Source organism: Micropterus salmoides, unplaced genomic scaffold, assembly GCF_014851395.1.
Source record: "Micropterus salmoides isolate LMB-PRFRI ecotype aquatic unplaced genomic scaffold, ASM1485139v1 Ms_hic_scaffold_1, whole genome shotgun sequence".
Classification (NCBI taxonomy): domain Eukaryota; kingdom Metazoa; phylum Chordata; class Actinopteri; order Centrarchiformes; family Centrarchidae; genus Micropterus; species Micropterus salmoides.
Window position 1 is genome coordinate 42,468,838 of NW_024040040.1, and position 144,179 is coordinate 42,613,016.

General features: G+C 40.2%; 2 protein-coding genes across 4 annotated transcripts; both read left to right on the top strand.

The window, feature by feature from the left end:
* The first annotated feature begins 43,076 nt into the window (after positions 1-43,076).
* si:ch73-206p6.1 (phospholipid scramblase 1) lies at positions 43,077-51,378 on the top strand. 2 transcript variants are annotated; one of them, XM_038729102.1, is made up of 7 exons: positions 43,077-43,161; positions 44,191-44,280; positions 45,320-45,362; positions 45,495-45,715; positions 45,841-46,002; positions 46,514-46,675; positions 49,387-51,378. In XM_038729102.1, exons 2-7 carry the CDS (start codon positions 44,212-44,214, stop codon positions 49,414-49,416), a joined length of 687 nt encoding a protein of 228 aa, XP_038585030.1. In that variant the 5' UTR covers positions 43,077-43,161; positions 44,191-44,211; the 3' UTR covers positions 49,417-51,378. The 2 variants fall into 2 exon arrangements, with proteins under 2 accessions (XP_038585030.1, XP_038585037.1); XM_038729109.1 differs by lacking the exons at positions 43,077-43,161; positions 44,191-44,280 and adding an exon at positions 44,944-45,185.
* A 6,706-nt stretch (positions 51,379-58,084) lies between these two features.
* Positions 58,085-95,271, top strand: plod2 (procollagen-lysine, 2-oxoglutarate 5-dioxygenase 2). Of its 2 annotated transcripts, XM_038729124.1 has the most exons (20): positions 58,085-58,560; positions 72,312-72,403; positions 73,572-73,708; positions 77,695-77,858; positions 80,195-80,307; positions 80,409-80,472; positions 80,803-80,900; positions 81,940-82,041; positions 83,965-84,090; positions 84,199-84,320; positions 85,003-85,107; positions 86,826-86,951; positions 87,592-87,733; positions 88,488-88,550; positions 89,794-89,907; positions 90,215-90,280; positions 90,479-90,583; positions 93,746-93,892; positions 94,082-94,207; positions 94,350-95,271. In XM_038729124.1, exons 1-20 carry the CDS (start codon positions 58,458-58,460, stop codon positions 94,503-94,505), a joined length of 2,271 nt encoding a protein of 756 aa, XP_038585052.1. In that variant the 5' UTR covers positions 58,085-58,457; the 3' UTR covers positions 94,506-95,271. The 2 variants fall into 2 exon arrangements, with proteins under 2 accessions (XP_038585052.1, XP_038585060.1); XM_038729132.1 differs by lacking the exon at positions 88,488-88,550.
* The last annotated feature ends 48,908 nt before the right edge of the window (positions 95,272-144,179 follow it).

Below are 144,179 nucleotides of genomic sequence, written 5' to 3' on the forward strand. Positions count from 1 at the left end.
ACAAGTAGTTTTACCTCCTATTTATGCTTTTATTTTTATATTACATTTAGGCTTAACAAAACACTATAAAACACTGCGAATAGGTCAGACATGTGATAGGGCTAAAGCTACTGAACATCTTAACGGCCGTTGATGGCCACCAGCTGTTAGGCCCCGCCCTTTGGTCAGTGACTGATGGGCCAAACTTGACCTTCTCTCTGAGCGGCATGGGGTGTGGGGGCTGGTGGATTGAAAACATCCTCTCATAGTGATGGCTGTTTCAGGGGCTGGACACACGGCAAACATGGCCTGCCAGTCACAAACTGTCAAAAAGATCCAGCAGTGGCATGCGAGACATGTCACCCATGCGCAAGGCAGACTGTGCAGGCTAAGCTGAGCCAGCAGGACACCACCAGACACTAACTTTACCAGATACACAAAGAGGTTATGTTTAGAAAGAGGTTTTTAAAATTCCCAATTAAAAATTTTCATTGCTTATTGCAATACTATGTACGTATACTGTAGCAGGCTGCAGAAATTGAGACTGGTGTACAGCGGATTCTGCCTCTTGAATTTCATCCAAAGATTCAGGAGGACATCTGCTCTATTGACAGAAATGTCACAGCCTTGTGACTGGCAGAAAGATAATCTGAAAAACCAGTATACATTCTACATGTCAATGTGCATGTAGGTGTGTAGAGGTAGAAGTCCTAAGATCATATTCATTATACTATATGCCTATGAGAGAGAGCATATAAATACAAGTTTGATCCTGTTATTGGGGAATTGTCTAAGCATTATGTGTGTTTTTAGTTTTACAAAGCAAAAACGACGACTTAATGTGCTCATATGAGATCAGTGGCCCTGGCTGGCGATTCTTTACTAAATCAATATGGGGCTAGTTATGACAGTGACACAATATATATATATATATGTATATACACACATATATATATGATATTCTGTAATTTTAGGAAATGTGAAAAAAGAGAGGCAGAGGGAAAGGGTTCAGACATTAGTGAAAGTGCCTTTGATTGTAATTGACAAAATGCCAATTTGGGGGAAATGGAGATGGGTTAAATGTGGGTTGGATGTTTGATTTGTCCCACAATTTAAATCCGCAACATGAACTTTAAAAGGCATCTAGAGGTTACTTAGCTTTTTGCCTTTTTAGGAACTATGAGTCTGAGACACAAACCCCAAAAAAACTGTTTTTCTGGAATTTAGACCCTATAATTAGGTATAACACACATTTGAAAGATGTAACATGCTTGGGAAGTATGTGATCCAATTCAGGGAGTTATGCAGCCTAATGCCAGTCCAACAGACTGTCTCCGCCACCTCTAGAAGTCATCCTGGCTTCTGCCTCAGTTTTCAGCCAATAATGGAGAGTTCAGTTGATCAAATTGCAGCTGTGGTTGGTGGCGACCTAGCAGGAAAACTGACATATGAAAGTGTCACAGAGCTCTGGGGTCATATCACCGTGTGGAGAGATTTCTCTTACCGTAGAAGCAGATACAACAGAGCGAGCTGTGCAGAAGCTATATGTGACTTGGGGACTGGGTTGAGTTAGCCACATATACTGTTAAAGGGACATCTCCTGATAGTCATGCTTGAGAAACGGCATGAGAAAATGATGTGCACCCAGGTGGTCAAATGCTCTTTTTGTCTCTCAGCAGACAACTGGTGCTGCTTTTATTGCTGTTCATCACTTTAAAGGAGGACCCATGGCGGGTGTTTACGGTTCCTCGCTTCCCCTCAGTTCTGCATGCTTCCATGCTCCCCTCACCAAACGAGCAGGAGCTTTTGTTGTAGAAGGGGAAGTGAAAACTTGTAAGAGCTTATAATATATGGTGTGAATATATGGCATGTGAGTAATAAACCATACATCTATTGATGTCAAGCTACTCGGAGTCCAGACTTATATTCTACATGCCTTTCATGGGGACCCCATATGTGCACACTATTTAATCTATACAATAACAAAAACAGCACACTCAATTTATTTTATACCATATTATATGTATACAATTGTGGTCCTATTGGGCACACAGGCTGGAACATATTGTTGTCAGTCATTAGGCCCAGATTAATACTTGCATAGATATACATAAAACCCAACAGAATGATTTTGCTCCGAGTTGGCATCCATAAATTGTTGAGATATAGTGTCGCCAGATAGAAGGCATATGGCCATGGTAGGACACTGCTCCTTGTAATTGAGAAGCAGAGCAAGCAGTCCATAAAGATGCCAAGACATAGTTAAATATTTATGTAGATGAATGGAGTAATAAATAAATGGTTAAATGAATAATGGCTCGACTAACGTGATCGCAATAGATAAGTCATGTTTTATTCAGGACTTCTAACCCGTTTAAAGAGAAAAGAGGACGTTATTCTAATGTGTCGTTTGTTTAAATTCCCTTTGAGTGAAAGTAAAGAGATGGAATTTTGACAAAAGTGTATTTTAAATGGTCAGTTTAATAATGTTATGTGCTTAATAAAGCTTTTACATGCAGGGCTACAAAGTTGCCTTTGGTGATTTCATGTAAAATTTCTTCTATTTAAATCAAATGCAGTTTCCTGAAAGTCACAGCAAAAAGGTTATGTTGTAAAATCAGAGTTAATCAGCACAGCTCCTAGCTTCATATTCTCTGTATAGTAAAATGAGTGTTCTTCTATCTAACAAAACCATTTTCTCCCTCTATAGACAGATGAAAGTCGCCCTGTGCTTTTCTTCTGTGGGGATATTGTATGTCTCTGGACTCCCCATTGAGCTTGACCAGATTACTGTTTCGGCATGCCCTCTACAGGCTAAAACTGGAACTGAGAGTCCACAGGCAAGTGGAAAACTGTCCTCTGAGATCATCTTTTCATGAAGAGAAATGAACAGAGACATCATTAATCAAAAAAACATTTGGTTACTGACAAACAATATCACCACAATTCAAACTGTACTTTTTTTTGAAATACATTCACGATTTTCAAGTCAAAATCCAAGACGTGGTCAGTGTTATTACTGTATCGCGCTCAGAACCATGGAGAGATTTTCCTGAGTGGACACGAGGGACAAGCTGTCAGCAGCATAGACACAGAGTCCCACTGTGAAGTCAGGACCACATCAGACATGAAGCTGTCCACAGCATGCCAGCAGGATTTCACTCTTTGTCCTTCAGATTCTTCCCTCTTCTACCCATGGATGAAAAGATTATTCCATTGTACCATTACGCAGTCACAAATACAGCTTTTCATAATTTAGTTGTCACAAAAATATTCATAACAACAAATCCACATGAGTTTAGAGCCACGATAAAGGAAAATATGAATGATATGGTGCATTTATTTTTGATTTTTGTAACAGGGAGTGCTCACTGTGTAAAAAAAAACTGTTGAGGTCAAATATATTCAATTCATGTCAACATTCTGTATTGAATCATTTAAGTTATTTGTAATTTTGCTGGTGACCCTTGAATCTCCCTGGGGTCCTGGGGGTCCCTAGATAAGACCCTACTGTTAGAACTACTTTACTGAATATAAAAACATTTGCACAGATGTAAACAAAACAATTATACGAAAGCATATGCAAAGAGGCAGTGTTCCTTTCAAAAAAATCAGGAGAAAAACTCTTTAGGAGAAATTAAGCAAAGAAAAGAAAGAAGAAGAAAGAGGAGGTCTGTAAAACCTGCGTGATATTTTTGGGCATTGTTGTTTGTGCTCATGTGCTTGTTTGCCTGTGTGTTCATGAGTGTGTACTTCTCTGTGTATGGTTAAGTATGTATTTGTCTAGCCTTTAAAGGCTCTGCCTTCCCCTGTGTGTCTTTATTGTGGGGCAGCTGAGGCCCTGCCTGTAGCTCTGTCCAGCACAGAGACTCAGACACCAGCTGCATTCACTGTCACAGACCTCTGCCGGCCTTTGATGTCCGCTCTGCTGCCCAACCCCTGACCACAGAGACACTGCCTATCCACCAACCATTTCCAGTAAAAAAAAAAAAAAAAAGAAAAAAAAGACAGAAACAACTCACTCCTATTAACATGTTTTTATTATCTAACGGGAAAGGAGAAGTTGTTTGATATCCGTGGACAAAAAACAAGCTGTTCGGGTCTGGGCACTCTGGGGTGTCTGACTGATTGACTGCATGGGCAAAGTTCCCAGGGTCTGTCTTTGTGTCCAACTGCTTTTCAAACAGCCCCAGGCTTGAGAGAGTTTTGCCTCCGGCAGAAAAATGATAAATTAGAATTACATTTTACCAAATCAGAGTGTCTAGGTTTGGACTAGGAAAGTGCAAGAATGAAATGAGATAGGCTTTTATCATCTGGAATCAAAGGACAATGGTGTTGATGTGAACGTACTTGTCCTTTGGAAGAGTAATCATATGAATATGCAAAATAAACGACAGGGCTTCCCGCTGCTGTGTTGACGCAATTCCTAGGACACTTTTGAATTTGATTTGTTTAGAGTTTACATTTTTGCACATTAGCACTGAGAGAGCTCAACCTAAGTTCTAGTTTCACTTGATCATGTGCAGTTTGTGCAACTGAATGAAATGACCATTAATAATAGGCACATTAATTTTTTTAATTAGTTTAATAAACTAATTTGATGTAGAACTAAGTACATGATAAATTAGACACTCAAAATATTCCTCTGCTCAGTTTGCAGTTTGGTTTTGCTACCCACACAGTCTTGTCACTGCAATGTATTTTCCAAACTAAAGTCAGAGAAGTGCTCAAACTTGGGCACGCCTGTCCCCCTTTTTCTCTCTCTTTCCTGTTGGTAGCTACTTAAGAGTATAGACTGTCCTTCAAGACAGCAAGGTGAGTACAGAGCTGTCCAGCCATGAGTGGAGCTGAGGGGCCATATGCCTTCTTAAGAGGAAGAAAACTAGTAAAGGAAAAAAAGTAGGAAAAGGAGAGAGAGAGTGAACAATATGTACTGATCCTATTATCCCTTGTGCTTTTATAACAGAGGTTTTACAGACAGTGTTTGTATCATAACCTCTATTCACCAGGTATAATGACATTTCCATCGCAGGCTGTGCTGCATCGCAGATGGATGACACAGACATCCATGTAAACCCCTGGATCGCAGCTCGCTTCACGATCGTTGTTAGCCTTAAAGCCCTTGCGCAAGCAACTCACAAATGCCTAATGGTCTTTATCATAAATATCAGTACTGCAAAGGTTATAGTTAGATAGATATGTCCCTGTGCCCCATTTAGTTGCACAGCAGACACTTTTGACCGATGCGGCTTTCAAATAGGTAGAAACACATTGATAGAGGAGGCTTAGAGCTAAATAACAAGTAGGTTACTCTCGGCGTAATCTTAATGCAGGTGAAATATCTACTTCTGTGTAAAGGTTATCTCAATATACCTTCCACATTGTTCTCTCAAATCTTAGCAACCTCCTCAGTAAAACTAATGGAAGACCTTGCCATTTCACAAAAGCATGACTTAGAGGCAGGACTGCAAATTTAGAAACCGTCTGCATCAACACATGACCTCACCGCAGCAACTTTCTCTTCTCCAGCTGGATGACTGTAGACAGACTAGAAAGGCTATTTAAGTTTTGACTAATGGTTTATCGGACTGCATTATAATCACGTGATAATATCTATTGATTATCATTGATTTGCTATTAGAGGACTAGTTTAACCTTGATTTATAGCACCAGACCTACCAAGTCCACGGCCATAAAGGGATCATTGACAAGCAACAATAGCCCTTCTTAACATGCCTCTGAGGTCCCCTCCAGCACTGGATCAATAGCTGACCTCTGTAGCCATTATTAACTGGCAATAGCATTTCACCTTTTTTTCTGAAAATGATGTACAGTATCTGTCTGAGTAGAAAAGGCATACATTGTTCTTAACCATGAGCTAATATGCTTGTGAAACTGAAACTGCTGTGAAAGGAAAAATAAAGACAGATCTAAAAATGTCATAAACTTCCTATTTATGTACAGGGCTGCATTTGATTCTGACAGGTTGTTCACCATCTCTCCTCTCATTTCCTATAATCTCATTTTATGTTCAAAAATATCCTTTAAAAGTTTGTTTAAAAAATTCCAAAAATTGCAACAACAAAAAAATGGCCATCACAATTTCAGAGCAAAGTCTTCAAATTGTACATTATTATTATTATTATTATACATAGTAGCCTACACAGCAAACAATAACAAGAAAATGTTTTTTTTCTCTCTATATCATAAGCACAAGTTAAGTAGGAGATATCAGGATCACTGCTACAATGACACACTTACTAAATGTTTCCTCCTTGCTTGCTAGGCCAGGGGTGGAAGAGTAAGGAGAAAAGAAATATGGATATTTTATTATTTGTTTCTAGAAAGACATTGTACAAATCACAAAAGTAAGCATTGGATTGAATGTTGAAGTTGGAATTAATTAATAGCCAAGAGGTGGTTGAGTATCTAAGTCAGTGTGCACTTGGTTATAAAAGCTACAGTGGCTCTCCATTAAGGAGGACCGGGGGGGACAGAATCTCTCTCACCGAGTGACCTTTATTATGAAAAGAGCCAGTGGGTCATTGGATGTGACACATATGTATTAGGCTGATTAGGGCTGCGGCCCTGTCCGGGGTCCGCAGGTGGCCAGCAGCACGACACCACCCTCTCTCCCTCTGTCCGAATTAAGAGTAAATGACAGCGGCATAGAAGTGACCTTTTTAGTTAGAAGAGAAAATGACTTTACTAGTCATCCAGTATGAAGAAAGGCTGATTCTTTGCTGTTTTCTTTAAGACAATGTGTGTTTTTCACCGGTTTTACCTAGAAAAAGAGATAACGCTTGTACTTTATAATGCTGATTTGATAAGGAATATTTTTTGAATAATGGAAGCTTCCAACTTTCCTAAAAGTTGCGCATGATCGTGCATGAGTTCATGTCTGCATGCAGTGTGTGTCTGTCGGTCAAATGAATCCACTCAGACAGGTGATGAGGGTGAGTAATCCATTAGAAGGATACAGAATCCCTTCCTCAGCAGTGCACAGTTTGAGTGCACTCAGCAAGACCTTGACGGGCCCCAGAGCCAGGGCCTGTCAAGCCAGGAGGCAGAGTGATGGAGAGCCCCCACCATGGTGCACTGGACCCTGGCTCTCACCCACGCACTGCCACTGAGGCTGCACACTCAGGGGCCTACGGCCACTGCAACACAATCCAGATGTACTCTACTGTGCCTGTGGGTGTGTGCAGGTATGTGTGCTCTGGGGGTACACGCACATGTTCTTCTCACTAAGGGTATGGGACTGTGCCAACAATGGGTCAATGCAGATTAAGACATTTCCTGCCAGTCTCCTGTCTGTCCGTCTCAGGGGCTTGGAATATTTCCATTATTGCAGGAAAATTCACTCAAATCCCTAAACCTTGTCAGCCAATGGCATGCAGTCCCAGAGGACATTGGGCTTTAACTGAGAGGCATTAATGAAAAGGCAAGCAGCTCCCTGAAGAAATACCACGAGCGCTGCACCAGATAATGGCCAAGAGAGACGGAAAGCAGGGCTATTTCTTACACGGGAAAGTTTGCAAAAGTTGGAAATAATTTTTTGTAGTCATCACAACTACTGATCTGACATAATCAACCTCGAAATGCTCACAATAACTAGACATGATAAACAAAGTGTTCAACAGACAGTTACAATCAGATTCCAGACAGAAAACCAATGCCCTTCCTGTAGTGACTGTGGTAGTCGGCATCATTAATGATTAAACATAGAATTTTGACTCAGCAAGATGCATCTTTGTTTGTTTGTGTGTTTTCCTGCCCTTGTGCACATACAGTTACCTGCAAGACCGCCTGTGTACATACTTGTGATATACCTCCTGAAGGTAATACAGTTAAATCATTTCAAATGAGCAATAAGCCATCGCCATGGTGAACAACGCTGTTCTTATTATAAAGATCAGCTCTCACAGGACTTATTAAAGCAAAAGGAGAAGCTCCAACTTCACTAATTGGTCCAATGATTTTTTAAATAAGTGTGTGTGATTCCTTCTTCACCAATTGCAGTGAATAAAGACACTCTGGGTTGTTATGAAACTGAATCAATAATGTAGAGCACTGCTGTGTCTTTATTGCATATCTGGGGAGCTACCGATTCATAAAAAAAAAACACATTACATTATGGAATTTGCATGCCCAGGGGGGGTTGGGTTATTGAAATAGAAAAAACAACGTGTATAACATCAAAGCCTTTTGTAAATATGTCTGCTAAGTTATTGATGCGTGCATCTATAATAGTTATTCATTAAAGAGTATAGATATGAAGTTATGAAGAAGTGATTATTAGTTGCTGACACATCCCTAATCACAGCAGTGTCTAACCTGACTTAAACTTTGAGCATCAAAATATTAAAATAATTATCAAACTATATTGTAGATCCTGTGATAATCCAATATAATGACAACAGCACTATGACTATGTCTAGATGTCGCTAGGTTTTGTGTGTGTGTGTGTGTGTGTACCCTGCCAGCCTGAAAATCAGTTTGGGCTGTGAAATCCCTGTCAGTGCTCAGGGCTTAGGCATTCTGATCTGCTTGGGAAAGCTGCTACACTAATAAATGGCATTTACCCGGAACGGTCACATTGTCTCACTGTAAAACTTCTATTCATTTTTCATACTTCTGTGTGCAGCAGTCTCGCTCGCTCCAATATTTTCTCTTGCTGACAACAACCAGATCAGATCAGGTGCATAATCTCTTGGCGAAATTTCCAACAGGACACGGGGGCCTAAAAGGGTTCTTCTTGAAGAAACAGCCTGACATTTTGGGAAAAACTGTTTGCTGTCAAACCTATAGTCAGATGAGAAAAACAATATAGATTTCATTTGTTTGTCCACAACAAAGACGGGTCTATGATGTGTTTACCCCACCCAGCAAATATGGAAGCGAAAGCCAATGTGAAGGATCAAATTATTATTTAGACTGTTGCATTGCAGACTGACTTCTGCTTCAACTTTGACCTACCATACTTGACTAATCATAATCCATATAAATGATGACCAATGCCACAAAAATAAAACAACAGTTGTAATAATCTGGAATTATCCTGTACTGAATGTAGAAATAAAAATATAAAATTATGATAGCGTGTTTTTTTTAACAGCAACTGTATTCCTGGATAACAAACAGGGACACTTACTACACAAATATGCTGTCGCATATAGTTAGGGTGGTAAACGGTGGTACAATAGGTGTATTGGGGATTAGCTGTTAATCAACTAGATACAAAAAACTGGAAAGAGCTCCAGCTCTTATTTATGCAGGATTTGGAGTTGTTTAAATGTATATTTCTCAGTTTTGATGAAGCAAGGTTAACAGTTTCCTTATAATTCAAGTCTTTGTGCTAATACATGCTATATTAGACTGTTTGTCTGATCGTAAACATTCCCAAAATAATGGACTGTTCCTTTAAACCCTTTGGGCTTTGAACCCACATACTGTAGATTTCACCATCAAATATTTGTACAGCTGTATACTGACGGTTGCATAAGTTAAACAGCTACCATCAAAATATCATTAACAATAATTGAAACTCTCTGTGGATCTCTGCCCTCTAGGTGTTAGGGCCATCAGAGTTAGTTATGTAAAGGAGGACATGATGACAGTCGATGGTGTCTGCATGCGTGTGTGAAAGGTGAGCGTGGTCGGTAGCTTGGACAGTTCGCGACCCAGCGGGGATATTGGCGCTCCGGCTGGGTAGGTAATGATATCAGATGCCACACTCCACAACAACAGGTGCTTTGGCACTGCCACCCTCTACCTCCACGCTGTGTCAATGACATCAACACCGACCCACTGGTTAATTATAGATCACCAATCCCCTGCTCTTCACTGTTCAGCCATGAGAGGAGCATGAGGCTATGGGGGAGATGTTCTGTTGAAGCATGGTTGACAGGTTTGGTAAAGAACATGACAACACAAGTTGATTTTTTTTTCTCCCCTACTGTGAGCTTTTTTGTGTAAATGTCACAATGCCCCGCATCCACGGAAACTCTAATCTCAGTATCACGAGAACGATGGATTTATGCGAGTGGTTTTTGCTTGAATCTCCGAACATCCAACTATGCAGTGCAAGGCAATGCTGTTAATGTCACGAATTCATACGTAAGCTGTTCAACATTTCCCACAACTAATAACTGAGCAAAGTGGTTACTGGTTAATTCACACTGGCAAATGGACCTCACCATCTGACAGCTAACAAACATCAGAAGAATAAAAAAAGACATCCTAATCACAGCTTTTGTTTTGGATTTTAATGAGTGGATAGATTCGATAACATGATCCAAGCTGTAAAGGAAAACTACTCCTTTTGTGGCATTCTTTGTCTAATCCTGGTCTGTTATTTTCACATATCAGAACACCATTTTTTTATTAAACCCCATACAAAAAAATCCCAAAGTAACACTTAAAGGCAGTGGCAACAACAAACTCTGAAATTGCCCCCATTGCAAATAACAGTCTGTGCATTGGAGATCATTTGCCACGCGCATATAAAGAATCTGAGTTGCAAGAAATGTGAATGATATGTTTACATGTTTATGTCTGCTAATAAACTCCTGTTTTTCATTCACCCCCCCTTCCCCCCTCTCATTTTTCCATGAAGGACATATGATTTTTGTTGTCACGTACATCATATGCTCAGAGGCCTTGTGACTAATTCAGTAGAAGTGCTCAGCTCCGGGGTGGAGATTGGGAGCAGATTTAGGTGCAGCATTTGGATGACCATATGGAACTCTTTGTGGCGCCAAGAGACCATGCAGCTTGGAAACCTGATCACCATCTCCCTGGTGACAGCTGGAGCCTTTACACCATCAGAACATTTGTAGACTTATAATTTGTCATAACCACCTCCTGTGGCAAAGAAATATGCTGCAAAAATTAGGTAAGCAAAGTTTGGAATTTTCTGGGACAGATCGAGATTTCGGGAGAGCGGCCAAGGGGGATATGGAGGAGTGGGTTAGGAAGTGGCAGGAAGTGTGTGTCAGTGCATGTGGGAGTCTTATCTTATGCTTACGTAATTCCCTCTACCTTGTTAACTATTAAACCGGTGATCTTGGTTCAAATTATGGGGGTGTTTTCACTGCATAGGAAAAGAAAAAATATTGTGAGGAGTAAACCACATGTAGACATTTGTCTCGGGCATTCTCAGAATTCACACAGAGACTGCTCTCAGCGTCCTCTGGAGGTATGAGAGGGGTTGTCCTTGCTCCTGTCCAGTCATAATTTCACAAGTGTGTGGATGAGTGTGTTTCTGTGTCTGTGTGTGCAGGTCATGTGCATGTACCTCTGCACCTAGTGGTTGTCAGTCAAGCGCAAGCTTTCTCTCCCTGAAGAGAGCTGCTGTTTCGAGTAGCTTGTCAGTAAATATAATCCCATTAATATTTCATGGAACTGTTTTTTTGTTGCAGCTTTCTCTCTGTGTACCTTGTTGTTTCTCCCCATTTGTCTGAATGGACCATGTACCTTATGCTCATCAACCAGAAAATACCCCCTCTCCCTCCCTCCCCTCATTCTCCATCTCCAGTGTGTAAAGTGTTTTCTGCCTGAAGGCGCAATCCTCTTGTCATTGTTGTACACTCAGGGCCTTGTTGTGGTGTGATGTAATTGTTTTGCTCTGAGACCGTTCACGTCGCACGCTGAAAACAAAGAACAGTTTCATGATCTATACGATTTTAAATCTTTTAAGCACACAGTTAGAGTGCTTAAACCATGATTGTTTAGCTAACAAATTAAAGAATCTAACAAAGGCTCACAGTAACAGAACAGTAATTACTTGAGTACAACTCGGATATCAGCGGTCAAATTGGTGTTGTGGGACTGTGACGCTGGCAGTAAACAGACTCAAATTCTCATTGCACTTAGAAGAGCTCTGGGAAAGGCTTGTGGGCTAGCGTTTTCAAGTGAGAAATAGCCTGAGTGTTTTTTTTGTTGCACGGTGGTAATGCTCTCTAATGCTGATGGTTGACTCTCTGCAGGCAGTCTCACAATTCTCAGGTGGGCCTTCCTAAAGCACTAGCTGAATTAAGTGGATATGGCTGCGAGATTTTTAAAGTGCGTCACAACATACAGACTGCTGGTCTACCGTGACATTACTTGGTTGTTAAGTGTTCTTTAGCGGATTACAGCAGGCTTTGGCATGTTTCTGACAAAGCAGAATGGGGCCATCAAAACCAGTTGGCCTACTAACTAGTGGACAGAGAAGTGATAGATTCTGTTTCTGTTCATTTGGTTCAAGCTGGCACCTCTGGGAGAACAGCAGACAGAGAAATGTTCAAGTGGACATTAGGGATTTGTTTTAAAAACGATGGGAAGCCAGGCGTTAGGAAGCATAAAACAGAAGCTGTGTGGTTGTGTTTAGTCCACAGTAAGGACGATATCCTTAAAGCTCATTACTGTACATCTGTAAGGCACAAAAATAGGGACAGCTGTATTTGTGTGAGTGACTGCAGTATCTAAAAATGCCTTTTATCTCCTCCATCAATGAAAAAAATCAGGATACGCTGATCAGATAGATTAGAACGGTATCTGCACCAAAACTGACCTTATAAAGAGGACCAGACATAACCAATTCACACTATTTTCTTTGTCCTTAGAAAATAATTAATCCTGGTGGGCTGCCGACTCAGTTTTTAGTGCCACAGCGATCACTGGCCTCATGGTACCTTACATAATCCACACAGTGAGGTATATGGATTTTACATTTGGGAAGAAGAGAGCACTGGTATTGGGATACTGGAAAAGAAAAAAGAAATGGCAGATTTTTACAAATCTAATGTTGAAACACTTTTTGTCTGCATTTGTTGCACAGGATGATCATCGAAATCGCTAGATGAGGCACTAAGCTGTAGCTGTGACTGTTACTTCTTTTATTTGTTCTCTGGTTTCTGAATAAAACCTGTCAAATAGCCACCAATCTTCAACCAGTCATTTCCTGACAAGAAAAAGAAATCTTGTTCCGTGTTAGCTGCCAGGCACAAAAGTCAGGGTGAAAGCAAATAAAAGAATAAAAGGGAAAGAAAAGGACTGGCTTTAGAAATGCTTAGCTTCAGTGGCAAGCTAGCTGGACTGTAACTTAGATATGTAGTTTGGGGAGTGAGAGAGAGAGGGCTATGGATTTTAATCCGTCAGTCGATAAAGGTCATTGCTCGAAAGGGCTTTATTCCTCAGCTCCACATCAAAGTGTAAATCCGCTGATTGCAGGCCCTGAATGGGAAGACAACAAGGCTCCATTTGTGGTCTGTTTCTATGGCTCAGTGTGTGTAAGACCCCGCGTGCGTGGACCCATAATACAGGGGGTTTCTATCAGGGGCCCCCTAGATCAATGGGCAGCATGACCTTTGCATTGTGCTGCCGGCTTGGCCCGTGATGTCATGCCATCTATCCGGTGCTCCACTTAAAGGATTGAAAGAAAAGCAAGGCAAAGTCCCACACCTTCCTCCCACTGAGTCACAGAAAAGACAGCATGAAAGGCATCATCTGCAAATGTATCCACCTGAAACAGGATTTATTCAGCTCAAAACACACCTTCACAGATTAGGGAGCTCTCTGAAAAGTGTGTAGGTGTTCAAAATGAGATGCCTGCTGGTTAAATGCTGTATGTGACAACGACAACTGTGGGTTATTGCTGAATCACTATTTGAATACATGTTTTCTGACGTCAACAAAAGTCTTGTTGGGTGATTCAGATGAGCCCTATCACTTCTGGAGTGTTGTTCTACATTGATCTATGGCTATTGAAATTAAACATGGTGCGGCAGAGACTCTGGGCCAAGAGACAAGAGAAGCCCTCTCATTGTTCCCAAGTGAAAGGTCCTCTTTATAGTGAGGAGAGACGATGGCAGCTGGTAGGTTCTTCCCTCTATAGAAGATAGAGCACTTTCACAGAGTTGTGGAGTGCATTTGAATGGAAATCTAAAGAGGTAGGCGTGAACCATTTGTTTTGCTATGTTTGTGTTTGCTGTCAACATGTCTGTCTGTGTTGTGGGGCGGCCCCTTTTTACTCCACAAAGTGGCCAAACCACCCCCTCTACCGCCACCCACACGACCCCACCAACTCTGCATCTCCCCCTAAACCCAGACATAATCGCGGGGGAGGAAAAGTTGCCCCAAAAGAGAGTGCCGGAGCCATCTTTGTGGGCAGCTTTGTCATGGCGACAGATGTTGTAATTGCCAACTGATGGATCACTTGTCAAGGACGTCATTAGGATTTTAGTGGCGAGGCCCACTGGAAGAGGAGAAGGGCTTAAAAGAACGACTGGGAAAAGATGGAGCTGGCTCAGGCGGGAATGGATGGGAGACCAGGTCACATCTATCAGCCTTTTGACCGCAGCCGTGGAGATTAATAAGGTGATTGGCCACGCATTAGAGGAGACACCATCGGGGATAAAAGAGTCTCTACTTCTGCCTCCTTGTGATGGTATGAAAACTTTAAAGGATCGGGTGTACAAACAAAACAAACAAGGTTTTCTATAAAGCTTTATATTGCACATTGGCATTGTGCCACAAGCAACAGATTTTGGTTAATAAATGATATACACTTGTACATGCTCCCACAAACTTAATTATAATTCTGTGATTCAAAGTTTATTTTAATGGGGTCAATTATTACAAAATATTAAAAACTTAAACCTCTATCTCTGAAACTAGAGGTGGCTCTCAATTCCAAGCATTGTCCCAACGCAAAAGATAGCGGGGCCCTTCAAGAGGCATAGGACGTGGCTTCTGAGGGGCCCAGTCCAGAGAGAGGCACTATTCTCTGTTGGCACATTCAAGGTCACTTAAGCAAGCGGTCTCACGTTCTACAAAGTGTCACTCTACACCAAAGTGAATTGTCAGTTTGTTTATACGTGCCATTTGATTGTGTAAGGCACCCTCCAATGCACACACATACACACCCACGCGCACACCAAGAGCTCCCCAGAGGTCAATTACTACAGAGAAGGGGCTTTCAAACAAAGGGTGCTAGTGGCCCAGAGCAGTCAAGGGAACCACATAATTAACAGTTATAAAGTACTTTACTCTGTTAATTTAATTAGTTAATCCTTTTATCAGCGATGCTTTGTTGAAGGGAGTCATTACATGGCTCCTCTTCCAGTGTCACACATGGACTAGGGCTGCTCTTGCAGTGTTGGGGCTGAATGGCTGGTAATGGAGCTTCAGAAGTGATCTGATCTGCGATGGCTACAAAGGCACTCTGTTTTGCTGTGAGAATTACACACCACAACTGCGGTTTGTAGACTTGCAGGATAATGACATCAAGAAACTGTTGTCATATGTTAATTTTCCTCATTAACCTGGGAATTTGGCCTCGGTAAGGTGTAGGGATGTTTTGGCAAATCAGTGTTTGAGACGAGTGTTTCGGCTATTTTACTTTTGATTGTACCACCACTCAGCATGAAAAGAGACATACACAGATCAAATAAAGTTGAGCATATGAAATCACAGGTTTCTCCTCTCTCATTAAATAGGGATGTTTGAAGTCACACGATGATTTTCATGTGCTGCCAAGTCTCATCCCTTTGTCCCCTTTGGAACGCTACCCCCTCTGCCCAAAACCCATATCTGTCTTTGCACTCCGGAAATTATTCAAATGAGCCGAGCTTGCCATCACATTTATTTTACAGCACCACTTGAAGCGTTAACAATAATGTGCATGTAATCCTATGTGATGTAGCTGCACAAGGCTGCACATGGTGTCACCTCTTTTCAGGTGCAGCACCTTTGAACATCAAATCTTTTTTGAAAATGTTTTAATAATCAGCTCCACCGCCCCCTGTCAGGCGGTGAACCCGGAATCCCGGTTCAGGGGGAGCCACTAGACAGACGCCCTCCGGCCCTTGCCTCGGTGTACTTACACGAGCATTTACCTCGCACCTAAGGATAGAAAAACACACATTCAACCTCAGATCACTCCCAGAAATATGCACAGAAAAAAAAATTCATCAACAGGCTCTGTGTGTGCTTGCCATCACCCCCCCCACCCCCATTCCATATTGAAGTGCTACAGAAGGTCCTGCTGATTGCTACAAGCCTTACAGTCACAGCATAACACCATTACAGATGAATGTGCTGGGCTGAAGATAGATTTCATAGCAACTGTATGTAAATATTCTGCCACACAGTTTGTAACACCTTCATATTTGCTATGGTACATTTTACTGACAAAACACAAGAGGTGAATGGGTGTTGGAACGTGTTTGTGCACAAGGATGGACCATTTAAGACATATTACTGATGGAAATATGGTCGTTTCATAAAACTGGGCTGTCTACGTAGTAGAAAGATGCAAATATTTTTGTAATTTGTGCTACACAACCAGGGTAAACAAAGAAACAGGACTGTGGTATTACAGAGATAATCTACAACAACCAGAATTGCACTGACTCTTTCCAAGGTCACTCCCAAACTTCCCCAACTCCTACAAGAGCTGCTAACATTAGGCTGAACTCTAATGGGACCACCGGGTAACAAACTGGGGCAGTGCATTTGCTAAGACTAATATAAAGCGTGTAATATTTGTTTTTACATTGTAGCGTTGCCATGCTAGTTACATAACACTGTCGTCATTGCACTTTTTTTCTATGCTCAGTCATTTCAAGCACTCCCCTGTGCATATGTAGCCTAGAGATTTGGTGTAACATATATTGCAACTATATTGGGTGCACATTTACCACAGTGGCACCCGCCAGTTGTCCCTGCGCCGCTCCTCACCGGCTGGTGGTGCTTGACTCTCAGCTGTGACGGCCTCTTCCTCCTCCACCATATTTCTTCCTCACTGTATTCATACGCTCATATAAGTAGACCCGAGTGTCTGATTTCAGCATTACACGTGGAGGAAGGCATACAAAAAATGAATTAGTACAATCTGTAGTTCAAACAACATTCCTAAATGTGGCAAAAATGAGCCGGACGATGCAAAACGCGTTCAAATGAAAGGTGAGCCCTGGGTGCAGGCAACATGGAGGGAAGTTAACTATTGTTAATTTGCATTTAATAACCGCAGTGCAATGATTTAAAGCTGGTTTAAAAAAAACCAAAGCATCCCTTTAAACAGAAGCTATTCTTATCTTAAGTTATTTATAAAAACACACAATTCACTTATTGCTATTCAAAGATACTGCATTTGTTAATTTTCTGTATCAAGACTGTAATTGCTCTGGGATGTTTTGAGCGCCATAGGTCAGTGCCAAGAAAACCAGTACAGAGTTTGCAATCAAACAACAACTCCTCATCTGACCAGATGGCTGATTGTTTACTTGTGTGGAGAAAAAAGCATATCTCTGATTGCAATCACTCTCAACCAATGCAGCTTTATTGGGCAGAGTTGGGAAATCATGATGATGTAGATGTGGAAACACCTGTTACTTACTGTTAATGCTAATCTGGATCATGTGCATCCTCCCAACATGTCAAGGTGAAGTCTGGAGACGTGTCATTCTAATACTGGAGAATTAGCCCCTGGTTAATTAAATGCACCTGCTGAAGGACCCCCCCCCCCGGCGAAAGACTCCCTCTAGCCCTTTCTCCTCGGGTTAACAAAATTGATGTCGCAAAAAAAAGTGAAAGGCTACCTCAATGTATTACTAATGCATTAATGACAATTATGCAATTATACACCAAACAGCTATATAACAATCAAGGGGGTCACATGTCTGGATAAAACAAATATTTTTACACTATTGTATTACTACTTTTATTTTAAAAAAATAAAAAAAAGATCTGAATACCATTTACACCACTAAATCATAATGTATATTAAATCTAATATCTGTATCCCACAGAACTTCATGCTATAGGATCAAGTTTACAAACTCCCCCAACCATGAAAAAATGGCTCTCTTATAATTTCTGGCAGTCTTTGATGGGGATTTGTGCCCAAATGAAAATGCATTCGAAATGAGCAGCCCTCTGCGGCCCCCACAGTGTGCAAAGATGGCATACAGCAATAATCTTAAAAAATGTAATTAAACACAGCAAAGATTAATACAATCAGGGAGAGATGATTGAAAGATGCTGTTGTTGTGTAGGAGGGTGGTGAGGCCCCCGGGCCCCTGGGCCCCAAAACGAGGCGGCTAGCGGTGGGGAAGGGGGCCCTTCGCACTGGGATTAGCTTAGCCAGGTGGGGGAGCTTCGTGGTTTGAGCATTTAAATTAGCGGCAAGATGACAACCCCCATTAGGAGGGATTAAAGGCCTGCTGGCAGGCAGAAATGCACTGGCACTGGCAGGGGCATCCGTCACACAAAAACCCAAGGCGATGTGGCACAAGTCAGTCACTTGACAGCCGTTGTCGTTCTCCTCATAACAATCACATATGATGGTGTAATGCAATTTCATAACAAACGTATATTAAGTTCACTTATAACTATGTTCTGTGGAGTAAAAGCACTTTTGTGTTGATAAGCAGTTGATAAACTTTTAAAATCCTATTAAAGGTGCTTTGTTTTGCTTTTTTACTGTATCTATTTGTTCAAAGCAGTACAGGTACAATGAAGCACTTTATCTCAGAACTTAAATCAAGCAAAGGTGTTGACTGGACAGCAACTTTGTTTGTCTTGATTGTCTAAATTTGCCTCATGGTTTGGTCCTGAAAACTTTTTTTTTGGTTTTTAGCATTTTACAGCGGCCCCTTTCATGGCTCCGTTTCAAATGTGGGAGCTACAGCAGCCCAACTATGTAGCCTCTCTTAATGTTAATTCAAAAGGACAGCACCCAGGTTCAGGGGTGAGATTGCACAGAAGCCCAATCACCGTGGAGGCCCCCACAGAGAATCTGTCTGTCGGTGGGATTGTGCTAACGTCAAAAAGCTGCAAGAGGAATTACTGGCTTACTGCCACCTGACAATGCCACTTTTTGTTCCTGGTGCACTCCCAAGTTCTGAAGGCAGAGGAAAACAAAGCAAAAACCAGCAATCCGATTAAAACAATCTCCTTGTGTCCTGATTAACGTGCATTTACATGAAAATAGTCCTCTGTTATTAAACAGTGGTAGGTGAGTCCAGCGCACTATGTGGTGCTATGGCCAGAAGGAAGCCCACAATGCACTGCACCATGCCGCACACCACGAGCGGGGAATCTTCCCTGCCTGGCTGTATCCAGGCTGTTTGGCCTGCGCTGCTCATCGTAAATGTGTCATCTCTCCCACGGCAGCTTACAAACAAGAACTTTTAAAGCCCACCACCTGCTGGAATAAGAACTGGGATCAGTGCAGGATGAGAGGATCGGATCTCTATGCAAACTAACCGATGACAAGTTCCAGAGAGACACAATGACAGTCCAGAAATCAGAACACCCAGCACCTCTCTCTACAATATGCACTTTTAAAGCTAAGATTTATGATTTAGCATTTCATGGTCTCTGCGATTTCTCTTGTATGATGAACAGACATCTAGAGTTATGTCCTTACCTTATTAGTGAGGTGAGGGCTGCAAAACAAACAATGACAGGCACTGTAAGGGTGTCAGTAACAGCTTGAGATGGCGGAGGGGTAAAAAAACCCACAGAGATGATAAAAAAGGAACTGTAGACAGACAACGTCAGATGTCACTGTTTGGTATTTCTACAAAGCTCCAGAGAGAGAGGCTAGCCTGGAGCCATCGCAGTGTTTGAGACAAATGAAGTGCGAGTGTGCAAGCTCCTGTGCCAACCTGGGCCTTCTCTCTTCCCCTACAGTACGTCGAGCTCTCCAGCGGCAACAAGAAATCAAACAATTAGCAGGAGGGAAATAAAAGGTCCTATTTCGCCCTCTGGCACTTGTAAACATAGTAAGAGGGTTTTGGAAAATGCTGCCATCATCATGCAAAGTATTTCCTGCTGTATTTGGCAACGCTATCAAACAACACATCCTGACAAAGAAAAAAACCCAGAAAGAAATATACATATATATGTGTGTGTAAACTGTATATTAGTTCTACATATTTGTGTTAAAAATACTAAATCCCCAAATTAAAATTGAATGAGACATGGCTCAATTTAATACACTAACTGGAATGAAATATTTGCATATTTAATATGAACACAATTGCCATGTTCTAATGAAGATGTAAATTCACAGGTTAGAATGCACTTCTCACTGTTGTTTTAATTATTTTCTTTATACAGATCAACAGTGACATAATCTTCCAACATTTGTCTTCTTGATACCACGCACACAAAGGTAGCAAAATAAGAACTGGACTTCAATAATGACCATATCTTTACAAAGCAATTCTATAAACAGGCTTTAAATGTACAGACAGACATGTTTATTTGCATGGATTCAGTGGAGGTTCCCACATAATAAGAATTCAGGAATGAATAAAATCATAAAAACTAAATGTTTGTGACTTAAACTGAACTGTTTATTGTACTCAGCCAACTGGGTATTGAGGCTACATTTAGAGCTACATGAAGTAGCTTTAAAGCGCAGGACAAGAACATGAATCTCCCCGTATCGCTGCAGAGTTCAACGTGCTCTCTAAGTGGAATTCTTAACTATGGGACCCCTTCACAGCAAGGAGTTTCTGTTTACATAAAAGAGCCAGCCAAAGTCTGGGACATTGCACTCGGGACCGGGGCATCCCAGCTCTCTTTCTAAATGGAATGGAGAAAACATGGGACGTTAATGTAAAAGCAGAAAACAAGGAACATGTGTTTTCTTCCTGAGATGAAAGTTTCCAGGCTGGTTTGTTTTAAGTGAGTTGAGAGCTACCTAAACATAGGACAATGGGTTTTTGATTTTTTTGATTTTATTTCGTGCAGTACATAATTCTTAATTTCTCACTTGCAAGTGGTTATGGTTGTTCTAACTGTATCCATTCATGTTTAGTTTTTCCTTTTAAAAATGTACTAAATAAATTTATTGTATAAATGCAGTAAGTAATACATGGGTAATTGCAGTATACCTATTAAATTCGTAACCTGTAAAATCTTTGGTGTTGAAAATGAAAATTGCCAATTAAAAAGCAAATTACACAAGAGATATGATATTGGTGCAACCTCCACTGAGGATATCATAATTAATGGCCCTTAGAAAAACAATGTAAATGTAATTTTGCAGAAACAAACTGTAAACATCATTGAAATGAATGCCTCTTATTTTAAATTATATATACTATTTAGAAAATGTTGTTATGTTGCCTTTTTTCTTAATAAGATAAAACATTACTTTGATGTCAAAATTATTTTCATCTGACACGTAACTTTTTGAAGTTTTAGAAATGTATATTTAATTTGCCTTTGTACATTTGTAACTGCTCTTTGAGATTTGAAGGGAAAAAATTACTTTCACTCTGGAAGTATTCACATAACAGTGTGTCTGAACAGTAATTAAAGGGGGTTTAAAGCTCATTTTAAATGAAGGTAGATTATTGGCCAAATGCAAATGATGGGATTTGAATAATACATGTGAAGTGCGCACAGAGTGAACAGTGAAGCTGGTCGATACTGGCACGATATCCTTACAGTATTGAACCGTTATTGGAAAAAAGTCTAAGATAGTGTATGTACAGGCAAAAATGGAAAAAGGTACATCTGACTTTTTCTTTCTCAAAAAGGCTTTTAAATGATGGCCTTGAAGTGCATTGACTGGTCCTGGCTGAACAGTGCTGACCTTAGATGTCCTTCTGGAGTTATTTGCTCATTGAGAATAACTTTATGATTAGGAGTAAGTATTATGGAGTAAGCAAATCATCCTGATATTTAATCATGTTTTGTGACAGGTTGGTAATTGCCTCTTTTAAAGTGCATCATTTGCTATTTCATGTGCAGAATTCTATTTTGATGACCACATTCAATATCAAACAGTACGAGGACATTACACTATGGATGTATTTTAAAATATGACAATGGGCTAATGGCTTAATGCAAATATTGGGTAAATTTGTGATTTTATGGTAGTATTTATTTCTACTTTTTGTTAAATGTCATACCTCTAATATTCACCTTTATTTATGTGTAAGTGCAATTATTTCCCCCCGTTCCATATACTTGTTTTAGTCAGTCTGTCTCTTTATAAAAAGCTGTGAGCACACATACTGCAGAGTTCATAGAGCCACTGGAGTCCAATGCTGGCCTGACCTGTCCACATTTTCCCCAGCCTGTCTCTGTGCTCCCAACATCCCTCTAAGTAGTGCTTTACACTCGGGCACCCTCTGGGGCTACGGGGCCACTTTGATAGAGATGGATGCGCTGGTGCTCTACTGCCCTCCAATGGCAGCTGCCACACACACTCAACAGCACTCCACTCCCACTCTGCCTGCCAGTGCTGGGCAGTTAGCGCTCAGCACTGAGAGGACGGATCGGAGACTTAGGAGACTGACCAAAGCGGGGCCAAAGGAGAAAGGCCTCCACGCAGGAAAACTAGTTCAAGCAGATGATGCCATGCAGGAGAGGCATGTAGTGCAAGGCTGTGAACAGGTGTAAAGACGCATGCTTGCATGATGGATGCTAAGACCTGCCACTGCTTCCTCCTGCATCCATAACTGCTGCTGGTTATGGTTTAGAAAGCAATGCAGTATGCCTTATTAGTTTTTACTCTATTACTTTCATCTCATTTGAACTTGTACTCGTGTGCGTGAAAGCACGCAAATATACATATACACATGCAAATACACACACACAAATGCACGACCACACACACACTCACACAAGCAAGCATACACACAGTGCCACGTATAGTTCATAGAGATAAATGTAGACAGTGTGCTGAGGCCCAGATGGCTCAGTCACAATGGCGGTGCAGGGCAGCCTTTGATGGGTGTGAGTGATTGATTTCAGGCTTGACTGGCTCTGATAGAGTCACCTCAGGAGGCGCCTGGCAACCACAGGCCCACGCCAGAGCCTTTCGGCAAGGAACAAGATGGAGCTGAAATTCGCTGGATGCCCAGCAGCTTCGTTCGCGTCCCCATAGAAGTCCAACACATTCTGGATACTTACAACCACTGGAATTGGATAGATTTTGTCACTTGCTTCAACTTTCAATGGAAAAGCGGTTTACAGTAGAGTAATAGTTCATTCAATATGTCACAGCATGTTACTCCCAACACAAAACATTTTCATTTGTGAACTTGTTTCCCCTTTATTCTTTGTAGAGCATAAATGCAACTGTGAATTCATGATTAACTATCAAATCCACAAATAAAGTACAATTTGAGAGTTAGTCCACACAAAAATAATTCCAGTTTATTTTGAATCCATATGGCTTTTCCTTTGTTATTTTATGCTCTGTTGAAACGCTATAATTTGCCCTGCATGAAGATATTGAGCGATAGCTGTAATGGAATATGACTGTCATCTTGGGGTGACATTTTCAGCACTGCCACTGTGCTGCGACTGACTCCGCTGAGCTCACTGGGCAGGAGGGCACCGTGATCACGAGGACATATTTGCCCTGGAGTCATCTCGGTTACCCTCTACACTATGACATGATTTGACAATCAATTAGCCATCCTCTCGCTAAACAAGATTTCTCGATTCCAAATCCCTCGCAACTGAAAAGCAGTCAATCCATGATGTCAACATCAGGCTAACCTCCACTGTCAGATATGTCAAAAGGTATGTTTTTTTTTTTTATAACAAATACAAGCTGTTCCTAGTAAACATTATTGGTTTTCAACTGGCATATTAGCTGCTGAGCCAAGATCATTGCTCCAAGGTTCTGTTTTGACTTAAACTTTGACTAAGAGGTTTCTTTTTTGGCAATCAAAATGCAAAGAAATGTGACCCCAGATTTTATTTATTTTCTATACTATGGTATGTATAGTTTTTTATTGACATATTTAAATGCTGCCATGAATGCTGGGGACTGTGGAGGGTCGTGTCAAAGGTTGCTAAGAGGAATGTGCACTAAAAAGTGAAAACGGCCACTGAAATCTGTTTAAATTTGCAATTATGTTTGTATTTCTAATCACACCGCCTAATTGCTTTAACTAAATAAATCACACTCTGATTCACAATGGCAATAGCATTACCATGGTAATAATTACTACTGTGATGACATTGACATCAGGCAGGTACACTTTGCCTCATTTGAATAATTAACATCTTAAGAGCCACTGCTCTTTCTCCTTTCCCCTTTTTTTCCACTATCATCCTCCATTTATGCTACTAATTGTGAGTTTATTAAGGAAGGGATTGATGAGGCTTATGCATAATTTACCAATTAGTTCTACACATTTATAAAATTGCATCCTCAAAGAACACGTGTCACATTTATTTAAGATTAAAGTTTAATGTGTCTTGTTGCTTGTGACTCAAATTAATTCATCAAAGAATATCCCCCAGCTATTGTAGAGAAGCTTCAAAATAAATCGTAGTTGGTTTATGGCAAAAGTATTAAAAAAAACATTGTGCAGTGTCTCCCAAATTCACACATTTTAGATATTAGATTCGAACAATTTAGAAATACACAGATTTGGATAAACTGAGTCAGTGACATCTGTGGAGAGAAAACCAAAATAAAATCACATTTGAAAAAAGACTAATAAAACCATTACAGTTAACATAGGGTGCACAGCCAAAGTACTTTGTTACAATAAACGCTTTTCAAAAGAAAACACTCATATCCAAAAAGAAAAGCGGCTCAAAATATATAACTGGAGACAGAGGGGCGGGCAGAGAGGTGAGAGAGAGGGCAGGGCAGCTCTGCCCACCTGGGGAGTCTGGCATGTGCCCTCCCTGGGCCTCCCGCGGACCTGGGGTCAAAGTAAATAAAGGGGCGATGTGGACCGCCTCCAGCAACCCCCTTACCAACCTCTTTTTCCGCCCTTCATCCCACAGTCCCAGTAACAGGAATCGGTCTCTTTATCCACCGACCACGCCCTCCTGTAGCCATCCATACCTCCACTGCCACATGCCGCCTTTTCTACATTCTCCAGCTCCATGTCCAGACATGAGGCCAAGGCCCCTTCTCCACAGTTTGTAACAATCTGACACTGAAACAAAGCCGGGTACCTGCGGTGTATGGACTCTGGTGGTGGTGCAAACAGTGTTTCTCCATTTGCGTAAAATATTCACAAATGCAAACACATGGCTCTACAAACACGAACATGCATACAATATGTACTCTGTCACAGCTGCACATGCACATCCGTCGCAACTGCAAACATGAATGCATACGTGACCATGCTTTGTAACAAATTACATGCATGTGTGTAGCCACAAGTGCACACTGGATTCCCTTAAATTAAGGTTTTCAAGAGTGGCTGACTACTCCGTCTTGCACGCAAAAATGCATGCATTCACACACACAAACATCTGTGCGCACAGACTCACCAGTAATGACAACCAGAGCTGCATTTTATTGGAACATGGGTGGAGAAAATATAGAAACTTATTCTAAATTAAGGCGATGGTGGACAAAGAGTTCCCGTTCCCCCATAGATTTACAGAGTGGAAAAATGCTTTACACATAATAAAAAAACAATAGGTAGCCATGGAGCTTGCTGAGCTCATAGCAGGAAACCCCAGATTTGCAGTGTGAGTAGGGTCTAAGAGAGTTTAGCAGCTTTAAAACGTCATGTTAAATGTCTTAGTCTACGGTTTGTTGCAGAGGTTAACACTCTCACACATTGTCCTCCCTAACAAGTTCAATGTACCACTAATATAATGCACCAAACTTCCATCAGTGTTACATGTTTTGTCACCCTCCCTCTAATTCCCAGAATCCCACATAACCCAAATGCATCTTCTAACTTTTTCATACATCTTAAATGATTCAACCCTTTCAACAAGACACCAGCCACGGTTGACGGAGGACAATATGCCAACATCCTCTCCGAGTTAATGTCAGGGAGCCGCAGACACATGGCGACCGACTCTCTTTCTCCTCCTCCTTCTCCACCTCTTCCATCCCTCCATCTCCACATCCCTCCTGCTGGAGGAATTCCCAACCCTCTCTGCAGGTAGCCAGCCAGCCAAGACCAGGAGAACATGTGTTTTCCTCCCCTGGTCGGGTCAAAGTGAGGTCGTTCATTCATTCCCAGTGATATAGCGGTCCGGCTCTCCCGCTTGCATGCTTATCATGTGCCGCGCCCTCGCAACAGATGATGAATTCCACCCAGCCGATAGATAGATAGAGGAAGGGAGAGGGGTGGAAGAGTAAGAGAAAGATGGAGAGAGACCCCCCTCCGGTGCCTCCAGACGCATCTCGCCGCAGCCAGTTTGCAACTCAATCAGTGACATGTGCGATTTTTAAGGGGGGAATTGTGTGTTGTGCCACTTTTCTTTTCTTCTTTTCACGCATTCGAGCCGAGGATGGCTTTGAACTTTGACCGCAAAGTTATGAATTTTCTTTTAAGGCTCAGAGGAACTTAAGGAAAATATTTTCTGGCACAATGTACACAGGATATTCATGTTTCAAAGCAAGTTTAGATTTCAGTAACATCGGGAAGTCTGGCTTTTAACCATGCTGTTTCCTCAAGTTTGTTTTGTTCATTCTTTAGAACATTCATAATATTGATGCAAGGAGTTTAGGCAACCCAAATACAATATTGTTACACTGCCGATCACAGGACGCCTATTAGCTCATTTACCCAGGAAGAGATTATATCTGAAGATGATTGAAGATGCAACTTTATTTTAACAATAAACAAATTAGAGGCTTGCAAATTGTACGCACTTATTATTGAGACAAAGTGGATTAAGGGACTGTATGAAAATTATAAGGGGAGAGGGGGTCAAGGGTATTATAATGCACCTTCTGGTGGAGTGTAGGGTAGTCTGCAAATTGTGTGCTCTTCTTGGTAGAGCAGGGGGAGGTCTTTTGTTATATTAAAATTGTAAATGTTTATATTATTTCATCCTTACTTTGCAATATAGTTGATAGTTACATAAATACCAAACTAATCAAAAAGACAATGTTCACTTGCCCCATGGTTCATAAAGGTGCACTTTGCCTTTAGACAACAGTTCTGTCCCTGTGTCAGGGCTTGAAGTATGTGTGCATTTGTAGGCTCACATAGGAAGTTCCATTAAGATGTTACGGTTTGTGTAAACAATTAAACAAGCTGTACTAATTTAACACTAGTATATTACTTGACATGTTGTGAGAAGAGTGTGGCTTTTTCTAAACCAAAAGAAGGGTCGAAAGAAAACATTAATAATTGTCATTCAGCCCCTAAAATAGCATTATACAAGTTCAGGTGCCTGACTCACAAAGCAGGATTACAAAGTAATCGGGTTAATTAAATTAAATCCCAGAGCCCATTTAAATCTTGAACCTGGGCTAAAGTAAGCTAATTTTACTTTCTCTTCTGGTCCACAGAAAAGTCATCTTAACGGACATGCGAGCAAGCCCCCATGTCGCTCCCTTATCTTACCAAATGGCAGCTGCACTATCTTAGAAGGCTGTAAAACACTAAGGGGACATAAAATAAATAAACAACAATAATAACACTTAGGTATCACAGCCTGTACTTAATGTTTATCAGGTGTCGTGGCGGCCATGACACCGTGCTGAGTAAGATTCTCTACAGGAGGCATCCTCTTGGCCCCATCGCCAGCATGTGGCCACCGACGGGAGCTGAAAAGGCGAGACAAGAGATTAAGGAGGCAAGAAGCTTTGTCTGTGCACCCTCCCAGCCTCAAACACAACAACCTCTTCATACACCCCCACACTCCCGCAACACACACATAGACTCTGCTGCTCCCATTTTTTCTTATTATCGTAAGCACGAAGGGGAAAAAGGACAAAATAGTACTTACTAATGGACTAAAAATGTCCCAAACTCCCTACCCTTTTCACTCCCTACAGCCAAAAACCTCTCACCAAATGTGTTCTCAGTCTCACCGTTGAGGACTACATTTAGTCAATCATATGGTGCCCTATAAGGAATGGATTTTGGGACATCTTGTGAGACTGGGTGAAATGTGAGTTAATGATAAGAGAGTCGGTGGTTGAGTGAAGAAGCCAGGCAGAGTAGGTAGTTAAAGAGCAGAACAGTGCCTTAGGGGTACTCAGTGTATCCGGACACACACTGGGAAAAGTGTATTTATCAACTTAATAGCAGGTGTCTGATTGAACATGACTATGATTACAGTAAGTTGTTCCTTCTTTGGGCTCCTCTTCCTCCTCCCCTCCTCACCGCTCCCTCCTGTTTTCCACCTCGTCATCCTCTACCTTCTTTTCAAAGCTGCAGGAAGATGGTATGGTTGGTATTATCATTGTCAACACTAAGTGATTTAATTATTTGACATCAGCATAATATATTAAAAGGCGCAGATCATTTATAATTCAGTTTACGAGGCATGTCAACAGTCTGTGTGTGCAGCAGTGTTCTCAGAACTTCCTCACTGCTGCATTTTCTGTGTTTTCAATGATAACTTTTACGCTTCTTATTACAAAATCCATAATATCTGAGGAGACAAACAGTTCAAGTAACCCTGACCTGGAAAAAACACTGGAATATCAGAAGCAGAAATGTTATTCTGAGAGAGAAAGTGAATAAACAAGAAGTGGAATCTGACTTGTGGAAGATGGGGAGTGCGAGCCATTTAGCTGATAAGGCAGGGAAGGCCCTTCAGGTGTCTCCTGCTCCACTGCTGTGTAAATGAGCTCCAATTAAACAGGCGGCCCCTAGCTCAGGGTCTCCCCGCAGCCCTCCCCAGCCTCCTCCATCCCCTAAGCCTCCCCCAGCCCCTCGCTGCTCGCCGTAAGGCCCAACCCTCCCCATGGCTCCTGCAGCTGCTCGCTCACTCCCACTCTCTGTTTTTCACTCACACTGCGTGACCCAAAGGCCTGCTTAACTTGTCCGTGTATGCACAGTTGTCTGTCGATGTGTGCGCCTCTCTATGTATGTCTGTGTGTTTGCGAGCCCTGCAGCATTTCAGCTTATTGTCAACTCTCGATAAGTGACAGCATGGTGGAAATGCTGCATCCCAGTGTCTGGTTGATTTGTGTATATTGCAGTAATTGCTCTGCAACTGGAAATGTATCCTCTCTGTTGAAACTCAAATTTGAAATGGAAAAATAAGGTTTTACTTTAATACTGATCCTAACTTTTTTTCATAGACATTATAAACTGTATGTTTCCAACTGTTGGAAGAGTCTCCAAACACTGACCAAACACAACAGTAACAGTTTGCAAACATTGTCTGATTCCTCAGAAGGCCTTTGCCATGCAGCAACGGGGGTCTGAGAACAGCGGGTGATTTGGCCAATTAGATGAGGCGGTGATTTAGGTGGCCAGATTGGGAGTGTCACTGTTGGCTGCTGGCCAGGACACTGGGGTTGCCACCCCTGAACCTTGAGAAGTCATGCCACGAGTTCCTAAATGACCACAGCGAGGGGAAAGGAGAGAATGAACATTTGATGACCAGTGCTGCATTTATTTTAGCAAAATATTAGCTTCTTGGTCACAATGAAGCCTAAAGGGTCTCCAAAAATATCCACAAATAGTGAGCAATGTCCATCACAATTTCCCAGAGCCAAAAGTGACATCTTCAGATAGATTTGTTTGTCTGACCAACAGTCCAAAACTCATACATGTTTAATTTCAATGATGTTAAACACTAAAAAATTGAAAATTCTCCCATTGTGAAAGGTGGAACCAGCTGATGTTTGGCAATTTTGCTTAATAAATTATTGTTTTGTCCCTACTGTAAATCCTGCAAATGTAGAATTGAACCACTATCATTGTGCAGTACATAGAAAAGACCAGTAGCCTAGAGCACATTCCCACAACTTCTAAAATCAGACAAAATCTGTCTGCGTTTTGTATGGAAAGTGCCGTTGTTTACGGTGGATGAGTCAGAGCTAGCTTTGTGTGTAACAGATCGCTCCCTACCTCCTACTGTATGAGGAAAGCACAATTACCTGTTCACGTGGAGGCATGCAGGCCCTGTCAGCAGCACCTCGTGCATAATACATACCTGACATTCTGCTAACGTTACCTGCCACATGTAACCAGTCACACTTTAAAAGGTGTTTGTCTCCTCCCCCGCCACTCCAAATGCTAGATATTTAAAATTAATGGCTGTGATTAAGATACTTTAAAACCCGCAAATGGTATATTTAAATATTAAGTCACATGTAATTAAGCAGGGAGAAATATTCATTCCCGTTGTTAGGGCAATTATAACAATTTCCATCAAGGGATTTCTCAGCTTGACTTTTGTTCTAAGCAATAGTGATTAACATTACAGTTAATTGAAGTCATTTTCCAAGACTTGGGGTATTTCTTATTCCCTGGCCTTAGAAAAGAGGAAGCTGGACAGAGTGGACGCAGCAGGCCTGGTGAACAGTCTTAAGGACATGATTCTCTCCTCTCTGGTTCCTTCCTGTGAGCATATTTAACCATGTGTAGGGGGGTCGTCCCCAGGTGGCTGAGGAGGTCAGCCTCCCTTGTGGGAGCGGTGAATCAGTGGACAGTCGGAGATGAGGGCCCAGTGGGGAAACACCACTCAGGGTTTGCAGCCATTTCCTTACATCACTCTGGGGGAAGAAATAAGGGATTTGATGGTGTGATGTCCACCTTGTTAGGTGATAACAACCTTGTTATAACACACCATGTAATCTTTTTCTCCTCATCAGACAATCACATTAAAACAATATCAATAATTAAGCTATTTACTGGGTGGTAGGTAAAAATGACCACTTATTATAATGGTTGTAATAAGATCCCCTACTATGAAATATGTTTTTTGCTTAACGTCACTTCACTTGGATGTTTGACCTTCACAGTGGAGAATGAGAAGGACGTAGTCAGAAGTGAAGAAGCCTCTTTGGTGAGAGGTGAAAGGTCCAGTTGCCCTTGATTTTTAGCCATCTTTGAATAACTATGACTGGGATGACTGAGAATCTTCACAGACAACGAGAATGATATAGGTGCAGAGTTTGACACTAGATGGCTGTTTTCACATTCATCTGCGGAAGGCGGGAAGGTTTCTCACCTTTCAAGATATGGTGTTGTGATATCACAACTAGTGTGGAGGCCAATCACAGTCCTGTATGTAACACAAGTGTAATATGGAAATGGAAAGCCTCCAGTGCACAAACACTGAGAATGGACTTTGGAGGATGAGCAGATGTTTTATAACGAGTTAATTTGTAGAAAAATCATATTATACACAAATTGTCAGTCCAAGTAGAGTATGTTTTAAATGCTCTTTGTCTAGATTGTCAAATCTATGAGCAGGATTGCATCAGCACATATTGTTTCTGCATCAGGATATTTTGACAAAGAAATTTCCACTTTTTTACTTCACAAAATGTTTCCACACAGCCTCATGTGGTATTAATAACTGCCAGTGCTGAGAGCTAAGTTTTAATGGTGATGTGGTTGAGTAAATCATATAATGTTAAACGAAAGTAACTAAGGCTGACGTTGCCAGTCAAACTAACAAACTTAGATTGAGGTTCTTATGTGACAAGTTCTCCATTGTTTGTGATTTGCCAAAATTGACATGTCATTACTCTAAATCTGTTTACACGAAGATGTGCCTCAATTTCAGCTAATTGCTCATGTACACAAAGCATGCAGTCAAATGGTGGCCCCTCTGTTAACATGCTCAAATCAAGACATAATTGTCCCCCAACACTCAAGCCAGGCACTACAACTCCATTTCCAAATCTGTCTTAGTGTAAGTAATACGCCTGCATACTGTCATGAGTGACACGGGCCTCTTCTCTGCTGCACCATGACCCGTTTTAAAGATCAACGCCAGCCCATGAGCATGCACCCAGCAGTTGTCCTCCCTCTGAATGTTATTACAGAGGGAAGCAAGGTCAGATTGCAGCGATGATGATACATGGGAAGCACTTTTGAAATAAGAAAGTCCTCTTTCTTTTTTTTGCTGCAGCGTCGCATATTGACCTTGGCATTTCTGACAATAGCATCCATCACACACATGAAACCTTTCCAACAGGCAACACTGGTCTGCTGAGCAGCCAAGTGAATCAGATTAAGGAATAACACCAGTAGATGGATGCCTGACGTCAAAGCGGCAGAGGGATCAACCTCCCGGTTCCTCATGCATTCCACTTCCTCTGCACGCCCCCTGCGCTGCCTGGCTGGGTTATGTTTCTCCGATTTTGACAAAAATGAATAACGGCCAAAGGATCACTGTGTTTTTGATCGATACTACATCATTATGGTGGTAATTAATTCAGTGGAGTATTGAGAGGTTGTCAATTGAATCATCTGCCGACCAGGGTCCATCAGTGTGGGAAAAGTAAAAGTTTTGTTAGAGTAGAGTCTCAATTACTCACATATAATTGAATCACTCCCTTCATACTTTCTCTTTGTTTTTAGTTCAACATTATTTTTATTACAAGGTAGTACAATTTCCTATAATATGAAAAACCTGCTTGGTAATAAAGTGAAACTCAGTACCTTTATGAGCTTTCCAGCTAATCACTGCAGGACATCCCTTATAGGACTAATGAAATACCCGTTCACTGCACAGCCCTTGTTTGCAGACAGCGTATGTCTGGTTTCAATCTTCCCTATTAACGGTTGCATTATTGTAAAATAAATATTTTTAAAAAATAAATCAAAAATTAAATCATTTCTCTGGGATCCAAAAGTTAGATTCCAAGCTGAAGGTTGCTTTGCTCTGGAGTTGGAAAGCAGCCTGAATTTTATCTCACTAGTGCACTAAGTGAGACACAAAATATCCTGCAGGACATGTATAAGAGCAAAGATGACAGTGGACTCTTAAAGAATGATTTGATCACTTTATTCTTTTGTTTAAATAAAAAAATGCTATGTGATTCTTTTTTTAGACTAAAACATCCCCAATAAAATCCACCTATGAAAAAAAACACACAAATAGTTTCAGTTTTAATGAGAATTTGTTTAAAGGGATACTATTAAAACATTTTACTATCAAGACTGTAGTTCTTAGCAAAAGAGTCGTCATTTTATCAGCAGTCTAAGAAATACTTTAGTGACACAATTTTTACTGATTATATAATGAATGAGAAAAACATTCAGTTAACGCTGGAGTGTCAGAGAGAAATGCAGTCTACAACGCCGCCAAAGCTTTGTACGGGGTGCCAGCATGGAAAAAGACATTAACACTGTGCACGTGTGGATATGGATGTGCATGTGTGCATGTAGGTGTGCCTGTGCACATGTGTAAGTGTGTGTTTCAGAGAAGGGCTGCACTGAAGTGCTCAGCTGGGAGCATCCAGTCAGTGACCCCTGTCTTTCCAACTGTGTGGAGAGAACTCTTCAGTGTGCGTGAGTGTGTGTGTGTGTGAGGAGAGAGTGTGTGTTAGCAGGACAGAAAGAGAGAGACAAAGAGAGAGTGGGGTAGAAGTACAGCACAAAGAACAGAGGAGCATTGTGCGGTGCTGAGCCTCCTCAGGCCTAGTTGGAGCACGTCGTCCTCACGCTGCGGCTCACGTAGCACGGCCCAAGAAGAAGTCCTGAACCGCACTGGCCTTTGCACTTTGCACTGACACTGACTCACACAGTGCAAGGTGGCCGCCTCGCTGTATCTGTCTGGCCAGGCCAGATTCAACACGCTCCCTACATTGTGGGGAAACAGTACACATGCTGTATGCATGGAGGTGTTTCTCATTTAACATTCAATACCAATGCACTGTCCTCAGGATTTTTTTCCAGCACAGATATGGAAAATTTTATTATATATAAATTTAAAACTGATAATGCATCCTAAGTCCTTACAATGTTTGCTCAATTTTAGAAAGCCAATTGTATTAAAATGTTTAAATGACACCCTAAAAAGAAAAAACACTTTTTTAAACTAAACATTAAATTTAAAATTACCTCACTCTTAAACAATTTTTTTCAAATTGCACTGCAGATGTAAATTGCAGAATATATGTCAAATGTTATTAATTAAAAGCATCTGCGGTCCTTGGCATGTCACATGTCCTTATTGATTTATCTAGAAAATAATGTAGACATAATTTATTTTATTCTCTATAAAAAATTTTTTGCCTAATACATAGAATAATATAATATATAGAAAGAAAGAAATTAGTGGTAAGAAAAGAAAAGGCTAAATATCCATAAAACTTTTAGAAACCATACGTCATCAGTAAACCTTTGTTCACACTGTAAGATCATGTGCCAATGCAACTAAGTTGATAGATTTCAGAGGAATAAATAAATAAAGTTTCTTCCCTCCTAAATTTGTTAGAAATCTACAAGGGTTCTGGAAATAAAAAGGAGAAACTTTTTTGCATAACAAATTTCTTCCCTCCTCTGCTGTTACAACCAAAATTTGAAAAATAAAAACATCTCCTATTTTTCCTTTTACCAGTCTCAGCGTGATGGTGTTTTCTACAATCAAGTTTTACGGTGTGCCAGCAGGACAGCATGTCCACAGGGACTCTCCGGAGAAGGAGGTGAGTACCAGGTGCTGCGAACCCTCTCATGCTATTACCACCGCACTGTCATGGCTTTCTGTCCCATTTTACCTTGCATACACCCTCCCCCCAAAACCCGCAAGACAACAGGATGGCACCACAACAGCTGCATGTTCTGCAGCTTTGTCCATTTACACCGTATTTCATAGTCTTCATGGATTGTTTTCCCCCTTAGTTTTGTGAAATGGAGACTGCCTTGTAGCACAAAACATGGAGGACTCATTTTGTGTAGGCAACACAACTAAAATGGAGTGGGTGGTTAAATTTTTTTGTGGGGAAAGAGAAGGCAGCAGTGTAGGGTTGCAATGCACTGAAACAACATTCTCCTCAAACATGGACTTGGAGCACCCTCTACCCATCACAAGTCAAAATGCAAGCTTACTCCAGAGTCCTCCCATTACTACGTCTGTAATTGTCTGGGAGCCAGGCCTTGCTCTTGCTCCCCAGAATTTTAACAGAAACCATGAGAGGGGAGGCTTCTTTAAAGGCTCCATCAACTGTGACCAACCGCCGTCAGCAGTAACCCATGTTATACAGGCCGCAGTTATGACACCCTCAAAGGGCTGCCCCCAAGGAGGCAGGCGACAGGGAGGGGGGTACAAGGGGAACAGGGCCTCAGAAGTTTCCCACCTTCCCTTGAACCACAGCCGCACACCCTCGGCAGGAGGTGGACAGGGCCAGCTTTGAAAAATAACACCTTTGTGATCCCCAGTGTTTGGGGATGGACCGTGGTCTGCAGATGGCTCCGGATACTCTCTCCATGGATGGATGGGAAAGACAGAGAGAAGGAGACGAGAGAGCAGACAAAGCTCTTTTTCACCCATTTTGTTCTTGGGGAAAAATGTTTTTCAGAAGGCTGAGGATTGAAGTGTCCACTGAATATGATTTTGTCCACTAAATATTATCTCATCTCGCCAGCTATTTAAGTCTTATTATTTTATTCTAACAATGCAGTTTCAAGTTTGTGCACCTAGAGACTGAAGATCGTATGCTTTAACAGAAGGTAGCAAATACTATTGTCCATGCTCAATAATGCTCACAACATGTGCAAATACAATACAGAAAAACTGTCACACGGAAATGCGTACAAAGTAAGTTGTTTTACGGTAGCGTCTCCTCCAACACAGTCATGATGATGAATTTGGGCTGCAATTAAGTTATACGAAAAGCCGCCATGATTCTGAAAGTTCACACGTGTCCTCCATGTGGCTAGCTAATGGGCGTGAGTGCAAAACTAAGAAGTAGACGTAGGAATGGGAAGCCAACAGAGTTCTGTACAGGGGGGAATAAATTATTACAGGCCCGGCAATGGTGACAGCGTTTTTCCCTCTGTCTGGGGGAAGAAAACAGTGCAATGAACTTTTAACCCCAGATTCAGAAATCACTTTTAGCTGCAGTTGACAGTCAGTAACCGGCACTTGACAGCGTGCTCACGAAGGCTGGTGACACGTTCCTGCGGCTCAGCAGGATCCTCGAAAGATCCAGCCCTCTGTAAAGGTGATCGGCTGTTGTGCTCTTTTTCTTTCCCTCCTCTTGGATCCCACTATGGAATAGAGGAGGTTTGATTCCCTTTCCACCTCATTTACCTTTCCCTCTTTCTTGTTTGGTTGCTAGCATCATATACCTCAAATAATTCAAAGGCAAACGTCACAGTATGAACATCCTCTTTTTTGGTGACCAGTTAAGAGCCAATAATAAATATGAGCGACAAAAATTATATTTGATTCAAGCGAAATAGCCACACATATTTTTGTAATATTACTTCTTTTAAAGTTTATTCACATGGGCCTTGTCGTGCAAGGTTTTCTTGATGATTTTGCTACAGTTTTCATATAGCAACTCAGCTTACAAAGTCAGCGTGAGTGTCAGTCTGGGAGCTCAGTGCAGAAGACAGTGCCTTGTGAAGGCTTGTGTTGCCTCCAAACAGCTGTGGTGCCTCTTTTGTGTTATTTGGAGGGCCTGTTGCCCCTGCTCTATTCAGGGCTTTCACACCAGTCTCACTCACTTCTCACTCCCTGGGTTCCTCCTCACAGGTCATAAATTAAGCGGAGGGAGGGGAGGCTCTAGATCAGAGAAAAAAGATCAGTCAGGACCTCATTTCAGTTCGTTCGTGTGATATAACAGCGCCAAAAGAGTCGAAGTTTCATAAGCAACAGTAAGAAGCAGACCTGCTGCTCGGAGGGCAACTCTCTGATGTAAAGACAAGTCTGTGGATGTGCGAGTTAAGACAGAGCATTTTGGGTTTATCCACTTGGGGCCACACTGCTGTTGACACTATATGTTATTTTAATGAGTGTTGCGGCATAGTGGTTAATGTGGCCACAGCTCATGGCTCAGAGGTGCTGCAAGGCTGTGCATATGTGTGTGTGTGTGCATGAGAGAGACAGAGAGACAGAGAGTCAGTGGGGGGTGGGGGGGTCACAATATGGTTATGGTGACAAGCACTGGGATAATTCATACAGCCTCTCCTGTCAAAACAAAGACTACTTGAAGTGAATGAGGCCTGTATCGACGTACTTTATGGTAACAGCCGAAAGCTTTTGGTGCTGCAGATTTTTATTTTCCTTCACATGTTCAGATGGACTCATTCTCAATTTTACTATTCAGATTTTTTTATAAATGCATCATGATGGACATATTGTATTCAGTAAGGTTGCCATACTCAACCCAGCAGTGCACACTGTGACAATGACTTAATGACATGAATAGGGGAAATATTGCACAGTTCAGTGGCTTGTATTGCGAGCTATTATCCCTTTGTGAAACATAAAGATCAAAATTATGAAATATCATGCGACACATGTGGGATCTATTCAGCGGTATCACAAAACTCCCATTGAAAAACAGTTAAATGGCTTTGCATGAGGCTGTGTACAGAACCATATGGACGCCTCCACATCTCCTCATTTCATACATGTTTCTTTTGACATCAATAATGCCTCGGTATCCAGTGGCGTTTGGAACGCATCCAAAACAATTATAAAGTTGCCGTGGAAACTGAGGTCCTGTGCCAGGGTGAGGCATACTGTCTCCGCTCAGATAACCGCATGGAAAGTCACAGCAAACAAAGCACTTGACAGGGGTGCAGAAATGGGAGGAATAAAAAAAGAGGGAGGGAGGTGAGGGATGGGAAGAGGTGAAGAGACAGAGACAGAATAACAAACGTGGTGAATGTGGCAAATTCGGACATCCACAGATGAAACAAACACCCAACAGATTTGCATTTTTCGTGTGTATGAGTGTGATTTACAGAAGTATTGCATTAGAAAACCCTTTTAATGTGGACATTTATCAGACCTATTCTCCAAACATCATTAGAAAAAGTCAGATTCAGGCTGTGAATCAGTGTTAAGTTAAGGTTCAGTGAGGGGCTAAGTTTAGGCAGGTACACTAACATTATGTGTGTGGATGTGTTTGTGTGTACATGAATGAACATCATCATGGCGAACTTACACACAACCCCTCAGTGACACGTGCAATTGTGTGTAGAACATTGGGATTGGTGTAATGTATTGTAACCTTACGCTAACCTAATGAACAAGAGGATGAAAGCGGTGTAATGGAGGCATTTTTACATTCATCTTTAGGCTCCTCATTATGTGCTGAATATGACAACCTCGTTAGGAGTGCACAAAAGATTACCCATGCGGGTAAAGAGCACCACCTTCACAAACAAAAAACAAAACAACAAAAAATACCCCCACAAACACACAGAGAAACTGTTAAACAGGTAGAAATGTAGAGAGGTTGTACAGTTGGTGCACACACACAAACACACACATGCAAACCCCCGGTGGGAGTAACTGGGCTCTTGGAGTCAGAAAGACAATCTGACTGGCTTTCAAAGACCCCTGACTGTCTGGTCTGTTTATTCAGATGGGAGCATAGAACGCCACCATTTCAAAGCCATTGCATTATTTTGTTTTGATCTCACTGATGAAGAACATAAGTTCCAGTCTTCTTCTTGGGCAGCTGGGGTGACAAAACAGGCCCACGATGCTACAAACACTTCAGTTTTTTTCACAAGTGATGCAGTGTCTTTAAAAAGCGTAATTCCACGTCTACTTAAAAATTTTAAAATATATTGCTAATGTAAAATATATAAGCAAATATTTATGCGTTCGTGTACATTTGTTTATTTGTACAGGAGAAAACACACTACTTATTGTGTATGCAGTGTTTTCCAGGCTATGTCAGGTTACCATAGGCAATTACTGTGACATGAATCAATTAAAACATGTTTTTAGTTGTCTGCACCTGAAGAGTCAGCAGATCTGCGTGCGAGTCATCATTTGTTCTCATTAGTGTTTCTTGGAGAAATCAGTAGCGCTTGAGGAAATCAGGTAATTTGTATTCGCAAATAAGGATACTCGACCCAACAACGTCATGTCATTTGTAACAGAGTAGTAAGCGTATTTGTGTGTGTGTACTGTGTGTATATCAGTGAGTTTATTTGTGACTCTTTTGTTTTAAAATGAAAAAGGCAATTCCTGCATTAGTCACAGTAATGGCCAGGAGGCCCAGCATCATTAGCTCAACGCTGCTCTCCAGTGGACACAAAGTATAATAACATAAAGTTCAAGTGCACATCAGTTGTGTGTACAGATTTTTGTCTTTATTATGTAATGTCACTGTCTTAAGATTTGTAACAGTATGACTTACTTCAACTACTATAATCAACCAATGTCTTTCAGAGACTGAGTGATGCAGTGCAGCATAACTAAAAATTAACTTTACAATTAGATTTTTGACATACAATTTGCTCAATTATTTACTATATGCAAAATATAAGACAATGTTATGATGTTCCTCTGGAATCTTTCAGTTCAGTTCAGTGTGCTTTATTGGCATGAATGTTTCATTTAAACAATGATGCCAAAGCCGTTTCAAAATCAAAAGTTTACATTTTAATAAGATTAAGTAGAATTAGAAGTAAATAACAAGATGAATCCAATCAAAAACCATTCAATTAAGCAGATATAAGTTACAAAAACAAAAAATAACAAATATAGATACAACGTAAACTACAACTAAAAGTGAGATTTTACCTGTCATGCAAGGTTGCATGCATTTCAGTTTTCTCGCATGAGTGTATTTGTGAGACCATCAAGTCGGAGCTCTTGTGATAAAGAACACATGTGATCAAGAAGTGTTTTTTGGACATTTCACATATGAATTTCACAGGTTTTTTCTTTCTCTTTATTACTGTTGACACTGAACTTATTAGACACTGCCAGATCAGGATTGCGAGACTGCAGCTAAAAAGGTTTTTAAATGGATAGAGCAGTCTGGTTAAACACTGAAACAATAATCTGAGATTATTAATGACAGAATAATCAATCTCCAGCCAAAAACAGAAAGAGTCACTTGTTAGAAATTGCCATCCAAGCTTGAGGGTCTCTAATATGGCTGTCAGAAGGTTACAAAGAAGGTGTCTGAAAGTCCTCTGTCCATTGTACCTACAGCTGCCCTCCTAACAATGAACTGAGCACAAAAACTAACAAGATGAGAATGAAGCTCACACTTTGTATCACCTTCCCATCTTTTTTCCCAGGACACCACACCAACAGCAGCTCCCTTTAAGTTGCCTTGCCTATATTCTCTCCCCAAGTTATGTCAGAAGGATTCCAGCTGTTTTTTAAATGTTCTGATGAGTGCCTTTATCTGTGCACAAGCATACCCAGAGAACTTTTACCTTCATGTCTCTGTTACTTGTGTATGCAGCTGAGCGACGCGGACTACAGCTTTGTGGTTACAGCTGTTAGCAATTATTCTCCCACTGCATTGTAGCAACAGAGCAACTATAGTGTCTCTGCAATTTGTAATTTTCTAGAATACAGCAGATGTGACACAATCATTGCTTTACACCCGATAGTATAAATATAATCTTAACAGAAGAGCAATGCTGTTTTTAAAGAAAAGCATTTTTTTACATGTATTACATTGCTTTTCTTTACAAATGTGTGTTTTTATGAATTTTAGGTCATCTCAGTAGGCTTTTGAAGCCTGTTTAAATTGTCTTTCCATGCAAATAATATTCATGTGCATGCAACAAGGAATTATTCAAGTCGCTGTGCCACACATTTAAACACATCAGTACTTACTAATTACACTACAGCTGAGAGTTGCCTACAGTGGGTGAGCTATGCTGTGCAGCTATGCAGTTTAAGGCGATGTTTACTGAGTTATAACACCCAGGCTACAAACATCTTCTGGCTACCAATAAACATACTTGTATGCTAGCATGCAATGTATTGATGTTTACTTGGTCTCATTCGAAGAGATCATCCCTTCCAGTCCGCTTAGCGTTCTTGTCATCAAAAAACAACAAATTATCATTTCAGTCTTCTACTTTCTACACAGTCTTACTGTAGACTTGAGAACACACAAAAAAAACTCTGGCTGATCAATATTTGTCACTCATTTACCCTTTTTATGTTAAATTGTAGTAGGCCAACTGACATATAAAAATAACGTATGTACATTAGAAAATAAGCAGTACTATCTTATACATCACAGTTTTTTAAAGTGGTTTCTTATGTACCTTAAACTGTGGCTTAATGGATTGACCAATCTGCTACAGGTTCCTATGAAAGAGTTGCACAGTGCAACAAGATCTGCTAGCTTCACATCAACTTTCTGGAGAGTCACCATCAATCCTCAATGATCACCATATGGAAGCTGTGTTTTCTTTTCCACTACTTCTTTCATATTTACATGGATAATTTAAATAATAGGAATAATAGTGGGCGAGTGATTGTTTGGATAGGCTGATGTGTGATATAGGGAGGTATGGAAACTGATCTTCAGTTTGGGGTCCATGTTACACTGTATACAGGTGCTGGTCATATAATTAGAATATCATCAAAAAGTTGATTTATTTCAGTAATTCCATTCAAAAAGTGAAACTTATTATATTCATTCATTACACACAGACTGACATATTTCAAATGTTTATTTCATTTAATTGTGATGATTAAAACTGACAACTAAAGAAAATCCCAAATTCAGTATCTCCGAAAATTAGAATATTAAGACCAATACAAAAAAAGGATTTTTAGAAATGTTGGCCAACTGTATGAACATGAAAAGTATGAGCATGTACAGCACTCAATACTTAGTTGGGGCTCCTTTTGCCTGAATTACTGCAGCAATGCGGCGTGGCATGGAGTCGATCAGTCTGTGGCACTGCTCAGGTGTTATGAGAGCCCAGGTTGCTCTGATAGTGGCCCTCAGCTCTTCCGCATTGTTGGGTCTGGCGTATCGCATCTTCCTCTTCACAATACCCCATAGATTTTCTATAGGATTAAGGTCAGGCGAGTTTGCTGGACCAACACCAGCAGATGACATGGCACCCCAAACCATCACTGACTGTGGAAACTTTACACTGGACTTCATGCAACGTGGATTCTGTGCCTCTCCTCTCTTCCTCCAGACTCTGGGACCTTGATTTCCAAAGGAAATGCAAAATTTACTTTCATCAGAGAACATAACTTTGGACCACTCAGCAGCAGTCCAGTCCTTTTTGTCTTTAGCCCAGGCGAGACGCTTCTGACGCTGTGTCTTGTTCAAGAGTGGCTTGACACAAGGAATGGGACAGCTGAAACCCATGTCTTGCATACATCTGTGCGTGGTGGTCCTTGAAGCACTGACTCCAGCTGCAGTCCACTCTTTGTGAATCTCCCCCACATTTTTGAATGGGTTTTGTTTCACAATCCTCTCCAGGGTGCGGTTATCCTTATTGCTTGTACACTTTTTTCTACCACATCTTTTCCTTCCCTTCGCCTCTTTATTAATGTGCTTGGACACAGCTCTGTGAACAGCCAGCCTCTTTAGCAATGACCTTTTGTGTCTTGCCCTCCTTGTGCAAGGTGTCAATGGTTGTCTTTAGAACAGCTGTCAAGTCAGCAGTCTCCCCCATGATTGTGTAGCCTACAGAACTAGACTGAGAGACCATTTAAAGTCCTTTGCAGGTGTTTCGAGTTAATTAGCTGATTACAGTGTGGCACCAGGTGTCTTCAATATTGAACCTTTTCACAATATTCTAATTTTCTGACATACTGATTTTGGGGTTTTCATTAGTTGTCAGTTATAATTATCAAAATTAAAAGGAATGAACATATGAAATATATCAGTCTGTGCAGAATGAATGTATACATTATACAGTTTCACTTTTTGAATGGAATTACTGAAATCAACTTTTTGATGATATTCTAAATATATGACCAGCACCTGTATATTATTAAGTAGCAAATGAAGAGGACACTTTATTTTAACACACATTTTTATAATATACAAAAAGGTCATTCACAACAATAGCCTAGACATACAACAACCCTACTATATGAAATAAATTACAATAGGTCTATATGATGAAGATGTTATTATAAACATTGTTTTTTGTAAAACGTCCCACTGTGCTGTGCATGCAATATGAGATGATATTGTATACCCCCTTCACTCTGCTGCACTTGTCTGTGTTTTTGGTGACGTCTAGAGGACGTAAAATTTAAATCTGTTAATTTATCATCACTATAAATATTTCTGAAGAAGGCCCAGTAAAATGTCTTTAAAGCTGCAAAATGAACAAACCCGTATCCCGCATGCTTTCTCTATCTTGCAGGCTGTTAAATTGTGCTAATTGACACTTATTGATAGTCTGACGTGTTCTATTATATGTATGTCTAGTGTGTTCTACTCCGTTCTGTTGAGCTCACTTCTACACTCCCGTCTTGTCATTGGCGCACGAGAATGGGAAGTACGATGACGTCGACCAGTGAGATTAGAGGTTTATTCCGTAGGCTCGGTTCCGGAGTGGCCTGTTATTGTTTTCATTAGCAGGTGAAATAACGGTGAGTAAATGTGGTTCCGACAGAGCAGTTGTCTGTTTTGTGGCTAATGTAAACGGTATAAGGTGTGTGTGGACGATAGCGCGTCGCTTTTAACAAGTCGCCCGCTCCTGTGAATGTAAAAGTAGGCAGATCAAACCTCGGCTTGCGCTCTCTTTGCCAGCTCACGAAACACTCATAGACAGAAAACATCACACTATAACATAATAGGTCACAGAGATCGGCACTTTAGGGGCCTACATGTTGGAGACGGGCTTGTGCTGGCTTTAGGCATGGTGTTTACGTGTAAATAAACGGAGTTAACAGTATGGACGCGGGGGGAGGGGCTGCAGCAACCCCATAATATCAGGCATAATAAAATCCATCAGTTAAACGTATAGCCTAATGAGATATATATATATATATATATATATATATATATACAGGCTACATTTGTGAAATGTAGCCTGTTTGTTTATAATATTGAAACAACCTCATGTCCAATTCCGATTGCATGTCGGATCTATCACACGCGAACACATTGAGGTGTTTTCAGGAGTTTAGAGTGTCCCACTGAATGAAAGACATCAGGGCACTGGGTCAGACAACCCAGATAGTTCAATCCAGCCAGCTACAGCTAGGCCTAAATAAGGTAATTTATGTAAGTACTCTATTGCAGACTACACGACTTTCAACGTCGGCAGATCCATTAGTAACAGGATGTGTGGGGAGATGTGTGTCGTGGTGGTGGCGGATAATGTATGTGGTTTAGAAGTGGAGACACGACATAGGCTACAAACACTGATCATTGGATCATGAAGCCCAGTGTATCTGTATAATTGTCGCTACCCGTTTAAGAACACATGAACACGACAGCAGAGAGGGCAAGGAGGCTCCAGACTGTCCTGTTGCATTAACAAGTCAGCACAGACAGAGAGAGAAACCCTATACCGCTGTCCATCTGCCGCGATTCATCTCCATTTGTTCTTGAGTGTTACCTAAATAAGCACAAGATGGCGCTATATCTCACTTAAACATCCCGTTTATCAACAGGTCTCTCTCCAGTATAACAAAATGAACATGTATGCTGTGCCCAATCTGGAAATACCAGGCTGTCCACCAGGATTAGAATACCTGACTCAGGTAAGAAATACAACTATTTAAGTTATAGTTTTCCTTAAAAATGTTTAATGTAAGTAATATATGTCAGTACCACTGCCGATTCATTTGTTCGTCAAGGGCACAGGAAATGAGCAAGTATCACCTTCCCATTCGTCCTTAAATATGTAACATCTACATGCTTAGGATACAATATCACGAAGTAGTCCCGTGAAGAAGCAGGTAGCCTGTACTATAAAAATGTATCCGCCACCGCCATCCATCTTCTGTCTCTGTGGGCAACAACTTAAATCACTATGAAATACTGATTTATTTATTGCTGCCTTTTATCTTTCTTTTATAAACTTTCTTTGCAACAAATTTCATCAAACTAGTTTTAAAATATTTTTTAAAAATAGTTCACACCCGAATGATAAAATGGATAATAGAGATATTATAATGCTACAAAAGACAGGCCTTCTTCTTGGAAGACATTTTGACATGTCACCATTGGAAAAACACAGGTGCAAATAATCAAATTAATGATGGCTGAATTCCATTAAGCTGCTTTAGTTTCAGGGTCCTGCTATTTTGCATGCTGGCTGACTGGGACACTTAGAGCAGAGCCACCATTACAGTTATTTAATAACACCTTTGCTTTTTTGCTACAATGACACGTCAAAATGTCTGCTGTAAAAAAAAAAAGGTCCACTGGAAAGGGAGTTGCTGATTAGTCGATGCTGCTGTTGTCACCGTTCCGACAGCCCTCACTCCTGCAGATGGAAAGCCCAGAAACTGCACTTTACAATCTCTCTGTTGGGAGGTGCATTTATACACATCAGTGGTGAACATAATGTCCACAGAAAAACAATATACTGAACTGAAAAAAGAAGCGACTTCACTGCACATGTTTATAACTTGCACTACACCACTGGACTGGATTTTAACAGGTCAGTGGCCACACCGTCTTTTACTGGCCAGATGCAAAACCCCTCCAACTAAACTTACTCTGCCGTACTGCTGCATTTAAAAAACAAATATTTGCACATTTGAAGCTAATGTATGTGGTTATCTGGTTTTCTAGGTGGATCAGCTGCTCATCAAACAGAAAGTTGAGCTCGTTGAAGGTAAAGTATGAAAACACGCTTTGACTTGTGAGAAAATATATAATTTATGCTGCTAGGTCTGTTATGTAGAGGTGGGCTTTTGCAGGGTTTGTTTAGCAATGACATCCTTATACGTGTTGTCCATCCATGCAGCCCTTGTTGGTTTCGAAAGCAACAACAAGTATGAAGTACGTAACGCCATGGGCCAGAATGTGTTTTACGCTGTCGAGGAGAACGACTGCCTGAGTCGACAGTGTTGCGGTCCCATGCGCTCCTTCAATATCCATGTCCTCGACAATTTCGGACAAGAGGTCATCACAGTCACCAGGCCACTGAAGTGCATGTCTTGCTGCTTCCCTTGTTGTCTACAGGAGGTGAGTGAAACCACTTTTACACATGCTCACTTTGTCATATTTGATGTATGTTCACAACAATACACACAATTTCTTGTGAGGATATGACTACAAATCACACTTCGTTCTCCCACAATCCCACACAGCTGGAGGTGCAGTCTCCCCCCGGTAACACGGTGGGGTACGTTACGCAACAGTGGCACCCGTTCTCCCCAAAATTCATCGTTGCGAACGAGCACAATGAGCCTGTACTGAAGATCCACGGGCCCTTCTGTGGGTGGAGCTGCCTTCCAGATGTTGACTTTGAGGTGGGTTAATCTAAACACAGAAATCCACTAGGTTTCTGAAAACATAACATGACACGGTAACATTCTTGGCCTCTGGACATTTTTTTGTAAGGGATCCTCCTTGTGCTCTGAAGCAGGAAATATGTTTCCAATCAGAGTGGGCTGTAGCTTGGATGAAGCCATCGCACAGGCCGTGCTCTTGTGTGATACAGTGTGGCCATTGTTCCACAGCTCAGCTGGTTTTATTAGATTGAGCTGTGAAGGGGATTTGGGTCAGTGAGAGAGACCTTTTACCAGACCCAGAGGAGGGGTAACTGAAGCATGATATTACCATCCCCGTTCCTCTCTAGCTGCTTTGAAGTCATTACTGTGATACAAAACTCAAGTTACTGTGGCAGCGGGCGAAAAGATGAAACTGGATGGGATGAACTGTTCCATGATCTCTCTCCAATAAAACCAAACAAGTGTAGGGATTGATCTTTATCCCAACGCAACACATGTCAGCATTTATTCTCCCCTTCTAACTCTGTAGATTTTGACCATGGATGAAATCAGTAAGATCGGGAAAATCAGTAAGCAGTGGACAGGACTTCTGCGGGAAGCATTCACAGACTCGGACAACTTTGGTATCCAGTTCCCCATGGATCTGGATGTGAGAATGAAGGCAGTGATGATCGGTGCATGTTTTCTCATCGTAAGTAAAGGAATAAGCATTTTTTGTGTGTCTTAAGTTGGTAAACATCACGTAAGAAAAGAAACACGTTGACTTGTAAAGTTACAGTATCTCACAAAAGTGAGTACACCCCTCACATTTTTGTAAATCTTTGATTATATCTTTTCATGTGACAACACTGAAGAAATGAAACTTTGCTACAATGTAAAGTTGCGAGTGTACAGCTTGTATAACTGTAAATTTGCTGTCCACTCAAAACACATCACATTAATGCCTAAACTGCTGGCATCAAAAGTGAGTACACCCCTAAGTGAAAATGTCCAAATTGGGCCCAATTAGCCATTTTGCCTCTCCGGTGTCATGTGACTCGTTACAAGGTCTCAGGTGTGAATGGGGAGCAGGTGTGTTAAATTTGGTGTTGTAGCTCTCACACTCCCTCATACTGGTCACTGGAAGTTCAACATGGCACCCCATGGCAAAGAACTCTCTGAAGATCTGAACAAAAGAATGGTTGCTCTACATAAAGATGGCCTAGGCTATGAGAAGATTGCCAAGATCCTGAAACAGAGCTGCAGCGCGGTTGCCAAGACCATACAGCGGTTCAACAGGACAGGTTCCACTCTGAACAGGTCTCGCTATGGTCAACCAAAGAAGTTTAGCGCACATGCTCAGCGTCATATCCAGAGGTTGTCTTTGGGAAATAGATGTATGAGTGCTGCCTGCACTGCTGCAGAGGTTGAAGGAGTGGGGGTCTGCCTGGGTGTTATCCCAGAAGGAAGTGTCATCCAAAGATGATGCACAAGAAAGTCCACAAACAGTTTGCTGAAGACAAGCAGACGAAGGACATGGATTACTGTCCGAAAGGACCATGTCCTGTGGTCTGATGAGACCAAGATAAATTTATTTGGTTCAGATGGTGTCAAGCGTGTGTGGCGGCAACCTGGTGAGGAGTACCAAGTACAGTCAAGCATGGTGGTGGGAGCGTCATGGTCATGGTTGACTGCCAACATGTACTGTGACATACTAAAGCAGAGCATGATCCCCGCCCTTCGGAGACTGGACCGTAGGGCAGTATTCCAGCATAATAATGACCCCAAACACACCTCCAAGACTGCCTTGCTAAAGAAGCTGAGGGTAAAGGTGATGGATTGTCCAAGCATGTCTCCAGACCTAAACCCTATTGAGCATCTGTGAGGCATCTCAAACAGAAGGTGGAGTGCAAGGTCTAACATCCACCAGCCCCGTGATGTGAGCAGCAGAAGAGGACTCCAGTGGCAACCTGTAAAGCTCTGGTGAACTCCATGCCCAAGAGGGTTAAGGCAACGCTGGAAAATAATGGTGGCCACACAAAATATTGACACTTTTGTCCCAATTTGGACATTTTCACTTAGTGTACTCACTTTTGTTGCCAGCGGTTTAGAAATGAATGGCTGTGTGGCGTGTTATTTTCAGAATCAGTTTTATTTGCCAGGTATGTGCACACACACGAGGAATTTAACTTTGGATTGTACATTGCTCACGATGTGCTTACTCATACAATAACACAATAATAAAATCAGACACAGGCTACAGTATAGAGAACACAAATATACACACTATAAACAGAAACAAAAACAATATAGACATATTGAAAAATAGTGCAGTGTATTTTGGGGGTTATACAAGCAGTACACACTACTTTACATTGTAGCAAATTGTAATTTCTTCAGAGTTGATATAATCAAATATTTACAAATATGTGAGGGGTGTACGTACTTTTGTGAGAGTGTAAATTCCAGTAAATTTCTTTATTAGGATTATCTGAGAGCAAAATAAGAATACCTGATGCCAATGTGTATTACAGCTGTTATGGCTATTACAGATGCAGTAGCCTCACATGACCCAGCTTTCATGGGGGTGTGTTTTTTTTTGCTGGTATTTGGAAATTTCATGTACCACTTAGCCTACATTTTGTGGGAAATGTGACCTGAAACCACCCCGATCACCACAAATGCAAAACAGCTTGTCAGAGCTACTTTCTATAGTAGCATGAGTCACAATTGCTAAAATGCTTAAATACTAAAACGTCTGCGTGTTTTTCACAGATAATTATACTCTGGGTATTTTTAAACCTGGGCCCTATTTTCACATATTTTGGTGTAGAAATGACCAGTAGGTACAAAAACTTTTGGAATCCGTGCAATAGGTGGCTTTACCCAGCAGCCACAAACCAGCTGCAGTGGCGGCAGCTTATTCCTTCAGGACAATTGTGTCGATTAAAATTATGTCCACACAATTTTGCCACTGACAGGCTCAGACTGTAATACGAGGTGTCCACCTTCGTCTTCCTGGAACAACTCGCCTCTCACGAGATTTCAGGGCGAGACTTGTCCTTGAGCGAGATTTCTGTTTCTTGTTAAAAACAAAAGGGTGCCACCGGGAGTCACTCGTAGGGATCCTTTTCATGATGTTGTCAGGCACCTCTCATAACAGTCTGACCCTGTCAGTGGCAAAATTGTGTGGACATAATTTTGACAGACATAATTACCCTGAAGAAATAAGCTGCCGCCACTGCAGATGGTTCGTGGCTGCCGGCTGAAGCCACCTACTTTTCAAGATGACTTGTACCTACTAGTCATCTTGACACTAAAATATGTGACTACAGGGCCCAGTTTAAAACTACAAAAATCATCCTTTAAATCTATGTCTTAATGCTGCTGCTGCTTCTTCTTCTTTTTCTTCTTTCTATACAGGATTTCATGTTCTTTGAGACTACAAACTAGGAACCAAACAGGATATCCATGTATGCATACAACATTCCTGGAAGAACAAGGCCATAAAGCCATAATGATCAGTCCCAAATGCCCTAACATAGAACAACCTTCAAATGGATAGTAATAATAAATTACCAAATAGTACCTAAATGTTATGCGCATGAACAATGAAATAGAAGGTTTGTTTTAGTCTTAGCTGCTCAGGTTGGTTGTTTAAAACACTTTACCAGGCTCTGAATGCACAGTGCGGTGTTTTTAGACAATGTTTGTGAGAAAGTTTTAATTTGTGTTTACATTATGGTCGCAGAGCCAAAAACTTTAGTAGTTACAACAACAAAAAAATGAATAGAAGGATAACAACCATATATAAATAAATGAAAAGGGAACTCCATATACAGTGCTGTTATACAGTTATGAAAGAAAGATTGGTGTCAGCCAAATAGCACTTATTTGGTCATATTAATAGTCAAGATATTAATTTATATAGGACACTATGCTTGTAGCTATATTGTGAGGGCTGAAGGACTTGTGTAATGTAGTAGTTTGTAGTTCAGATATTCAGTGCTCTTATTTATTGATTTATATTTTGTCTGTTTAATAATGTCATCACAGAGCAAAGTGTGTGCACTGCTTTGTTTGTGTGTCTGTGTGCTATGAGTGTGCTTGTGTGTGTGTTTTAACTTAAACATAAACTATCACAGGATATAATATTTTCGATGCCATAACAATTCTGCATTGTCAACTTTGTAGTTGAAGTTATTTTGGGGGGGGGGGCTGATGGCCTTGATGTATTGTCCCAGTCTTGACCACAAGAGGGAGCTAGCTTTTCATTTAAGAAAAACCCAACACAGCCCACATGGACAAACTAAATCCATAGGTTTTTATTCAAATTAGTGTCTGATGACATTGTATATTTATGGACAAACTCAGGTTGATGCATGCTACTGTATTATAGTGTTGGCTACTGTTGGCTCGGGAATGACACACCTGCACCTGATACTATAAAGATAGAATCATATTATGGAGGAGGTGTTTGTACATTAAGTCATTTACATATCCATATTTTGCTTGCTTTTCCTGGTGTATCAACTTGAATTTTGATCCTTCTCACATAGCACATGGTGTGACAGCTCCACATGTGTATAAAAATGCAAAAGTTAAATACATGCAAAACTTTCATCTCCATCTGTTGGCTATTGATACTGATTCTGTGCACCATGCTTCATGGTAAAATTTAAATATGATTTAATGAGTATATCAGTCTGTGAAGGGATGGTATGAAGTAAAGTATTGTAGCAGACAAAGACATTACATCAACATTAGGGCTATTAAGAGCTCTTTTGTAGCATCACGATAAAAATGTACATCATCTGTTCTAGAAAACTGTAAAGAAACATCCAGCTTAAGTCATTTTTTTTTTTTTAACATTTATTATGTCTGAAGGCTTTTATTTTTCTAATAAGTGTTGAGTTCAATGTTTTATTCGGCCTTTAATATATTGATTCTTGTTTGTAGAATTACCTTAAGTGGATTTATCTCACCCATTTCTCACTTGATTTTAAGACTAAATACATGATACACTAAGTACTTAAGAACACTTTTGGCAGTCTATTCTTTTTTTCATGGCGAAAGTTGTTGAGAAACCATTAAGATTAGCCTGATGATTAGGTATGTCTTGTTTAGCTGAATGCATTAGTATAGTATAAGATGCTGGTGCTACATCCGCTGAAGGTTCTTTGATTGTGTTTAAAAGCCAAAAATTAAAGTCAGAATGTGATACTAAGGGAATTTAGCCACTCCCGTTTAGTTATATATTTAAAAAACAGTTAAAGTACTTATTCTTCTACTTTTGCACTAATACTGTGAACTAATAAACCATTTCATCGTGCAATTAATGCAAACAAACTCTGTGAGCTAAGCTTAAATTGTGCAAATAGTCCATGGAAACACTTCAATAAAAAATGAATATTGTGACGTGTGCAGTTATTTTGATGTTTGGGTTATGGTTATGAAATGTGAATGCCATTTTATTTATTTGCTGCAAAAGAAAATCTGGTTTGCAGAGTAATTGATTGGACTGATTATGTCAAACAAATGTCAATGAGCAATAACATGAAGAGGGAACACTTCATTTTCTCCCTTTTCAAAGTATCTATTAACCTGAAGGTGTTAACTTTGGGTGTAATCTAAAGATCTCTAAAAACTGCCTTTTTAAAGCTAAATCACACCTCGATGAAAACGAGCTACTTTGGAGTAAAGAGCAAGGCGTGAATAAAGAGTTACGCTTAACCCTTGCTGTGTGGTTTGAAACAGCTCATACTGTATTTCTTCACAAACTGTTACGTCTTCGGAACAATAGCCTGCCCACAGGTCTCTTACATTAAAATTTTCACATGAATACACTGCACAGGCTTTCTGAAAAACTGAATTTCTGTGAGTCATGGGAAATATCTTCTTTTTTTTTTTGATAATGATAGTTTTCACAAAATAATTTGTAGTTTTTTTGGCATGACTTTCTGGAATATATGACACAGCACTCAGTGCTATAGTTCATTAAGCTGTGGTTGGAAAACAATGTGAACTGTGGTGGCATGTAATAGAGGTGCCAGTGACGACATGGATAGGGATGATGTCTTATTTCATTTTCTAGTGATCATGGGAACATTTTTAGTCATGCTAACAGCATGTCTCTATGGATGCAGTGTCGGTCTTTTCGTTGGTCTGTCTTTTCGTTGGTCCACCACTTGAAATTGGAAATGTCTCAGCAACTACATGTAATTTGGTCTATATATCCATGGTGCCCAGTGGATAAAGCCAACTTATTTTGGTGATTGTCTGACTTTTCCACTTGCGCAACCAGCAGGTAAAAGTTTTTACTTATCATGTGAAACATCTATGGATTGCCACATACAGTTATGTTTCCCTTTGGAACTGTAATAACTTTGGTAATCCCTTCACTTTCTTTCTAGCACCACCATTAGGTCCAAATTTCTGATTTGTTCAATCCTTTAATAATTAAAGTATACCAAAAACGAATGGCATTCCCATCAACCTCAGCTGTACTGTGTTTGGTGGACATTTTCACTTAGGGGTGTACTCACTTTTGTTGCCAGTGGTTTAGACATTAATGGCTGTGTGATCGGTCATTCTGAGGGGACAGCAAAGTTACACTGTTATACAAGCTGTACACTCACTACTTTACATTGTAGCAAAGAGTCATTTCTTCAGTGTTGTCACATGAATAGATATAATCAAATATTTACAAAAATGTGAGGGGTGTACTCACTTTTGTGAGATACATGTGTAAGCAAATGTTAGTGTGCGAACATGCCAAACCAACATGGTGTAATGTGGAAAACATACCTGCTAAACATCCGCATACTAGCATTGTGTGTGTTAGCATGTTGACATAAGCATTTAGCTCAAAGCCCTGCTGTGCCGACTAAAGCTTCAATAAGCCACAATGGCCGTAAACTGTCATGAGTTTCTTATTTTGTTCTATCTTCAAGATGACAACATTTTGAAATAATGAGATAAAAAAGCTATTTCCTGAGTTACTGTCTAACTTGCAAAAATAAATTTATAAGCTAGCAGTGTTTTGGTACTATGCCTTCATCAGGTAAAAAAAACAAACTATTTTTCATAACATGAAATGGCTATTTTTTCTTCGTGAATTAATATGCACATTATGATATGATATGAGAGTCACGGGACACTGCTTGATTTTTATTCCACTAACTGCAGAAGTTAATTAGAATCCACCAAGTATTGCCTTATTACTCAGCTACTTACCTAAGGCATAAAACACAAAGTTTCAGCTACATTTTCCCTCGTTTCCTCTGTGTCTTGACCACCATTTCTATAGGTGCTGTGGTGAATTGCTGTTCTAATTTTGGTCATTCCACACTCTAACCTTTGAACTCAGAGACCACAAATTTCAATTAACTTCACTGAGAACTTTCCCTAACTCAGACTCAGTACAGAAACAACAGTGGTCTGCAATGATTAATGTTCAACTCTGCAGTGCTTTTTTTCTTTCTGAGTGGACTGTGGAGACTTCCTTAGAAATCTCCCTCTCTAGTGGTATTGTGTAACAGGATGTTCATTTCTAGATTCATAGGAATTGTGCTGTAAGACAATATGTTACCAAGAAAATCTCTACATTTGGTATGAATTAAGCATCCAGACCACACATTAAGTGATGTCACTGCAGCAGTGATTTGCTGGCTTCGATGTCCCACACTGGAAAAAAGCGCAGATGTTTCCTCCTATGTGGTGTTCTTTTTTGTGCACCATCCTATTTTACTGATATCCCTTATAATTAATCATCAAATATCAAAGCTTAGTAGTCCATAAAATGTGTAATCATCTAGTGTGACACGTCTTTACAAATTAATAATTAGTTTGGTTACACAAGTGAATTTTAAGTCTGGGAGTCAGGAGATGCAAACAAACAATAATGCAAACAACATTAACATGCTTTGCCTCTGTGATTGAAGCAGACATGTCAGTGGGGGCAACTAGCCAGCTATGTGTTGTAATGTGTTTACACTACTGACAAATTCAGCAGCTGCTGACTGAGGTTCTTCTATTGTTTGTTTCATTGAACTGCTGGGTTGAAGTATTTGGTGAAAGACCCTAAATCAATTTAAAATGACTTTATGATGGCTGACTGGAAATTATGTTTAAACTCTGTTTCTGGCCAACAAAGAATGAAAAAAATATACTACTGATTACTTTTGGAGCCCAAAGCACAATGAGAACTAAAAAGAGTTTAGTTTGCTCCCTACAGACAGCATACAGTATCTGGAATTTCTGGTATTTGCGTGACAAACAAATGGTTAAAGCAACATCTGTGCAAACACAGCCTAGGAAAACACCATATACACAACTGGGGGGAAAGAGAGCAGATAATATAAAATGGAGGATGGTTATTTACATTTACCCTGGCATTCCTAAGAACAAATCAAAGACTGGAGACATTTTAGAATTCACTAACACTGTCTCCTAAAAGTGCAAGCACAATTTTTTTTTTAATCAACAGACTGAAATGACAAAAGAAAGCATCACAGTTTTAGTTAAGTATTAAGCAAACACAGAATTGATGTGTGAAAAGCTTTGTCCTTTTACAATATTAAACCAAAATCTAACCTTTAGTTAAGTGTTTAAGCAGCTAGACCTTTTTATATATGTCACCACCCACTGCAACCCTCCTCCCTGTGACTTCTGGGCAATATAAAGATGTCACCCTTCCTGGACTGGGAAAACTGTTGTCAGTGAATGGAGTTCAGGCAACAATTACGTTTTCACTGAACTGTATTTGGCAAAGCAAACTAGTAGAGTTTAAAATATTTTCCAAGGCAATAAGGCGGCACTGGGAGGACAGGACTAATGCAACGTTGAATCTTCTCCTCCTCAAACCTACTCCTGGCACGTTTTTGGAGCCTTGTGGTTTTAACATGGCCGCCTAATGATGACATGAAAATGAAAGGCCAGCAAAAGAGCTGTGTTATTTATGTGTGTAATTTCCAAGGAGCACTGCCCCAAAGCCCCAGCCTATACAGTGAAAATTCAAATTAAGAGGACTGAAAATCACACAGGTTTGACAATTGAAAACAAATGTACATTTAATATAATTTGCTACTCAAATCTTTACGGTGAGATCGGGCTTGTAGTCTGAGACAGTGGATGAAAGACCGCCCATGATCAAAGTGAATTAATCCATGTTAAACCTCTTTCCACTTTCATTGCCATATTAAATATGTACTTGCTGTGCTTTTTAAAGTTCTTTGTTCTTAGATTAAATGCGCTGTTGATAAAACCCCCTTCTCTTGCCCCTCTCCCAGCAACCCCTAGAGTACACCCCTGGCCAATGGATGCCCTGCGGCCTCATAAGTGGCACCAACGTAGACAGAGCTGAGCCGGTGGATGACATAAAGATACATTCTCATGAAGACGAGCTGACTGGGGGAAAGGAGTGCTGCCCTTTCCATTGATCTGGACTAGTAATTAAACTGTCTGTGGAGTGATCAAAGCATCTGGGTTAAAAATAATACCCATTCTTTTACAATTGTGGTGCAATTGTGGGTTCTCAGGCAGGGTTTAGGGGACCAAGTGACTCACCAGTGCAATTGCAAAACCATCCAGTTGTACCACCAAAAGAGGGTTACGTCAAAAATAGACAGAAAGGAAAAAGAAATACAAGGTGTGTCCCAACCAGTTAGGTGATTTCAGCTTAGATGTTGCCTAAAGCAGTATACTGACATAAATGAAAGGGACAGTACTGATGGATGGATGGGACAGTACATTGTCTTTTATAACATTAATACTAGTCATAAAAAAAATCAGTGAATGAATGGACAAACAATTTAAGCTGTATTTTCCTGTGTCCCTTTTCTCATTGAGTTTGCTTTTTACTCATTGGAATTTCTAGTTCTATGGTCAAAATTGGGCATCTCCTTTACAGTCTGCCTCTGTAATGAATCATCTGTTTCTTCTTTCAGCTTGATGAAATTTAAACAGTGCCTGTAAACCCGCTGTCTCCACAACAGTGCCCAAAATAGAGGATGGCCTAGTGGCATCAGGAAGCTGCAACACTGTTTAGTCTTTTACTAATGCAAGCGCAGTAGAGGCATGGCGTGTTTTATTTGGCACTGAAAGAAGCCAAAATGAAAAAGCAGGCTCAAGAGCACACCAACCTGTGCTGTTAAAAGGTACCGCACAGTCTCCACTCACGTTTAAGGTTGATAAACAGCTATATTTAGCTGTACGGCCATGTGTGCTGCATTCCTAAGTCTGCTACCTTCTACTGATACCCAGGCAGATACAGAGTGGGGATAATTATGCGCAGGTATGCCTCGTTGTCCTGATGAGCTCCTGGCTCTCTGCTCCATCCTCACCCCACTTACCACAGCAGTCTCCCGGCTCCTGCATTCTGTATCTGCCAATTTTGTGTAATTAAAGGTAATTTTCTCACCCACACCACATGTTTCCTGAATTTAAATATGCCATCAGTGCCACTGCTACCACCATGAGCACTCCAAACGTGTCACATTGCTGCAAAACCTGAATTAAAAAGGGGAAAGACTATGGACGGCCTTGTATGTCTTATAGGCTCCACAGTATATCACATCAACCAGGTACAGGACTCTGATGGGATATTACACTGCTAATATAACTTCTGGACGTAATCAGGGCGTAATCAAATCCAGAGGACATTTCTATGGCCATTCCTAATGTTTGGTGGGTGTTCAGCCAGAGAACTGAGGCAAGACATAGCTCACTCCCTATTGCACGCTGGCACACTGCCAAGATCCTGCATGAGGTTCTTTACCGCAAACAATTAGATTTTCCAGCTGCAGAGTTCCCTCACCAGCCCACAGGGTAAAACTCCCTGATATCTGTCAATGACCTGTTAGTGCAAGGGTGTGTAGTAGTTTAGTGTAGGGACGATAACCCTTTTTTGGTTCATGGTGTTTCTATTTGAGAGACAGTTGGACAGCAAGATTGAGCAGAATGGTTAATTTTCTCATCACACGCCCATTTCCATAAATGTGCCTGCCCAGCGCTCAACTAGCTGAATTACAGTAAAAAGAATGGCTGAGGTCCAAGTCAAGTGTGTTGATATTTCTGTCATGGCTTTACATATTCAGGGTTTATCAGGGCTTCACTGGAAAGAAGGAATTTATCTCATAAAAAAAAGTTTGGCTGCTACTCCCTCTGCATTGAAAACCATGAACCCGGTGATGTCATTAAGTAAAACAATCTGGGCGCTGGCAGTCATCTCAACTGCCATGAAATGTGTTTGCCAGACAGGAATGACCCGAGCCGGGGGGCATTTCTGTTACTCCTAATAAGTAATGAGAGACACAAATGAGACAAAGCATCGGTTTCAAGGTCAGCTAAGAAACTGGGAGACACAGATACAAAGTGACAGTAAATGGAAGCTGGATTTAATGTTTGCTTTCTGTTTTCCTCTTCAGTTCTCCAGTCCTGTGTGTTTGTGTACGCTGCTATAGGGAAGAAGACCCAACATTTACAGCGTCAGTTAACTGTTTCACATACTGCCTATCGCTACATGAGGTCATGGGACTATTGACTGTACTGTATAGAGCAGTGGTTCTCAAACTTTTTCACATCAAAGACCCCTAAATTGACACGAATTAGACCCGGACCCCCATTGATACGATTTTGTCCCAGGTCGCCCCTCTGAAAGGATTTTGGCTTTTAGATGTTTTATTACAGAAAGTCAATGAAATCTGTGACCAAAATCAGTCGTACATTCTGTCATTGTGTCAATGGTTCCCCTCCTCTTTTATTATACTATACTAAATACTTTGGCTTTGGTCAGGCAAAACAGACAATTTGATGATGTCAACTTGGGCTCTGGGCATTTCATTAACACTTAAAGACAAATGATGCTCTAATGAATCAAGGAAATAATCAGCAGTTGTAGCACCAGTGGAAAGTATTTCCATTTTATCCTACTTTATATTGGGGAAAAAAGCCCTATAGTTTTATTCCAGGGTTTGAATGAAAAGTCTGTTTTGAGCAGGGTGTTGAAGGGGAGTGGTGTTCCTCTTACAGGCGCTGGATGCTCAGGGGGAGGGGACCAGGGGAGGGATATTTAACAGAAGGGGGGGGGGGGGGGTGTTGAAATACAGCTGTGCTTTATCACACTTGCACGCTGGACGTCCCTGTGTCAGGGTGAATACCGTTATCTTCCCTCCACTGTCTCTCTTCATGAGCTCTAACTTCTCCGGGAAACCCAAGTGGCTGCAGTTGCAATTAAGGAACCACGCCTGTTGGCCTCTAATTCTCAAGAATTGCACTACTTATAGCCTACTACTAAAAGAGCATTTTCAGGAGCGACTCGTCCAGAAAACTTGATATTCACTGGAGGGGGGGAAAAATCCTTTCTTCATTATATTATTATCGCGAGATCGTACATTAGGACCCTCCAGGACGCACCCTGACCACTGCTGTTGGGCTGCGAGGTAATAGTCCAGCCGGTCACCCGCACTCTGTCCGGGAACACGCACTATACAGCAATGGAGTACCTCAAGTTTTGTTTTGTGTTTTCATGCTGGCTGAAGTTTGCAAATTCTGTCTACTCTGCTGAAACACCTCAAGCTCCTGTGCCTGTTCCTAAAGGTGAGCAACGCTAAAACTTTTTCTCCTTCCTATTGTTTCCCCGAATTCAAATAGCCTACAGCCTAATGTACTGTCATAATGTTTTTTTTTTCCTTTGATCGAAATGTTTAGTCACACATCTTCTAGATGTATTTCGGATTCTAACTGTGCACGTCGGGAAGTCTCTTTTATCGATGCTGTAATTTACCGTCTACATGATGTTACTGGACTAAGAGGTGCAGGTTGCATGCTTGCGGCTCCCTGTGTGTGAATCTATGTCTAAAATGTACAGAGTCAAATTATATGACAAGCACTTGACACAAAAGAACCGTCTGCGGTTTCTCACACGCCTGTCTTTTTTTCATGTTGTTTGGTAGCGTGCAGCCCTGGATTTTATGTACAGATGTCAGTCTGTAAAATGCCAGTGCGAGAAATAACTAATCAATTGGAGGAGAGTCTTTCATTTGGTTTCTCTTCTTTTGCATTTAGAAGCAGTACATCACACAGCTGTTAACCGTGATTTACCTTAGATGAGAATGCGGGAGGAATCCAATGGTATTTGATTTTAATTTAATTAATAGCAAACAAGCAATTATGTGCTTGAGAAGCAGTTGTAAACCTGCTATAATTGAGGTACATGGCATAGCGCCAAGTACAACCTGCTTCAGTGCTCAGCTGTTTAGACAACCTATATACTGTACATATATATACCCCCCCCCCATGTGTCACAGTTTTATTGACTTGTTTGCAAACCCCTCCCCTGTTAGCATGTTGCTGTGGCTAAATTGCCCTGAAATAATTTCACTTAAACACAGCTCTTTTCACAGGCACTGGGCATCTTGTAAAAACCTGCAAATGGCAACATAAGTGGATACATGTGTTTTTTTTATACCAGTGTTCGTGTTATAAGTACTGTGGGCTTATGTTTATGTTAAATCTGGAACTTTTCTAATGATGCATTTTTGCTGGGAGAGGTAGTTTACAATCAGGGAACAACAGCTGCCTTCAGTCTCTACAGGCTTGTTTTGTCCTCTGGTCTGGACTAACTGGGTGTCTTTCACACAGTAGCCACATTAACTTTACTAGCGTTAAAATGTTTGCTTATGGGTGACTCCTCAGTGCTCCTTGGAGGAATTATAGCATGACATAAGAGTGATACTTGTTGGGATGCACACACTAAATTTACTATGTCTCATGAATTGAATTAGAGGTAAATTAACAAATGCACATGAAAGCTTTCATATACTTTATATGACCATGCAAGCTGAAAATAACATTTCATTTAATGACATGTGATCAGATCAAAGTATTTTAATTGGGTTGGGTTTAGTTTTCTTAATGCTACTTAGCTGTATTGCCCAAGATTGTGCCATAATTACAGAGAAAGTTTTAAAGTATATAACCCACTGCCCTTACTAATGAAGTAATTTTCTTTATTGTGCCACCTTGCTACAATAGTTGAAAGCAGAAACACTTTTTCTTCTCACACTTTTTTTTTTCAGAACAATAGCAGAATTTCAGGATGAAATTGAATTGATTTTTGAAGGAAAATGGGGTGGTCATAAAAGATAACATATATAATGTTTTCCCTATTTGTCATTGCCAAAGGAACATCATACACAGATGTTTTGACAAATAACTTACTCAGTGTACAAAACCGCAATTTCTTTATGTGAAATGATTCTAATTACAAATAAAAAGTACAAAAACACAAACCTAACACCCAAAACACACTGCATTTGGCATAAAGTTTAATATGTAGTGCAGAACTTGATTTTAGACGAGTTCCTCTCATTTTTCGAATCAAAATAGGAACCATTCGTTTTTGACTGGGACATAAAACACTAGTCCATCATCAGCTATCGGCCCTTTTGGAGCCTGTCTGGGTCGTAGCATCAGAAACACTTGTGCATTACACATTTATGATGTGTTAACAGTGTGGAATATCAATTTGATGACTTGTGTTTTTCCTCAAGTTCTCAATCTGTTTTCTTTTTGCTTTCTTTCTTGAAGAAAAGACGGATGCAGAGAATAAAAGTTAAGTAAATAATTTTGGCGTCTTGGTAGGTTCTTGTTGGGTCTTGGCTCGCTGGGCAAAGGCATAATATTCTCCTTTAGAACAAGGTCAGATGACGTGTCGTCCACCACGTCAAGAACAAGAAGTTGTACATAGTGTTTTAGAGTGACTTTCCTTTTAGGTGGGTAAGATGCTGGTCATAGTGATGGGGTAATACAAAGTATAAATAGTGGTTAATATGGAAACAATAAAATGGCTACAGAAAAAAAATTGCATTTATAGATATCTTACAAGTTAGGGGTGTGACGAGACACTGAACCCATGAGACAAGACGAGATGAGATTCGAGATTGGGTTCACGAGATTGAGACGAGACTAATTTTTAACACTATTTTTAAGAAATCTTTAATGCTGAATTATATGAAAATTTACACTTTATTTCCTGCATTCTGATGAATTTTTCTGCACCAGTTTATGGTGATTTTTTATTTTATTTATATAAAGAGAAACTCAAAATTCAGGAGGCAGGTGACAACTCTAACTCTATAGCCCAACTCTACCGGAATCTAAGTCAGCACAGCTCTCAGTGATTCTGTGGTGCTATCACATCTGTTTCTACTGTACAACAACTTATTTAATATCATATATCATAGTTTATTAGCTCTGTGAGTCTATCTTATCAGTTATACATTTGTACACTCACCTATGGCATGGCATTGATTCACCAAGGTGCTCAAAGCATTCTTTAGAAAGGATAGCATCTTGCAGTTGATGGAGATTTGTGGGATGCACATCCAGGGCACGAAGCTCCCGTTCCACCACATCCCAAAGATGCTCTATTGGGTTGAGATCTGGTGACTGTGGGGGCCATTTTAGTACAGTGAACTCATTGTCATGTTCAAGAAACCAATTTGAAATGATTCGAGCTTTGTGACATGGTGCATTATCCTGCTGGAAGTAGCCATCAGAGGATGGGTACATGGTGACCATAAAGGGATGGACATGGTCAGAAACAATGCTCAGGTAGGCCGTGGCATTTAAACGATGCCCAATTGGCTCTAAGGGGCCTAAAGTGTGCCAAGAAAACATCCCCCACACCATTACACCACCACCACCAGCCTGCACAGTGGTAACAAGGCATGATGGATCCATGTTCTCATTCTGTTTTCGCCAAATTCTGACTCTACCATCTGAATGTCTCAACAGAAATCGAGACAATTTTGGTGAGCTCTTGCAAATTGTAGCCTCTTTTTCCTATTTGTAGTGGAGATGAGTGGTACCCGGTGGGGTCTTCTGCTGTTGTAGCCCATCCGCCTCAAGGTTGTGCATGTTGTGGCTTCACAAATGCTTTGCTGCATACCTCGGTTGTGACAAGTGGTTATTTCAGTCAAAGTTGCTCTTCTATCAGCTTGAATCAGTCGGCCCATTCTCCTCTGCATCAACAAGGCATTTTCGCCCACAGGACTGCCGCATACTGGATGTTTTTCCCTTTTCACACCATTCTTTGTAAACCCTAGAAATGGTTGTGTGTGAAAATCCCAGTAACTGAGCAGATTGTGAAATACTCAGACCGGCCCGTCTGGCACCAACAACCATGCCACACTCAAAATTGCTTAAATCACCTTTCTTTCCCATTCTGACATTCAGTTTGGAGTTCAGGAGATTGTCTTGACCAGGACCACACCCCTAAATGCATTGAAGCAACTGCCATGTGATTGGTTGATTAGATAATTGCATTAATGAGAAATTGAACAGGTGTTCCTAATAATCCTTTAGGTGAGTGTATATCACTGCGTGAGAAAACTAATGTGTGGCTTGACAGCGTGTGAATTGTCATTTGCGTGAGTCTCGCGAGACAGCATTTTACCTGATGATAATTCTCGTCGCAATTTAATCGTGCGAGATCTCGTCACGCCCCTTATACAAGTATATTATTCATATTTCCTGATTTGTGTTAAATGCCAGCTGTGTGAGCAGAGATGTAGGGAGAGTTTCTCTGTTGGTTCAGACAGATTCTGATACCTCTCCTCCAACTCTTCTACACAATGCCTCAATGTCGGTTAAAGTACAGAAGCGAACAGTGAGGCTCAGCAGTGGAAAGGCACAGTGGAAGAAGTAGGAATGCAGAGCTCTGCCCATTTCTCACCTATGTGCACCTGGGCAGTCACTGTGAACAGCGGACGTGGCTGTTGGTTTGTCGGTTTTGGAAAGTTACAAAAACTGGGTGGTGTAGACCCCCACTGTCCAGCCATCTGAAAGGAGCCTTTCACATATTTCTGACTGAGTGTGTGAACAGCACTTCTGACATGGTATATATTGGATTTAACATGTAGTTGTTGTTTCAGGCAGTCACCCCATTAGCTCAGTGTTTCTCCAGTGTTTTCAGTGTCCTTAGCCTAACTTGCTTGGTATTCTATGAAGTTAGAACATGATGCCACTATCTGTAAAAGCGTAGGTTATCTAAAAGAGCTGTTTTGTGCAACAGTATTTTACAGACATGTTGACATTATTTACTTAGAAAATACTTTTGTATTCCTGACAGTTACAAGGACACATTTCTTGGCGAGTGTGTGTGGGAGACTAAGATAAACACCATTATTCAGTATGATCTGTTCTGCTCAACTGTCCCATGGAGTAGGCATCCTTAGATTAGACCTTTCTCAGACATCACTGACGTGTCAGCAGGGAGCATTTTATAGAGAAGAAAAGGAAACTCCACCTAAAGTTGTCCATGCCTTATTTACTGTATAATAGCGCTCTCTATTGCCTGTAATTCCAGTCCAACAAACTAACAAACCGTGCTGGCAGGCCGAGCCTGCAATCATGTCTTAGAACATTGTCACTCTATCACCACAATGTTGGTGCTGTGCCTCCTTTTCAGCAAAATATGTGTTGCGTTGTCTGCTTTTTCCCTCAGGTTTTCTTAGCTGTGTCTGGCGTATTTTCTGCCAACTATCAAATAGATAAGCGGGATATCAAGCTGACAGTTCCCACAATGCAAAGTCTTCCTCTTAAGCATTACAGAAAACAGATGACATTTTCAGCTATGTTGCTGTGACTATGGTTATAGTACAAATGTTGTACCTAGCGAGTCATTTTGACTGATTGAATTGAGCAGCTGAATCTTGTCATGATAAAGCTGACTGGACTTACTGTTCGAACTTGTAGAACTGTTTTAGAGGGTAGTCGTTAGTAGTTGACAAGATATTAAAGACATAGGCTGTCCTATTTACTGTAACATACCTATTTGATATAGGTTTTAAAAGGAGTGAAATGGCTATAGGTAAATGAGACCATCATGGTGAAAATGTACAATTGTCAGAAGTAGGCAGGATCAATTTGCAGCTTTTTACTGGAAAACTTGTTGATCAAATCACAATAATAGAGAGGGAACGATGAAGATGGATGGGTTATTTCTGTAGGTTAATTAACTGATAAACTAACAAAATAATAGGTTTTCCAGGAGCAAAAGCCTTTTATTCTGTCTGTTTATGAGCTAGCGGTTTCAGATTATATTTACTAATCATTGAAGCCTGTATAAATAAATCAGCTATCTGAGAAGAGCATGCAGATGCCAAACCGTGCACTATGTGAGCAGCTCACTGCTTATCTTTCAATTCTTTTTCCATGTAGAGAAACAGGAGTGGTTTCAAGGTAACAGCACGTGGTAGTACATTAAAATGCTTGGCTCATATACCCTTTGCAGCAAATACAATTGCAATATAATTGCTCCTATCATAAAATTGTGTTCTGCTTTCCACTTACAGCAATGCTAGCATAAATATAAATCAACAACTTGATTAAAGCACACTGTTTAAACTTAAATTGCTAACCTCTAAGTGCATTATGTTGAATTAAACTAGGTGTGTGTTCCTGTCAACAATTAACGATTTAAAGCTGTACAGTGACGATACACTGTGGCAGAGGAAATGACCATCCTTACTCTAATCATTACCCCTGACAAGAGCATTGCATGACAGCAACCAGATTTTTTTTCTACATTAGAGTTGTTTTTGTAGAGTAAAATAAATAAGCTATTCTTGCTTCAAAATGACGTGTGACGGGACTACAAAATTGTTTCCTGGCCCAATGCTGGTGACATCATGCCACATCCTAAGGCAGAAGTGCCTGTGGTTTGCCATGTGTAATTGAAAATGCAGTCTTTTTCTGCGGGTGCACTGCACCGCTCTTGTATGGAAATGGCATGTTTTATCAATTATGGTGACATTGAAACGTCACTATTTTTGTTGCGGACAGCTAAACTAATGTCTGACCATTACTGCGGGTTTTCTCGTCACTTGTGTGTCCATCCCTCAAATTTGGTGACTAATGCTAATTACAAACACACAGAGCTCTCACCTAGGTAGCAGAAGTGGTCTTTTTTTTTTAGGCAAAAAGAAATTTCTGCACATCCAGGGGCTCCAGGCTTTTAGATATCAAACGTGCTACTTCTGTGCCAAAGCTGCTTGTGGTTACATTTATTTTTAATGCATTCTAAAGCTGGAAACCCTTTAAAAGTTACTGTAGGTTGGGTAGCGTGCCTCTATGTTTAGCTGAAGGCTGAGAAATGATATGAGTATCAGAGTTACATATGTGAGGACAGTCAAACAAATGTATTGGAGATGACGAGATGAAAAGATTTTTGTGTCTATTTATTCTTCCTATGTGCATTCAGTTCTATACAGAGTCTGTGTTCAAGAAGTCATGCAAATCCCCATCCTCAAGCTGTCAGTATGCTTCATCAGAACAGCTTGTTATGGTCAGATAATTAACCCTCCCCGCATACCTTTTCAACATCAGAATTTGGGGGACCATTTCTGTAACTTTATATCCACTTCACACAGTGATGAGCCTGCTGTGCCAAAGTCTCACAGGAGCCAGGGTTTGAACTTCTCTCTCTTGTTCTATTTTTTCATTCTTTACACAGCTATTTATGTCACTTTTCATGTGTACAACCAAGTGCAACACTATGAATCTCTTCCAATGAAAGTCTGAAAATGTGGGTTGTTGTTGCCATATTTAAATGGACGTGTCTCTCCCCTCTCTGTGACAGCTAGCTTTTGGCTGCTCTGGACAGGTATAAACACATTTTATTTCCAACGTGGTCAGACAACACAGTACAAACCATTTATTTTCTGGCAAAACTCAGCCCTTAGACCTTAAAGCGACTGTGATTCATATTTTTAAAATATATGTGACAATGTGAAAGGGGTTCCTTGAAGTAATGAAACTTCAGGGAATTATCACCAAAATCTGCAGCTCCCCCTCGGCTTTACAGATCTTTAAAGCGAGTTTTAGCCTATTGTTTAGCCATCAGGATCCCAACATTTTTCTTGGTTGACTCTCACTGTTTTCATAGAGTTGTCTGCCGCAGCATGCAGTTTTCAGTGGAAAAGCTGTAAAAACCAACAGAACTCACTGGTGTACATAGTGAAGCATTGAGCTCAGGAGTTAGTAGGGACCAAAACCCGAGCTAAAAGAGAACAATGAGGTTACATTCGCCAGGAAGCCCGCTTTGCTAACAAGTTCATCCTATCAATTTAAAAGGTTGACAGGTGATATGTCAGTGTTGTGTTCATAACTTTTTTCCACTACCCCCAAGTGGTCAAAGCATTCATTTATTGGAGTTTTAATAATGGCATAAAGCCTTTGTGAACTAGTGGCCCTACTAATAGCAGCAATTGTGTCTTATGTTACAGCTGGATTAAATGCACGTATTGCCAGATTAAAAGGTGAACAACAGAATTTTTTCAACCTGGACCCTGTGGTCCTATGTTTTTGTGTAGTGTTATTGTTAACAAAGTCTGGTTGCTTAGACGAGAGAGATATAGCGACTATTTCTGGCTAAATATAGCGACTGTTTCCATAATGCAAGGATTACGCTGCAGGCCTGTCTTGCTGCTGCTGACTGCAGTGCACTTGCTCAATAATGGAATCAATTTAAAAAAATATTGTCCCAATTAGTCACAAAAACATGGGATAATCAGGACAACATTTGAACTACCCGTAATTACCATTTAACACCTTCCTGGTTCCACCTGTGACTCCTGTGTGTGAATATCCCTATAGCAGCTCCATTTGGAAAGTGATTTTTTTCCCAATGAAGTGAACAATTAATCCAAGTAATTACATTTTTTTTTATGTTCCTAAACTAAAGTATAAGTAGTGCCAGAGTTATAGTAACCTTTACAAATCACAAGAACATGAACTTGCACTTTCATCTTTTCCGAAATAGATTTTAATGACATGGAGGAATGTGATGCAGGTCCCCGTGGACAGAGATGAGGTGTTTCTGCTCTGCCTGTTCAGTGTCCAAAATAAAAATATGCGTCCATGCTGACTTATTCAAAATGCTTCTGTCTTCCCTTTGCTGTGTTGAAAAAATAGGCAGCTGACTTATTTGCCTTTTCATTTCCTTGGGACCTTGGTGACAAGTCTGTCTTTATTCATATTTCATATTACACACATAATTGGCCAAACTATGTAGACTTCAACACGTCTTTTTTAGACCCTGGAAACTGGGCTTTAGTGAACCATGTATTACATACCAACTGAATACTGTTGTTTTTTTTCCTATATATTTCTTCTTATGCAACCTGGCAAAATATTTCCACAAGATTTGCTTTTAGAGAACATTTCTGCCAGGATGGAAAAGGTGAAAGTTACCTTAAGTAAAACACTGAGGGGTTTCAGCTGTCCAACCTGGTAGTGCACATCACTGCTGACATTTTGGCACTGCTTATATGCCCATCCATGAAAAGTAAGTCACTGTGTAATCCTTCCATGAAAGTCTGTCTCAGGTCTGATATGATTGTAAGCAATCCTTTTTCTTTTATCCCCATTATATAGTGTATTGCTTTACCTGGACAATAAAGGCTGGTTCAGTCAAATAGATGCAAGAACAAAGCAATGTAAGCTATTAACTGAACTACTTGCACTTTACTTTCCATCACACTTTCATTTTGGTGGGCTATTAGGTGAACAGTGTACACTGTTTATTTACTTGGATGACCAAAATAGAAAGATATTTGTGTTCACTGACCGGGGATGTCTCCTCAAAGAGGAAAGATCCTGTTATCCTTATGTTCAAGGCCAGGGCACATTCCCATGATACCTCTTTCCGTTCTGCAAGAATTGCTTACTTAAGCTTAGCCCCAGCCAGTGAGTCAGAACTTTTGCTCATCGAAGTGTGAAAGTTTACCTAGACGGCTGAGCCCCATGTGGTACAGAGAAAGAGTGAGTGGGAAAGACCACTTGGCGTCCATGCCTTTCTTGGAGAAGAGTTACAGCAGCAATGCCGGGGCTACATTCCTCTCTTCCTGTGGGCTGTTCATACAGAACTGACACAAGAGCATGCTGTGTTTACTCTGACTAGACACTCACAATCTTGGCTGTCTAAAAACCTCTCCTTTTGAGTTGCCATCTGTGTCTCAGCTCTGTTTCATTATTAATATGATTATGGTGTTTACATAAAAAAAAACACCTCAAAGGACTAGACAATTGGCCCATGATAAAATTTTGAAGTTGGATTGGAAGGTAGATTTGTACTTCTGTTTTCCTTAAACAATTACTGTTTTATTTCTTGGGGACTAATTTGAACAATGGAGCAATATATGACCAGCCATCCTCACTGACAGAAAATAATATACAGCCTGGGAAAAGGGAAAATATTCATATGGGGCTTGAGACTTCTTTATTTCTAAATTGTAGGCAATGATAAATAATGTGAGGCTTTTTGGCTAGACCATATGAGTGACTGAATTATTAGTTTTAATTGTGTGAATCTGTTTCACTTGGATAAAAGCAAAGGACTTACCAGCAAAGGCATAGAATCACGAGTAATGCCAAGGACAATGTCTTATTAGAGAGTCTATATAATATAAATATTATTAATATATAGGAAATGCACAGAATGGCATAGCACTTAGTTAGAAGGTAGTACCTTGGCAAGTCATTGGTGAAATAAGTGACAAGAGTTCTTCCCAGGTTGTTTATGTACAATTTAACATTATGATTTAATTTAAATAGGCATTTAAATAAGTGGGTGCTGATCGCCTGATATAAAATACAAATGGATGTCATCTGCATATACATAGAAGTACTATGCTTGTGGATGATGGACCCAGTGGAAGCAAACAAACTCAACAGTGTGAGCTCAAGGATTCATCTGAAAGGCGTATCTCATGATCTGTTTTCTGTACATGAAGAAACAAGCGACAAGATGGCCAATCCATTGAAGAGGCCAAAAATGCCCAAAGCCGTTCCCAAGAGATTTTCCCAGATGATGTGCAATTTCTAGATGTTGAGACCAGTTAATTCACCCATGACATATTAAATAGGTGTAGATTCCTCAACCCCTATGATATATTATGTTTTACAATCAATTCTCTGTACGTTCTGAAAGAGCAATCTGTTATCCCTTTATATGTGTGCAAAAGTCTATGCTATAAGACCGGGGTTAGTTTTAACTACGGTGAACAAGGTTTTGTGGAGCAGGAAACAGCATATTTTCGCTATGTGATGACAAAGTATGGGTGAAAGTGAGTTTAAAATAAAGTGTTCCTTTTCAAGGTATAAAGTAAATTTATTTGTCATTATACATGATAGATGTGCAATTTATCAATCTTTCTTAGAACATTGTGCCCAAACTGATTACAAAAGAATTACCAAGTAAGTGATGGAAAACACAAAATCTGGATTTAAAGCAGCCTTTTGACAAACCCCAATTTAACATAATATAAAAAATAGATAAATGGCCTTGGCTTGGCATAGAATTGGCAAATCATTATTCTTCCCTGGGCACTTTGTGTTGTCTTTGGAGACAATATCAGAATATCCAGCCAAGGTTTCCAGCCATAGTTCACATGAGGCCACTGTGAATCCTAAGGGATTTTTTCCCCACCAGGAATGGTATATGGAAAAGCCATGTGTAATGGCCCTTCTGAACAACATGTTTGATGTAGGAAATAAAAGTGTCTGTCTCATTTATTTTCAATCAGAGGTGGTTTTTATCCCTAGGCTGTACTTAACTGGGAGCTTGCTTGTTGTGATGCACTCATGTGGCCAGCATGTTTACGACAGGAGGAAAGTGTGTGGTTCCGTAAGGTCAGGGCAAAGTCACTAAGGGGTAATTTGTGTGAGCTGTCAGCCATTCCCTGATGAGAAATGTCTCGCTGACATCACTGGCAAGTCAGTGTTTCTGTTTTCAATATGTGTGCTAAGACACATGCAAAGGAGCTCTTAATAGTTTATTGTTTAGGAAGTTAAAATCGAATCATGCTAGCAGAGCACTGATCCCAACATGCAGCTCACCACTGGCTTTCACTGTCCAAATACTAATAGAGCTACTGGTTATAAATTCACATTTTTTGGGAACAGAAAAATGAATTGAGATCACTGCAAAGAGAAATACAAAACATGTGTCCTGGCTGTTCTCACAACACTATGAAATAGAACATTTTCATAGAGGTTTCCACATATTGCCAAGAAATCCCAGCAGAAACTAGTTAAGGTACCAGTATTCTCTGTCAGAACTGCTTCTTGGATGGTCGAATACCTTCAGAAACCCACTCTCCCCCAACGCCTTTCCAACATTGTTGGGGCTGTGTATTTCTGTAACTTTCCTAAAACGCCATTCCAACATTCACACCCTCTTCAGCTGAAAGGAGGTTGAGAAAGTACGCTGGGTTTGAACTTTTCACAACTATTTGTGGCACTTTTTGTGTGTGCAACACTATGAATGGCTCCCAGGAGAGACAGTCTTAAAGCGTGCACTGTTATCCCCACATTTAACAATAAGCTTTGCCCAAGGTTTGCAACAAAAAAAGATGAAGAAAGAACTTTTTGCCAAACAAATCCGTCTTCATGCATGCACACATTAGCATACCTAAGTGCCTGACATGGGCTTCAACCTTGCAAACATTATAGTTTGGTGTAGGGAAATAGGAAGCATGTAAATCTCTCCTGTAACCATTAAAACCACTTGTTTTACACAGCTGCATGGAAAATGTGTTTCCCAGATGTGGGAGACTCCATCCACTCTCTGCATTATGCTTGATAGTCCTCTACCTTTGAGCCAAGAACACGAACAGGGACACACCTGTGGCTCATAAAAGGCCTCCTTTCCCTCTCTGCGGTGCTTAATTTAAAACTCACTGTTTTCTGAATCTGCCCAATTCTTTGCTGTTTGATACCTGATGCTGTTACATCAGAGGCAGACGGGGAACTATTTCCAACCTGTAACAGGAGCTCTGTGTCAGAGGAGCACTGGAATGGCTATAATGGTGATGACAGGGCCACAGGCTAGACTGGGATGAGAGCATGGCTAAGTCACATTGACTGGAAATGGATGGAAAAGAGCTGCAATGAGGCTGCTTGTAATGTACTTAAGTGTGGATGAGTGGGTGGGAGGCAGGTGATTTTGATTTTGCAGACAAATAATGCTTTAGAATATGTCCTTGGCTCTTGAATGCCCTCTGGCTTTGTTTAGTTTAAATCCTTTACTTATGACATTTTTAACACCCACAGAGCACTGATTGTCTGGTACGCTGTATAGATCATTTTCATTCCAATGGCCTTTTTAAGGATTTGTTTACATCTCTAACACACCTTCCATGTCAACCATATTGTATTTGTATGACCACTCAGTTGGGGTGAACGGTGTTGTACCACATAAAAAGCCACCATCGCATATTTTTTTACAATGAAACAAAAAAGACCTGCTAAGCTTTGTATTCCAAAGATGCACTGTTAGTTATATGTGTTGAGGTGCTGAGTGTACTTTTGGGCCCTTTATAGAGCCCTCATGTGTTCTCTTTCACATTTCCAATCCTACTTGCGAATGTCCAATAAATTATTTACAAGGGTTTAGTGGAATATAGTGTTGTGTATTAAATAGAATGCAGATTGGCTCTCGAAAAATGAAAAGCAGGATTAGTATTCAAGTGCTCTCATAAAACCATATTAGTGTCGACGTGTTTGTGGGCCTGACTCCCTACTACCACAGACAACATTTTCACATTTTGAAATTATCTTTTGAAAGCTAGAAATGAATGAGTCCTCCACCTTTATGCAATAATAGAGTTTGATGAACCAGAACTAGAGAACCAGGCTACTTCCTCCCTGCTTTACCATCAAAGATTGTAGTCTTCCTAAATGAAAATAGCCCCTGTTGGTTTTTACAAAACATCATAGAACAAGTGAAAACTAACTTAGTGGGTTTAGTCTGCCTCTCTCTCGCTTCACATGAGGCTTTGGTGCTAATTTGTATTTGGTCTAACCCTTCCTCAAACCTCAGAAATCAGCACTCATGGCCACTGGAAATGTCCTGGAAGTTTGTGGGAGTTCTTTTAAGCCAAGAAGAAAAGTCCATCTTTAAAATATGTGTTTCTGTTTTTTAAATCAAATCAAAACATCAGCAGACATTCCTAATTTGAGTTGTAGGTTTAGAATGCTAACCAAATAGCTACCCGTTTGTTGACATAGGTCTGAGGTTTACAAGGAAGTTCACAGATGTGGGAATCTCAAAACTTATGTATAGGCATCAAATAATAGACATACTTCAGTAGATATCCTTCAACATAAACCAAGATTTTGCAATAAAAAGCTCTAAATTTGCATCTCAAAATGTCACAACTTACAGTTGTAAGAGTACATCCCCACATCCCTATAATTTGGATGGCAAATAATATGTGATGACTTTATATGTCACATAAGTAAGGGTGTGAAATTTGAATTGGGTTTTCTTTCTTTTTCAGAAAAATTGCTCGTCCTAACTGTTGCAACAGAGGAAACAGATGGCTTCCTCCGCTTTATGAAGTCTGCAAACTATTTTAACTACACTGTGAAGGTAAGGCTGTGTTCTCATAATATAAAATGATGTCCTGTCGTGGCAAACAGAAAACTTGTTGTGTCTAGTCAGTGTGAGATGAATAGCAATTAAATGCTCACACAATATCTGTTTGTGTCTGTTATTCCAAAGGATTATTTATTGCTTATAAACAAGAGCCTCCATGTGTGCCCAGGGAAGACGCACTGAGAAATTGGTTCCATACTTGAAACTTGAACTTTCTTTGTTACAAACAGGTGCATGTACAACAAGGTCACAGCACCAACTACACCTGGTCCTGCTCTCTGCTCCCCCACCCTTTACATGCTTCCACCTGTCAAGAGTTGATGTACAGAGTGGATATTTCCACACAGAGACACAAGGAGAAGCCTAATACTTCTCCAGGCTTTTATCCTTACCTCATCACAGTTTGACAACAGTTCATTTTAGGTTATACTTCATTATGTTTTGGCAGCTACAAGCACATGAGCGTTTTAACAGAACGATTCCCTTAACAATCCACAATGCCCCAGCTAACGATGCTACACACAGCCAAATGTTTTAAACACACATTTGATTGATTAGGCCTGTTAAGGAAACAATAAAGTATAGCAAGCTGCAAAAACATCAATCTTAAAAGGGTCGCTCCTCAGTGTGGGTCCAGAATTCCCCTCTGTGGTTACAATCAGCATTAAAAAACAACATATTTTTTGGGGCCAGAACTCAGAGATGGCACACTGCCCGTATATACGTGGTCCTCTGCCTGTCTATGCTAGCCTTCTTGGGAAAGACCATTTTAAATTAGAGTTAATGTTTTCAATTTCCTGTTATTCATTGCTTGGTTACATTATCCCTTCAGGCTTACCACAGTACCGCAGGTAACTCTGCCCATGTGAATTATAAGAATGGCAGCTTCTTTTATCCATTTTCTTAAATCAAGTGTAATGTTTTTCACCCATCTTACTCTTCTTGGAAATGTACTGCATATTGGATTGGACAATGAGTGAAAATATTCCTCCCAATTGCAGAATTCCTAACTGGGTTTGAGACAAAAAATAAAAATGAAGACCTGAAAAATGATTAGAGATGGATATTTCTGCAGTGCTGCTGAGCTACCTTCTGGTGAAGTTTGGTGTCGAGCCAGTTCACATATGGCTCTACAACTTGTCCTTCATGTGTTCTGACTCAGGTGTTGGGAATGGGAGAAACATGGAAGGGTGGCGACGTGGGTCGTTCAATCGGTGGAGGGCAAAAAGTCAGACTACTGAAGGAGGCCATGGAGGCTCTGGCAGACCAGGAGGATCTTGTTGTCCTTTCTGTGGATAGGTAAGTTGACAAAACAAAGATCTTTTGTTGTTTTATTTAGCTTTACATGACAATCCGATTTTCCCATTTTATGACTAACTCGACTTTTCCTGTGTAGTCTGTCTTTTCTTAAAGAAATCATATTCTGCTTTTTGGCTTTTTCCAAAAGACGTCCACCTACTGCCTCTCCTCTCCCTTCCAAACATTAGCTACCCTCCAGGCAGTCAATGGACATAAAGTTGTTTCTGTGATGTAGAGACAGTGCTCAGTTAAAACTTTATGGATGAAAGATACATTTGTCACAAATTAATAGCTAGGGATGCACCGAAATGAAAATTCTTGGCAGAAGCCGAAGCCGATCATAATGAAAAAAATTACAGAATACCGAACAAGTACATTCACATTTTTTCCATTTATTTTGCCTTTTTTTTATCATTGCATAGATTAAATATTCTAAATGTGCTTTTTACTCAGTGTTTGGAGAGACAATGGTGGGTGGATCCAAGGCCCGAGAGGGTCCGGTAAAGTAATTTACATGTGTCCATTTACTTTTAATGACACATGTAATATGTTTTATACTTTCTGTGAATGCAAGTCCGACCCAATTTGATAAATTATGTTGCATGTGTATCGCGTAACATGACAAGATAACAACAAGACTACACTTAACAAGACTTCATAGCCTTTCTTCAGGTAGGACTCTCATACTGCATCACTTGTCTTTGTAAAGAGAGAAAATGACAGGATAAAGTCGTTAACCTGCCACTCAGCTAGATCTGGTCCACTGCAGTGGATTTACCATAAAGGCTCAAACACGCGTGCATTCCAAATTTAGGTTAGCTAGCTTAATCGCCTTCTCATAAACAAGTGACAGAAACACTCAAAGCGGGTCAGACCGTTTGTTGCCTTTTAAAAAAGAAGTCAGACACAGATGGTGTGGATGTGCTAGGAGACAATCCAGCAGTGTCTGCAAATGGCGATTTTTGCGTCTTTCTGCCGACATGTCAACGTAATTGTTCAGTAAAATGTCTTCGGTCTTTTGACTTATTAGGCAGAACACCGAAAGTGCTTTTTTTGCTGTTTTCAACTGATTAATTTTGGTGCCCAAACATTCGGTGCATCCCTATTAATAACTCACCAATGCTTCTGATTGGCTAGTAGTCCTTAACTAGGAACTGCGCATGTGCAACTCCCAACAAAGATCTTGTAGAGGAAAGATGTTTCACTTGGTAGCTAAAACGAAGTATTCAACACACAGGGTGAAAAGAGGAGCTGCAGCAATGTGCAGTATGACTAAATAAGATTTTGAACCTGAAAATGACCATAATACAACCTCTTTAATAATTCAGATTGACTATTATGAATTTGAATATTTACTGACTGTACTTTTCAATTTGATTGATTCGATTTACAGCCAACAAGTATGAATGAATAAATAAATTGTTAATTAATTTTGTCTTTGCTCACTGATGTGTGTTACTTTCCTTAGAGATGTTCAGTTTACCCAAACATCAGTTTGATTAAGCTTTGTTCTGATTTAGCTTTGATTTAAAAAATAAAGCATTTGACAAGAAAGGGATGCAAAACACCTTTAACTGCTGTGTAGGTCTATGAATTATAGATTAAACAAATTTTCACAATCACAGACTGTAATAATTGCTTTGAATGTGATGCCTCCGCAGCGAGAGCAGTTTCTGCACATTTATATAGCACAAAACAGCCCTCCACTCATTCATGTACAGGCATTATTACAGATCATGGCCAAATATATGAGAAGAGTAATTTTCACATGCAGGTAGATGAATTATGAGCTTTCAAGGCCAATGGAAAGTTTTGCTGAGTTAATGTGTGTAGTTTAGAATAATAACAGTGTTGCAGGCCACATTTCCTCAAATAGAGCAGAAAATGATGATACTTAGTGCACCGTGTCACATGAATAATGTTAGCTATAATTGCTGTGCAAAGTTGTCACACCCTTGAAACAGGTAATTGGAATGTTTTTTTGTTTTTTTTTAGAGGAAATTATTGTAGTAGAGGAAACTGCATCTGCACTTCACAGAAGATTATGAAGCATTCAAATGTTTTAAAATCTATAATCCTGCTGGACCACCTCGGCTGTTTTGACAGTTTCTGCCTCTGATTCAGTCACAGCGTTAAAATGAAACTGAAATTTGTTCACTGTGTTGTTGAGCTTCTGAGTGTGGGCTGACTTCCCAAACTGAAAAGAAAGCCATATACCTTAAAGGTATACCACAATTGCCATTCACAGCCAGAGCATTTTGGGTGAGCTGGCAATATAGGCTAATGGATAAGTTATCTTGTACCTTTGTAATGTCAGGATGGAAATAAAAAGATGGTGGTTCCCACTTTCAAATTCATAAGGTATGTTTCCTCTCACTGGTGCAGAACCCTTTTAGATTGTTGCTTATGACCAGGGTGAAAGCCATTACCATCAATTGTGAAAACCATAAATATATTCAGTATATCAACCCTGCGGTCTTCCAAACACAGTATGAAGTATATTGTCATAAAACATGTATTTAAACATTGGCTTTTAGTGTTCTCTGTTATTTACTTAAAGAGGATACATAATAGTATTACATGCAGCTGGACATTCAATGCAGCTATTGATGCCTGCCTCTGAAGCTATTGATTAAATTCCCTTTTTATTCTGTTATAGAAGCAAAGCAATTTAGTATCTTACTACACTAACAGTAAATTCATTATCTTAGATCAGGGCTTTTCAAAGTTTGAGACTGCGGGCCTCCCCTCAGACAAAGCTTGGAAAACGGCGCGCCCCCACCAGATCTTTAGTTTACTTGGTAAGTTTCGCTCAATTCCTGGATGCCTATGGGATCATGATTTTTTTATTCGATCCCATAGACACTCAACATTTGAGCCAAAATAGCCTAGCATTGCTGTCTGACATAACTTCTCACTACACCAAATAGTTTTAAAAAAGGTCTGTCCTAAGGCATTTATTAGTTTCTGACTCTGATGGGGGGAAAATGGTTCCCAAAAACTACTGTATCTCTGAACTCTCACACATGTAGGCTATTCTATGTGATCTCCTTTTGATAACTAATGCAATAAGTAATGTCATATTGTTTCACTTCCATTCACTGAGCCTCCCCTGACACTGTTTGGAGTCCCCCTAGGGAGCCCGCCTCACACTTTGAAAACCCCTGTCTTAGGCCCCATCCACACTACTGCGTTTTCGAATTAAAACGGAGACCTTTTCCTACGTTTGCACCTTTGATGATGATGATTGGAGACTTAACAAGGGACCAAAACATGTGTCAGCTAGATATGGATACTGTATCTGAGCATACAGGCGTCATCACCCCTTCCTTCCATTACAGGCCTGACTGAGACAGTTCAGGTTGTCTAAAACGGGAGTCTCTTTCCCTTTTCCTGCCACCTTATATAAACTGGTGTGTGTATAGAACCAGATTTTAGGGGGGATTGGCCAATTTTTGACAAATGTGCACAGTACACAGACACAAGTACATAACCAAAGTCACACCTTGAAGAGGGTGTTTTTATAGTTATAGTTTATAGTGATTCTGTGGAAAATTTCACCAAAATGAATTGGCTCTTTTACTTTTATGACTTCACACCTCAAAGTAAAATCACCAGAAACTTATAAAGTTCATAAAATGTTCACCCTTTGAATAATGGCATGCTTTTAAACAAGTCACCACCAGCCCATGTAAAAGGTTAGGCACTTTTTCTTCTTTCTGTCATTTAACTCTATAGGCCACACATGAATCAGCACAGTTTGCGTGTAAACGTGTGGCAAAGCAGGGCTCTTTTGGAAATGCCTCACAATACAAACCTATACAAGTCCCCACTCATGAAGAAAGTCCATTGTTTACCTTTAGATCTCTATCTGTAAGACTATGTTGTGTGTCAGATGCAAGTTAAAACATACTTGCTTTTTGCCCTTAAGGGAAAAAAAAAATGATAACGATCTACTGTATTTTATCTTCACTCCTCCCTTTTAGCTATGATCTTATCTTTGCTGGGGGACCAGAAGAGATTCTCAGGAAGTTCCAACAAGCCAATCACAAAGTGCTTTTTGCTGCAGAGGGCCTGATATGGCCAGATAAGCGACTAGCTGACAAGTACCCCTCAATCCGCAGCGGCAAGCGTTACCTCAACTCCGGAGGTGAGTTCCAGAAATTCAAAGTATGAGAAAGTCCCTGCCCGACATGCTGAAATGTTTCGACCTGTTGAATCCTCTCTGTCATGGCTGATATGGTGTGTTAACATGTTGTGTGGGTCATGCAAAGGTTTCCCTCAACTGCTTAACTGCTTGACAAAAAGTAGATGCCCCCCATATGACTGCATCTCTTTAAAGAGACACTAAATTCTTTTACGCTGTACACATAATGACCGATGCTTGTTGGCATTTGATGATAATATAGGTGATTTTTCCAACAAAACACATTATTAAATACATATATCAACTTGCGTTTTACTCATCACTCACGTATGCAACAAAGTCTATTTTTTACATCCCAAGTCTATCTTCTTTCGTTTTACATGCATAAGTGCAGTGACTGTGTGTTGGCCTTTGTGTGCTGCCAAAAGTGTGTGGGGGACTTACACTCCATACAGTGCCTGAATGCATCCTGAGTAGACACAGATGGAGGACTGAAGTGGCTGCTGCTGGTGCTCTGCTAATGTGCTATTCATGCTATGCCTCCTGTGTCGACACAGTGTATCCCTAACCCCACCCTGCTTAACCATAACCTATACAGTCATATTTACAGAACGAAAAAACCCAATTTAGTCTGATGATTATCTGTGTTGGCCGATATGGGACAATGCAAAAAAGCCTAACTTGCATTATCCAAAGATAATGTTAAGATCAGAGAAACAATAGTTGGTGCTTCACAAACTAAAAGTAAATTATAACCATTTTATTGATGTTTTGTGTATAGCAATTTAATGTTGGGGTAGACTAGTGTTTGAGTAACCTGGTCGTATACAAAAACTTCAAACATCAGCTGACCATCAGCTGTCAAACTTTGAGGACTTGCAGACCTAGTTGGAATTCAGGGGGCTGAGCAGCAGTGCACCCTCAGTGTTAGTGGTTTGCAGAGTGGTGTAGAGACTTCAAGGCAGGGAAACAGACTCGTGTTAGTTTTAAAATATAAAACGGCAGGATTTTTATTATTATCTCTTTCTGTTAAATCGAAGTTTGTTTTCCCTGTAAACTGGCAGCTTGAGGTATTTCCTGTCCAAGTGGACAGAAGGTGACAGTAGCCCATTCATGTGAATATTAACTGCATACTTTGTTCCTATTCAACCCTTTTTTCATTTCTTTAGGGACCGCCCTCCTCAACTTTGCATTAGCAAGCAATTGCATTACAGATGAAGATGTTTCTTGGCATAATGTGACATCAAATACACAAAAGATGCTGAAAGAGGGACAAAAAGCACAGATTATGTGGGGAGATTTTTAACAAAAGAACAGTATGTTCTCATGCATAATCCACATGACATGGCCAGCTGCATCCTGTCAGTTCTTCAGGACACTGAATTACTACTTTTCCTGTGGTCATCAGTCTGGTCTGACCTCCCATATTGGAGTCTAGCTCTGTCAGACTGATCAGAGGCTGTTTTTAGCATTCATTGTCATTGACATGACATGTGGATTTGTCTTGGCCACCAGAATGTGCCACAGTTTGTATAAAATTGCAGGTCTTGTTTGTGTTCCTACGGCTACCGCCCAGATGACCATTGGGGAATGTTTTATAGCATCTGGACACAGACTACTGAGAGTACAGTGTTTCAGAGATGGACTCAAGATACAGTAGAGTTGTGCTGAACTTCCCAGTACTTTACGGGATCTGTTGATTTTAAAGCCATAATTTTGTGGATAAGCTACCGAAAATATGATTTGCATTAAATGTCATGATTTCCTTTGATCTTTTTCCTCGATCCTGCCATTTAGATTATGTCATGTCTATCCATCGACTTGTTTACAGAGTCTAAGGCTTTTTTGATGGGATGATGGGATGCAAAACGGTGCACACCAGCAGCATAGTCAAACCCTGCAATCTGGTACTGTGGTCAGTATCCTTGAGCAAAAGAAGGAAAAGGCGGAGACAGGGGAAAACTGGAGTAAAGATTGCCATGAGAATGTACATTTAGAGAGGGTGTGAGATACCAGCACACACGGTTCCAGTAGTGACTTGTGGGACTGTTATAAGGTATAGATTACAGCTTTCCATTGCCCATTATTGCACTACAGACTTAGGGAAGAGAAAGTCCCTGCCCATTTCTTGTGTGTTTGGGATTACTGCCAAAAATCACTCTATGTGTAAGCCGTTCAGGCTTCCTAGAGTGAAGTCTTTAGACCAAGGAGCCAGCAGTTACAGTGTAATTATCACCAACAGTCTGCCTGTTGTGTATGACCTTGTAAACATCTCTCAGACCTATACTTTCCGCTGCATATGTGTTAACTATATGTGATTGAAATGTGATTACTTGCAGGTATAATCGGCTATGCCCCATACATAAAAAGAATTGTTTCACAGTGGAACCTCCATGACAATGATGATGACCAGCTCTTCTATACTAAAATATACTTGGATCCTTTACAGCGAGTAGGTATCCTGTGTCAACTTCAACACAACAGGTGAAAATATATCCCTACAAAGCAAATCTTGGATGGCTAAGAAAATCTGTGTTTTTTCGCATATTTCAGGAAACTCTCAACATGACTTTGGACCACAAGTGCCAGATTTTCCAGAACCTGAATGCGGCAGTTGGTGAGAAATCACAGAAATTGAATTCTACAATTCACTTCCCTCAAGATATATATTTCTTGTCAAATATTTTAAATGCAGTTATTTAAAAGTACAGTTATGCACTTGTAAGTGAAAAAAATTAAGCTTGAGCATTAAATAGCTTTGCTGCCCTAACTTAAACCAACATTGTACTGTTTTGCTCCCATACTCTGTGAAAGATTGCATATTTTCAGAGCACTTGTTGGCTTGGCAATTTACCCTGTCAGTAATAAACCTTTATGGCTCTTGCCCATGTGGTAAGTCGATTTTCAAAACCTCGCCTGAAATGTCTCTTGTTCTTCTTTTTGGCAGATGAAGTGCTCCTCAAGTTTGGAACAGACCGTGTAAGAGTTAGAAACACAGTGTACGACTCTCTGCCAGTGGTTGTCCATGGCAATGGAAACACCAAAGTGAGTACGAAATAAAGCCCTATATAGTGCACAGCATAGATACTTTTAAAATAATCAAGGACACTTGTTTTACTAACATTAATTACTAAAGATTGCATTCCCTGCATAAAATCCCACACATTCAGGAAATATACATACTGTTCTATGATACTTGCCAGTAACCCTGGCTATAAAAACTAGCTCATTATTCAGTGGAGGGGAGAAGTCTAACCAAAACTAGGAACATTTTCTTTTCGCCATCACTCTCTGTATATAAGAGTAACAGACTCAGCAAGCTGAAAAGCAGGATATCCGAACGACACAATCATCATTCTGTGGAGGTTCTTCTTTTCCTGGTCTTTTTCCTTCCCTCGTCTCTTCACAAGTCTCGCTCCACCACCAGCGGCCTGTCTTTGGGCTTCCTTGGTAATGAACCAAACCCATCCATCCTTATTGAGTCATTCTTCCCAGAGGCCTCAACATCTGGAGGAGAAGCTCTAAATGGTAGATCCCAGAAGCCTTGTCCTAACAGTGGTTTGGGAGCTGCCTAGCTGGATCTTCAACCATTAGGTCATCATTATTTTCCAGTTATCACACCAAGTTCAATCTGGTTGCAAATAGATGATCATAATGTTAATGTCTGTGATAACAAATTTGTAAACAGTAGTGCACTGCACATAATATGTTCCCCATAAATTTGTTTGTTATTGTGCATATATATTGTACATATTTAAGTGCAGCCATAATTATGACATTCATGAAGGGAACTGAGAAGAAAAGGAATAATTACACCAAACTGTCAAGTCTCAATTTTCACTAGAAGGTATGTATATGCCTGTGGTCTTTAGTCAAGTGATTCTGCCCGGTGATTCTATTGTATCCCAAATTCCTACAATAAATCAGTGGACTGTATATCCACAGAAATATTCCACCGAAGGATTTTCAAAACACATTTACAATAATACGGAGTGCCGCCTAATCACAGCGTGCAGAAGATTCAAATCAGCATTTTAATCTTCTGCAACCAGGCATTGACTGCTCTGAATTCTTTCCTTTACAGATGTACTTGAACTACTTGGCCAACTATGTCCCCAATACATGGAACTATGAAAACGGCTGTAGTCACTGTGATGACGATGTTCTGGACTTGTCTCAGTTAAAAGTAAGTGCTTCAAATTGAGCCATTTTCCTTTTATTTGCTGTCCTCTTCAGTCCATTTTTAAAGTGCAGCTGTGGAAAGTTAGCATTAAACCACCTCCCCGTGGACATAGGAAAGGATGAAACATTGCCTCGTCTTCCAGCATGAACCATCCATCAGTGTTTGTCTAGACAGTAGGGGTGGAGCCCATGTTGTCCTATTTCAACAGATAAGCAAGACTGTTGGTACTGCACACACTCCCTTTCCAACAATAACAGTTTATGTGCCCATTGGACCCTTTTAAAAGTTCCAGGGAAACTCCTTGGGGAAGAGGAAGTCCTGCACTGCTGTGGTGCAGGATATGGCTTCTGGGGTTTTCAGAAGGGCTCATTTGAAGGGGTGTCACTGTCGACCAGCCTGCCTTTTAGTGGGCTTCTCAGGATGGGTTTATCCACAACAGTAAGTTATGGTGGTTATGCTGAAAATTTGTCATAGAGTTCAGCCAAGGCTGGCGACGTATAGACAGAAGGAATGGCAGGCACTTGGAAATGCCTCTGGCTATGTGGTTGCATCTGTCAACAATGTTACCATACTTTACTTCTCTCTTTGTGGGCAGAGTACTGAAGCATACACAAGATCCCAGTTAATCTACCTTATCATCCTTGTTTCTATCTACTTGGTTTGTGCAAGTTAGTTTGGTACAAACATGTTGCACCACGCTAAAAGTGCAACACATTTTGTCCTCCACAATTAAATAAAAGTCTTCAAACTACACAAACAGCACAATGCCTTTCACAAAATGTAATACCAAGACATGAATCCCTCACAAAGAACGGTTATCCTGTAGGCTTCATAACTGTGCTTTAAAAGTTTAACTGGAGCTGATTCAATACAAACCGAACTACATGAAAGGCATCTCTGTGAAAGTTGCTCTCAGTGACCTTGCATAATGAATGTAGCTTCTCAATAATAGGCAAGTTAGTAAAGACATTTCATTCCACTGTGCCACTCTGTGTGTTTGGGAGAGAGACCTCTGGAAGATCAGGTCATGTGGAAACACTAGTCATACTGGGGTAAACCCAGGTCACTGGCAGCCTAGCTTGGTTCTTTGTATACTTTGGTTTTGGGAATGAGCTTAGGTCTTGCAAAGACACTGAGTGTTACACTGCCAAAGCTCTATACTTGTCTCTTGTGTGAAAATGAAAGTCAAGGAGTTGCTTCTCTCTGCTTTAATAAATGCCTGAGTTATACTTTTCTCTGGCCTTTTTGCCACTGCTTTCCTTTCGCTGCCTGTCCACTGTATGTCCAAGCTCACATTGGCAAGATGCATGTGTTCCCCTTCTTGTGCCTGAAACACAGTCATTGCGGAACTCGAAAATTAGACGGTTCGGCTCGGATCCCGTTTCATCCCTGGCCCAGACCTTTGCTGTGAACTGGTCAGGAGGATCAGGAATCCAGACTGAGCTGTGTGGGCTGGAGCTGGAGTGTCATGGGAAAATGTTTCCTCCTCTCTTCTCTTGCTTTTTTTCTCTTTATATCTTCTTTGCCCTAATGGTCTGAGCAATACACTTTTGTGCATGAGCTGTCCTCTGAAAAGAGTTATACCGTACATGGCAATCTGGGTTAGAAGTTAGAATTCCTGTAAAACAGTGCACACCCACTGGGAGTCTATTAGATCACTAACATCAGCTGTCATAGTCTGTAGAGAGATTTATTTCAGAACACTGCAGGTAATAATATCAGGAATTACATCAGTTAATTAAGAGCAAGTAAGTGACGTTAAAGCAAAGAGAATGCTGTCTCAGACACCATCTGTAGCAACTTCGTTGTTTGCTTATGTCTGACATGAAATGTTAAAATCATCCGTGATTTATGTTAAACAGTGTTCCATAACTAAGCCCGTTTGTTTAAAATAGTTCTAATTTGTCTCTCCTATAATCTAAACAGGAGTATCCAAATGTGTTGGTTGGAGTGTTCATTGAGCAGCCAACTCCGTTTCTTCCTGAATTCTTCCAGCGGCTGCTGACCTTCGATTACCCCAAGGATAAACTGAAACTTTTTGTCCACAACAATGTGAGTGTGTGCTGGAGCTGCAGCTAGGTTTTCTTCTATAATAGATCTCTACCACGTATGGCCCCTTATATGTGACTTCTAATCCATTAATATTGGCTCCCTCCTCAGGAGGTTTACCACGAGAAGCACATCCAGAAGTTCTGGGAAGAGAACCGAAATGTGTTCAGCAGTTTCAAGGTTGTGGGACCAGAAGAAAATTTGAGCCAAGGAGAGGCCAGGAACATGGGCATGTATGTGTACCTCTTCTCTAAAGCTATCATCTCTCAGAACTTGTGGTTTGAAGAACAAAATTTATGAAACCAGATGATGGTGTTTTTGGCCCAGATTAATCGTAGCCTAAAGGAAGACTTGCTGGTTACTTTTAAACCTCATAATAGTGCTTGCATGATTTTGATCTTATTAAACAGTCCTTGTATGTTGCGCAATAATGTTAATGTATTATTTCCCCAGTGGTTATGATTGTCCTCCTTAGCCCCCTGTTGTATATTTCAAACAAAATGTTTAATGCATATATAGCTCTCTCAAATTCCAGATAATGTGTCTTTTCTAGGCTAGAGCATACAGAATTTTTATTCCTTTTGATTCCTCCTATTTGGATACTCCCTTTTATTGGTCAGTGTTAAGTAAAGTAAGTCTGTTGTCACAGTGATAATTCAATCTGTGAACCACAGATATTCTATCAAAAGCACAGCAGGCCTAAAAGCACTGGTCAGGACAGCCCTATAATGAAGAAGTCTAGGGTTTATTAGCAGTCTCTAATCTTCCTAAAATCACATTATGCACTGGAAGCTTAAAGACAGTCAGTGAGAGTCTGACTCCGTGATTACTTCCAAGTACTTCATTGACTGTAATAAGCTCTGTATTGAATAAGCACTACTTTCTCTGCCTTGTCTGTGTTTTGTATGTCATTAGGGATCTTTGCCGTAAGGATGCCACATGTGACTACTACTTCAGCATTGATTCAGATGTGATGCTCACCAACAGGCAGACACTGATGCTCCTCATTGAGCAGAACAGGTAATGATGTAGTTACTGGAATAGAAGCCACACTGGAACCCATTCTACAAGCCTCCCTTGTAGTTGCTGTGTTTGTTGAACCGTTGAATTTATCCCTCAAGTGGCAAAACCACAGGAACATTACAGCTGTGTGAATGAAAGTTTAAAAATAAGCCGTTCTGGCTTCCTGTTTTTGCCTGGCCATATGGAAACAGTGAAAGAGTCTATTGCACTAACCCTGAAGTGCCACTTTGCATTATACAAAAAACAAACATGCAAACTCTTTCTCCCATCTGCTGCTCATGACTGTGAAGAAACCTTCCCACAAAATAGATGTCACTGTGGCAGCGGCATGGTATTGTGACCTGTTGGAGGCATGCAAAGTAAAAGCCCTTCTAGGATATTTAAAGACCGCATGAGAATTCTCTGCCGGCCCTGAAGTTGTCTGAGGAAAATGCCAATCTATCTTAACGAATAAGATAGCATTAGTATACTGTAGTGCAGTGTAGGGCTGCAACGATTATTTTGGTAATCAAGTATTCTACAGATTATTTCATCAATTCATCGAGTAATCTGATAAGAAATAAACTCTGGACGGACTAACCAGTTTGAGAATAACAACAAATGCACATTTTATATATGTTCAAGTGACAATTGTGGCTTACCTTTGCTAGTCTTCATCTCAACTAGCAATAATGATTTATGTTAAATACTTAGGTTACCGTTACCTTTTTTCAGGTCAGCTCCGCGGATTCGATGCGTTGACTGGGTGCTTTCTGCTCAGATTTCTGTCTCTAAGTTCCCCTGTTATTTTCTCTCTCTTCCTCCACTATGCAATCCGCGCAATAAAATCTTGTCGTCTTCAGTTCCACAGTGTAAGCGCGTTGTGCAACAGTAATAATTATTCGTGCGAAACAGTGCGCTGTACATGGTTATATAGATTAAACAAAGCATCGATGACATGCAAAGAATTTCAATCGAAGCTTTTTAGTAATCAAATTATTCAAATTGATGAATCGTTTCAGCCCTAGTGCACTGGTTCTTAAACTTTTTCTGTCACATCCCCCTTTAGAAGCCAAACAACATTCATGCCCTCCCCACCCCAGCAAAAGTGGATTTAATTTTTATCAATCATTAACAATACAGCCGATTGAAAAAAACAAAATTCAGGTTAGTAAAATGCCTTGCTAGCATCAGAGCACTTGTTTGTCACCACATGAATCATATCCATGCAAGTTTAGGGTCTGCTCAACATCCACATTTCCCCTGAAGTGGATGTACACCCCCCCCAGTTTGAGAACCACTGCTGTAGTGCATACATATCAGCCAACACTATGATTTATGGCTCAATTATTTTAGGTCTGCCCAGTTTATTTTATATAATAGTGAAAATCCCTTTAATTGTGGTTTGTAAGACTAAAACAACAGCAGTGGAAAATTCCTGTTACTGTATTTCATGCAAATTCAAAGAAATAGACCAGATTCCAGTTTAGAAAAACAGCCTGCTGCATCAAACTGTTTTACTAATCTGAATCCAGTATGGTGTATGGGTCTGGTTTGCATTATGCACTTGTGTTAGTGACTTTGCAGTGATCATATCTTTCCACAGAGGTTGATCTTCTCGATGCGGCATGCTGGTTTTACCACTAAGAGACCCATACATTAGGTGAATGGCTGTCTGTGAGATGTCACCGAGTCTAACAGAATTACCATCTCCCCACTCTGCCTCTTCTCTACAGAAAAATAATTGGTCCCCTTGTCACTCGTCACAGCAAGCTGTGGTCCAACTTCTGGGGAGCCTTGAGCCTGGATGGTTACTATGCTCGCTCTGAAGATTATGTCGACATTGTGCAGAGAAAACGTGTGTAAGTCACAAGTGCAATAAGGGTACACACAGCAATGGCTTTGCATGTTTATGGTTCACACACAGCATCTTATTGTGCGGAAACAGTTCTCGTCCATGTTCAGACATAAACAAGACTCTTAAGGTGTCTTTATTATGAGCTGCATCCTAGAATACACATGGGAATAGTCATTAAAGCCACAATCAACCTGAGCAGTGATTTAGAACTGGGTATCAATGCCTGAGGCGTGGGAAAAAAAAGCTGTAGTCAAATTCACTTCTTCTCTGACTGTGTTTAAAAATAAGTTGAAATGGCAACCAGATGCCGCAATTCACCCACCACAGTAGAAACACAGATTTAATCACCCGTGGAACTGTATAGAAGGAGACAGTGAGGGATCTCCTACTGGTTGGTCAGGGTGCGTGGGTGGAGAGGGTTGGGATCTGAAGACTTCACAAACCTCCAAGACAAAAACCGTAGTGCAAGTGTAATTAACTACTATGAAATCATCACCAAATGAGGACATCCTTTACCACGACACACTGCCTTATTTTTACCATGTAGTTCACCAGTACGTTCTCCAACAATTCCTGCAACACACCTGCAATAAATTTGAACGGTTACCGCAAAATGAGCACTTCCTTTCTCTTGTTGTTTCTAGGGGTTTGTGGAACATTCCTTTCATGGCACATGTATACCTTGTCAAGGGCAGTACCTTGAGAAATGAACTGAAAGAGAGGAACTACTTTGTTCTGGAGAAACTAGACCCAGATATGGCTTTGTGTAGAAATGCCAGAGAAATGGTAAGAATTCTCAACCTCCATCTTTAGGAATTCATCTCTCGTCGTAAAGATATTGTGAAGATATTTTTATAGTTTAAAAATGTGTCTGCTTCAGGGTGTAGCCACTGTAAGGGAAATTTATGCTAGAAATCAGTCTTAATAGTTTAAAAATACAATGAATCTTAACCCTAATAAAAGTCAACAGCTCAACGGAAACAAAAGACTGGCAAGTACAAGCTGTTTGAAATGTCTTTGTCTGTCATCAAGGCATGAATCCCTCTGTTTATGGTCGCTCTATGGTGCTTTACGGTTCTATGCTCCACTTGTATCCCATCATCCTTCACTTTCTCTTGCCCTCATTGTCATATGACCACAGACAGTGCAACCCGTTGCAATGCCTGGCTGGCTCTCTGACGAAAGTTGTCTCGTTTGTCATGGGTTTTTTCTTTCCACGTAAACTGTTCATGCAGCTGTGTTTTACGTCACTGACATGTCACCTGTGCTCTAAACTAAACAACTAGCATGCCTGATCCAACTCGATGAACTTTTGGATCGCTTGGCCTTTTCCCCCAGCATGCATTCCTACCATGTTAACCCACAAAATAAAAAAACATCAGCTTCAGAGGGAACCTTGCTCCTTTTTCATGCAGGCGCATTTCCTCTCCTCCTGAGTGGCTCTGTATGTGACAGTTATATTTCAACTGTCCCCTTGTTTCTTATTCTGTAACAGTAATTTGTGCTATTATATTTACATGATGCTTCTCCTTTATTTTAGACCAGTCACAGGGAAAAAGACTCCCCTTCTCCGGAATCATTCCATATGCTCAGGCCCCCAAAGGTTTCCATTTGTTTTGATTATTCTGCTTTTTGAAACATCCATTTCCACTGGGTTAGCCATCTGAAGCCATTCCGAGCTTATTTCAGATGCTCTTTCACAAGACTTGTGCCTGATTTGATTGAGGATTTCTTGGCATTGCGAAGTCTGTAAATGTGTAGGTTTTTAATAAAGTAAAACAATGTATTCTCATTTGAATTTATTTGAGCATTATCAATTATTATTCCAGATAAAAAACAATATTTCAATATTATGTTGCTGCCTGTATCATCACATAAGAAATCAGGATGTCTGGCAACTCTTTGGAAATAGATGTTGACATTTTGCTTGAGTTTAGGTTCAAAATTACGTATCTGTCTAAGCTATAGAGAGAGAAAGGCCTGTTTTCTGTCCAAGAGGAGATCAAAGAGGAAAAAGAAGGTTGGAGAGTCAGTCCACATGCAAGTCCCCTGTCCTGATGCTTTACCCCGAACAGCCAAACCTTACAGAAAACACACATAACCAGCTGCTCCCTCTAAACACACTGACTATTCTCAGACTAGGCTCCAACAATATGTCTTTTCACTCATGTAAGCCACCTGGTCCAAATCACAGCTTTCACAAGATCATTTTGTAGATTACTAATTTGGAACCTAACACCAGGAAACTGCCAAACCATTTCTAATTCGTCATCTCTTGTCCTTCAGAAAGCCTAGTCTGATAGTGAGTCCAAATCCACCCCTATACAACGTCCTCCCTGTGCTTCACTGTAGAGGGAATATCATTCCTGGATTTGCTTTGACCCAAGCTGCCCAGCACCCCTCTGTTCCTGTTCTCCCACTCCTCTCACCTCACTGCCCCAACCTGTCCTGTTCCCACCCCTCCAACATCCTGCAGCCCACCACCCATAAATAATCTTAGATTATTTATTTGGCATCTGTGTCTCTATCCAAGTTCAACATAATTGATTTCATTGTATTAAAACACACTTGAATCATACCTTATATTTGTTTTGGTGCAAATGAAGCTTGAAGTAGTTTGCCACAAGTAACACTTTGCCAGTTTTTATGCCAGTAACCATTTATGAGTGTTCAAGTCATAAACAGTTACCATAATTATAATCTGCAGTGTGCCTACGTACTGTAACTGTGCATGTATTATGGTCATGTAGATATGGATCTCTTAGAAATCCTTCCTGTGAGACATTAGAGACACTTCAACACGAGCTTTTGTGAAACTGACTGAACTTTTTCCCCATTTGCCGCAGGGAGTCTTCATGTACATAACAAACCGTCACGACTTTGGGAGGCTCATTTCCACAGCCAATTATAACATTTCTCATTATAACAACGACTTGTGGCAGTTATTTGAAAACCCTGTGGTAAGTCGTTATGATTTCTCATTATTCTTCACAAAACAAAAACCCACAAAAAATAAATTTTTCTGAATAGCTGAAATAAACAGCAGCCACCTGTAACGGTTATTAGCCATAATGGAAGGATTACAGATGTGAGACAATTTTGAAATAATTATTTTTGTGATAAAACTTTTGACTGGTGAGGCTTTGTGATTTACTTTATTTGGCACGCTGGGAACAGCCCTGTGGGAGAGGGGATTAGCACTGTGAGGTATGCAGGTCAGCAAACATTCCAAAATGGCCACTAATCCAAAATTTTTCCTCCTTGCAGGACTGGAAGGAGAAGTATATCCACCAAAACTACACTCGGATTTTCACTGAAAACTTCTTGGAGGAGGTTTGTATTTGCAGTATGTGTGTATCTGCATGTGCTGAAGATACAGATACAGATACAGACAGAGACGATGAAAGAATGACATAATGTCGCACAGGAATCCCTACATCTGTTTTTAACATATCTGGGTGTCACCTTACAGTTACTTCAGTGAGAAGGTGTGAGTCAAGATATCTGTTTGTCTATGTGTATGTATTGCAGCCTTGTCCAGATGTGTTCTGGTTCCCAGTATTCTCAGAGAAGGCCTGTGATGAAATAGTTGAGGAGATGGAGCACCACGGTTCCTGGTCTGGAGGCAGACATGAGGTCAGTCCTGTTAGTTCAGGTTCACTAAACTTTCTGTGGTTATGTTCACACATTTTTGTAAGGGCAAGAATTTGTAAAGAATAATATTATGGCTGCAAATTATTAATATTATGGCTGCAAATTATTATTATTTTCAATTAATTAGTTTCATCTGTAAAATAAAATAAAAATAAGTAAAAAATGCTCATCACACGTTGCGAGAGCTAAAATTGTCCTCTTCCAGTTGCTGATTCTGTCTGAAGTCTGAACAACAGTTAAACTACGAGTTTACAGACTTGGTAGCGGCTCTGGGAGGCTATGCTTAGTCACAGCTGTGCTTTGAGCTAAAAGCTAACACTGATATGCTAACATGCTCACAGTGACAACACTAATATTATGATGTTTAGTTGGTATATGTTCCCCATCTTGGTTTAGTTTGTAAGAGATTGAGTTCAGAATCAGAAATACTTTATTGATCCCCGAGGGGAAATTCTTTTGTCACAATTGCACACTTGTCAAAGGTAGACAGATAAAGAGTATATAAATATAAGAGTATAAATATAAAATATAAAGACAAATATAAAGGAGTGTGGGTATTTACAATATTTACATTATTAAGAATTATTATGGTGAACCAAAAAGGACTAGTGAATAAATAGCAGCAGAGAATATTGCACATTAATTATTAAAAATTTATAAAAAAAAATTGAATTAATATTAGTTAAATTAAAATAGATAATATGGACTAGTTTAATAACTGACTAACAGACAGACACTTAAAGGGAGGAGTTATAAAGTTTGACGGCCACAGGCAGGAATAACTTCCTGTGGCTCTCTGTGGTGCATTTTGGGGGAGGTCCAAGATGACATGTAGTTTGGACAGAATCCTCCTCTCTGACACCACCGGCAGAGTCCAGCTCCACCCCCACAACGTCACTGGCCTTGTGGATCAGTTTGTTGAGTCTGTTAGCGTCTGCTACCCTCAGCCTGCTGCCCCAGCCTGCAACAGCAAACAGGATATCACTGGCCACTACAGACTCATAAAACATCCTCAGCATCGTCCTGCCGATGTTGAAGGACCTCAGCCTCCTCAGAAAATAGAGAAGGCTTTGGCCCTTCTTGTAGAGGGCTTGAGTGTTCTCGGCCCAGTCCAGTTTATTGTCAATGTGCACTCCCACTGGATGGAAACAGGGGTCACTGGTGCCTTTGCTCTCCTTAGATCCACCACCAGCTCCTTAGTCTTATTGTTAATAATGACATTGAAAAACGCTCTCTAATTTTTGGCATTTTCATTTGATCACCTGAAGCTTTGTGTTTCAAACTGTTGCCCTTTCATGCTCAATAGACTAATTATTATAGCACTAAATAACACCTACCTACCGACAGTTTGTGACAGTTGGTTGCCTGTCTACTACATATCATTTCCAGCAATGGTTGCACACAGTCAGCACAGTTGGCGGCACCAGGGCTAATTTTCAAACCTTCACAAGAAGCCATTTGCTGTAATTTATTCAGTATGCATAACAAAAACGTTCACAACTTTTAAATTGCCTGAGTTAGATAATTATCGTAGTAAAGATGAAGCTTTCAGTATCCCGTTGTGTGGTTAAGTGTTTGTTGAGTGTGTGTTGTAATTAAACCCAGACACCAAGAGAAAGACATGGACGTTGCCTTGTAAACTTTATTGTAACAGCCATGTCTTTGTTGTCTTTGATGGCTGGGTGAGCTGATGCTTTCAAGCTACCTTTCACACCCTTTGGAGGCGAGGGGGTTCAAATGGTAGCCAGATGTATGGAGTCATTTTTTTTAGGACACACAATTTTGCACCCGGACACAATGCTCAGGGTACTTGTACACATATGCTTAATTTTATTACCATCCTCTTCAGGTCCATTATTTAAATATAACCAAATAAATGGTTAACTTCCTGCTTTCTTACAGTGCAGACGCTTTGCTGCTTGCTCTTGCCTCTCCTTGCATTCTTTTGCTTAAACTCTCTTTTTTTTTTCCTGCTAGAAATCAGCAGCTCTTGGATACTTTTAAATCACTGGGACTGTCAGATAAAGTAGGCTCTTGCCATACTTTAAAACCTTTTATGATCTTAGTGTTACGCGAGTGCGGCCTATCAATAGCACTAGCCTGTACTGCAGTGACTGGAGCTATAGCTAATGCTAATTAGCAACAAGATGCCCCCCTTCTCCACGGACGACTTCAAGAAACTTCTACAGAAAATTACTGTGCTGGAAACCAAGATCCACAGGTTAGAAGTGAATGTGGAAGGGAATGGATTATGTGGGAATGACACCACTTTACCGTGGACCCAAAACAGTGGACAAGAGCATGCTAACACACGGCTAATTAGCTAATTAGGTTTAGGGCCAAAATAAATTTCTGATCTTCTGCTTCGTTACGAACCATCCAGACCTCTCAGGTCGTCTGGGACAGGTCTGCTTTCTGTCCCCAGAGTCAAAACTAAACAAGGAGAAGCAGCGTTCAGTTATTATACTCTGTTTATTTGGAACAAACTCCCAGATAACTGCAGGTCTGCTGAAACAGAAGACTTTTCTTTTTACCATTGCTTTTAATAAAATATATTAAGATTTTTCTTTTTATTGATAACTTACACTGCACTGCAACTTTTACTATCCTGTTTTCTTTTTCTTTGTTTTAAGCTTTTTATCATTGCTTTTAGCCATTTAACTCTTTTAACCCTGATTGTAACACTGTAACTTTTATTATTATTTTATTTTGCTTTTAAACTTTTTTATATTTCCCTGTTGCTTTTATGTTTTATGTAAAGCACTTTGAATTACCTTGTTGTTAAAATGTGCTATACAAATAAACCTGCCTTGCCTTATGATGTTTTTTTGATTTTATGGTGTTTTATTCAATGTGGCCTGTTTTATGTAGTTTGAAATTGGTAATTAACGTGGCCAAAAGTTTGCCTGGTAGACTAAATGTGTACAGATACTCTAACTAACTGTGTTTGGAAAAAGGCTGAGCTGGATGGGTCATTAAGCCTCATGATGGCAGACAACAGCACAGCCTGCGGTTTTAAAAGTCACACACACACACACACATCATCACTTTGAAATCTGTGGTCACACACATCGAGGATAGTGGGTCATTTGTTCCGTCGTTAATCACACTGCAGTGTGCTTTATTTTCTCCCCTTTTTCTCAGGACAAGCGGATCGCCGGCGGCTACGAGACCGTGCCGACGGACGACATTCACATGAAGCAAATCGGCTTTGAGAAAGAGTGGCTACACTTCATCCGAGAGTTCATTTCACCCGTCACGTTAAAGGTTTTTTCTGGCTACTACACTAAGGTTAGTGTGACCTCGTGGGGAAATAAAAGAAAGATAAACAGTGAACCCCACCTCTGTTTGCCTAAAAACTAAAACTGAAGATGGGTTTATTTTCATGGGACCTGATCCACATGTACACTATGAGACATTCTTTGACGAAATGTGAGCTTTAACAGTGACTAACGACGTATTTCTGTGCCTCCATCACAGGGTTACGCTCTAATGAACTTCGTGGTGAAATACACGCCTGAGAGGCAAGCATACTTGAGACCCCATCATGACTCCTCCACCTTCACCATCAACATCGCCCTCAATAACAAAGACACAGACTTTCAGGTAAAGAGTTGTGCTGAACTGTCCCGCTTACATCAATTCCCTAATATTCTTGTTAACCTGTGATTTATCTCCTGATTATTAATCAATATTTTTAAAAATCATAACCATTTGTTCCTTTCTCACCTTCCTTCTCTCAAATTAGGGCGGGGGTTGCCGTTTCCATCGGTATAACTGTTCCATACATTCACCAAGGAAAGGCTGGAGCTTCATGCACCCAGGACGACTGACTCATCTCCACGAAGGCCTGCCCACTACCAACGGCACTCGCTACATTGCAGTGTCCTTCATCGACCCTTGAAGTAATCTGATTATACTGTAAATTAGTCTTTTGACCTTGCTGTGCTTTTTTCCGCCATGTTTGTTTTGTTTTTTGTCATTTGCGTTCTTTGTGCCCCCAGATGTTTTGCTGATGCAGTTCCATTTCAAAGCAATTGCTTTAAAAGAATAAATACTTGTCTTAAATTCAAAAGCGACATCCTACCAGGAATTATTGGTACTGTAGCTGGTAATGATTTTCACATACTGATATATAATAATACTGATTTAACACTGTCTTGCTAGCTTTGCTAGCATGCAGATGGCCATTGTGTATCTATTTGTGTTTCAGGTAAAGTGACACTGAACGCATTTATACTGTAAAAACTTGTGATTGCTTCAAAAAATACTGGTGCTTATAAACAATCCATGTTTCTACATTCAAGATTTATGTCAATATATGGTGGAGTACAAGTTAACGTGTTTTTATACCCTGAAATTCAGATTCCATTTCTTATTTTAATTAAATTAAGGTTTGATATGTGCCCAGTGAAAAAAGAAATCTATTTTTGGAATTTTGCACATCAGATAATCGAGACAGCAGGATTCAATATGAATTCAGTTTCAATGAAGTTCAATATTCTGTTTTTCTTCCTTCTTTATTGGAAATTGGTAACATTTATTAGACTTCCTGAAAACATTTCTGCAATATTTGGCTGAGAGATGTGCGTGAATGGATTTTGAAACTCCAATTAAGTTGTTTAACTTATTGTCAAAACTGAATAAAAGTCTTTATTGAAAAAATAAAATGTTTTCTTAGTTGTTATTCGGGATATTATCTGCATCATTAAACGTGCACACAGCAGTCATCCTCTTTACACATTGCACAGTAACTTCAGATACTCAATAATTGAACATCAAGAAAGTCAGTCCTCTGCTGATTCTTCTGGCAGACGCAAAGCAATGTCTGGAAGTGATCACTCACCACTGCAGATGTTATTGTGTTATCACTGTATCAATTCATCTTTTAAGTCTGTCAAATTGTTCTCCACTGAACACGTCCCATGTAGAAATAATCAGGCCTAGTCTCGCCTGCGGCACTGCTCTGCTGCAGGGAGCACCCGAAAGTGTTTTGGGTGTGGTGTGATGATGTACATCAGTGCAAATGGAGTTCAGTTTACCTTAGGGGTGGAGTGTAAACATATACATGTAACTTTATGTAAGTTGTATAGATGGTGGTTGCAAGACTGATGACAGAACAGAGGGGAAAGGATGGACGGTGGGGCCTACAGAAAACTTCAGAAAGGAGATCTCAATATCATTTTAATCAACTCAGTTTGACTGAAGAACTGAAACAAAGTGATGAAACCTGATCCAACTTTTGAGTACTGGAAACAGATAAACAAGAGAACTGTGAGCCTCTACATGTGTCCCTTCTAGAAACAAAATACAATCTCAACCTTAGATCAGTGCTTCACTTATGAAACATCATCTAAGTGCTCACCTTACTATCAAATCTCATTACCTTTTAGCACCCACAGCCTCTGGAGACACGCCTTCCCCCCTGAGGCCCCTGTTTTTAACCTGCAGGGTTGACTCCCTGACTAGGTGCACGTTTCTGCTCCCTGTGAAGCCTGGATGATGGCTGAATGTCTTAGTGGCTGCTATGAGGCAGAGGGGAGAGGGGTGGGGGAGGAGGAGGAGGAGGGGATTTAGGTCAGCATGGGGGAAAGGCTCTCTCCTGCTGAAAGAGTCCTTTGTGGCCATCATTTCCCCTGGTCTGGCCTGTGTTCAGACCCCTCTGAAAGGTGACATTGATCTCAGCCAGGCGTGCAGGAAAATCTGCATGCCTGCGAAAGTAGCAGGTTCTCACAGGAATGGTTTTATCAGAAGGCAGAAATGATGAAAACTGTTTTAAGCCTGTCTCAGATGGAGAATAAAAGCAGAACAGGTATTTTAAATGGCCAGTTGTTTTGTATTCTTTTCCACTTTTGAATTATACAAAGATTCAACTCCGGAGTTCATGTTTTTACCCTCAAAGCTTAGCACACCAGGAGGCCCAAAACTCCCTTGTTTATATACCCATGCTTAAGGTCAGTGGCTCTAGAGATGGGAAACGTGATCCTATACCAAAGTAAATTCAAGTGTGCCACTAACTGCAGGGCGCCCAGTGACAGATAGTGATTTAGCCATTACTGCGGCATACACTCTGGTCCTGACTAAACCAAGGTCTTAAATGAAGTGTTTGCAATGATGTGAGAATACAAGTGCCTGAGGCCAGTCAATGTGTGGTCATATCTGGTGCCCGTGGTTTGGAGGCAATCGTGCTATGTGGAAGTCAGAAGCAACAGTCTCCAGCATATTTTGTTTGCCATTGCGGCACTATTTACCCAATTACCTAGTCATGATCAAAGCATTAATCCACGTGTACCAGTTTTCTGACCTGGTATATGCCACAAGGAACTCGGAAAAGCTTTTTACTGGCAGACTGTCTAACCAATCTTTAAGTTTCTTCACGCCTTTCTTCTATTTCTCCCCACTCCATTTATTTATTTGTTCCTTACTTTTGTCTCTCTTTTTAAGACGGTGAAAACATGATTCACTGTTAAGCTGCCAGTGAGTTTATTAATATACATTAATATACATTGACATTAGCATGCCTCTTAGCTCCAAGCCAGTGCGTTCCTGCTGAAGACATTCAGTGGTGTGAAAGTGTTTACCCCCTTCCTGATTTCAGTTCAATCACACAGCACAATGCCACAGATGTTGCAAGTTTTGAGGGAGCGTAATCATCATCGAGGTCAGAAGCAGTCTCCAAAGGTGTTTCAGAGAATTTGGCAGTACATCCAAACAGCCTCATAACCGCAGACTAACACAGATTTTGACAGATTTGTAAACAATATTTGAGAGAAATAGGCCTTTTGGGTACATAGAGAAAATCTTAGATCTTTGAGTTCAGCTCATGATGAATGGGGGAAAAAACAAAAGTGTTGCATTTATAATTTTGTTCAGTATATTAACACAGCATTTCAGAAACATCATACCAACCATAAAATATGGTGGTAGTGTGATGGTCTGAGACTGTTTTGCTGCTTCAGGACCTGGAAGGCTTGCTGTGTTAAATAGAACCATGAATTCTCCTGTCTACCAAAAAATCCTGAAGGAGAATGTCCAGCCATCTGATCGTGACCTCAAGCTGAACCGCACTTGGGTTCTGCAGCAGAACAATGATCCAAAACACACCAGCAAGTCCACCTCTGAATGGCTTAAGAAAAACAGAATGAAGACTTTTGAGTGGCCTAGTCAAAGTCCTGACCTGAATCCGATTGAGATGTTGTGGCATGACCTCAAAAAAGCGGGTAAGGCTCGAAAACCCTTCAGTGTGGTTGAATTACAACAATTCTGCAAAGATGAGTGGGCCAAAATTCTTCCACAGCGCTGTAAAAGACTCATTGCCAGTTATCTCAAACGCTTGATTGCATTGTTGCTGCTAGGGGTGGCCCAACCAGTTATTAGATTTAGGGGGCAATCATTTTTTCACGCAGGGCCATGTCAGTTTCGATTTTTTTTCCCTTAATGATAAAAACCTTCATTTGAAAACTGCATTTTGTGTTTACTTATGTTATCTTTGTCGTGAAACATTTCAGTGTGACAAACATGCAAAAAAGGAGGCAAACACTTTTTCACACCACTGTAAATGTAACAAACAGATTACAAACATGTAGCTTCAATTTACTTTATTTTCCTCCATTTTATCCTAATTTCCAGTTTTTCCCCGTTTAATTTCCTTTCGTTTTTACCCATGTCAGTTAAAAGGGAGAAATTAGTACTTTTGTGGGGAACTATTTTCAGCTGTGCATTAACACACATTTGGTGTGCTCATTAGGCCTTTCACAGTTACTACATGATTGGGACTATTTTGCTGACTGAAAATGATGCAACATGTCACACAATACAAAGATGTAGCTCATTGATGAGTATTAAATAGTTTTTGATACAATGGAGGCCTATGGAACAAACAAATAAGCTATATCTGGCTTCAGCTACGCAGGCAGGGTAGTAGGATCAATTAATTGTAGGTTTTCAAGGGATTTCTTGCAGAAAAAAGTAAAGAATATCAAATGATTTATTGTTCTTCTTGTTCAACAGTTGAAACAGAGACAGTGTGCTAAATAAACAATGAAATTTAGTTTAAATCAACATATACTGAAGAGTGAGCCATCTATGTAGAATGCAGTGCAACTTGTTGATCCAAAAATATGTAGCAGGCCAACAATGTGTGTGTGATATATACAATCTACCACATGATTAACTCACTGTAAATTTCTCAAACTGTGTTTACAGTAGATGGCTGAGGAATGGGGGGTATCCGGGGTTCAGGCACAGGGCAACTGTGAGTCAGACATTAGTGGAAAAGTACTAGAATACACGAGTACACTGAGGAAACGTTCAACTAGGCATGGATGCAATTGACCATGGCTGTGAGTGTGTGAGTAAGTCCAGTCTTTTATTAAATTTTAGATTTTATTATGGGACCTCAGGGAACAAATCATTCTGTGGGCTCTGTGTGTGAGCAAGATACATTTTATGCAGGAAATGCACGAAGCCTGAAACAAGACCCCCTTCTGTGTAATTTGCTACTTGGCAGCATGAGACCTCTGCCAAGTGTCTCCATTTTTAACATTCCTTGAAAAAACGTGGATGATGAAGTATGAGACCTGCTGTTGTTTTGAGACATTCATTAAAAGAGATACCTGCATCCAACCAAAGGAAATTGAGAATTAAATAAACACGCATAAAACAAAAAGGTGTTTAGGGCAGATACATAAATAAATGTCAGCAAGCTCCACCATTACAGGCTCATAAAAATGGAGTCCTGGTTCTTTATGATAAGCCCCACTTGCATATCAGGAAGTTTTGCTGCTAGTGTTTACATGCTCATGTTTACATTTGTAATATTGCAAAGCAAACTAAAGAGAACACCATGCTGGATACCATTTATATAACTTTTAATAATAATTTTTTTTCAATAATTTTTTTTGTTTTTGTTAAAAACACAAAACTACAAAGTAGACTATAGTAGACTATAAATCTGCCTTTTGATTAAAACCTGTACATTTCTATCATCATATGGCGAGTTTAAGTGCTTCACCAGCTGAAGAGAAGGAGCCTTTAATTCTTTAATTTTAACAACTTAAATCCCACTGACAACAGTGGCAGCTTTAACACATTGTAAACTTTTTTATGTAAACTTTATTGGGCTCTTTAAAAATGCCCATGAGAATCTAAGTAGCCAAAGGCCCTGTTCATTTTTGTCTCTCATTCTGATATGATTATACAGTGTATGATACAAAGATGGAGTCAGACATGTCAGGTAGAACGGGATGGTATGAACGCAATCCATATTGTATAATTTAACCAAAATAGTACTTATTATTACAAACCTGCCATCATGCCTATCTCCCAGGTAAGTAATCAAATATGTCCACGGTCCACAATACCAATTATAGCTGATTGTATGCTTTACGACTATCAGCACACTCCCTTTTTACCAGCCAGACTGTTTACCATCTCAAAGTAAACTGGGTGCAAGTACCATTTAGCCAAATTACACAGCAACGCTCTGTAAAAACAATCAGCAGCCCCACACCCCCAGACAGATATTGATTTATGGAGAAGACAAAAGCGGAATGGGAGACGGGTGGAGGATGGAGAGTTGTCAAAAGCCACAGAAGCTCTGTTTATAGTGAAAAGAGAAATATGTAAGTCACACAATGTGCCTTTTATGAGCTATTCTGGGGTCTTCTGAAAGATCCTTCAGTGTGTTTAGTCTGGTTTTGCTCCTTCAATCAGTACTTTGCAAGATGAACTGAGGATGAAAGAATGGGAGTGTAGAGTTTTGTGGTGTCAGGGTGGGTGTGTGCCCAAGTCTATATGGAGGCTACGTGTCTTAGGTCAATATGGGTACAGAGGGGGAAGCAACAGGAGGCCGGTGTTCAGACCCCCAGAGACCCCGTGTGGGTACAGACTGTCTGTGTCATTTTTAAGGTGGACGCCAAATAGTTTGTGAGGTGAGGCATCTGGATGCAATCTCATGGTCAGAAGAGAAGACATCACAATGAATCAATTTTTTATGTGACCAGTGCAAATACATATATGGCTCCCTAGGAAGCAATAAACTGAAAGCAAAACTGAAATTCTGACTCGACTGGTTGTTGTTAGGCTGTTGTGTTTAATTAAATATACTGTTTGTACTGATTCACGATGGCTGTTGCAACAAGGACACTGATTGATTGTGCTTGTTTTCTCATGGCACCACAAGTAACTTACATAAATGTTCCTGAGGTAATAAAATATTACTTTGTCGGATCTTGCCTCTATGACCGTGCCTACGTTGCATTTTAGCAGCTACATAAGCACACATGTATAGGCTTCTAATTCACAAAATGTTCACAGATAGTGAGAGATTGCTTAAGTAAATATATACATTTGGGATACGGTTCACACTTACAAAATAGGGAAATTATGATCTTGAAATGTGTGAAATGTCGCCCTTTGACGGACAAGAAAGTGATAAAATGTCTGTCCTGATCTTTCTTTTAGACACGCAGTGAAATAGCCTGGACTTCAGATGATGCTCCCTGCTACAATGTTTGCTGATGTCTGTCAACACACTTGGTTCATGTTTGTTTACAGGCATTCAATTTTCTTGCTACTTTGATAAGCGTTAGATTGTGATTTTTGGCACAATGTTAAGGGTGGCCACCCACACTCATTCGCCATGTCCACGATACATCCTCAGAATAGTGGTCGACCGATATGGCTTTTTTAATGGCTGATGACGATATCAAAACAAAGAAATGTCATGTATAATTCCATTATTCCATGTAGAGTACAATCAGATACATGGTTATATTTATGTATTTTACCTTGCTTTTATGATCTGAACTGTAGCACTTTGAGATTTGTTTCTAATGTAAAGTGCATTACAAATAAAGATTATTATTATTATTATCTGAGCCACTAACATGTTGTTTTAGATGGAAGTTTTTTAATAAATGAAATAGAAAAATACATTGGGTTGTACTGTAGATTTCAGAACATGACTGGCGTTTAATGGAGAGTGGGGTACAGTCGTGTGACGCCGCTCAACTGCATTATTCTCTACATTAAAAATAATATACAGTATTTACCCCTAGTCAGTAATGGTTTTAGATTAGCTGTCACTCAGGATGGGAGAAACATTTTTGCAACAGACAATTGTCACTGAGGAAATTTAGAGCTCGAAACTAAATTTTTCACCACTTTCCCAAAACTCACAAGGGGGGCGCTAACATGGCTCCGCAGCTGCCACACTGACAAGGCTGCCTGCAGATGTGTCTATAGACATTTTTGGTTTAAATGCCACAAGATATGATATAATTTAGAAATAATAAAAGCTTCTTTTACCTAAGACTAAAAATAGTTTGGAAGTCAGGAACATGGTATTTTATTCAACATAGCGGTCCACATGTCGTAAGGGCTGTCATGCTCCAAACAAATCTAACCAACTTTACCTTAACCATCTATAACAAAAGGCATTTGAGTAAGTAGTTTAGTCTGTGTGTATCGGCTAGCTATCTATGGAGTATAGAAGATCATTGTTATAATTTCCAGAAAAAAATTAAAGAATTAAACCAGTAAGCATAGGCAAGGCAAGGCAAGTTTGTTTGTATAGGACAATTTCACAACAAGGTAATTCAAAGTGCTTTACATAAAACATAAAAGCAACAGGGAAATATGTAAAAGTTTAAAAGCAACATAAAATATATAACAGTGTTACAATCAGGGTTAAAAGAGTTAATGGAATGGAAAATAATAAAAAGCTAAAAACAAAGAAAAAGAAAACAGGACAGTAAAAGTTACAGTTCAGTGTAAGTTATCAGTAAAAAGAAAAATCTTAAATATTTAATTGAAAGCAATGGTATAAAGAAAAGTCTTCAGTCTTAATTTAAAAGAACTGACTGTTTCAGCAGATCTGCAGTTATTTGGGAGTTTGTTCCAGATATACGGAGCATAATAACTGAACGCTGCTTCTCCTTGTTTAGTTTTGACTCTGGGGACAGAAAGCAGACCTGCCCCAGACGACCTGAGAGGTCTGGATGGTTCGTAACGAAGCAGAAGATCAGAAATGTATTTTGGCCCTAAACCATTTTGTGCTTTATAAACTCACAGCAGGATTTTGAAATCAATTCCTTGACATACAGGAAGCCAATGTAAAGACCTCAGAACTGGAGTGATGTGATCCACCTTTTTGGTCTTAGTGAGGACTCGAGCAGCAGCGTTCTGAATCAGCTGCAGCTGTCTGATGGATTTCTTAGGAAACCCTGTAAGAACGTTGTTACAGTAGTCAAGTCGACTGAAGATAAATGCATGGATAAGCTTTTCCAGGTCCTGCTGAGACATAAGTCCTTTAATCTTTGATATATTCTTCAGGTGATAGTAGGCTGACTTTGTAATTGTGTTAATATGGCTCCTCAAATTCAGGTCTGAGTCCATGACTACACCAAGATTTCTGGCTTGATTTGTGGTTCTTAACATTACAGATTGAAGTCGAGCACTGACTTTCAATCATTCCTCCCTGGCTCCAAAAACAATATCTTCAGTTTTATCCTTGTTTAATTGAAGAATATTCTGGCACATCCAATCGTTGACCTGCTCAATACAGTTACTCAGCTCCTGTATGGGATTATAGTCCCCTGGTAAAATGGTTATGTAAATCTGTGTGTCATCTGCATAATTATGGTAACATATTTTGTTGTTTTTCATCATCTGAGCCAGTGGAAGCATGTAAATGTTAAACAAAAGAGGTCCCAGAATGGAGCCTTGGGGAACTCCACATGTCATTTTTGTCAGCTCAGTGTGATTACCTATAGACACAAAGTAGTCCCTGTACTTTAAGTAGGATTCAAACCAGTTTAGTACTGTGCCAGAAAGTCCAACACAGTTTTCAAGTCTGTCTAGTAATATGTTGTGGTCGACCATGTCGAATGCAGCATAAAGAAACAACATGGAAATTTCATGATGAAAAGGCCTGAAAATTTAAAGTGACCGCAACGTTATTTGTTTTCTGCTGGATATGTAACTACCTAAAGTCAATAACTGTCAATACAGTCCTCCAACAGTGTCATATCACCTACAGTGGGTACGGAAAGTATTCAGACCCCTTTAAATTTTTCACTCTTTGTTTCATTGCAGCCATTTTCCAAAAATCAAAAAAGTTCATTTTATTTCTCAGTAATGTACACTCAGCACCCCATCTTGACAGAAAAAAACAGAAATGTAGAAATTTTTGCAAATTTATTAAAAAAGAAAAACTGAAATATCACATGGTCATAAGTATTCAGACCCTTTGCTCAGTATTTAGTAGAAGCACCCTTTTGATCTAATACAGGCATGAGTCGTTTTGGGAAAGATGCAACAAGTTTTTCCACATCTGGATTTGGGTATCCTCTGCCATTCCACCTTGCAGATCCTCTCCAGTTCTGTCAGGTTGGATGGTAAACGTTGGTGGACAGCCATTTTCAGGTCTCTCCAGAGATGCTCAATTGGGTTTAAGTCAGGGCTCTGGCTGGGCCATTCAAGAACAGCCACGGAGTTGTTGTGAAGCCACTCCTTCGTCATTTTAGCGGTGTACTTAGGGTCATTGTCTTGTTGGAAGGTAAACCTTCGGCCCAGTCTGAGGTCCAGAGCACTCTGGAAAAGGTTTTCGTCCAGGATATCCCTGTACTTGGCCGCATTCATCTTTCCCTCGATTGCAACCACTCGTCCTGTCCCTGCAGCTGAAAAACACCCCCACAGCATGATGCTGCCACCACCATGCTTCACTGTTGAGACTGTATTGGACAGGTGATGAGCAGTGCCTGGTTTTCTCTACACATACCGCTGAGAATTAAGGCCAAAAAGTTCTATCTTGGTCTCATCAGACCAGAGGATCTTATTTATCACCATCTTGGAGTCCTTCAGGCGTTTTTTTAGCAAACTCCATGCGGGCTTTCATGTGTCTTGCACTGAGGAGAGGCTTCCGTCGGGCCACTCTGCCATAAAGCCCCGACTGGTGGATTGCTGCAGTGATGGTTGACTTACTACAACTTTCTCCCATCTCCCGACTGCATCTTTGGAGCTCAGCCACAGTGACCTTTGGGTTCTTCTTTACCTCTCTCACCAAGGCTCTTCTCCCCCGATAGCTCAGTTTGGCCGGACAGCCAGCTCTAGGAAGGGTTCTGGTCGTCCCAAACGTCTTCCATTTGAGGATTATGGAGGCCACTGTGCTCTTAGGAACCTTAAGTGCAGCAGAAATTTTTTTGTAACCTTGCCACAATTCTGTCTCTGAGCTCTTCAGGCAGTTCCTTTGACCTCATGATTCTCATTTGCTCTGACATGCACTGTGAGCTGTAAGGTCTTATATAGACAGGTGTGTGGCTTTCCTAAACAAGTCCAATCAGTATAATCAAACACAGCTGGACTCAAATGAAGGTGTAGAACCATCTCAAGGATGATCAGAAGAAATAGACAGCACCTGAGTTAAATATGAGTGTCACGGCAAAGGGTCTGAATACTTATGACCATGTGATATTTCAGTTTTTCTTTTTTAATAAATTTGCAAAAATTTCTACATTTCTGTTTTTTTCTGTCAAGATGGGGTGCTGAGTGTACATTACTGAGAAATAAAATTAACTTTTTTGATTTTTGGAAAATGGCTGCAATGAAACAAAGAGTGAAAAATTTAAAGGGGTCTGAATACTTTCCGTACCCACTGTATACCAGCGAGAAAGAACATCAAAGTAGTTGCAGGTTCAGATAGATGGTTGCAATGTCAGTGTGTTGCTGAAATCCACAGTTACGCTGAGGGCATCTGTGATGTTTATAAGGAAGCACCAAGTAATGTTTTCTTTGATGACAGACTGTGAGTCAAATACCTCACTAATCTGAATGTGCCACAAGGCTCATCCAAGAACAAAAACTGAATCAACCACAGTCGTTTTTTATCTAGTGTCTAACTCATGGAAAAATGAGTTCCTGTCTGGGAAAATTCACTTGAATGCACCCTGAAGTCGGTACAACAACTTGGTGTGTGCGAAAATGAGTTAATGTCATATTATACAAAAACATGTCAGACTATAGTAAATGCTTTTTATTAATTCACGTAGTATCAGTGTTTTGCTCACGTGTCATTTGTAATTTGGTATTAGGTTCTAACTGTTAGTTGCTGTCCACATAGTGACCTATATTAGTTATTTATTAGCATTAACCCTGATAACAAGTCAGGTAATGCAACATTTTGGTGATTTTGGGGAATGTACTCGTGCAGCAACAAATCTGGGACAAAATCATAAAGCTTCAAAGAGTGTCAGCATACTTGGATAGCAACATCACATACAAAACAACCCATCTCCCAGACACTATACAAAAACATCCATGCAGTTTCCACATTATTGTCCTGTGACTGATCTGTCTGTTACATTTTTTATATCCTTTTTATTTAACTTAACTTTATTTAAGTTTTACGTGGGTTAAGGATTTTAGTCATCCGACATGGATTTTAAACTAGATGACCGTAAAAACGCGATCAACGCTACTGATCGCAACAAAGCTCCGGTGACTATGCAAGCCGAGATAACTCTGCCCCTTGAGGACTGCTCACTCCTTAAGAAAGCGAACAAGAAGATTGCTGACCTTATGGAAGACATCCGACGACTTTCAGAGGAACTCAAAGAGAAAGATTCCCTGCTGACTGGCTTTATGGATGTGGCTTCTGTACAAGCCAAACAGATTGTTTCTCTTAGCGCAACCGCCAACATCCAGGACACCGTGTTTTGGGACCCCTCTAGCCGTCCATCGGCCTCTCCAACCGCTATGCAGCCTTGTCTAACGACACTCCGGTCCATCCAGCGGATGCACCTGCGGCTTTGAGTCTCCCTGATACGGATCTCTTTCGGCGGACAGTGCCTCCCGATACTGTTGCATCTCCTCCACCGGCTACATCTCCTGCACTGGGCCGCCGGTCTGCTGCCGGACCTGATCGGCGGCCGTCATCCCGGTCAAAAACCTCCGCTTCCCGACATAGGATCCTGAAGGAGGCTGTGCTCATACGCTCCGGAGGCCATCTCTACCCTGCACCGTCAGGTAGCCCTTCTCTCAGGTCTGTTACTGCTACTCCATCCTCAGTCCGCACACAGTGTTGATGCAGATACTGCTCAGTCCTGCTCTGGAACCACACAACCGGCATCTCCTCGTCCCCTTTTCTCCCCAACCACACTAATAATTGGTGACTCCATAACCAGAAACATCCGTTTATTTAACGCTACCACTCGCTGCTTCCCCGGTGCCACCACAGCTGACATTTAAAAAAAAACTCCAGGACCTGATGCAGTCACTCCGGTCCTCCATCACAAGAGTGATAGTCCATGTCGGAACAAATGCCACAGCTCTTCGGCAGTCTGAGCTGACAAAATTAGATTTTAACAGTCTTCTTAACTTTTTAAAGCAGTGTGGAAAGTCCGTTTTTATCTCTGGTCCCATTCCCACAGTTGGTCGCGGTGCTGGCCGCTTCAGTAGACTCCTTGGCCTCCACGACTGGCTCCAGTCCGCCTGCAGGGCTCATCGTGTGTGTTATGTGGATAATTTTAATATTTTCTGGCAAAGAATGTCTCTTTTTAAGACAGACGGACTTCACCCAAACAAACGGGGCTCAGAAATGTTAGCTGCGCACATACAGCACGTAGTGCGGTCCACACATGACTTACGTGAATGACTAATCATTCATGCAGCACACCTGGACACACCACCGGTCACTGAACAGAACTCTGGCTCACTGCCACAAACAACTGTCTCCACCTGCTGGCATGTAAAGCCGTCTGCTCCCAGCGCTGTTCCAAAGACTTCTATTCCTGTCATCATCATGCATAGACCAGTAAACCGAAATGTGCACATCCCACACAGAAATATTAGTAATCTCTTAAGGATTAGGACAACTGCACAAACTCCAGCACCCAGAATAAAACTCATTTAAAATGGCTCTCTTCAATGTGAGATCACTGTCAAGTAAGACTTTTGTCTTAAATGATTTTAACTGAATCATGGTTGCAAATGAATGACTATAGCCAGCTAGCTGAACTGTGTCCGCCTCAGTATGATTGTTTTAGTCAACCGAGGGTCAGTGGTGGTGGTGGTGGGCTAGTGAGCGTGTATAGGGAAAATTTAAAATGTCATCAAGTACACTGTGATGAATTTAACTCCTTTGAAGTTCTCACTCTTAAAGTTGGAGGGCTGCAACCTATCATATTTGTTATAATTTATCGCCCCCCAAAACCGCCCGGAGGATTTTTATTAGAACTTCCTGAATTTTTATCTACTCTGGTTTTAAATTATGACAGAATTGTTCATTGTGGCAATGTTAATATTCATGTTGATGACCCCAACAATGTTAATGCAACAGACTTTTTAAATATGGCCACTTCTTTTAACTTCAAACAACATGTCAAAGGGCAAACACATAACCGTGGTCATATACTGGACTTGGTTTTTACCCTGGGTGTCAGCATTTCCTCTGTGGAATTAGTGGACATGACCATATCTGACCACAGATGTATTGTTTTTAGCTGCGATTTGCCTGTTACTCATGCCGCCTCACCAAGCTCCGTGTGTTCTCGCATCTTTAATGAACAAAGTGTTTCAAAGTTTTGCGCATTCTTTCAGAGCCAAAGCCAACACCTGTCTGATTCCAACACCAACAATCTGGTCAATCACTTCAATCATATCTGCTTGTCGTCACTAAATATTACTGCTCCTCTAAAGGTTAGGCCTACGTCTAAAGCTAATAAGCAACCCTGGATAAATGACAGCATTCGCAGCCTAAAAAGGGAATGCAGGAAAGCAGAGCGCAGATGGAAAAAATCCAGTCTCCAAGTCCATTACCTCAGTCTGAAGGATTTATTAATTAACTACAATAACATGGTTAAGGATGCGAGAACACACTATTTTTCTGAACTCCCACATAATTTTAGACCAATTTCAAAACTGCCTTTTATTGCAAAGATTCTAGAAAGAATTGTGTCCAAACAGCTGCTCACTGTACTGGAAAATAACAAAATATTTGAAAAGTTTCAGTCTGGCTTTAGGAAGTACCACAGCACTGAGACTGCCCTGCTTAAAGTCACCAATGACCTTTTAATGTCTGCTGATGAAGGCTTGTGCTCAGTCCTGGTATTCCTGGACCTTAGCGCTGCTTTTGACACCATTGATCACAACATCATGTTAGACAGACTGAGGCACTGGGTGGGGATCTCTGGTACTGCCCTAGAATGGTTTTCATCCTACCTGTCAAATAGGAAGTTTTGCGTGTCTGTAAACAACTATGTCTCCTCATTCTGTCCAGTTAAATATGGTGTGCCTCAGGGGTCGGTCTTAGGACCCATTTTGTTTTCCTTGTATCTGCTTCCCCTTGGATATATTATCCATAAACATGGCATTTCTTTTCATATTTATGCTGATGACACACAAATATACTTGCCCGTCAGATCCACAGACCCTGGAATGCTGAGTTCACTTAACAACTGCCTTTGTGAAGTTAAAAAATGGATGTCAAATAATTTCCTCCAGCTGAACTCAGACAAAACAGAAATCCTGGTCATCGGGTCTCAGCAGATGGCAAATCAAATACTGCCATCTGCTGGTTCCCTAGTAAATCACATTAAGCCTTTGGCAAAGAACCTTGGTGTTTGGTTTAATAGTAATTTAAATTTCGAGCAGCACACCACAAAGCTTGTTCAATCATGTTTTTATCAACTTAGAAATATAGCAAAAATTCGATCTATGTTAACTTTTAAGAACACCAAGACCATTTTACACGCCTTCGTCTCATCACGCCTGGATTATTGCAACAGCCTTTTCACCTGTTTAACCCAAAAATCTATTGATCGACTCCAGACTGTCCAGAACTCAGCTGCCAGGCTTTTAACCAGAACAAAGAAATCTGGCCAAATTACTCCTATTTTAGCTTCATTACACTGGCTCCCAGTATGTTTTAGAATTGACTTTAAAATTCTATTGATCACTTTTAAAGCTCTTCATGGCCCCTCGCCTTGTTATATTTCTGACCTTTTAGTCCCATACGCACCAGCACGTACCTTGAGATCCTCGGGCAGAGGTCTGTTGTCTGTTCCAGAGTCTCGACTGAAAACTAAAGGGGACAGAGCGTTTGCTGTCAGGGCCCCGAGGCTCTGGAACAGCCTGCCCGAGGAAACCAGGTCAGCTGAGTCAGTGAACTCTTTTAAGTCCCTTCTTAAAACATACTTTTATAGGAGAGCTTTTCCCGATCTTATTTGACTTTATTTTATCCCTTTTATTTTATTGTATTTTACTAATTTTATATTAATTTTTCATGCTCTTATCTTGTTTTTTTGTATTATTCTTTACACTTGTTAAAGCACTTTGTAACTTGTTTTTGAAAAGTGCTCTACAAATAAGGATTATTATTATTATTATTAAGTCGTAATAATAATAATAATAATAATCCTTATTTGTAGAGCACTTTTCAAACATTGGGTGCTGGAGTTGGTGCAGTTGTCCTAATCCTTAAGAGATTACTAATATTTCTGTGTGGGATGTGCACATTTCGGTTTACTGGTCTATGCGTGATGATGACAGGAATAGAAGTCTTTGGAACAGCGCTGGGAGCAGACGGCTTTACATGCCAGCAGGTGGAGACAGTTGTTTGTGGCAGTGAGCCAGAGTTCTGTTCAGTGACCGGTGGTGTGTCCAGGTGTGCTGGTCAGATGCCGGTTGTGGGGTTCCAGAGCAGGACTGAGCAGAATCTGCTTCAACACTGCGTGCGGACTGAGGATGGAGTGTGTGAGCTGCCGAGTGTTGTGTTGGAGTAGCAGTAACAGACCTGAGAGAAGGGCTACCTGACGGTGCAGGGTAGAGACGGCCTCCGGAGCGTCTGAGCACAGCCTCCTTCAGGATCCTACGTCGAGAAGCGGAGGTTTTTGACCGGCGGCCCAGTGCAGGAGATGTAGCCGGGGGAGGAGATGCAACAGTATCGGGAGGCACTGTCCGCCGAAAGAGATCCGTATCAGGGAGACTCGAAGCCGCAGGTGCATCCGCTGGATGGACCGGAGTGTCGTTAGACAGGGCTGCATAGCGGTTGGAGAGGCCGATGTGCGGAGGAGAGGCTGCCCCATCCGAGCCTCTCTTGCAGCCACGGACCACCACTTCAGCCCACGTTGACTGATGCTTCGGAGTCGAGCAGGATGAAAGCCTGGGAAGGCTAGAGGGGTCCCAAAACACGGTGTCCTGGATATTGGCGGTTGCGCTAAGAGAAACAATCTGTTTGGCTTGTACTGAAGCCACATCCATAAAGCCAGTCAGCAGGGAATCTTTCTCTTTGAGTTCCTCTGAAAGTCGTCGGATGTCTTCCATAAGGTCAGCAATCTTCTTGTTCGCTTTCTTAAGGAGTGTGCAGTCCTCATGGGGCAGAGTTATCTCGGCTAGCATAGTCAGCGTTGATCGCATTTTTACGGTCATCTAGTTTAAAATCCATGTCGGATGACTAAAATCCTTAACCCACGTAAAACTTAAATAAAGTTAAGTTAAATAAAAAGGATATAAAAAATGTAACGAAAAAGAGTGGATTAAAACTGGATAAGAGTCCGGTTTAAGACGGAGCTTCCGACAGGTGGCTACAGATGCCAACGCATGCGCAGAGTGCAGATTACGTCTTAAAGCTCATGAACACACCAAAGTTGGAAGAACGACTTCCCAACTTGGGAAACGGGACCATGAATACACCATAAGTCTGTATGCCACTTCTAAACTCTTGTTTTTTTTGTAGGTGAAGCAGTACAGGCTGTGCTTCATTCACTGAGAGAGAAAGGGCTCTCGCCGTGTTCGTGACATGAGAGCATTCCCACCATTGCGCTTGACCTCATGCCATAGAAAGCTTTCTCCCAGTGCCCGTCTATCCATTGGTATGATATAATTGTATGTTCTCAGTGGTGTGGCTCTTGTTGGATTTGTACTTAGCACTTCTTCTTCAAGTCCTATCAGATACTGAAGACGAAGAATCCCTCAGCAGGGGCGTGTTTGTTTTGAACCATCCATGTGAACCTGTTGCCCTCTGAGGAGCCAGAAGCAATGCAGCAGCAGACTGGCAATCTGGTGACCACAGCACATGGAGACAAAACCAGTGGTGATCCACCCTAATCCTTTTAATTGACTCTCTGGCTCCAACTTAAAAGAGCAACCACAAGTGAGGGATGTTTTTTCCCTTGAATACCTCTATTGCATGTACAAAGGAAATCTTCCACACTGGATGTTATGGTCTGTAGCTCAGTGTTGTGGCATTCTGCCTCCGTGTGGGCACCCCGCCATAAGCCTCGTTTTGTTTTGACTTTCACAAGTTTACATAGAGGGAAAATCTATGATCTCAAGTGCAACTAGCCATGCAATACTTTAATATCAGATTTCATGAGGGTAATTTGCCTAAAACCATCCATACAGATACTGCATAAATGATTTTCTGTCAAGACAATTGATTTTTTCTTTTTTGCTAGATTTGCCAGAATCTAAGCTATGCATTTTTTTCCATACACAAAGCAGGAAAGCTAATAACAACCGCAGAGGGGCTTCAGGTTTTTAACACAAAATGTTGAAGAAAGGGGTGAAACCTGAGCAGATTGTCAGTGTAGTTATAGTTTCATTACATTTACATTTATTCATTTAGCTGACGCTTTTATCCAAAGCGACTTACAACTGCTATACATGTCAGAGGTCGCACGCCTCTGGAGCAATGAGGGATTAAGTGTCTTGCTCAGGGACACATTGGCGGGTGGGTCACAGTGGGGTATTGAACCCGGGTCTCTCACACCAAAGGCAGGTTTCTTATCCATTGCACCATCACCACCCCACTCCTGAGATAAATACATGAACTCGACTAAATCTACAGCAATGCAAGCGGCTCTGTGAGGCCGCGTTGAGCTAAATGCAACCATCAGTGTGCAACTGAGGCATTTTACTCAAAACCAAAAATGTGAATCTCATGGTGGTGCAAGAAGAAAACTCAAGGGATGACCAAAGTCATGGGTATACATGCTCCTGGGACCATGTTGATATATTACAGTGGATAAGTGAAAACGTTTGACCTACTACTGGCAGCTAGATGAAATGCCTGGGGATCACAAAAGCCAAATCTATCACATGTCAAAATTTTCAACACAAATGGTTCTACATGGTAGGAGGGAATAAAAAACAAGAATCATGTTGACTGTATTTACACATTTTGTAAACATCACATCAAACTGAACTCTTGGTCTGAACTCCCCACCAACTGCTTAATCTGAATGCAAATGTATTAACTCCATGTCAGTCCAACTGCAGCCAAGTGAAAATTTGATCCTTATCAGAAAATGACTTTGTTTCCTGTGTTAATTATTTCATCATTCATTGTTTGTGGTGGCAGGAGATGAACTGCACCGTTGCTATATCTGCCAGGTGCTGCTCTGTGTAATATTAGGCTTGGTATGATACAATTACAGAGTAAAGCCAGACTTAGCAGTGGGTCCTCTCTGTAAGATGGCAGAGTAAATTTAGTATTTGAAGGTCAGGGTTTGTGCCGAGCGCAATGCCAAAGTCAAGTGGTGGTCATTATGGAGCACACATGGGAGCCCCAACCCCACCTGCCCTTTTCCCCCCCAACACACAGATAAACACAGAGGTCAGAAACCAAGGTGAAAGCTAGAAATCACACAGGTCTCTCGAGCAACACAACCTCCCAGGAATGAAAATCCTGACACTAGTTCACAAGGTCAAAAGTTGTCTCCTCTCTCTCAGATCTCTTCCTGGATCTCGCTCCTTCCCTATCCACCACTTTCTCTTCTTAAACTAGTGCTGTAAAAGCATGTGAGAGCACTGGTTAAAAATGTTAAAATAGCCGTAGCATGTTGTTTGATATTTCCTCTATGTGGCTTGGGAGTACCCAGTGAGCTCATTCATGTGGCAGAATTCCACAATATCTATGATATATTGCAGAAAGCCTGCACACTGCAGACGTACATGTTTACACTTTTGTACATATAGCTTTACTTGAATAAAGCCTAACATCCAGTTCTCCTAACCTCCGTTCAGCATTATTCAAAGACACTATGACTTCAGCCTGCTATAGTACATCTCTTTATTCTGAGCCTCTTAAGGTCTTCAAACAGGCACGAAGCCCACGAGGCATAAAAAAAACAACTTTTCATACAGATTGCAGATATTTCAGCTTGTCCATTTAATGTCTGCTAGAATTAAGAAAAGGTACCTTTTAAGTAAGGCAACTTTAATGAGCAGTGATGCCACCAAAGTCAGTAAAATCAAAGCCTTGCTGGCAAGAATGGAAGACTTTGCAAAACTGAAAACGCCTTAATCCTTACGTTTCATACATTTAGGCCTACAGTATGTCTCTACCTGCAATGCATCATGCAGTCTCTTGAGATAGCCTCATAATTCACTGCTTGTCTTCATGCTGGCCTGCATGTCATGACTCCTCATAAAACAGTTGGAATATTGTTTGTTGTATACAGGAAGGTTCTTCTGGCTAGGCGCCTCCACCGAGAGAGCTGCAGGTGATCAGCTCAGACATGCAATGGAAGATGATCTGGAACATCTGTCATCCAAAAACAAACCCCAAAATCCTTTATCATAAATTTCTTCACAGGCTACCTTGACCTCATTTATATGTTTTGCAGAAATATACCACTGGAGGGGTTTCCCATGTGCATTTTCAATCAAATTGGAGTTTTTTTGGGAGCATTATAATTATTCCAAATAAAGTATAGCTGCGATTTTGAACGATCAATATGTGTATTAATGAGCAAGAAAACAGGACTTTCTATGATGTATGCATTTCATTTATAAGTCTTATCATGGGTAAAGGCATTTTAATTACGAAAATTTCAACCACAACATTACATAGAACAACTCATAAATATGAAGCAGTTTGCTTCAATCTACTTAAGGATTTACAGTTTGGGTGTGCAGAATGTAAAACTCCAATGAGATGATTTTCCTCAGGCAAAAAACATTCAAATGTACAGACTATAACTCTTTTGAGCAAATCATATGATCCCATACACACAAGTGGATGCATACAGGCATGACAATCTGCAGGAATATGCTGTAGACAGGCAATGCAACACTACCCACACTCATCTACTCACATTCACAAGACTCATTCAAGGCACTCATTTTATTTAGTCCGTAGGCTGAAATAACCGGGTCCAATCAGTGGTTGCTGTATGCTTGCCTACATGCATATTCACACACAATTTCCTATAATTTTCACTTACACAGGAAGCCGGTTAAATGTACACATATGGCCACCCAGCGCTGAGTGTTGCCTTCTGTCCCACCCACAATGTGGCAATTCTACTACTGAAATGTCACAGTCAACCTCCACACTTACTGCTGCATGTATGTTGTGTAGGTTGAGTGTTTTGCTGCTCTAACTGATCTCATGTTCCATTGTACAAGAGTAAAAATACCTGATAAGAAGTTAGTGTGTTAATTAGTATATGTTAATTAAATGGTGAATGTTTGTATACCTGACCATTTATTAATTTGTATGTTTGTTGTATGCACATCACTTCGGCTTAGCACAGCAGAATGTTCGCCATGATTGCACAACTCAAATACCCAGAGATTTTGCAAGAAAATTATATTTACATTAGCAATAATGATCTCAAATGGCTCTCAAGCGAGCCATGATGGAATGAAAAACATTTTGCTTGCAGGACTGCCTCCTGTGCCAAACCCAAAATCATTAATCCTGCGTGTTCTAAATTTGTGTCACAATGTATCGCAAGGGCTCAAAAAGTACAGCTTGCCAACAAGGCACTAAAATGTGCTCTATGAGAGAGCTGTGAGAGAGGACTGAGTTTGTAGTCTGCACCCTAGACATGCATGATCAAAACCAGAGCGTGTTCTTTAAAATAAAACATGGAAATGGGTGTGATGAAAAGTAATAGCAAGGGTGTTTTTCCTCATAGAGCGGCCATGGCACTGCCAAGACAGTTGTAACTGCCAGGGGTCCAAATGTAGGGCAACACTAACGCACAGCCTGAAACTAATGAATCACGGTAGTCTGGGCAAGGGTGAAGTCATTTCCCTTTAGCCTCAGTGGGTCTGGAATGTGACTCCCCACCTCACCCACCCTCCAGCCCCTACTGCTGCTACGTCTGGATTTGACAAAGCTGTGAAATTCATCTACAGTGGAGGCAGTCAGGGTTCACAGACACCCAGAACTCTGAGTGAAAGTCAAACATGACACAAGCAGCTACATCACAATTTGTGGAGATTCAGAGATATGGAGGCATTATGATAATATATTGTCACTTGAGGCTCTTTAAGCAGCATCAAGACAATAATAAGAGCTCTGAAGTGGTGGCATGATTTTGGTATTTTCCTGACTGCTATTTACAGAGATGCGCTGTAATCTAGCCTCGTCAAAGTGCAGGGTTGAGTCACAAAAATAGGCATTAAGTGAGTTTTTCTTCCATTAGTTCCCGTGCATGGGTGGAACATAAAGCTAAATGCCAAACTGAATGGTGTTATTACTGCGATCTGATGAAATACTGTGGAATTTAAATGGAGCCGTTTCGCAGACGCAGAGCTGAATATGAATACCAAAACCGTGATACATTGAAGGGACTGGGGAGATATATATTCACAGAGAGGCCAAAAAAGGCTCCTGAGAATGACGTGTTTTCTGAAGAGTTACTGTACTTCCTCTGAGCTGATACTCTCACTAACTACTGATAACGACAGATAAAGTCTCTGGTATGTGTGAGGGAGAATTCTGTGAACAGTCATACATTATAGCTGGGGACACTCCACAGCCTCTCTGCTGCGTGGGACAGACATCTGGTCAGTGGAGTATGGGAGTGGAATGTAACCAATCACGCCAAACACTGTAAGACTAAACCTGCACTCCCAGGAGATTAAGTGTTTCTGAATTCCAGATTAGATAGAGAACATGAGGGTACAACTATCTTAAACTGGCTGAAGGAAGAGCACAGAGGAGGGTTGGTTCATGACCTAAACAATGACTTAATGGTGCTGGTGTTGTTTTGACATATGGAAGGGAGACTCGTACAGAACCTACAAGCCCCAGTTGCATGTTAAAAAGCAGTCTGACTCGTAAAGCCTCATAAACACAGGTGGACTTTCAACTAAGTCAGAGGAATATTTGCAGTCCTGTGCATCTTTGACTACGTCTGGATAAACGACAAATTCCCAATGTGTGCTTAGTTTGCTGTGGGTCCAACCAGTTCAACCCCATACTTATTTCAGTGCACAGCTGTCCAAGCTAAAGGACGGAAATTGGGAAGAGAGGAGTATTTACATTGTATTTAAACACCGTAAAATTGGACAACTGGAACTGGTACCTTGTGTTTGCTTATAGCTGTAGCTGTTTGGGGTCAATCTGAGGTCAAACATAAGGTCAATTTACTAAACAACAAGCTACAGGACTTTCATCACAAAAATATGAACATATCTTAAATTAAAAACCTCACTGAGAATAGAAATAATAAAAGAGGGGAATTCTCAAGTGCTTATATTTCATTGTAGCCATCTTGAGTGAAATAACTAAAGCTGTAGACTATGATGTAAGACTATTCAAGAAGAATGTTTAAAATATATTGTTTTACATCTCATTCACTTGAATTAAAATATGTTTAGGCTTATATCAGTCACCCTCCACAAGGTGTCACTGTGAGAATGACCCTCAGCAGATGTGCACCATTCTTATGCAAGATAATCCACACATTACAGCGAGAAATATATAAAAATAAAGAAAATACCTCTGAAACCCATTTGGATCAAAATACTAATTAACATTTGCTCATTTGCATTTGTCAAATGTACATTAATCAGATTTATCAAAAGTTGACTGAAGTTGTTGTCAACATCATTAACAGCAAAGCAGAATTTCAAATGAAAAAGAAATATTTGATCACTGAGATGAGAAGCTTGCATCTGTTCCACTCTTCTTCCCCCTTGTGGCTGAGGATGGGACACAAAATCAGTCCTAATGAAGGAGTCACTTTTAGAATTTCAAGCACGTATTTTAAATGTGTTAATCCTTGCTTTTAGATTCTCAGGCCAACAAAATGTTCTCATGGAATTGCATTTCTGCAGATATAATAAACATTAATTCTTTTTCTTTTCTTTTTTTTTTTTTTTTTTTTTTACAAATGATGTTTTATTGATTGTTTAACTCAAATATGAAGAATTGTTCCTAGTAATAAAATAATAATGTTTATCAATTCAAAGCATTGCTACAAAGACAGCATTTATTTGAAAATTGTGGGTGTTTGTCTTAAGACCACAAGGTAGCGCCAGTGAGCTGCAAATGGAATTTCCCAACTCCAACCTGCATCCAAAATCCAGTTTAACTCCACAACTAACTGCTCACTGTGGCCGTTAGCTCCTAATTGACGATGTGGGTTTTGAGTTTCTGCGCAATTCATTGGGAGCAAACTGGGTCATAATTTACAAACATCATTTAATAATAATGCCAATTCATTAGTGCAAGACCCAAGCAATCTCTTTCATCAGCTGAACAGAAGAATGCCACTGGGGCTTGAAAGCGGGTCGCGGGGGGGATGGTGGGGGCGGGGGTAAACAGCAGTGCGCATTCACTGGCTTAATGTGGCTGCCTGGCAGATTTCTGTGCCTTCAGTGAATTTGTGATCAGAAATGAGCTTTATCTGCAAAGTGTAAGTAAATGTTGTTATGAGGCACAGCAACAATTTGGGAATCACTGATGTCTCTGACAGAAGCATAAACTAGAATTACCGTCCCGTGGTTGTATGCCTCCGCCAACAGGCAAGTTGCAGTTTACATCCATGTGTGTCCAGACTCATAATACACAGTGTGAAGGAATTGAATGAAAAGGTATAAAGTGTATTTTTGACTAAATGGAAGTTCTCATGGACAATAGTTTATTAAAAAGCTCATATTCTGCTTTTTGACTTTCCCCTTTCCTTTATTGTGTCATATCGATTTTTTGTGTGCATGTAATAGGTTTGCAAAGTGTAAAAGCCCAAAGTCCAACCCAAATGGAGTTACCACCTACCACAGGAAACACTGCTCCTGAACTGCCTGAAAACTATTTGATTCTAGTCCAGCCTTTACTTCCGTAAACTATCTGCGTCACTTTGTAACACTCGTCATAATGCTCACCTAGTGGCTAGTGCGGCATGCCCTCAAACCAAGCTAGTTAAATATGAAATTAAAATAACGTCCAGGCAGTCAATGATAATGACAAGACATATGTAAACCTCTTCTGGTACAGCCCCTAAATAAAATTGTGAACCTGAAAATGAGCGTAATACGAACTCTTTTGAATTAAATAAATTAACCTTTACAGAACTTTTCAGAAGGTTGACATTTCTGTATTATCAATTCTTTATTGTAATATTCTAATATTTGAGATATGGATTTTTGATTTCCATGAGCTGTAAGCCGTATCATGTAGATATTTTTTAAAAATGTATAATGAATCTAGAATATATGAAAGTTTACCTTTTTAACTTAAATTATGAGAAAAATAACTTTTTAACAATATTCAAATTTTCTGAGATGCACCTGCATATTGGTTGAAATACTTATTTGCTATTTGTGCTCTGTAGGTTTAGCAAGTATTGCTAGTCTACTACAAGACTAGCAATACATCTTATCTTGTTCTCAATTACCTGGATTAAGTTGGCCTATGTGGAGTATGGTTGCAAGTGCTTTGTAAAAAATCACTAATTAATAAAGTCAAATACTAAACATATTCAAAATGTCTGTCTTCAATCAGTAAACAATTTATAAGTAGGCCTACACATAGAAAGTAGCAATGTTTAGTTAGATATTACTTGACTCATAGCAAGAAAGGTGTGTGTGTGTGTGTGTTTGTAAAAATAAAAATCGGTTCATTGCTCCTCATTGACTGTTGCGGTATGGTGTAATGTCTGACCATAGCCTCATCAAACACACACAAACAAGCTCTGACATGCAGCTATATTGTATCTTGGGATCTGTCATTGTGACGCTACAGCAAGACACCTCCTGTCACCTTAACCAATCAGAGATCCTCTCCACAGTTTCACTGAGGAAAGCAACAATTACATGATGATAGGTCCAGAAGCGATCCAAACAAATAATCAGCAAGGAAAGGGAAGAGGAAGATGCACTGTGCTGATTCAAATCTATCAAATAAATAAATGAATGTGCTTCATTTTTAGCAATGTCTGCTTGCGTTCGCCTTTCCTACTCACCTTCCAGACCGTAGTTGGGAAGCAGAGAAGAGATGTGTGTTTTCCTCCAAGGCCAAAGTCGACTCTTACCCCCTTCACTTTTCCAGCAGGTGGGGGAACGACGACGAGACTTTCTTCCAGTATTTATTAACTGACACACTGTAACCTACACTGTACATTTACTGCTAACTTTTACCTCGGCTCCGTTCGCATTCAGTCACTTTTCTACTGCTCCTTCTCTGTCACTTGCTCAACCACCCACTAGCTATGCGCACATATTATGCACTGCCCTATTCCTTAAAGAAGCTAACTTAGCTTAGCTTATACAACTGTTTTCAGTTTAGAGCCCTGGTCACACTATTCAATATTCAGATACTCAGAATTCAGAATGAGGCAGTAAGTGAAAGACAGAATGGACGACTTCGAGGAAAGCCCTTCCTGTGCAAGTAATTGTTTACTTATTGTGTTGTCTCAGTCAAAGTGTGTAAAATTGGGAATCGCCCACTTCATTCTTAAATTATGGCTAAAAACCAACTTTGAAGTCTCAATGATCTTTGACCTTCAAGCGTCACCCATCCAGTGTCCGACAAACTGTGAAATATTGTCCCAATCTCCCTTTCTGTTAGTTATGGTGTTGAATAATGGCCAAAAATGTTTTTTCAAGATATTATAATCTTTCAGTAAAGTTGACCTTTGATGTAATCACTTCATTTGCTATTAAACTGTGTGAAATTTTGTCATAATTACTGCATCAATTCTTCAGTTAAGGACATTTTGAGTTCTGAAACACCATTGAGTGTCACCAATTTACCGTCAGACTAACAGTAAAACATGTTCATCGATTCATGAGTTAAGGCCAAAAAAGTAAGGTCACAGTGACCTTAACCTTTGACAATCAAATCATAATCAGTTCATCCTTGTGTCCAGTTGGACATTTGTGCCATGTTTGAAAACATTTCCTCAAGGCGTTTCTGAGATATCGCATCACAAGAATGGTATGTCAGGACGGAAACATAATTTTAAGGACAAACGCATAAAAATTACGCGCTTTTATTATGCACACTCTTTTTATAATTAAACTGAATGGCCTATATTTTTGTTATAAACAAAAAATAAAACTGCAACATGTTTCCCAAACATATTGATGTCAGTTTTTTCAGAAGCAGAAATAGGGACTAGTTGTGAAGTGTTGTCAAAGAGACTTGTTGTTCAGTCCGTCCGACTTTTTGGAAAATCAGAAGAGACCGCACAAGTAGAAGAAGAGATGAATGGTCATGGAAGAGGCTCGGTTTATCCTCTCTGGTTTGTGTCCAGAGAGATATCATGGATGTCTGTAGTAACCGTGGCTCTAGGTGTTGTCTGGATGGGAGAGGCATAACAGTAAGTGAGGGATTTTTCTCAAGGTGGGTCCCATATCACCCAAGGATAAGGACACTTATCTACCAAAATTGCGGTCCTGGGAGACAGCATCAGGTGGAAAGGGAACGGAATTGGCTCTCATCCTGCTCTTTGTGTCTGCTAAATGACAGCACCACAAGCACTTTGCTCGCACATTACTGAATCAGCTTGCAAATCCCCGGGACTGACTCATCATAGACACAGTGAATGGTAAAAGCAAACATGAGCCACCTCATATTCTGAATAAGAAACAATTATAAAATTATTATGAGAGCTGAAAAGATCCATTAAGTGATGTCACAAAATTTGATAATCAATAAATTGTCCTTCATCAAGAAAAAATCTCAAACATTTGCTGATTTTAGCTGAAATGTAAGGATTTACTGCTTTTCTTTGTTTTTGTAAAATATCTCATATAAATTTTTTGAGACCATTGGCTGGCCAGAAAACTAAACTTTAAGGGGTATTATGTAGCCCACTAGCGTGAAGTTTTTAGATTGCAGCCATGTGTGTGCTCGTACGCGTGCACAAACTCATGAGCGAGCAAAATCAGCTCATGAGCTTCACAGAAAGTGCTGGAAACTCAGGTAAACTGATGCTGGTTACATGATAACGTTACTGCGACTGCATTTAGCTGTAGTGATACATCTGCATTAGCTCGCCTGCCACTTTTCAATAACTATTTGTGTATATTTCACCCCAACCAGAGGAGTCGCCCCCTTCTGGCCATTACAAAGAATACAGGTTCACGTTACTTCTGCGTGGCTGGGAGCTGGTTGTTTTTTTGGTCTTAGCAGACTCCATCTCGTTAGCTGCAGCGTTGTTGCTGTGTAGGGTTGTGCCGATAGACGATGCGATCGTCCATGGCTGACAGACATCACGATGTTGAGCCGGCATTGTGATTGTAAACCCCCCCCCCAGCAAAAAAAAAAAAAAAAAAAAAATATAAAATTTTCACATTCACCCTATGAAAGCAGGTTTTAATGAGCACGAACATTTTTATCATTGTTTTTAAGTAGACTATGCTTTGCACCTGCCTGGGAATTCTCTTCTCCCCAACACTCTGACACACTCACACACACCTACAGTTCAGGTAAACACCCCGGCTTGTCACGCTTGTCACCCGGCTTTCTCTGTCTCTGTCCACCCGTCTGCTCCATTTTCTCCATCAGCAGTATGTTTTCTAAAGTCGCCTAAAAGACTGACAACTCGTCTTTTTTCCGTATATTTCCACCCGTGATCTCTTATCACGGCAGCAGGTGAGCCGCACGTCGGCTTATTAAGGACATAGCCTATCAAACAACTGAAGCCAACATCTCTGTGTGTTCACTGTTGCTTTACCGACTCCGTGCGTAAAATATCTGCCTCGGCTTGTAACGTGAGTTATTTATTATTTTGACATTTGGCATCTGTTTTATTAGTAGTACTATTTTTATTGATTTATCTTATATTATTGAGGGGTATTTTATTAAATTTTACATCTGTGTCATTTTTAATTGTCTGATTATATTTGCTTTATTGCTGTACTGAAATGTTTTATGGTTCAACCACATAATGCACTTTGTAATTTTGTTTTAAAAAATTGCTGTATAATAAATTATTATTATAATAATCATTTTAGATTAAAATTGGCCAGATTAACTTTTTTCCTGACATGTTATAGATTAAATGATCAACTGATTTAGAAAGAAGTAATCTACAGTGCTCATTTATTATTACTGTTGTTATTATTAGTATTATTTTCCCACCCTAAGAGCTTTCTAAAATGCATGAAAAGAAACTGAAAAAAAGGTAAATGAGTGTAACAACCGCTCCAGTACATTGAAAAGTTTGTCAATGGCTGTCTAGCCCCCAGTCAGGGAGGGTCAATTTTGCTAAGGCCTTGTCTATTAAGTCATCTGGTAACACACAGTTTAATAGCAACTTGTGATATTATGCCAGTATCTCAATGTTGAAGCACATTGAATTCTGAAAGCATCTTTGAGCACTCATCCCCTAAACCCGTCTCAAGAACCGTACAACAGGACAATGCACAAGGTGAATTAATTCAGCTGAGAATAAAACCCATTCAGGTCCAAAGATACCTTTCAGTGTCTCGGATGAAGTCCCACATGAGGGAAAGATAGATGAATTATTAACAGTCGGCTCTACTCCCTGCCTGTTGCGTTCATACTGTGCTGATCTGGCTTGAGGAAGATGAGGTGGCACAGTCATGAGAATCCCAACTGTTTTTATGACCTTTTGGCTCTTATTTGACTTTTGTGGGTATTGAAAAGTGCAAAAAATGTGGGCTGCTAAGATAGTTTGCTAAAACCATATGCACTTACTGTCACATCTCTTGCTTCTTTGGTAAGAACACTGCAGTTTCGGCAACCTAACTGGATTATTACAGTCAGTGTACTTGTGTGGGTGACAAAGGCATCAGTAGTGGCAGAAGGGCAGCAGGTGGTATCCTGGTGATGAATTTAAGAAAAATGTGGGCGGTAGATCATAAATTGAGACATCACCTCCCCTCTACCACTGCAGGCGGGTTGCCTGTAGTGCCACATCTACCATATTCCCATTACATGCTCCCTCTGTGCTTTTCCTCTGGTGAATCACAGCAAAGTGGTAAATAAAAGGGAGAGAGGGAGAGGACCTGAAATGCAGGCATCCCATTTCCGTAGCCATCCCTCCCTCTCTCCCTCCATAAACGCTGTTGTCACTGCTGGGTGTAGGAGCAATTAATCTCAGCCAGAGGAGGCAAAAAAAGAGATACACAAGTACAAAAGCTATCAAGATGACAAGACTTCGCAGTGCAATTTACTAGATTTCTATTGCTGTCAAGGACATAAATGCCATGATAAACATGTCATTGTGTATTGGGAGCATATTGCTGATGTGAGCCCTGTGTTGATATTGTTGTAATTGAGATTTTCAATTACATCTGTTTTGCCGCTAATGAATGAATGAATAGAATATAGTGTACAGCCTAAGAGCGAGCATGCACGCACGCACGCACGCACGTGCACGCGCGCGCGCGCACACACACACACACACACACACACACACACACACACACACACACGAACACACGGACCTTCTTGTAAGATTAGTAAGTGTAATAAAAGAAAACAGGAGGAAAATACAAGCATAACTGCCCTAAGAGAGTCTTAAGTGTCTCTACTGATGAATCATTGTTAGAAAAGTTGGAAAAATTGATGCTGAACTCCTGCGAGTAGTCTTTTCGGCAATAATGATTTACTGATACATCAATTCTGCAAGGCCAACCAATGTGAAGCCGCAAAGACAGGTGAGATGATTGTTGAAGTGGCTCATATTACATATTCTCCAGTCTAAAACTGGAATTTCTGTAAAAGATATTATACAGAAATACATTTTGTTATATAGCATCTTTCTAAACATAACCCCAAACTTAATTTATCCTTTGCTTCATATAGGACAAACTGCTACACTAAAGAAATAAAGTCACATTATCATTTCAAAATGTACTGTGATTTTCAAGGTTACTTACATGTCCTAGCTGGATTGTGCCTTTCTTGCTAGAAAAACCAAGATGGTCCCTGTCACACACTAACAGGACTTGGTGGGATTTTAAGATCTATGGTGGAATCCATCAAAGCACTCAGGCACAGTATTAGATATATACAGCAGTTCTGTAACAGATAGCATGCGTCCTGTCACTGACATTTCAAAGAAAATGTGACTCATGAGCTGAAAATCCTTCTTATGTCACTGTGAGAGCTGGGTATGTTTAGGAAGTCGTTGAAGACCGTGACAATGATTGACTAATTTCACAGGACATCAAACAGGCCTCGAGTTTGTTAGGTACTAGGAGTAAACACAGATTTGAGAAAAGAACATCTGAATGTGAACATACAGTAGGTGCAGCACATACTGTGGGTGGACAAATTGCAGTCATAGCTCCAAAAATAATGTCAACTTCATAAAATGACTATTATCCTTTGAATGTTAGTGATTTAAATTAAGATTTGATGGTATTCTAAACATGGCCCTGCGATGGACTGGCGACCTGTCCAAGGTGTACACCGCTTTTCGCCCGATGTCAGCTGGGATTGGCTCCAGCCCTGTACGCAGGATAAGTGGTTGATGATGGATGGATGGATGGTATTCTAAACATTTAACATTTCCTAAAGGCATAACACATATAACAATTGTATGTGTTTATAAAACAGGATCCTGTGAAGGATGTCCAGAACTTTGTGTTTGGAAAAAAAGGATTTATGCAAAAGGTAACCATAGCATTGAGCCAGTGAAACCACTGTACTAACGTAGGCCTGCAGTCATTGTTTTTTCTATGGATTGGTCTATTAATATCAGGACAAAGTAATCACTAACATTTGTGAACTGTCTATTTTACAATGCAAAGTAGACTGTAGCTAGTATTCTTTCAATATCAGAGAAAAATCTGTTAGAGGTTTCAGAATTAATTTCACCGCTGTTGTTTACTTTGACTTCCTCCACAGATATCAGAATCATTAAAAGATGCGGTGCTACTAAAAAAAGAAGAATCATCAGGGCTGTGGGCAAAACCTTTGGCCACGATGAGCAGCCTCATTATATATATTAAATTATTGCAGTCTAGACTGTAAACTGCAGAGTCGATGTAAGTGTATAAGCATTAAATGGGTTTATAATGAATGAAACAGCATGAATATGGGATAAAATAATATCAACAAAATAAATAGTATTCAATCAAATGGAAGTGTCTCAACACACAATGAAGTGCAGTAAAGAACAGAAATACAGATTGGCTTATAAAAAGCAACAAACTACAGTGATGTGAAGAAGTGTTTGCCCCCTTCCTGATTTCTTTTTCATTTTGCAATTTTTTTGTTGGACACACTGAAATGTTTCAGATCAAACAAATTGAAATATTAGTCAAAGATAACAAGTAAACACAAAATGCAGTTTTTAAGTGAAGGTTTTTATTATTAAGGGGGAAAAAATCCACACCTACATGGCCCTGTGTGAAAATGTGATTGCCCCCTAAATCTAATAACTGGTTGGGCCACCCCTAGCAGCAACAACTGCAATCAAGCGTTTGCGATAACTGTAATGGAGGAATCTTTGCAGAATTGTTGTAATTCAGCCACACTGAAGGGTTTTCGAGCCTTAACCACTTTTTTAAGGTCATGCCACAACATCTCAATCGGATTCAGGTCAGGACTTTGACTAGACCACTCCAAAGTCTTCATTCTGTTTTCCATTCAGAGGTGGACTTGCTGGTGTGTTTTGGATCATTGTTGTGCTGCAGAACCCAAGTCCGCTTCAGCTTGAGGTCATGATCAGATGGGCAGACATTCTCCTTCAGGATTTTTTGGTAGACAGGAGAATTCATGGTTCCATTTACCACAGCAAGTCTTCCAGGTCCTGAAGCAGCAAAACAGTCCCAGACCATCACACTACCACCTTAAAAGAGGCAAGTGAAGCCTGCAGCTCTCTGGATGTTGTTGTGGGGGGGGGGCATCACTTTTTCACACAGGGCCATGTAGCCCCCCCCCCCCCCCTTAATAATAAAAACTTTCATTAAAAATCAAAAATAAGAAATCAGGAAGGGGGTCAAACACTTTCACAGCACTGTACATATTACTAACAAAAAAACAAGCAGAGGTATCTGTTATTATGTTCCATGGATTAGAGCACAACCAATAAAGTGGTGTGTTGATATTATTGGCCGATATTAGCTAATTGCAGATGAACAACTGATAATGACAATTAAAAAGAAATGGAGAGACAGAAGAGGGATCCTACAATCATGTTATGAGTGTTGTCATTACATAGTTTGTCCACCAGCGGGCACTCTGCAACTCCCCTGTTGGCAAAACTGCCACAAACCACACTAATCAGCTGACAGAATCAGCTAGTACTTTTGTTCAAAGTACTATTTATGAAAATACAAAAAAGTTATTTTTAAACTGCATTATGTGTGTTACTACTTTTAGATATTAGATAGACAGTAGATAGGTTTATGCCAATAAACGTGATACTGTTCATGAAGGTAATTGTATAACCACTAGTATGTATTGTCATAAAATCCATGAAAATACAATTCATCCAGAAGGATGTCATGATTGGACAAAAGCATGGGATAAATAAAGACAGATTAAATAATAGGACTAATACATTTCAAGATAAACACAGAAATGACAAGGTCAATTAATTTTTTGAAATATCTGAAAACCAAAGTAAACAAACATCAGTCTGTTATTCAAGGCCTTCCAATGTAATTCAGTGCATTTCTGATAAATGTTCATTTAATTTTTACATCTCACGGCCAACTCTGCCTATCAGACTGTTCAACTGTAGCTCAATGGTAGGCGGTAACCGATTCAGCCTTCCAAGTAACCCTTTTCATTGTAACACAATTCTGCCATCACTTCCCATTTGTGTATTTCATATATTTATTTATCTGTAAACCCGGGAATGTATGAATACTCCCTTGTATTCACTTTAGTATAAAGAAAATGAAGAGGTTTAGAAAGGCTCATTCAAAAAGTTCGGTTTTGTTTTTTTGTTTTTACCAAAATGGCAGTGTAGAACCTTTTTTTGCAGAGATGTTTACAGCTCCATTCATTGTTTGTATGTGTTCTATTAGCAAGTGCACCAGGACACACACATGCATGCTACAAGAAGCACGATGGCCATACTTGTCTAGTCTTATGTTCACACAGGAGAAGAAATTGAGAGCATTTTCAAAAAACAAAAGCAGTAAGTATAAATAATGGTGAGGCTCTTCTTTATGAATAAAGCTGTAGTTGAAGACAAGACTTAGTACCAATGTGGAGGTAACATTTTGGCTCAATTAGTACAACATATTTATTTGTTTGTAGCACAGATAGCGATAAAAGATAATGTTTTTTTTTTATAGTTTAATGTAGCTAGTTACTGTGTACCTGAACTTTTCAAGTTACAACTGGGTCTCGGATGAGACAACACAACAAGACCACAAACCGATGTAAATAATGCATGGTTGAAAAAGCGTTAAGGTTAATGTTTTGAGGCTAAAAGTTGAGATGGCCAGTTTGTTGGATCTTAATGCTGAGTGTTTTGATGAGAAACAAATGATAAATGAATAAATAAACCACAGATACTTCAAATGATTTGCAGTCAATATTTCTTCCGTCCTTCAGAATAGGAGCAGTGGAACTATTTACTGGAACTACACACACACATACAGTACATGTACATGCTATATATATATATATATATATATATATATATATATATATATGTTACATTTGATATTCATGTATCATATTTATTAGTCAACTTATAAATCATTATGAAACATGAATGGTTTCCTATTGAATTATGAATCAATATAAATGTTAAACTGCCACTAACGTACAATTCAGTGAAAAAAGTTCATGTTTTTTCACTTCTGGCACGTTTTTATTAGATCAGTGAGTCATTAAAGGTTTGTCAATGCTTATACACGTTAACTAAAGTGTAACTGATGAAGTTACATCAGACGTTAGACCGTAATTATCCACAGGCAATGTGTGGAGGCACATAGCAGCTTTATAGTTCCTTCAGTAGTCTACAGTATTTCCCTCTATGGGAATGAGATGCATAGGTTATTCAACAAGGCCGGGATCAGCTGATCAAACCTTTCCCATAATTGGGCTTATTAAAGATGCAGTTTACTTTTTATGCCACTGAGATATTGGATGTCCCAGGGATATGAGCAATGGAGGAAATGATGTTTACAGAAGCAACGCGTACCTTTCTCTCAGAGGTGCACAGCCACTTTACATTACAAAAGAGGCAAACAGCGACAGGAAAAGCTAATTATTCACCTGATATTTACCATTCAGCCAGACAATCTAACAAAACAGGTTGTTTTCGTAATTTTTTGTTTCTGTATTTGTATTTTTAAGATACCAAAGAAGGAGCTGCCTTTTAATAAGGCACTGCCTTTCTGCTCCCCACGAATCAAAATTCCACCAGAGAGAGAGAGAGAGAGAAAAATGCATACCAAATAGGAAATCATTATCTCTGCCTTTCACAATGCAGAAAACAAGGGGCATAAGGTTTTTCTTTGGTAGCAGAGTAGATTCTTTTGTTTTTGCAACTTGGGAGCTCAGCTCTCATATCAACTTACTGTATACTTCGGACACACACCTGGTGGAGTGGGCATTCACTGTGCTTTTACTTCAGCTGCATTTCAGAGGCAGACACCCACTGCAAACCATACCTCTATATAATAAAGAGTGATTTGTGTCTCAGTAACAGCTTTGCAGACTTAAAGAAAGATAAATAAATGCTATTTAATGGATTAAATATGTTCATTCAGCCGTAATTACCTCTCAGAAATATCATGTGCTTTGAATCTCAACTCCCCAGTTAATACCCAACACACAAACTACTGTTCAAATACCCGTTTTTACTTGGATATTTCCTACATAATGTTAGGTCAAATTCATGAATGGCTTTTCAAATGTTTAGTGTCGGCTCTGTTAGGCCAGTTTAACAACTTTACTTTAGTCCTTTCTTCTGAACAGATTTTTTATGTTAGCTACAGAAGATGGTCAGACATGGTTAAGGCTTCATTTAAACCAAGTTGACACTCAGCTTGAGTCCTGAAGACATGGCAAATCAGCAGCTGTAATGGAATAGCTAATTAGCCTGATTGTGTTCAGCTGTGCAGCTTCTAGTCTGTAATCAATATCCGTGCAGCTGACCTGACTTTGGTATGTGTAATTATTGGTCTTCATGTTCCAGGTTTTTATGATTGCGTCTAACTGTTAACTATAAATCTTCATATATAATATATAGTTACTCACTAAAAATGATTAGCCAATTAAATTTCTATAGAATGTGTTCAATGTGTGTTTACATTTTCTCAACTTTTGTGGGGTACATTTAGTTCATGTACTTTTCTGAACTGGTCGTGTGCGTGTGTGTGTGCTTGTCCACAGCTAATCTCACATACTACAGGACCCATCAGCCTATTTTTTGTGTGTAGGTGTATTTGAAAGACCTATTTTATTGACTTAGTCTATATAGAAGCTTAGATTTTAGTCTTTTCAGCAGTATTCGCTATTTTACAATTTGTGTTACTACATATTAAAGGCATTTCTGGCACTTGGCTAGGCTAAAAACAAGGCTTACATAGTCTGTTGCAGGCTGCATTTTGCCTTTGTCATGACATCCATAGTTATTATAGTTTATTAAGTTTATTGAGTTAGGCAAACATAGGACACTCTGTTACAATACTATTACATTATTCTATACATCTTAAAGAATACTAATATAAATCTAAAATAATTGTTACATACATCTATATAAAAAAACATGACTTTACTATAATATACTATATAAGAAAAAACTTTCTCCCCTTTATTCCACTACTCTCATGCACACATGCTGGACACACAGCCTGCCCTGCACTACCTGTTCCCTACCTATGTGCCCCCATACACACTCGGTAGAGATCTGCACTCTGAGTTTTCTCTTCTAGTTGCTTCTTTTTTAGCTTCTGATTTTTCTGCTTTTCTGCTAGATCTTATATCAGGTGTATTTTGCACATCTAAGTGCATTTTATATTTAAATACTAAAGCACAGTGGTTCATTATAGATGGACCTCAAGTCCAGTTCCTACTGTTTTCATGAAAAAAACACATCATCCTGCTATTTGAGAGAATATTCAGCATGCACTTTTCAGTGTGTTCACTGGTTTCAGGACTCATAATAAGACGTTCTCCGGAGATGATCGTGGCAGTAAGAATATTAATGAATTATTAATCGTTGTTGGCTGCAGTGCAGAGATTGTTCTCTGCCACTGTCTACAAGGGTCATGTACATAAAATGTTTTTATTCCCTTTTCTTCACTGGGACAAAACACAATAATGTCAACAATGTGTATACAGCAATGTGCTAGTGTGCTCTGATTCAACGATCATTTTTCAAAATATTCAACATCCATTTCAAATTAGATTTTGCAGAGGGCCATATACTGCAGTGCGTACATAAGTGTCATGGCAGTGAAGAATCTATACTCTAATCAATACGTGTATATTTTTGAAAGTGCCCTCTGGACATGTGTTGATATACGTGTTATGAACCATCCACATGTACGTAAAAACAAACAAAAGATGTAGTGTGCAAAATGCATTTGCATTATTATTGCTGCATTAATACAACAACAAACACGGAAGGTGGGATATTTTTAGAGGGTTGATAGCAGAGGGATTACTGTTGGAGGTCTCGTCCACCAGCCGCTCTGAGGCTTGCTAACAGATGGCCACTCTGTCAGATCTGGACCATGGGTCAACATTATTTGCATATCAAATCACTCTCTGAGCAGGAGTCGCTCAGCTTGTACTCACCTGTTTCACTCATCCTCAAAGAGCAGTTAGTATAGTTTGTGTGTATGCATAGCATGTTAGATGTATAAAGATGCATACTAATTTAAATTAAATCCACAGGAGACATTGTGGTTTAGTCATTTGTACAGTTACTGTACTTCCCAGTAAGGTTATTGTCTCAAAACCCAGCCTCGTGTGTAAGGTTTGCATGTTGACATCAGTGTTTGGAGGCATCAGTACACAGCAAGCAGGTCATCTTGTTCTTTACTAAGTGTTGCACTTCTCAGGTCAAACACGATTAATTTGATTTGTCAGAAACTGTATTTTTCCATCCACTGTGAAATGAGAACTGTTACTGATATAATACATTTGCCCAAAGTGAAAGGTTTAACAGAACGATCATTTGTTCTGACAAATTTGTTAAATCTATAAATATTTCCCCAGGAACTAACTCCAAAAACGATGATGCTTCTGTCAGCATTTCTTCAAAATGATTTAACTTCTATGAAAAAAAGGCCTTCAATTTTTCATGACTCTGGATAACAATGATGAAAGACATACTCTTTGTAGGGGCTGAAGTGCAATATATTCTTTGCTTTTGGACTAACTTTTCTTTTCCGCCGTGGTTATGGACAATGAGGTTTGTAATGAACTCACATGCTTTTCCTGCTTGCAGGTTATTGAGAAAGATGCTGTGCCTGACTTGGACTTCCCTTTCAGGTTTCCCTCCACTGCTTCTCACCAGCGGTGTTTTGTGGGATAGAATTTGCTCACCCCACTCACCTCCATAAATTAAAGCAGGGAAATGTGATTTATCTTCTTCCTCTTGTGGTTCCTTTCAGCTGACTCTCTGAAATAACAGCAAACATAAATAGGGGGTATAAAAAGGGGCTGTGAACGCTTGAGAGAGTGGATTACGCCATGAATCAGTTTATTAACGGTGGACCATGGAGTAGTGTCGGCACGGGGGGAATTTATTCATTCATAAAGCAGTGTTTACAGCATTTATCTTCACCCGAGAGCAGGCCCCTAAAATGTAACAAAGCACCCTAAGACAAAGATATGGCATGATGGATCTAAGGGTGGCTGTGTCAAGGCCGCCAGCAGACACCGGAGTATTACTGTGCTGCTGTTGGTTTGGCGAGGAATAATATAATCTTCAGCACAATGGAGTGCTGCAAAGAATGTTAATATTGTTTCTGCATGCTGATTGGATCTGGTTTACACAACATAATCCTCATTCCGAATGACAAAGATGAGAATGAATGTCACTGTATGTAATGTATGTTGTGTCAAAGCTACAGTTTAAAAAAAGGAAAGGACAATGCTTAGTACAAAGACAGAACATCGCTTTCCTCTTCAAACTTGTTTTGTTAATATACATCCAAGCCTCACCCAGCAAAAAGGTGAGACAGTTTTAGTGCTGATTTATTCTAGTTAACCAATTCAATCAAAAGGCCAGATCCAACAATGAATTGATCCCATCAACAACTATTGTCTGTGTAGTAAAAGCCTGCTTATTTTTTAAAGCTTATTTATGTGTCATAAACCCCCATTGTTGTCCAAAATCTATCAAAAGCAAATCAACAATCCCCATTGTTGCACTGTTCCCTCATGTTCCTTCATTACCATAAACAGTCAGTTCCACATACTCAATACTCTATACTGCTCTAACAAAATAAACAAGGAAACACCTAATCATCACAGTATAACATCATGTCAAAAAAAGATATCAGTCTGTCCAGTTAGGAAGCATAATAGATTGTGAATCATGAAATGAAAGTGACAACAGGTGTACTGGAGAGGCAACAGCAAGACAAACCCCAAAATGTGAATGGTTTTGCAGGTGGTGGTCACAGACAATTACTCTCTCCTTATCCTTCCTAACTGATTGTTCTCTAAATTTGTGTTTCGCTAGTGTCCGTGTCAGTACTAGTCGCATAAGGCGGAACCTGCAGCCCATTCAGGTTGCACAGGTAGTCCAGCTCCTCCAGGATGGCACATCCATGCGTGCTGCCAAAGAAGGTTTGCTGCATCTCCCAGCACAGAATCAAGAGCATGGAGGAGATACCAGGAGACGGACAACACGAGGAGAGGTGGACAGGGCACTGCTCCTTTGTGTGAGGAGGAACAGGAGGAGCACTGCCAGAGCCCTACAAAACAACCTCCAGGCTACTGCTGTGCATGTTTCTGACCAAACTGTCAGAAACAGACTCCATGAGGGTTGCATAAAGCCCGATACCCCCTAGTGTGATCTGTGCTCACAGCCCAGCACTGTGCAGCTCAATTGGCATTCCCCAGAGAACATCAGAATTGGCAGGTCCGCCAATTAGATGGCCGTCAGAGCCATTGTGAGACCTGTCGCTGGTGCATTGGGCCCTGGGTTGATGGGCCCATTGATGCCATCTACTGGCCCTCACGGAGGTTATGTATTGTGCATCCGAAGACACCAAGTAGCACCACAGACTGTCCAGGAGCTCACTGATGCAGGTTTTAGAGGAGATGTCCTTGGACACCATCCACCATCTCATCAGGAACATGCCCAGAAGTTGTCAGGAGTGCAAACAGGCACGTGGGGTGAACACACAACTGAGTCACATTTTGAGTTCTCTGTCATCATTTTGTTCTTAAAGGTTCAGTGTGTAAGTTTTAGTGGCATCTAGTGGTGAGGGCTGTGAATTGCTACTATCCGTCCAGTCTACCACTGCCCCCCTACCCTTTCAAAGAGCATAAGAGCTATGATGGCTAGCTATGGTGACCGACACAGCACAAAATGTGTCTCTTCTGAGACAGCAGAGAGTGGTAAGAAATTAGGTTTCTTAAGGTAGATATATTAAGAAATTATATTTATTCATTAAGTTATTCAGTAAAACCATATGTTATTGTGACTTGGCCACTGATAAATAACATGGAAAATGTAAGCCAAGAGTGTGAAACACTGTCACTGGTTCTGTACCACAGTCCATTATAAACCACACATTAGATAAAGTTTATACAAACATTGACAAGGGAAACATTCATTCGCTCTGTGATTATGTATCCTTGCCAAAACTGCCTGCCATCAATAATATCTGACACACCTCGGAAAGGGCCGCCAGAAAACGTGATTCCCCTGAATGTCCTCTGCCTGGAGATACTGGGGTATATGAAAAAGCGTCTGTAGGTTGATGGATGCGGATCAAACACCGAAACAAAAACAGCGCAGCACATGCTGTTATCTGAGAAACATTCGCTGCAGAATCCATTTGTTGAAGAGAGAAAAAAAAAAGGTGTCACAAGGTGGGAACAAACTCTCAACCCTTGGGTTGTGAGCCTCACGCCTTACCGACTCAGCTAACCAAACAACATGTCAGTGCAAGTCAATATTAGGGCTTATATTCTCATCCACCATCTAATGGTTGAAAATATTTCCCCAATGCAAAACTTATTTGCCGAACCCTGCAGTATATTATTACTACTTCTTCTTCTTTGAACGTACTCATTCAGCATAGTGATAAGTATCTGGACTGCATGAATTCTACCAGAAGTAGAACAAGAAGAACGTAGTGACGAAATGCGCTCTGTAGCGCTGTTTGTCCGTTTTCAGCTACTGTAGAAACATGACGATGCAACAGGGTGATGTCCATGGAAGGGGGTGCCCGCAGTTATGTAGATATAAATGTCTCATTCTAAGGTAATGAAAACATAATGGTTTATTATGTAAGGTCTTTACACATCACTGAAAAATAGTTATGGATCTTATATTGCATTTCTGTCAATAGATTCTCAGAAATATTACACACTGAACCTTTAACAAGTTATGCAATGTACAGTAAAGATTTTAAACTATTTTACTCATCGAAATCTTATTTGTGATTTAAGTGTTCTGTAAATTTTTTTGAGCAAGTATGTATAAAAATAGTCCCCAAGAAATGCAAAATTTTTCCCTGCTTGAGTAATGTTTCCTAAAAACTTTTAGGACATTATCAGGGCTATTTTAAAAATGAAACAATAAATTAATCTGAAGAGTCACATCGTCAGTAGGATTAAAGGGACAGTGACTCAGTGCCACAAAGAGGGTAGGGAAGTTGGAAAGCATTGACAAACATCAGACTAATGTTAGCCTTATTCTTTAAGTAACAGTAAAAATGGCAATTTTTACAGCACTGCCATGACATGAAGTGATCATTCCGTGAATAATTTGAAATGAACAGCAGTTTGCAAGTTATTTTTAAGAAAACGAATAATAACCTAAAATATTTAGGTCTGCTTAAACTACACAAAAATATTCCCCACACCAAATCCACAGATCGTCATAATCCAACTGTAGCCCTGACTCCTCAGAAATTCCCCCGAGTGTGCAACAAGCAAGCAGATAGATGATAAAGGCAAATGTTGAGCAGATGGCACTCTGTGGGGGGTAACGGCCATCTCTGATATGGGCAGTCATGCTGGGTGAGACCGAGTCCATGGCTGATTGCTGTCTATCTGACCCACCGGTTGGCTGATTACTAGCATCACACACCGCAGGATACATGAATCGTGTTTGTGTGGTGACAGCACAGTGGAAGAATCATTATTACTGTGGATTGCCTTCAGTTGTCATCACGACACGTCATTCTACAGAAAAGAATGACAAAGCTGCGATCTGTGCCACATGATTGATTTCGAAAGAAAGAGACTAAGTGCTACATCATGTGTTCCACGCATGGAAGGAAGGAAGGAAGAATTCTGTTTCATAAACACATTTTCAGTATTTTCATAAACCAGTGTGACAATTTTTACACCGTCCAAGGTCCTTATGCATTGCTGCATCGTGACAACCAATTTACTAAAGCATGTGACCTATAATATTTTTCTGTACCCTAAATAAAGGTAATAGAATTCAAAGGCACTATGACTAACAATATGTCAAGAGTACAGTAAGAGTGGCCAATTTACTGGTGCTAACCTGTATAATCATTGAACTCTGGCTGGCCAAATTACTGTGTGGCAAATTGTTGCTCTACGTAAAATGGCATTTTCTTTTGAGCTCCTGTATTCAGTGGACAGCCACAGGTCAGCAACAATGGCTCTCTGTGAGTGAAATATTAAGCCTGCGGATGACTCAATGACTTCAATGCCAAATATGTAACCAATTTTGATCATCAATTTGCCAAAAGGTTTCAGTGACGACAGCTTTCCTTTCTCTGTAGCTTGGACAAGGCCAATGTTAACGGAAGGAGGATGAGGTAATATCAGAGTAGGGACAGACATTAATCAGAGAAGAAAGGCTTAGAAAGCAAAAATACAGTATGTTAGAATTTTCAGATTTCAGACAGTTGGAGCCTTCACACAAATAATAATAATAATAATAATAATAATAATAATAATCTTTATTTGTTGAGCACTTTTCAAAAACAAGTTACAAAGTGCTTTAACAAGTGTAAAGACAATAATACCCAAGAGACAATAAAACAAAAACAATACAAGATAAAAGCATGAAAACATTGAAAAGACTAAAATTAGTAAAATACAATAAAATAAAAGGGATAAAATAAAGTCAAATAAGATCGGGAAAGGCTCTCCTATAAAAGTATGTTTTAAGAAGGGACTTAAAAGAGTTCACTGACTCAGCTGACCTGATTTCCTCGGGCAGGCTGTTCCAGAGCCTCGGGGCCCTGACAGCAAACGCTCTGTCCCCTTTAGTTTTCAGTCGAGACTCTGGAACAGACAACAGACCTCTGCCCAAGGATCTCAAGGTACGTGCTGGTGTGTGTGGGACTAAAAGGTCAGAAATATAACAAGGCGAGAGGCCATGAAGAGCTTTAAAAGTAATCAATAGAATTTTAAAGTCAATTCTAAAACATACTGGGAGCCAGTGTAATGAAGCTAAAATAGGAGTAATGTGGTCATATTTCTTTGTTCTGATTAAAAGCCCGGCAGCTGAGTTCTGGACAGTCTGGAGTCGATCACTAAATTTCTGGGTTAAACAAGTGAAAAGGCTGTTGCAGTAATCCAGGCGTGATGAGATGAAGGCGTGTAAAATGGTCTCGGTGTCCTTAAAAGTTAACATAGATCGAATTTTTGCTATATTTCTAAGTTGATAAAAACATGATTGAACAAGCTTTGTAGTGTGCTGCTCGAAATTTAAATTACTATCAAACCAAACACCAAGGTTCTTTGCCACAGGCTTAATGTGATTTACTAGGGAACCAGCAGATGGCAAATCAAATACTGCCATCTGCTGGACCCAATGACCAGGATTTCTGTTTTGTCTGAGTTCAGTTGGAGGAAATTATTTGACATCCATTTTTTAACTTCACAAAGGCAGTTGTTAAGTGAACTCAGCATTCCAGGGTCTGTGGATCTGACGGGCAAGTATATTTGTGTGTCATCAGCATAAATATGAAAAGAAATGCCATGTTTATGGATATGTCCAAGGGGAAGCAGATACAAGGAAAACAAAGATCGACCCCTGAGGCACACCATATTTAACTGGACAGAACGAAGAGACATAGTTGTTTACAGACATGCAAAACTTTCTATTTGACGGGTAGGATGAAAACCATTCTAGGGCAGTACCAGAGATCCCCACCCAGTGCCTCAGTCTGTCTAACATGATGTTCGAGACAAATACAACCACTTAGTTAAAGTGGCTATATGTAGTTTTGTAGTAAAATCACTAAAATTAATTTTTACTGCCTTTTTAGGCAATGGGCTGTAACTTCACTTGAAAATGAAGCACACGTCTGTTTTCTCTGTTGCTTGGAACATCCACTATTCTGCTTTTAATGTGAAGGCCCCAGGTCGGAATGTAGCCCTGTGCACGCTCCCGAGCCTCTCTTCAACAACAGCAACAATACCGCAGCTAATGAAATGTAGTCCACTAACACCGCAAATCAACAGGCTCCCAGCACAACACAGACTCTAACACAAACTCCACATAAGGATAAAAACAACAATAAAGTTTTATGTGCTGAAGCCCATCAGACCAAACAAGATTCAGATGAATTTAGTGAAAACAGTTACATCAGAAAGACTGGAGTGACAGAGAGAGTTATGTTAGCTCGCCAGCTAACGGCAAGCAAGCTAACGTTATCCGGTGCAAAGTTGTATTGCTTTCCAGATTACTTCACCAACTAACACGACCCATATTACTATCTGTGTACCACTGGTATAATGTCAAAGTGATGATTTAGCCTGCAAGAAATGATGTAACGGTACAAAGCAAATGTGGAGCAATTTGTTTATACTAGCCTCTAGTGATGCAGGCAGGGCAGTCAGCTAACATTACATTAGCACGGGCTTACCACTGTTTGCTTTGTAACGTTCAATTTAGATTTATTGTGGTTTTACTGATACTCAGGTACACAACTTCTCCACCTCTCAGTCACTGTAACTAACATGTAACACAATATACAATACTGCAACAAAACAGCGCAGGACAACACACAGGAAGACCCATCCACTACAGTAACTTTACGTATTGTCTAACTGTTATAAAGTGTGACAACAACCTCATTTATAAAATTCGGTCTAGTCTATCATCCAATACATTTAGCTGTGTTGACATTGCTGAGCCTCCGGTGAAAGATACACAAATAGTAACATTACTGAAAAGCAGACTGGCGAGGTAATGCTGCTGTATCACGTCAGCTAAATACAGTAAATGTAACGGTATATTTATTGCGTGATCTCTGCATGAAAGCTTTTGTGTTTCAGATTATGCTCGCTCATGAGTTTAAGCTTATGGTTCAAGCCTACTAGCACACGCCTGGTTGCAATCTTAAAACTGCACCACGGGTGGCCGCTGAAAACTGCATTTTGCCCCTTTAAGTAATAAAATACAGTTTGGGGGGGGGGGATTATCACAGAAATGTACAAAAAACAATTTGTTAAGTAACTGGCTCAATTTAAAACAAAGTGAAATATTGATGAGAGTGGTGGAGTCTAAATCTACAGCAGGACACAACTGAGTTTTGATCCCTCTATCCTGCTCGTCCTCAACATGTCATCATTTATTGCTAATGACTGATCTGATTGTCTAGAATTGAATAACATGTGACTAAAGACAGTGAACATTTTGATGACATTTTGATTGTTATCCATTTGGCAATGACCAATAACAAGCTAAATTATTGTTTTATGTAAGTAGCTTATCAACCAGACCACTCTGACTCAATGCTCATTATATGCAATTCCACACTGACACTTCCAAGATGCACGTCTCCCAGATTACTCAGCAACATCATGACAGGTATTGAAGCCAAGTGTGCTTTCAGTATTGACTCATTCTATGCCAGTAATCAGCCAAATTAGGTTTTCAGTAATTGAAGCAAAAATAATTTTTCTCTTTTTGGGGGGTGGGTGTTTGTAGACAAATACCGGCCTTGTCAGATTACAGAGGCAATCATTGGAGAATAACTATTTTTGCCTCTTTGTGCTTCAACATATCTCATCTGATAAAAGTGTGAATATGAGCACTGGCTATTTTCTGTGACAAAAAGCTTGGCCACATTACTTATCCTGGTCAAATGCTGTAACAGTTGCGTGGCAATGGTAAGTTAATTCTGCAAAGGATGAAAACAGTTAACAGGCAAAGACTTCAAAGTATCAGATATTTTGTTTTATTCTTCTTAATTCTTTCATTACATCTGAGAAAAATCTTTATATTAAATAGATGACATCCACCTAAAAAAGGGTTTGGGATGTAGCAGTTTGTTGTTTTATTGTGCTCCTGTTGTTCCTGCTGTTTCTGTCCTGCTAAACAGCAAGGCCCCCCTCGGCTCCCAGCAGATAATTTTTCCTTCTTCGTTACTGGAGCACGGAATATTGATGGATGTCAGAATATGCCGCAATTTGTCAATATTAGACAGCAGAATGAAAAAAAGTGAAAATTGAGCACACTAGAAATGTATCATGATACCCCGGGAATAGCTGCTGTGGCAGACAAATCTGTCGACACCATGAATATCATGCCCCATATCCCAACCCACCACACAGACGCCACGAGCAGACAGGCTGACCATGTGTGGGATTTAAGTAAATTAAGGTTTACGTCTGCATAGTTACATTTCTATACTACTATGGAGGCATATGGATCACAGCAGGCAGTGTGAGATTCTCCGGGTAGGCTGCTCCCATCCACCTGGCTTATATGTCAAGGCAGAGCAGGGAGAAGACTGCCCTTCATGTATGATGTCTGCTAAGCTTTTTATTGGTACTGAGTAGAAGTCGACCGATTAATCGGCCAAACGTTAATTATGAGCATGACAAGGTTGTTTGTTTTAGTACAGCATTATTAATGCATTAGACTGAAGATAACTGCTGCTCTGCCGAAAGGACAATGTCTCTGTTTAGCTAGCAAACATGGTCCTTATAATTTGGCTAGACGTAAGTGCAAGCCTAGCAGAATCATGGGCCAATGGCCATATCTGATCAGCGAAGTCGGGATCCTATACGACAAGCAGAGGAGCCACCTTTCTGGAGAGAATGACAAGCTGGAAATTGCTCCCACCTAGATTTTTTACAGTTAGTTTGATGTTCAGTTCCAGATTTATGTATTTAAGTATTTATTACTTTGACTTACATGTTCTGTTCAACAGTTATGCAGTTTCTAATAAAGTCAAAGATTTCTCATTTCCCCCCAAATCTTGCCGTTTTTCAGTTAGTACTAGTACTGAGGCAATCCATCAAAGACCATAGCAAGTGTTTTAATTTACGTATATACAAGAGCATTAGCAGGCAAACTGGTTTTCATGTGTCCAGAGCGCCGCAATAGTTGCACAATGAGCTAGCTCAGGTAATGGAGAATTGTTACACACAAGCTAAAACGAAAGCTGTCTGTACATAGTCTGTTTAGCTTAGTTTGGCACGTACCTTAAAATTTGGCAAATTATTGTAAACTTGGCTGCTTTCTGAGCCAAAAGAGCCGCTCCTCTCTATACAAGAGGTACCTGGAGGCAGCAGAGAGAGGAAGGGGACAGGAGAAAGCACGGATACTGACTGATGTCTGAGTTATTCATTCTTTCTAAATTTCACTCAGTATTTTAATGTCAGGAACATGATTTATTTTAGATTTGTTTCCATTGAGATATTATTGAGTGCATATATTGACCTAAATGTTGTAAACATTACTATTGCTGCTCCAGAAATAACATTTTGTTACATTTAAAATGTTTAATTATAATCAAAATAATTTATTTTAAAAATAATATATTTTTTTATAAAGCAATTATTTAGAAGAAAAAAGAACCGATGACAATATCAATAAAGAACCAAACTGATATTCACTGTATAACTTATAAAGATTAAACATGACAATTAACTTTAGACTTAACGTATTGTTGTTATTTGATAACCGTGAATGAAGAAAACAATGTATAGAGGCAAGTAAAAATGGACATCTAACTAAAAGATTTCGGACCCACTTGCCTGGCCGAGCAAGTGCATCTATGCTTATTCATATGCATGTATGTAAATGTGTCAGTGTTAGTGGGTGTAAATATGCTGTTAAATAACAGGGTGTATACTGGAAAACCTTCATGTTTTTGCATGCGCGTCTGTCTGCCTCTGTTGTGGTCTTTATAAAGCAGCTGGGGCCGAGACTAGCTGTTGCTAGGAGGCGTGTGAGGTAGCTGCATATGGCTGGGAAAGGCACAAGCCAGCGGGAAGGGCAGCAGTGACATGGGGCCATTCTGAGCCATGGGGCTGCCTATGTCATGAAGCAGATTTCCTGCGCAGAGACAGAAATTGGAGTGCATGGGTGCATGCACCAATATAAAGCCACCAATATACTAGAAATGGACTTGCAATGCTTAATTAAGCATCAGAGCTACCCTGAGGGGTTAAGCCAAGTATTTATATGACTCATGAGCATTAGAAACATGTACTCTTAATCTTTTAGGTTTATAACATATTGTCATATATGGTAAAAAGACTTTTCTGCTTTCTTAATTTGATAGTAATTACCTACATAAGAGATGTTGAGATTAACCCTGCTGAAAACTGTGGCAGGGCGATATGGTTTATCAAAAATCCGAACATATAAAATAATAAAGTTGATTTTCCGTCTATTGTTATGCCCCGTATCAGACGAAATTCTAAAAAAATTTAAAGCGATTGGTCAGATTTTCTTTAAAAGGTACCTTTCAATCATTCATTTGAATGAAAGAGTTTTTTCAAACAATTACACGATATGATCACAACTTCAAGATATAATTCCCCTTAAAATCAATATGTAATAATGTTTAATTATTGCCACACTCTAATTTAAATCAGTTTGATCCAGTTTTGTTTACAGTTGTAATTAAAAAATATATAATCGTTATGATTTCAGTCTGGGTGGGTTTGATGTACATATTTAATTAATCCAAGACTCAGAGTTCTGTTCAAAGTGACACCTGTTTCGACCACTGGGGGCAGCAAACACAATGCAATGCAACAGAAGAAGAGCAACTGGGGCACTTGTTTACAACATGGTTCATACTTCTAATGTCATATAGTGTGTGTGTGTGTGTGTGTGTGTGTGTGTTTGTGTAAGTTGAATTGAACTACTAAAACATGTATGTACAGAATGGAAATATATTAAATGGCTACTGTTGAAAAAAAATGCCACGTTAAATAAATATTATCAAAATTGGAATGACAGTTTTAAGATTTATAACTTTACAATTACTTAACTCCTTTATGAAAAATAAGAGAGAATGCAATTTTGTGATGGAAACTGTGAACCAAGAGGACAAGTGTATTTTCATTTTCTAAGTCTAGATAGCTGTGAAGTCACTAAAATGAGGAGAGAAAGCTATTGGTATCCTAAAGCTTGTGAAGGCCAGAAAGGGTGGACAAAGAAGCAGCGTACTTAAGTGCTCCCTCCTGCAGTGATGCTCTTGATTTGGCCGTGTGCTTTTGCACAGATGCAGCATAAATCACTGTCCATGGTGCTGAATTCCGTCATCCCTGCGTGGACACACTTGACAACCATTAGTGACAATAGCATCGAAGGCTTTCTGGTATATGCTCTTGCTTTAAAGTGAGGTTTGAAATTAATCTAGCTTCAGAGTCAAAAAATTGTAAGCTATTTAGGGGTATTCGAGCTACTGTAGCTGAAAAGAAGCATTCATTGTACTTTATTAGGAGGCGTTTCAGTGAAGGGGATACCAGCCAGCAATAGGGACTAGCTTCTTTCTGACGTTATTATCTTGCTTATTACTGCACAAGCTGCCATACTGCACATATTCTTTATTTATTCTTATATATTTTATATATCTAGTCAATTTCATGTTTTCATATTTATGTATTTTATGTTTATTTATTTAAGTCACCAAAGCAAATTCCTTGGTATGTGTAAACCTACTTGGCAATAAAGCTGATTCTGATTGTGAGTATCGGGCATTAAAGGAGGGTGCCGTCACTATGTCCTTCTACATCACCTTGTGCTAAGGAGCGGGTGAAAAAACATTTATATAGTACACTTTATGTACATTCATAAAGTGCTGAAAATATGTCTCCTACTGGATTTCGTTGTTAAAAAGGCTGCCATTTGTATTAGCTTGGGACTAAAGCAGTAAATAGTGATTCAGCGCACACGCTCTTGTTGTGTATAGTGGAGGAGCGTTTCTGCACAGCTATTGTCCAGGGCTCTTGCTGCAGCCGTTAGTGTACATTTCTAATGTAATGGTCTTTTTCAAGCTAAGGCCAAGC

Coding starts and splice junctions, on each gene's coding strand:
- plod2 (XM_038729124.1), top strand. CDS start 58,458: ATGGAGTACCTCAAGTTTTGTTTTGTGTTTTCATGCTGGCTGAAGTTT. Junction 58,561..72,311: donor TCCTGTGCCTGTTCCTAAAG/GTGAGCAACGCT, acceptor TTTCTTTTTCAG/AAAAATTGCTCGTCCTAACT. Junction 80,901..81,939: donor ATGGCAATGGAAACACCAAA/GTGAGTACGAAA, acceptor TTTCCTTTACAG/ATGTACTTGAACTACTTGGC.
- si:ch73-206p6.1 (XM_038729102.1), top strand. CDS start 44,212: ATGAACATGTATGCTGTGCCCAATCTGGAAATACCAGGCTGTCCACCA. Junction 44,281..45,319: donor GATTAGAATACCTGACTCAG/GTAAGAAATACA, acceptor CTGGTTTTCTAG/GTGGATCAGCTGCTCATCAA. Junction 45,716..45,840: donor TCCCTTGTTGTCTACAGGAG/GTGAGTGAAACC, acceptor AATCCCACACAG/CTGGAGGTGCAGTCTCCCCC.